The sequence below is a fragment of the Lytechinus pictus genome, chromosome 19 (assembly GCF_037042905.1).
Source record: "Lytechinus pictus isolate F3 Inbred chromosome 19, Lp3.0, whole genome shotgun sequence".
NCBI lineage: Eukaryota > Metazoa > Echinodermata > Echinoidea > Temnopleuroida > Toxopneustidae > Lytechinus > Lytechinus pictus.
In genome coordinates this window covers 4,106,289-4,250,467 of record NC_087263.1, presented here as the reverse complement: position 1 = coordinate 4,250,467, position 144,179 = coordinate 4,106,289, and the positions used below count along the sequence as shown (strand labels likewise).

General features: G+C 36.4%; 5 protein-coding genes across 7 annotated transcripts in view; 3 read left to right on the top strand and 2 right to left on the bottom strand.

Moving 5' to 3' along the window:
* Window positions 1–1,294, top strand: part of LOC135157648 (uncharacterized) — a 5,063-nt gene extending 3,769 nt beyond the window's left edge. The window contains exon 1 of the mRNA XM_064114019.1: window positions 1–1,294. This exon is cut by the window's left edge and continues 3,769 nt beyond it. The gene's annotated coding sequence lies outside the window, so the exon portion shown is untranslated.
* Window positions 1,295–28,998: 27,704 nt separating this feature from the next.
* On the bottom strand, window positions 28,999–71,395 carry LOC129282400 (bcl-2-like protein 1). 3 transcript variants are annotated; one of them, XM_064113633.1, is made up of 5 exons: window positions 71,089–71,395; window positions 45,285–45,423; window positions 44,041–44,178; window positions 42,676–42,839; window positions 28,999–35,660 (listed from the first exon to the last, which is right to left on the bottom strand). In XM_064113633.1, exons 2-5 carry the CDS (start codon window positions 45,421–45,423, stop codon window positions 35,520–35,522), a joined length of 582 nt encoding a protein of 193 aa, XP_063969703.1. In that variant the 5' UTR covers window positions 71,089–71,395; the 3' UTR covers window positions 28,999–35,519. The 3 variants fall into 3 exon arrangements, with proteins under 3 accessions (XP_063969703.1, XP_063969704.1, XP_054774262.1); XM_064113634.1 differs by lacking the exon at window positions 71,089–71,395 and adding an exon at window positions 52,637–52,743; XM_054918287.2 differs by lacking the exon at window positions 71,089–71,395 and adding an exon at window positions 39,899–40,032 and having other exon boundaries at window positions 34,222–35,670.
* A 9,520-nt stretch (window positions 71,396–80,915) lies between these two features.
* LOC129282602 (uncharacterized) lies at window positions 80,916–94,141 on the bottom strand. Its single transcript, XM_064113801.1, has 10 exons — window positions 93,934–94,141; window positions 93,285–93,418; window positions 90,779–92,938; window positions 89,949–90,113; window positions 89,121–89,315; window positions 87,929–88,112; window positions 87,253–87,368; window positions 86,602–86,733; window positions 83,317–83,419; window positions 80,916–82,984 (listed from the first exon to the last, which is right to left on the bottom strand). Exons 1-10 carry the CDS (start codon window positions 94,080–94,082, stop codon window positions 81,781–81,783), a joined length of 4,542 nt encoding a protein of 1,513 aa, XP_063969871.1. The 5' UTR covers window positions 94,083–94,141; the 3' UTR covers window positions 80,916–81,780.
* A 9,186-nt stretch (window positions 94,142–103,327) lies between these two features.
* Window positions 103,328–110,453, top strand: LOC129283367 (uncharacterized). Its single transcript, XM_054919203.2, has 4 exons — window positions 103,328–104,281; window positions 105,732–105,881; window positions 106,671–107,756; window positions 108,419–110,453. Exons 1-4 carry the CDS (start codon window positions 104,080–104,082, stop codon window positions 108,553–108,555), a joined length of 1,575 nt encoding a protein of 524 aa, XP_054775178.2. The 5' UTR covers window positions 103,328–104,079; the 3' UTR covers window positions 108,556–110,453.
* An 11,202-nt stretch (window positions 110,454–121,655) lies between these two features.
* Window positions 121,656–128,165, top strand: LOC129282364 (uncharacterized). The gene is made up of 4 exons (XM_064113932.1): window positions 121,656–122,183; window positions 122,312–122,411; window positions 124,363–124,460; window positions 127,503–128,165. The coding sequence occupies exons 1-4, from the start codon at window positions 122,092–122,094 to the stop codon at window positions 127,513–127,515; spliced, it is 303 nt and encodes a 100-aa protein (XP_063970002.1). The 5' UTR covers window positions 121,656–122,091; the 3' UTR covers window positions 127,516–128,165.
* The last annotated feature ends 16,014 nt before the right edge of the window (window positions 128,166–144,179 follow it).

Sequence of the window (144,179 nt, the reverse complement as noted above, 5' to 3'; positions counted from 1 at the left end):
GGAGCAAATGACCTCAATTTGGTAGTAAAGACCTTTTTTTAGGTTGTCAAAATTTTCCCGTACAAAATGCCCCCCCCCCCCCCACTATGGAAAATCCTGGATCCACCCCTACACTACCTTCAAGCTCCAATGAAGCAAAAAGTGCTTGGAAGCTTCAAAGGCTCCATTAAGCATTAATGACGTAACAGACCCCCGCACGGTTCGTGGACGAGCCATGGATACTAAAACCATTTGCACTCTAAGTGATACAGACACTCAACATAATGTTCCTTTGCAGAAATTAATTGCTAAGCATGTATTAGATTCTGTGAGTATAATAGTATTCATGATGGTATACATGTAGCTATTGTTGTAACCAGTGAACACATCTAGACTGTAGTGACTGCTGATATGGGACACACTGTTAAAATGCTTGGTTAATACATGTAAGCGTTTTTGTCACGAAAGTATAAAATGCACGTCGTCAAAATGTTTTATGTCTTTATTCTAAGAGTTATCCAGTTCGAGACAGATTAGCATATTTTAGCATCTACTTCGCAGACACTTTCTGCAACGTTCAGAATTCTATTGAAAATGCCTGTCAAATCACAACGGACAGATTAGAGGTCATTGTCGAAAGTTGGTGGACCGGGACAGCACATCATCTTAACATTCGGACCAGACGAAAAACTGCAAATACGTTGTTTGTCCAGAGTCCACGACAACATTGCTGTTTTTTTAATTGAATTGAAGGTTTTATTATCATTTCATCGCAGCCAGTGGCTGAATTGAGAAAGATTTACAAAGTAAAAACATAATATATAAACATAAACAGTGAAATATTTGAAGTAAATCATAACCGCAACAATATTGAAAGTAAACAGATATTTTTTAAAAGAAATGTCCAATAACCAATTAATATTCTAGTAAAATTTGGAGACATGATAAACCAATGCATATAATAGAAACTTATATATAGTTCTACTTGAAGTTGAAATTGTTAGTATAAAGAATAGTGTTTTAAGAAATAAATTGTAAAAATTTGAATATCGTGTAGAAAGTTATGGAAAAATTGCAAAAATAAAGGTTTCACGGAGTGCATAGTTGAGTAGCCTTGTATTCTCGAAAAATTCTAGTAATTTAACATAATTAGATGAATTCAAACAAATATGAAAATAATGCAGCAACAATTTAAAAACTTTAAAAACTGAAATATACATTCAAATTTATGAAAGAAGTTTATATTAAGAAAAAAATAGGCTTGATTGGGGTACATGGTGAAGATTCATTATAAACCCGAAATTACCTCAAAGTTAAAGTGGATTGATATTAATTTAGAAATCAGTTGAGTATTTACATGCAAATTGAAATGAGACTGGATACCAATTAGAATTGAAAGTTGGATTAAATCTGGATATATACAGAAAATTGATTTATTATTAAATTTATAATTATTTACAAAAATGATATCTACAAATTACTAAATGATCAAATTCATCGAAAATGTTACATTTCCATTTATATTGCACATACATTTTACACTTTACATTCAGTACCAGTCACACCTTCCCGACACCTGTCTACCTCCCCAACCAGAGAACAACAGCTAACACTATTGCTCTCCGGTTGAAACAGGCAAACAGGCCCCAGAGAAGTGCGACTGGTAGTGTAGTTTAAAAGAAAGAATGGAAAAATAAAAGACGGCAGTAAATTTAATTTCCAAGAGCATTTGAATGTAAATTGAATTGAGAAATGGTATTATCACCTAGAATAGGATAGTGGATTGGAAATGGGTATACAGAACAGTGATTTATAATATATAAATATAATTAAAAAATACAAACATAATTTCTACAACTTATTAAATTCAAATTCATTGAAAAATGTCTCATATCCATTTATATTGCACATTAATACGACTCATCCAGTGACTAATTACTATGAATTATTGTTCAATAGTCTTACTAGAAAGGGCAAGGCACTCTTTTTGTATCGTTCCGTTCTGCACTTGATTTCACGGAATCTATCGCTATGTCTCAAGTTTCTACGCGAGGACTGACTCTCCGGAAGCCAGTCACGATGGTCGCGAGATAGCAACTTGGCGAACTTGAAACAGAGCTCTCCTCTTCTGTCCTTTAGAGAGACCAAGTTACAAATGGTAAGGGCATGTTGATACGATTCGTATTCTGGTCCAAGAATTGATCGCAAGGCACGTTTTTGAATCTGTTCGATTTGCGATTCTTGACCGAGAGTTAACAAAGAATGCCACACCACACAACAATATTCCAGTATTGGCCTTATGTAGGAAATGAATACTGTGACAAGATCATGTTGAGGCATTGCGAATCGTTTCAGCATTCGTAGAAGGTACAGCTTTCTTGAAGCTTTCGACGTAATATACTTGACATGGTCAGTCCATTTCAGATCTTTACTGATGATTACACCAAGAAGTTTGACTTTATCATTTTCCGGGATCAGCTCATCGTTGATCGCAACTTCAGTGGGTGGGAGCTGACGGCGACTGAAAGAAACTCTCATGACCTGGCACTTGGCAGGGTTGAGGCGCATATTTGATTCGATGCACCAATCCACAAATCCTGACAACGTGGTTTCTAAAGTAGTCGGACCATTCAACTTGTGTGTTTCAGCAATAGTAAGGTCGTCAACATATTTCCACCTAGAACAGTGAGATGTTTGAAGAGCATCGTTGACGATTGCTAGAAATATCAAGGGCCCCAAACGTGTCCCCTGAGGAACCCCAGCTGAAGTCCTGAGTGAGGTAGAAAGTTGACCATTGTAACGTACTTGCTGTGTTCGCTCATTGAGAAAACTGCATATCCAGGGCAACAGAGATGGACGTGTGCCCAAGGAGTACAATTTTGTGATGGCAATGCTGTGGTCAACCAAATCAAAGGCTTTGGTGAAATCCGTTAGCACTACCGTCGTGACTGACCCAGGCTTGTCAGCGTTTGCTTGTAGAAAATCCAGTACTTGCAGAAGATAATGGCTTGTCGACAACCCAATGCGATTACCAAACTGCTGTGGGTCGATGTTTTTAGAGATATCAGCCATGATCATTTTCGATGCAAACAATTCCAGGAGCTTTGCGAAGAAGTCGGTCAAGGCAACAGGACGCAACTTCTGTAAGGTAGGTGGAGATTCCTTTGGAAGTGGAACAATTATCGACTTTTTCCAACAACTTGGAACGATTCCCTGTGCAAAAGACGCATTGAAAATATCACAAAGGGGAGAGCTGAGTTCCACTGCGAATTCTCTAATTAGCCTGGGAGAGATTCCATCAGGACCACCACTCTTGCCAACGGGTGTCTTGGACAATTCTCTATACACTGTCCATGGTTGTACAGTTGGTAATGTGGACTCTGGAATTGGTTTAAAAGCAGGGATCCCATTGATGTCAAGGGGTAGAGTGTCCTTGCCGATGCTTACAAAGTAATCATTTATGGCATTTGAGATTGCCAACATGTCCTCTGCATCGATTCCGGGCAACGAGATGACCATCTCCTGCTGTTTATTCGAGGTCATCAGTTTTATGTAGCGATACCAAGAACCGGGGTTTTCGCGTTTTAAAAGTTGGACGCGATCCTTGTAAAAAGCTCTCTGTTCACGTCTAATGGCTCGTTGTACTCTATTTCGGAGGCTGCGCCATGTCCTAGAGCCACTGTGGAAAGCACTTTGTCGTTGGCGTATGAGCTTTTTGATTCTTGGTGTCATCCATGGTTTATCAGTCATATGCATTTTAATTGTCTTTGTCGGGAAATGGAGGTCGATAGCAGCATGCAGCTCACTGTAGAAGGTTTCACATTTACGCTCTACGTCCATTTCCTCACGGACATTATTCCAATCATGATGCGTTATCCAACTGCCGAAGTCACGCAAATCGGATTGTCGCATCGGTCTTACAGTCTTCTGACGGCAGTCATTCTTTCGAGACTGACGTTGTATCGGCCTCCAGATAACTCGTTGTGGTCACTCTGTCCAACCGGTGCTACAATCTGTACGTCATCGTACAAATTCTTTACATTGGTGATGATCAAGTCTAACACAGATTGGTCGCGCGTTGGACGATTCACAACCTGCTTGAGGTTGTGTCCAGCGAGGAGTTGAGATACGTCTGCGCGGTTGAAGTCACCTGTGATCATGATGCCTGCCGACGGGTGTCTAGAGATGATTTCATCAGCAGCAACTGTCAGGTACTTTATCAAAGAATCAACATGCTCATTGCCCGGAGGTGAATACACTGATGCAACATATATAGAAGAGACACTTCTCGGGAGCCTATGTGGTCTGACATGTGTCCAAACAACTTCATGCTCTTCCGGCACATCAACCTCTGCACTAACCGGGTTCATCGAAGATCTGATGAAGATAGCAACTCCACCGCCTATCCTAGTTTTTCTATTCTTAGAGAACAAGCTGTAGTTTGGAATGTTAAATGCGGTCTGAGGAACATTTTCACCAAGCCAAGTCTCAGTCACACATACAATGTCAATGTTAAAATGTTGAACAAGCATGGTGAATTCATCAAATTTATTCTTCAATGATCTTGCGTTAACCATATACAATGAAGGCAGTGTTGATGAAGATTGATCAGAGTCAATGTTTTGATTCACCAAATTTCAACAAAGGATGCCCTGTTACGAACAGCTTTTGACAAAAGATAATCAGCATTAAAAAAAGGGTCTACAGATTGCTACAATGCCCTAATGGTGCACTGGTTCCACCTCCCTGCAAAAGTACCATCAAATAGTTGTTTCTGCACTGCAAGTCTGCAATAAATATTTTTGTATTAATAGAGCATTGTGCATGGCGTATTCACATTGTGAGCAAGTAAATATCGAACTTTGAAATTAAAACTTGCCATATGAACACAACCAACCACTCTATAGTTTTTTAACATTGTGAATCTTATTTAACAACGTGAGAAGGGGAATTCAACAAGTACTCTGTGAATACTCTAGTCTATAGGTGGTTCAGACCACCTTGAAGTTTGTCAGTTCCAGGTATTATTTGATCGAGAAATTTGATCTACCCCAATCAGAAAAATTTTGGCAGTGTGAAAGCAAATTATGAGCAATATCCCTGAAAGAAAATATGTGCTTAATAGCAGGTACTTGTCAAAATTACAAGAACTTTTGCTGGGATTTTTCTACCGTTGTAGGTAGTTTGGCAGTGTGAAAGTGAATTACAGGAACTTTCTTAGCCCAGCGTGTAGTTGGGCATGGGCGCCGTGGATGGCTGATGAGTTAGCGATTTTTAATCTCACGCCTTGCCTGCTTATCAGACTGTACTGCGCATACTCATAATTTTGAGAACTTTCCCTGAAGTGTATGTTTCGGGGCGGTGTGAATGCATGAATAATTATCGGGTATTTTTAGCCTGAAAAATTTCTCCTAATTTAACGGGATTCTTGTGATCAAGGGGGTTTGAAACCATGTGGAAACCTCACTGACAAAATCTTCAAAACTGTGAATCATATCAACTTTTTAAGTGATTATATGCAAACACTTTGGGACACTGAATTTTTTTTTTTTGGGGGGGGGGCACCCTCATCTATAGGCTTAGGCCATTCTCAACTCTGCCAGAATCGATTCTGGTTCTGACTCAAGGCTTCGACTCTGAAAGGATTTGAGTAAACTGCCCCTATCACACCAGTGAATTACCAATTAAACGCCAAGTTCTTTTCATGTCAATCTATTGACTGGAGCAAGTCTGTACAATAGCATAATGTACTCCAGGCGACAATAACTGTATCTATTGAAATTCACTGAGCAAATGCTGACTATTTCATTTAAATCTGATAACTATAACAAAGTTATTGAATTTTAAAGTTTAGCAATATTTTATGAGAGCAATTGCATGCCGTCATGATATGTAATGAGTGGGCTGACGATGTCATGCCCCCATTTTCATTTTTCTAATGTTATTAGCGCGATTCCATGCTGAGGACATTTTGACAACATTTTTTACATCTCTTTAAAATACAGGAATATTTTCTTGATTGAGGGGAACGAGAACAAAGATATTCATTGACTCAATTTTTTTATCCTTTACAATTGAAGTGAAAAATAGTACTGTGTCATATCCACAAAAATAACAGAAAAAACATAGAGAGAAAAAAACAAAGTATCATAATCATTCCACAGTCAAAGGACACAAAAGCCATGGTCTTTGCAAACAGGTGGTTGCTACATCTGGGGAGCATTTCATGAAACGACTTGTCGGACGTTTTATCTGACAAGTCTTGTTTCATCCGACAGTTACCATAGTAACACCGCTTCTTAGCCAATCAGAATCCGGGAAAGTTGTCAGATCTGACAACTTGTCAGACAAAAAGGTTGATGAAACGCTTCCCAGGTTTGAGTGCATAAATCTTAAAAATAAATAAATGGAGGAGCCGTGGTGTAGTGGTTCTGACTCTCGCCTTGTAAACAGAGGGTCGTGTGTTCGAATCCCACTGCGGTCTGGCGTCCTTTGGCAAGGCATTAATCCACACTTTGCCACTCTCGACCCAGGTGCTAAATGGGTACCCGGTAGGATGTGAAAGTCATTGTAGCTTGTCCAGTACTGTGTGCGCCTCACCGGCGACTGACTGGAATACTCCCCAGGGAGTGGAGGATGTGCACACATTGTGTGCGGGAATGACTGATTGAATCCGATGACCGGGGTAATAATATATCTGTAAAGCGCTTAGACACGTCGTTCCGATGTATTAAGCGCTATATAAAAAACGGATTATTATTATTATTATTATTATTAAATCAACACTCACCTACAATGACGTCTTTCCCGCTCACTTTCGTCTCGTACCTAAATAGAGTTAATGCGAACGTTGATAATTGCTGCGGTTGGCTGGGAGAAACAATGGTTAAGGAAGGAAGAACTTGAATCTTTTATGCTACTCAAAAAGAAATGTAAATGTCAAAGGATCTAATGCATGGTTTGTATCCAATCTCATCCAATCCAATTCAATAGTCATAAATTTGATAAAGGGACTTTCCCTTTTGATAGTGCACACATAATACTACTCCATGTGTGGGCCACTAAAAAAAATAATTCAACGCCTCAGAATGATCGGCTTTACGAAATTCATTGTCCTCATGGCATAATAGATGGGATGTATGTTTTATTGATTTAAATATGGGATTTTATAGAAAAAAACCTGCTTTCAGCCGTAAGGCTGACCATATCAGCAAGTCCATACATACAATTTCAAAACACAAGCAATGAATTACATATCAAGAGTAAAATGATAACTACAAAATTATTATTATTCCAGAAATTACACTGTACATGAGAAAAAAAGATAAGAAATAATTTTAAACAACAAAAAATAAAAAATTCGATACAAAACTTTAAACTTTAAATTTCAATAAAATAAGTAATTTGGTTGCAAAATGGTAATTGTTTATAAATTGCAAAAAAAGTAAAAGTTTGCAGCTTTACCATACATCCATCAAGTAGGGGAAACAAAATTACATGGGGGCTCGGGGCAGTTCCACCCTCGAAATGCTAAAAAAGAGCCCTGGGAGCTCAAAAGGGGCTCTGAAAAATCCCCATTTGTTGCAATGTTGAGGCATGTTCAATGATGCAGAGTCAGGTATAAAAAGGTTGCAAAAAGCAGCCTCCGAAAATTAGAAATAAATTTTCTGCCTGCCATCAAGAAGTTTTATTGCAAAAGGATACTATCCATCCATTAGAAATCTCTCCACCAATCTGTGAAAAAAAATATGAAAAAGAATAGAAATTTATTAAAAACATTAGGAATTAGATTAGATTTATGGGGGGGGGGGTGTGAATTGACCAATACTGTTTGTGGCCTGTGTATGTGTTATAACCTGGTTATAACATCAGCACTAGCATCATTTGGCAAGGCGTTTATCTACATTTGCCACTCTCCACCCAGGTGTAGTAAATGGATACGCGGTAGGAAGGAATTCCTTGAATGCTCAAGCGTCCGATCAGGATAGCCATGCTAAATTGCACAAACTATTTTAATCCTTACATATCATATAAAAAGGACATTATGATGGTAATTACCCTTTTTATCGCAAAAATTGGCCTATAGCAATTGCGGTGGTCAAGATTGACCACCACTTCTGACCGCGATAGCATTCTTCTGTGTGCGGCCACCCTGTCTCCGGTGCGCGGTACAATGTTCAATTCCTATGGCGCTCCCGCAAGCTCCGTGAGGCAGCTGCAATTCACCTCTAAACGGCACGCGAACAATGCAAAGTGCGCAGTTCCATTGCAAACGCATGTGAAAGTAGCAAGCATACACGCAACGGCCGCACTTAGGGTGCTATATTTTGAGGTGTTGTTTTCGTATTTTTCATGTTTTTTTATATTCTTTTTTCGTGCATTGACTTCCTGAAAAAAATAGCGGCCGACATCCACTCGCAAAGGTGCCAGTTTTTGGTGAGGACATGTTTTCAAAATCCACAAACATTGGGAAAACCGTGGAAAATCCACTTTTTTAGACCCCTTGTTTCTTAACTATGATGTTAAGAAGTACCGATGGTGATATTTTAACGCGAGATATAGTGATTTAGGTATTGAAAATTTCACTTTTTATTCGAGATTTTGCCCATGTCGCCAGATGATTTTGTAGTGTGGGAGTGAGTTAGTGAATGTGTAGTGTGCATGTCTAGAGTGTGTTGGTGATTTCAGTGGAATATTGCCGAGTCTGCTGAACGGCCGCACACCAACCCCTGCCGCGCACAGACAGTTACTCTAAATGTTGCATAAATATTATTATTAATATTACATTAGTCTTGAAATATACCTTTTCAGATAACTATTAGCAATTACAGAGTATAAATCAGCCTCAAGATAATGTCATTTGTGTACAGAGCTAAAACGTTTTTGACAGGATAAGTGTCTGTATTACTGCATGTAAACATTATTGCAATATTGATTAGTGAATTAGAAGGAAGGGCAATGTTTTCATAAAATTTTCAGCAATAAGGTTGTAATACCAGACAAATGCTTCTCAGCCAAAAAAAAAATAATTTAAAGCTAGAAATGTAACGTGATGAGAATTTCATAGTGCTGATGACATTAACTGTGCCCTGAAATAAACACTACTACTGTGTAGAGCTTCGCATTGTATGAATGTAACTTTTGTAAGGTCTCTCCTGACATCTCAAATTATTACTTTGAGTTTCATTTAATACACAGGTGTGTGTTTTCAGTAGCGTACGCAGGATTTTTGAAAGGGGGGAGGGGTTTTTTATTTGAGTTGAATGAAAATTTGACAAGCCCCCCCCCCAAAAAAAAAAAATTAAATAAATAAAAGGGCTTCACCAAAAAAATTGAAAAATTAGATCTTTTTGTAAGATATAAATTTTCAACAAAATCTGACGGGGGAGGGTTGAACCCCTGAAACACCCCCCCCCCCCCCCCTTCCTGCACGCCTGTGTGTCTTTTGCAAATGAAGAAATCTCTTACATATACAGCTCATTACTGATACAAAATCAATAGAAGCTTGAGATGGGACACACATAATCACAAACACTGTAACAGTATGTACCTACACAGTATGCATATGACAGATATCAAACATCTTTTAATATCTACCCTCAGACCAGAATTTCCACTACATTAAACTGATAGGGCACATTCCGTTGGAAATGTTTTCATAACCATCAGAAAGGGCCATGGATGACATTTCTACCTCCGATGAAAATTAGATTTCAAATGGCATTTCTTTTAATCGGGTCATGCTTATAAAAAATCAGGGCTCATGACATGAGCTGGAAAGGCTATTTAATACATGTACAAGTATACAGTGTGTCCAATAAAAAAATCAATATCATATCTATCAGACTAAAATACTGGTTATAGAAAGAACATATTTGTTGAGCTTAGACTCTCCCCTTTAATTTTTTTGTAAATCATACGACATGACACGAACACTTCATTTATGACACATGATTTCAATTTCAAATTATTTTTCATCACCCATATTGAGTGATTAAAAACAATTTGAAGAAACGATACCAAACTAACCAGAATTTTGTTGGCAGACACTATTTCAATCTTAATACTTCAAGCAGAAAATCATGACTTCAGGCATTCAACTGTCTGCCTTTTCATACATGTATGACACATTTACATGTAAGCAAAATTAGGCAAGGCACCCAAGAAATTCTTGAAATGCTTGCAATTCATGACTACAAATATTCGCCAAGTTCCTGTATCAACAAAACAGAGAATTTAAAAGAAGTGTGCGTAAAACAAAAGACAGCAATGGTAAACACCTTGTTCAAATTCTGAAATTATGGAAAATGGGCAAATTTAAACAGAACTTTATCATTCCTGCTGAATTTCTCCTGATTGAGGTTATCAGAGAGGATGAATTATGAACTTTTTGAGAAAAATTGTAATTTCTCTCAAGATTCAGATAGTGCAAATGACATTTTGCTACCCTTTCTTCAAAATTCAAATTATTGTTAGACAAGCATGGCATGTACATGAAAGAATTACATTAAAATGAAAGAGGAGCTTAAATCCACCTGGGTCAGATTACAAAGAGTTCTGATTGATCCGATTAAACCACAACTATGGAAAGCCAGCAATCCAACATTTAAAATGCATGTCAATGTTTTCTAAAAGTGTACACATACATGTATAACAAAACTTATTTTTAAAATGTTGTACAGTAAACAAGTTTATATAAGAATCAGATAAATCTGTTCTTTGTCTATTTTTTTTCTGAGAAAAACACCTTTCAGAGATGTGATGAAAAATTAATTATACTCATGACTGTATGATTGCTCCAATCTTAGGGATAGTGCAGGGGCCGCGGAACAGTTTTCAAAGTGGGGGGCTGACCATGCAAAAAATCACAATCCTAAGGTAATTTTTACGTTTTTGTACACGGTTTTGGAAAAAAAGCCCCCCCCCCCCCCGGCTTCCGCGGCCCCTGTAGTGAGGGTGTTAACGTGTTAGGTGTTTGTATGGGCTGGGTTTTAGCAATTTAATGGCGGCCTGCAAAAATACAATGTACAGCTGACTGCAATTACCCCCTGGCCCCCTTGCATTCAAGTGAATATTTCTCTCAATGTTTTTTTTTCATAATACAGTGTAGTAATAACCCACAAGTGTAAGGGAAAACTAAAAAATAGGTCATTATCTCCATTACCTCTATTGAACATAATAATCTATTGATCGAGGACAGCTGTATTTCGGCTTCAATCTCACCGTCATCGTTCAAATTCTCAGTCACACATCGCTTCGCTTGGATTCGCTGTATTTTTGATATGGACTGAAGTTAGCAACCAAAATCATGTGAACATGCTGCGAAATAATGGGTGAGCTGCTGCAGGCAGATATTTTTGGTCACTAACTGCTTATCAGTCAATATCAAAACTACATGTATGGCGAAGCCGAGCGATATTTCATTAGCATTGGCATTGCCAAGCGAAGCGATGTCTGGACAATTCAACAATGACCTCAAGATCCACCCAAAATACAGCAGTCCCCGATATTCGGAAAAGCAGTGGACATATCAACCTTGAATATGATTGAGTTGAGAGACTTGTCTATAATATTTGCAAACAATTTATTAGGACCTACAGTATGATGGTGGTCCCCAGGTCTGCACACCTAACAATTTAAGTTAAGATATAACAAATTCCTTTTTATTTCACAAAAATCTTTCAGTTAATAATGTTCTTTTATAGATTATGAGTAAGACAAATATCTCATTAAAATTGGAAAGAAATATAGGATTTTCTTAAAGAAACCTCGGGCAGTCATTTTCAGATTGAAAAAAAAAATTGCTACTCCATGTCTGCGCATCCATTCACTTTGCACATGATTCGGGGATTTTGAGGACGTCACATGAAATGCCCAAAATTCATTATTTTTCAATCATTTTGAGTCAGATTTTTTAATATGTCTATGCATTGCACACGTGTGTAAAGTCTGTGTTTGTTGCGTATCTTCTTTTACTAGAATCCCGCACATACGCGTGTGCGCAGACAAGGGGGACTGCGCAGACTTGGCCTAGGGGAACTTGCCATACTGCCCGGGGGGGGGGGGGGGGGCACTTCTATAAAGTGACGAGTGGATACCACGCGTAACCAAAAAATACGTAAAAAGGATCCTTTTTTCAAGATAGGGCATGTTACGTACGTAATAAGGGTGTCAAAAACACTAAAATAATGAAGGGTATATATTTCGTATGGAAAAACTATGTGATAGCGGTCCACTTTGCGAGGGTATAAAAAGACTACAATACTTCATGAAAAAGGATGTACTTTTATGCCCCAACTCTACGTGTTTAGGGTCCGATTTGAGCGAGGTGTGTGGGGTGGTACAAGACCCAATGAAAGTAAAGGTAAAGCCGACCTCCGTGATCACGTCTGTGATATAACAATTAAGATATCGTTGTACTTGTTAAGGGTTCAATTCAGGGAATATACTGTCAAGGGTACCGCTTTGTTTCCAATACTTCTTAAGGGGTGCATTTTCAGAACATGGAAAATACTTGTTTAGGGTGCTTTTCGAAACCCCATGGTTACGCATGGTATCCTTTTGTCAATGGAAGTGCCCCCCCCCCCCCCCCCCCCCGGGGCCATACTGGCATGACTGGTGAGGAAAGTCGGCCGGTGCAAAATTGCATTGGCGCCCAGGGCAAGTAAAAGTTAGAGTCGGGCAAGTGTTTTGAAGTAAAGACCAAAACTACTTGCCTGAATTGGGTAAGCAAAATTCACATAGTAGAAAGCAAATTTCTTCCAGTAGAATGACCAAAATTAGGGTTGGTATATATGATATTGACCCTAATTTTGGTCATGGCAGGCAAGATAAAATCACTTTGGACAAAAATGCAATAACAAGGTAGATCAGTTCATGTCAAAAATGAGAAAAAGGTCAATGGTTTATAAAACCGCAAAACTTTCTTTTGAAGAGGTAAAACTTTTTTTTTCAAGGATTTTTTCGGGCAAGTGAAATAGATTTTTGGGCAAGTATATTCCAACTATTTAAAAACTTACTTGCCCTACCAGGCAAGCGCTTCTAAAAAGTTATGTAGCACCCTGAATATGATGTAATATAGACTGATAAATCCGCTGTTTCAGAGGAGTTTTTCAACATTTTCTGAATTACACGATAGCTAACCCAGGGAGCTCCGGCCTCGATTATATGGATGAAGGTCTATCGTGACACGCTATCCAGACATCGAGGCACAAACTGGACCCTCCAAAAAAAGGAAAAGTTCTGTCTCATTCGTTTTCCTTCTGTCAAAATTAAAAACAAAATGGTTTATCGATACCAAAACGAACGCGACATAGACGTCTAACTTTTCCTTTTTTAGAGGGTCCAGTTTGTGCCTCGATGTCCAGATAGCTGTGTCACGATTACCTCGGGCGACGTTTGTGCAGGCTCCACTCCACCTCACTACCGCTACACTATATTTTATTTCTAAAATTTTTACAATAAACCACTTTTTGATCCCACCTTTGTCACTCGGAATATCCGATCGAGTTCACGGTCCCGAAGTTCGGGTAGGTGGAGCGTAGTGTAGCGGTAGTGAAGTGGAGCATGCACGAACTTCGCCCGAGGTACATGTATGTCACGATAGATCTTCATCCATATACGGTACCGGTAATCGAGGTAAGTCATTAAGTGCATAATTTATTTTTTTCCCTTTTATTTGAAGTGCTATTCCGACCCCATTCTACCCCATTTAGGAGAGTATCATCACATCACATCACATCAGGTACGGAAATGAAGGACTTCTCCTGTAGGTTTTCCGATCTTAACTTCCGGTAATTGACGATTATCTAGACAGTTTAAACTTGTGAGACTTTACGTGCGTTGAGAAATGGAGGTTTTAAATCTTTCCCCCCACCAAAATTTATCCAAACGATGTTTAAACATTTCCACTGATTTTGCTTCCACTACTTCTGTAGGCAGTTTGTTCCAGTCAGAAATTACTCTTTGACTAAAAAATTTGCTCCTAAAAAGGACCTAAGTTCCAACCGGGATCGTCCTGTGAAGAGCTTGAACTTGTGACCTCTAGTTGCTGAATGGATTGCTAGTTGCTGGTGTGAAAAATGTGTCACTCGAGATCCCAAACTTTCCATTTAACAGTTTGTACACAGTAATCATATCTCCTCTTCGTCTTCTGTAAAACAGTGAGTGAAGGTTTAGTCTCTGTAGACGTTGCTCATACGGTAAGCTCTGGAGACCAGGGGCCTGTTGCATGACGAGATGAGCGATACGTAGGAACGTCCTAGGACCATTCTTCCGAGATAGGAAGATTGGCGACAAATCAGCGCTTTCCGTTTCACGAAGGCAATTTTGTCTTCCAAGTCCGCGACATCGTTTGATATCGATAGTATCGGAAAAATATTTAGTCTTCATCATCACCTGAACCTTTTATTTCTGAATGACGACTTTACATAAAATCCGATATTTCAATAAAAAGAGATAAAATAATGTTTTATTTATTACTGATAGCAGGGTTGGCGCGTTTTAAACGGTGTGTTTTAAAACATGTTTTAAAACGCGTTTTAAAACACCCGTTTTTTTTACAAAAAAAACGCGTTTTAAAACACCTCATAGACTTGTGTGTTATAAATATGCATGGATGTGATTTTACATGAATTTATTTTTTTTACTTTTATTTCTTAATTGGTTTATTATTTTCTTCTAACTAAATATCTTTCTCAACACTACTCTTTTTCTCCTCTCTCTTTCCCCCCTTATTCTCCCTTTCTCCATTGCTTTGTCATGTTCCTTTCCTCCTGTTCAATTGTGCACATCAATCTATATTTAAGAATATTCTCATTTTAACAAACATCTGAGTGTTGTGCTCACTTTTAGACAGGGAAAGAAACACTATTTAAAATGAGCTCAAATATGTAATAGTAGTACTTGAATGAAATGGAAGTGTTGCACAAACATAATAATATTTTGCAAATAGACTGTATATCTGACATTGTAACCTTGAGGTACACACAAAATTAGGTGAAACTTTGCGCTTCGTAAAGATGAAGAAAAGTAATTTAATTCAGTATAAGATAATCAGCTAGCAAACCTTTTTTTCCTCCCTGAACATGTGTGGAACTACCATTGTTTTAACATTTTTTGGTTCAGTCAAGTTGGTCATTATTATCAAATCTGTACAAATTGAAATATTGTATTGTTCAAACAATTTTTAAAAAAATAGTGAGGGGCATTATCAACTCTCTCATTTGCACATCACTGAGTTGTAATAAATGTTTTTGTGAAAAATAAGCGAAATTTTAAAATGTTATAACTTTCTTATTTTACATCCGATTTTGATGAAATTTTCAGCATTATGCTTGTTTGAATTTTTTCTACTGATTCAAATCAAACATTTTTCTGGGGTGGACTTGACCTTTAACCCTAACACTCCCAGGGGACCGTAATGGCCCCCTTAAAAATTTCTATGATAAATCCATAAGCACAACAGGGCCACGCCATATGACTATTTTTTTGGATACATGCATGGATATGTGGTTATGATATTACCATGGAGCTATCAACACATTAATAGCTCAATGATATTACAAGTGCATGACAGACCAGAATTGCTCAATTTCGTGATTTCATGTATAAAGCCAATGCAAATTTTTCGCCAACATTTTTATCTGTATCAATATTTGTACTTTTTGTTAATGATTGGAAAATTATTGCCAATAATTTCCATTAAAAAACCGATTAAAAAAACACAAAAGTAACCACAAAACTGTAGATAAGAAATATGTAAAAAAAACAGTTAAAACAAACATTAAAAAAACAATTTGATCAGAATTCCTCAAATAAAGAATTTAAAAGAAATAAGCAGTTCAAGGGCCTAATATTTATTATCTACAAAACTGTAGATAAGAAATATGTAAAAAAATACAGTTAAAACAAACATTAAAAAAACAATTTGATCAGAATTCCTCAATCAAAGAAATAAGCAGTTCAAGGGCCTAATATTTATAGATTTAAACCCAATTTTGTATTTCATGCACTTATGGGTACCCGGTAGAATGTAAAAGTCATTGTAGCTTGTCCAGTACTGTGTGCGCCTCACTGGCGACTGACTTGAATACTACCCAGGGAGTGGAGGATGTGCATACATTGTGTGCGGGAATTACTGATTGAATCCGATGATTGTGGTAATAATAAATCTTTAAAGCGCTTAGACATGTCGTTCCAATGTATTAAGCGCGATATAAAAGCGGACTTTTATCATTATTATTACTTAAAATTTGTATAATTGATTCAAATGAAATAAAGCATATTGAGTAAATGAAATTAAGCATTGAAAGCCTATAGTCTATAGATTATGTCATTTTCTTACATTGTGCAAATTCTTCTCACCCCCTAGATTGACAAGACTAAAAAAAACCTGAGACTACATCATATGTATGAGGAATAAACTTATGAAATGTCAACTTACTTTTTCGGCATTCAATTTCCTTGATTTTGTTATTTGGGGGAAAATATGAACTTATCTGTTGGAAATTCAGTAAAAAAAATGGTAGTCATCTCTTACTAATACTCCAAAAATGTATTTAAAACATCAAGAGCTTAAATCATACTGTATTAAATGTACAATTTAATTGATTTACAGAAAATTACATCGTTCGTTGTGAAAAAAACGTTTTAAAACGATTTAAAACGTTTTAAAACAATAAAAAGCGTTTTATTTGTTTTTTTTAATAAAAAACGTTTTTTATTACAACCCTGACTGATAGTAGAATTGATGTATGGAGCTTACTTTATGAGGTTAAAAGAGAAAAAACTTTGAAGATTCACAAACATAACTAAATAAAATCGAAGTTTTCATTATTTCCCTCATTTAGAACACGGTGTCTTTTTAGAGACACCTTTTATTGATATTTCAACGAAAGAGACCCTTGTCCGACATAAAAATTGATTTAACTAAGTAATTTTGACATTTATTAGTTCAATGTTCTGTATTTTTATAGAATACTTGTATATAATGATAATTTTGCAAATTATGCGTTAATGTGTTATTTGTTGAGGTAAATATAGGGTTTGAATGGAGAAAACAAAATCAACAGTGTCTGATTGTATGAGACTAAAAAGGAAAATATGAGAGGCTGCATGTGAAAAATCTAATTTATTTATTTTATTTGTCAGATATAACGCAAGAAATACAAATGTGAGTGTTTAGAGTATAAACATTCCTCAGTTGCATGATGAGTAACAGAAGAAAATGAGAATATGAAAATTGCTGCAAACATGTCCAAGTGGATGAAGTAGTACTTTGCAATATTAATTAAAACATAGAAAAAGGTGTGAATCAATCCTCAATGGAAAAAATACTTTTACAGAAATAATGCTAAATATGACAACGATCATAAACGCTGGTCATATTTAAAGATGATCACTTAATTTATGGAAGTTTATATAAGAATATAAGGTTTAAGAAATAACATAAAAAATATATATGTTCAACATTTCAAAGTTAAGGAGTATAGAGATTAGAGATTATATGCTATGACATAAGGGCCGAAAGGGGCCTACCCTATAAGATTCAAAATGCGCCTCTTCGTATGGACTTTCCATAATCTTTTCTTTAATGAACTTATCTTCATTTGTAATGATTGTGATGGATTCGTAAGCTATAGGCTTAAGCTGTATCTTAAATTCAATATTAGCTGCAGGTTTTTTGTTTTGTTTCACTGTTTCAAATCCAACAATTAATTTTCATTGATTAAAATAAATCTCAGCAAAAAAAATAATTATAATGAAAATAAAATAAAAATAAATAAATGATTTAGCATGTTTAACATCTTAGTTTTGTTTGTCTTGTTTTTTTTTTTTTTGCTGAATGTTATTGAACACGTTTTTTACCTTACATAATTTCTTTTGAAGAAATTTGTTGTTTATCTATATAATGAGAAAGCATGAGGGGTCGGCTAAAGAGATATAGTGCCGCCCATTTCAAGTATTTCAAGTTTATTTTTTTAATAGAAAAGGGGTGGGGATAAGACGGAGGGAGAATAGAAGAAAATATTTAAAAATATAATTTTTTGGCCCTATATATACATTACTCCCGGGAATAATACATGTACCCCGGAGAAGTTAAAATGACATCCGTTTGTGGTCGTCCTGCCGTGCAAAAAGACCTGAAATTGATGATAACTAGCCCCCATATAAAAAATAACTTGGCGCCATCCCAGATAAAATGCATCAGAGTGCAACCAAAAAAATGTTTAGAGGTGATATGTCAGTGTGGCTTGCCGTAAATGCATTTTCTCTCAATGCCGACGGTGGCGGGCGGTGTGCAAAGAAGATCATGCCTACGTAGGACATGTCTGGAGGTGTCTTTCCAAGGACCATTCTTCGTATCGCCCAAATCGGCTTCGTGAAACAGTTGAGCGATATCTCGTTCTTACGTAGAATGGTTCTACGAAAGACCCTTTCATGCAACAGGCCCCAGGAATCATGCGAGTAGCTCTCTTTTGCACCTTCTCTTCTTTGTCTGCATCCATTTTGAATCTCATATGTTTGACTACTAGTATTAAATGGACGACTCCTGGGCTCCGCGGGCCGGAGCTCCCTGGACCTGGGTTACACGATCGTCGATACTCAATACGATAGATAGATCTAACGTTAGTCGTTAGCGAGCCGTGTAAGAGGAGAAATTTAAAAAAAATTAAAATGTTAACTTAAATTTTAAAAACTCCTCGAAACCGACGCCGACAGCTGCCAGCTGTCTAAGCATATCCCCGACAGAAATGTACCTATTTATTAGTCTAACGTTAGACTTAACGTTAGAATGATTGTAGGAATGTTAGTCGTTGTTGTTGTTGTTGTTCGTTTTGGGCCTGTTTCACGCCCTAGTAGTCTCCTCGGTAGACACTTAGTGTTGAGAACTCAAAGGTAGAAAAACTGCTAGGTAATTGTTTTGTTGGCTAGTTTGGCTAGATGTTAGCGCTGGTGGATGAGACAAATGCTACCACCGATGCTCTAATAATAGACTGCATTTGCTTGGTCATTGCAGGGTTGAAGCCCAGGAGGGTGACCACCGAGATCTCTCTGAGATGGTATGGAGTGTTAGTTTTGCTGTATCCTATCTCTATGGTCTGTATCATCCTCAGTCTACTGGACTCATAGAGTGAACAGTGGAGAAGGACATGCTCTATAGTTTCCCTGTCTCTGTTGCAACTGCAGTTAGGTGAAGGGTGGTTGTGAGGGAAAATTCTGTGCATAGTGTCATTGAGTTTGGTATGTCCTGTGAGCATCCTATTCAGCTTCACTTCTGTGGATCTTGGAAGAGAGCTGTGTGCATTCTTCCTGGCAACTGTGGGCTGGAGTTGGTATGTCCATCTTCCTTTTGTAGATCTGTCCCATCGTCGTTGCCACAGCTTCTCAGTGTTCTTACGGATAATCTTGGCACTTTCCTTGTGCAGAGTAATTTCAGAAGCTAATGATGACGAGCTTGCAGCTTCCAAAGCAGCATCCTTGGCTAGTTGGTCAGCAAGTTCATTTCCCATGATATTTGCATGCCCAGCGATCCATGTGATGGTGACAGTAGTGCCTCTACTTCTTAGAAGAGTGATGTTTTTATTAGTGTGAGACACAACCTCTGGGAACGATGAAGAGTGGAGAGAACTGGTCATGGCCATGACAGCACTTTGACAGTCAGTGAGAATGTGCACTACCTGATCGACTAGGGCTGGTTTCTTCAGGGTGACATGTTCCACAGCTGTTTCTATGGCGACCATTTCAGCATGAAAGCTACTCGAATTTCTAGCAACAGGCTTGCCGATGCAGGTTGGTATGCAGTTCAGTCCTGTCCAGTAGATGACAATGCCTGCTCCGCAAGGACCTGGGTTCGACAATGCAGACCCATCTGTGAAGATGATAGTATCGGTATTGAGACTTAGAATGAAATCAGTCGCCAACTTCAGAGCCTGGTCCTTCTGCTCACTACTTCTGTCTCTACTATTTCCAAGGTTTCTCCACTCAATGCGAACCTCTTCCATTCTGCACGAGAGGATGTCAGACATATCTTCGATAGGTTGGGAGCCAGGATCGTTTACCTGTAGGCTGACATTCAGATCTTTAAGGGCCCTGGTCATCAAGCAGAGAGGGGTGCTTCTGGGTCCACGTGAGAATGCTGGATCACCCAAGAGACTTTGGACTAATACCCTGAAGTTATCTGTTTCTTCCTTACTAAGAATGTACTGGCACAAGGTTCTCGCAAGTATTTCACGTAGTCTTATGTCAAGAGGAAGAGTGTGAGACATTACTTCCACAGCATCAGAAGAGCAGTGAACAAAGGTCCCTGTGGCCATTCGAAGCGCAAGATTTTGAACTCTTTCCAGCGCCGAGATGGACCTGACTGTACACCATACAGGGTAGGCAAATTCCAGGTGCGGTCGAATACATGCCGAGTACAATAGAAGCATGAGTTCCATGCTGGCACCAGCAGTGTGTGATGTTAAGGCAGAGATCTTGCAAAGTGCTCTCATGGCTTTTGAAGCAGCTGTTTCAACCTGACTACTGAAACGCAGATTCTCGTCCAAGATGACACCCAGACATCTGCACTCATTTACTTGGGTGAGGCGATTGCTGCCCATGTGTACTGCAATGTCCTTGTGACCTCTTTTACTGAAGCACATGACATTAGTCTTTGAGGTGTTGACCGAGAAACGCCAGGTATTGCACCACTTTTCTAGCTGTTGCAACTTGACTTCCAGATTCGCAACCGCAGTATGCAGGCAGTTGCTTGTCTCCCATAGGGTGATATCATCAGCATACTTGATGTGATTGCCTAGATGTGGAGAAACATCATTGATTGCAATGATGAAAAGGATCGGAGCAATGACCGAACCCTGAGGAACGCCTACACTTGTCTCTTGCCAATCTGTTCTGACAGTGTTAACAAGGCATCTGCAGTATCTGTCTCTGAAAAAACTGGAGATAGACAACAACAGTCTCCCAGAGATACCGGCTTTGGCCAGTTTATAGAGGACTGCTTCTCTCCATACGTTGTCGAAGGCACCTTCAAGGTCGATCAGAACAGCAGCAGTGTCGTGGTTGTGTTTGAAACCACTCAGTATAGGGAGAGTCATACTGAGCAAAGCTTGAGTGATGTCACGTCCCTGTAGGTATGCAAACTGTTCAGGTTCAAAGAAGGCCTGTTCATGTAGGGCTGCCAACAGTCTTCTGGTAATGACCCTTTCATATAGTTTGCCAACAACAGAGGTAAGTCCTAGTGGGCGATAGGATTTCTCAGTATGGTACGACTCTTTGCCTGGTTTTGGTATGAATATTTTGTTTTCTCTTTTCCAGATCTTGGGTATCTTCCCCGTCTTCCAGCAAAGCTGAAACAGTTGAAGGAGATAGCGTTTCATTGACAATCCGGCAAACTTGATTAACTTAGGATGAATTTCGTCAGGTCCTGGGCTACTGTTTGACTTCATTAGTGACAGAGCGACAGCAATCTCAGCAGATGTCAGGTCTGAGTTGTAATTCTTCGCTGAGGCACTTGCGTCAGTAACCAAGGCAGTGGATTCATGTTCTATTGTATTCTGAACAGAATTATTAATCTCATTGAACCATATATCATCAAATCTGCCTGGGGTGATGGTTTTCATGATATGAACTTTCTTCAGTCGCTCAGCTATATCTACATCATTGAAATCGTAGTCGTCATCGTCTCTTTCAAGGGGCTGGACAGGAGCAGAGGTACCTCCATTCAGTAATTTGTTGATAGTTCTCCATGGGTCCTCACAATTCTCTTTTAGTTGCTCGCATTTCTCAAGCTGCCACTCTTGAAAGGCCTTCTTGTACTCCACCATGAACTTTGATACATTTCCTTGATGGATAGTAAAGTTGTTAGGTGTTCTCCTCCTCTTGTACGTCTTCTTGGAGAGCTTGCAAAGCTTAAGGAGCTCAGACATTTTAGAATTCCAGAAAGGCTTGCTATGTCTACATATCCTTTTTCGAGGAATCTTCTCAGCTGCCAGGGTTTGTATTGTATCTGTGAAATCTTTGCAAGCTTGGTCAGGATCTGTCATCTCTGTCAGTGATCTTCCCAGATCCACAAGTTTATTTGACACTGCATCTTCCCATGCGGTCCAGTCAACATCAGCCAGGGATAGATGACTTCTGACTTGAAGGGAATCTCCCATGGTCTTCAAGGTAATCAAAATGGGATAGTGGTCAGACCAAATAGCATTTTTCTTATCGACTTGCCAAGTTATGAGATTTGGGTTGCATCTGGCTGAGAGGGCGAGGTCTATAGCACTCAGATTGCCACTGAAGTCCCGAGTTGGAGTCCCGTCGTTGTGCAGATGAAGACCATATTTCAGCATGATGTCTTCCATTTTTGAGCTAACTCGACAGGGCCGACTGCACATCATTCAAGAATTGCCTCATTCATTCGACGCGATAGCCATAGCTGCATAGGGATGCCACAGCGTGACTAGCAACGTAAATTCTCACGAAAATGACGAACTTGAAAGCCGGCATTTTCATATTTCTCACACCCAAAAAACTTTCACAACAAATCAGATACACGAGAGATACAACATCCATACTTACTTTGATTTACCGACGGCGGAATCTCCTAAACAAATTATTTTAACACCATTTTCTGCAATTTTCCCGTCCCCTTCCGGGATACTCGATGAATTCGTGTGATTCGCCATGTTTAGTGACAGAAATATGTTGAAAATTTTGCATAATTTGTTTACGTTATGACGATAGAGGGCGTCCATTCTAATTTTCTTCATAATGAAATTGGTTGCTTGCATTATATCAGCATGCCTTTATGTTATCACAATATCTATAGGCCTAAACGTTAGAGCCCCACGACGGATTTCAGAAAAGGGAGAACTGGGGATAAAAATGGAAAAGGGGGATAAAAGGGTCAGTTTGTATATAGAGCTTTATAACCTTTGAAAGAGAGCTTTAAAAGAAACAACATAATTGCCCTAGGCCCTATTCTCAGAAATATTCATTAATTTTATTGTGCGGTTGAAATAAAAAAGGAAAAAAAAACGAGAATTAAAGCTAATGGAAATCCTAATGAGATTTGATTCATCTAAAAATCTAACGCTAAATGATAAAGATTATGCTTAAGCCTTAACCGTTTTATGATCTTTGGGTGGATGAATAATGAAAAAAATAACAATAAAGGCGAAGTCCATTCCTTCTCAAAAAGTCCTCTCTATTAAAGCTCCAATTCTCTCTCCATTTAAATTATATAATCATTTCTCTTCTTACATGCTTTCATTTTCCATTTCCTCTTTTTGCCCCCTTGTCACACAACTTTGGATCTTTCTCTATCCATACTCTTCTTAATCACTGACCCTTTCCTTTTTAATAGTTATCTTTCTCTCTATATTTTTTAATACCCCCGTCACACTTACTCGGAATCAGCAGGAATCGAGCAGAAGCTGGAAAGAAAAAATATTCAAAAAATCTAGAAATTTTTGGGAGGAACTTATGAATTCATCAAACTGGAGTTGAAATTCAGTAAATTGACCAGGTGTATCATCATACACTAGTCAAAATGAACCGCAATGGAGTCAGATTGATAATTCGTGCTACGTTCTTGGACATTCTAGGGGCATTCTAAATATTCTGACTGCATTCTGAGTGCATTCGAGATATTTTTGTCATTTCTTTTGGCCGTCCCGAAGGTTTTGGTCATGTTCAAAACATTCGAGGGGTATTCTCGAACGATGTTGGAAGTAGATTTAAATGACCAATTGGTGGTCAAACAATAGTCCTTTCATTCAGGCCAATTCTGCTTGATTCGGAATAAGTGTGATGGGGGCTTTAATGAGCATCTCTATTTCTGATTCGATGATCTACTTCTTTACCTATACAGAGGAAAACTCTCTTCACTGTAAAAATGCTGTTTAGAATTTTAAGCCCCTCACTCTAACGATTCTTGTTAAAAAGGTTTAAACGATATTGTTTAAACTATTTTAAACAGCTTGTTGAAGAACACCCAAATTCTGACTAGATGAATCTATTTCTTTTGATTTATCTCGCTTCATTGCGTTAGGAGTTTTTAATCCTTCATTATTTTCTTCTGGGAACCTATGTCTACAAGCTATGCTTTTTAATAGGTTCCTCATATTTCACGATATTGTATTTCTTTGTAAAACACTAAAATTATTTATTTTTTGTCATCATCTTCTCATATGTTCAAGATGTATGTTTTTTTTTAATGTGAAACAATAAATGAAAAATCAAATCAAATACTATCACTCACACTAAAAACGCTGCTTGAAATTCTTAGCACATTGTTCAAGTCCATCACTCTTACAGCTGTTGGTAAAGTTTCAAACAAGTTGTTTAAAAAATGTTAAACAAATTCAATAAGGATTTAACAACTTGTTAGAGTAACAGGCTTAAACTATGTGCTATGTGTTTTGACAATGGTCTTACAAACACACTACATCAGGACAAAAAAAAAGGTAGACATTTCATTTTTCAGCGGGCGATATTATTTCATCATCATATTTTTTTCATATATATAGTACATTTACAAACACAAAAAATAGCAGGGCAGTATAATTTTGGTTTGGAAAGACCAACAACATGTTAAGACAAAACAAAGATGAACAATAACAAAACTAATATGAAAGCATAGCTATCCATACATTGCTAAATATGGTATGATATTACCATTTTGTTTGTATGTAAAGAATTTGATTGGTCTTACTCTTATTATTAATTCCTTTTGCAGTTTTTTAATGTTTCAACTTTATACAGTTAATGTATAGCGAATGCTGCTGTAGCAGGTCACTATTTACACTAAAACAGCCTTTTAAGCGAATGAATAATGCTGCAGTCACATTTCCCCTACAGCAATTCTAAAATAGTCTTATTCAATTTTATTCAAACCACCTATATGTAGCTGGTGCAAAAAATGTTAAATAACTGATATTAGAATGACACAACAAAGTGATATAATGTAGCCAAGTTTGCAAAACAGAATTCACTGAGAGCTGTGAAATAAAGTTTGGACAAAGGTATCAGCGAACTTACATTTTAAATAAACAATAATAAATGCAGGAAGCATCTTTTCATCAAATTTTTATTGACAAATTATCTCTTAGTAAGTTAGCTTATATCCCTTTTACTTTATATATTCAGTGAACTGATATACTGTACTATACTGTATGGTCCATTATGGCTTCAATAAACTGTCTCTAAAATAATTAACCAAAGCTTGAAAATATATCAATGCTAGCATCTTTTTTTTAATCTCATGAAAAACAAAAAGTTCTTGTTTTGGGGTATTTATTTTTGTCACTCTGCACCATGAGGCAAATCTTCAAGTTCAACCTACAAGGGGAAGGGGTAACATGACCCCCCCCCCCCGAAAAAAGAGGGAAGAAAAAAAAGGGTTTGCCACCTCTCCCCCCCCCCCCATAGCCATGCATGCCATGGTGCTTTTTTGCAGGTAAACTATTATTCTTTTTTTTTTCATTATGACCCCCCCCCATCTTCAATATCACATGTAGTACTGACATGAATACCATTCTTAATGTTTAAAACCAACCCTGACACTGATCTTTACCCCCCATAAATATTCAAAATATGAATGAAGTTTCATTACAGTAAAAAGAACTACATGAATGCATTATATTAGCCAAAATTGACAAATGATATACCGTCACAACAATCCAGACAAGATAAATTATACCATTCCTCTGTGGGGATTCTTAAATATTTCTGGAAAAAATGAAAATCAAGGAAACTCATATAGTGCCTCTCCGCCAAAAGACGCATATGATGTAAGGAAAGAGTTTATCAACAAGCCAATTTCATCGTTTGGAAATTACTCTAGAACCAAACATTTCATAAATCAAATGAAATAACTGCCCTTCAATATTAAACATATCTGATATCATCATAAAAATTCAATCATAATAAATATAACATATTCCACTAACAATCATGTGGCATAACCCAGAATTCTATTGTAAGCACTAAATCACCATGGAAACATACAAATAACACCTAAACTGATTTTGTATAAGTTTCGTTCTTATTCAGAGTTTGAATAAGAGTTTATCTGTCTCTTCATATTTGAAGATTATAGCAGGTATCACAGATTTTAATCAGCAAAATAACATAACACTACTTTAAGAAAATATTGTCTTAAATAGTATAAACAATAATTACAACATAGTAAAATCAATTAATTGATTTTTTTTTATTCATTCTGATATATACAGATTAATATTTGATTTCATCTTCGAGATAGGCTGCATAGCCCTTTGAAGATTATAGCAGATGATGTGTATTAAAGGATAGGTGTATTTGAGAGACCCCCTTAATTTGAGCTGTGAGGTGGAAATACAGTCACAATATAGGAAATGAAGCAAAATGAAGCAAATTAACGTCGGGGGGGGGGAGCTCTTAATGTTACGGGGTCTTGTCTTACCTTCAACTGGAAAACTTTCTTTGATGTATATTTTTTATACAACAAATGCGTAATGTATAGCAATGTAAAGTCAATCCAGCTTTGGCAACCACCAATCTACTATTTACTCTCTTATGACTTTTAACCAACAAAAAAGTTGGTTAAAATTTGTAATGAACCAATCAACCGTTTGTTAAAAATCCGTATTCGTTTTGCATTCCATTTTGCTTTAACCAATAGTTGGTCATATTTTAACCAACTTGTAGGCTGGTTAAATAAATGGCTGAAAGTGTATGTGTACTAAGATCACTGGTGGGTTAAGAGCAACTTTAAGGGCGAATGACAGGTGAAATGAACATACCATTTACTACAAGAAAGGTTCACCAGTCTTTCTTAAAGTCACTCTTAACTTACAAGCGGCTTTATGAAACAGCCCCCAGGTTAGGTTTCCAAGGAATGGCATTCCTCATTGAAACATTACAGGAACCTGACTCTAAAGACAATTTGCCTATAAGAACCACCTGCTTGTATATCACTTCAATGGATACACCTGCCCAGAAAAACCACCTGCTAATAAAAACAACAATTTCTTTTCTCCCTTGTGCAATCTTTCTACCCATGTTCCACTTTTCTTTATTAAAATGTAATGTATGTGTTACCTTCACAGCGATAATTTTAAAGTCATTGATCAATTACAGATTGGGCCAATTCCGTACAATCAAACCAATTTGCACTGCATAATAACACAAGACTCTTGCAACTACAATGTAAACATACTTCCTTTTCATGAGATAACAAAAAATAAATAAAATGCAACAAAGTGATATCTAAATGTGCCATTAAGTGAACTGCAATACTAATTCAAAACAGAGAACATATAGACAATATCATTGAATAAATAAACCAGGGGTAGACAGGAATAACTGTCGTTTCTGGGGATTTATCTAACAATTTCCGACATTTTACTAGTGGAGCCAACGTAGTTCAGCGGAACAACCAATATACACAGACTGAAGCTTTTGGTCTAAACCAGGGGGATGCTTCACAAAGATTTAAGAATGCCTTAGAGTCGCACTTAAATACCTAATCGCGTGCGTCATAAAAGGCATGACCACATTGGTCAGATCATGCCAAGAGGATGCGCACTGCTACGTATTGATCAATAAGATTGCGCGTTTCATATGGTGTACATGTTGGCAATTAAGTGCGACTCTAAGTCATACTTAAATCTTTGTAAAATACCTAACTAATCACACTTGAATGTTGTAACCAAAGGTTGTTATTCTATTAAATGATTTATAAGCCAAAGAATAACTCAGTTGTACACAATTGTGATGGTGTTTTTCTGGGAAAGTAGCATGAAGAAATTTCTTTCATTTCAGTTTCCAGAAAACACAAGTCAGAAATGATTGGGATATTTTCAAAACTTGCTGGATTCCTGTAATAATAACTTTGAGCCAATTTGTAAACAATCAAAGGATCTTTGAAAATTTTAAATGAAGGGTGATCTTGTTTCGCAGTATCACCTGTAAGTCCTATTCAAGTGAGTTTGCATTTATTAATTAAATTTTCCAGAATCACTTTTAATTTTCTTTGAAGGTTTACTCAGAAATCAATGGCAAAAACACATCCCAGACCTGGGGCCCGTAACACAAAGCTTGGCCATCATCGTAGATGAACATCTTTACGACTGATTGCATTGACTACATATACAATCAATCGTGAAAATCAAGCATATGATCGATTGATAACCTTTGTTACGCGACCCAGAAACAAAGAGTGTCCTGATCCACGTTTCACAAACAACACCATCATCTCTTTTATGGCCAAACCATAAAACAGAATCAGGCAAGAAATATAAACAAAGCCAATGGTTCAGCATAAGCTGATGCAAACTACACAGGTTTCTTACGAATTAGATATTGTTTTCAGAGTCTGGTGTCATCAAATTGTCATCTACATTTATTTCCCATTAAGTCTCAGGATGACCAGGGGGTGTTTCACACAGATTTAAGTATGACTTAGAGTCGCACTTAAATGCCAACGCGCATATGATATGCAACACGCAATCTTATTCATAAATACGCAGTAGAGCGCGCCCTCTTGGCATGATCTGTCCAATGTGGTCTTGCCTTTCATAACACATTTATGTGTGACTTTAAGTCATACTTAAATCTTTGTGAAACACCCCCTGGGCCTTAAAAGTTGTCAGCAGTGAAAAGCTGCCATCTTCTGACAGATACCATGGTAACAGTTGCAGGCTGAATAGCCGATCAAAACCAAGTAAATCACTGAAATTATCAGAGTTGACAATCTACTAAGTGCAGACCTGCTATTTGACTTTACATTATGGTATAAATTTTGGTTCAATTATGGAAAGCCAAATGCGACACAAATCTTGAATAGTCCTGGCTCATTTTGACAATCTGGGATGTCAAGTACCTGTCACGGTAGGATCATTCAAATGCCATGCATCGCCACCAATAAAAAAGCATTGAAAAAGAACGCAGTAAACATAAGGAAAATATAGTTTAGACAGAGTTGTGAATTATGTGTTATATGCACAGATGGACAACAGAAGAAACTTAAACATACAAGAGTTATAACTGGGATCTCTGTAATGTGCTGATAATTTATTTTAAGATATTTCTATATCGGATTGGCACACAGCATAGTACTTGCTACATTATGCCAGCTAATAAATGCTCACTGTTTATGAGTAACATATATACTCCTTCACCCTTTAACTTGGTGTACTATAACTGATTTGTACCTGTTTTTCTCTTTTTTAAAAGCAGTTTTCTGGCCCTTTTAGAAAAAGGCAGTTTTCTAGCCTTTTTGGAAAGGGGCTAGAAAACTGTGAATTCGTCCATTTAGCTTTTTCCATAGAGATTAGTAAATGAAACGGGTATAAAACAGCTACAAAACAGAAACTTATACATCGTCTGACGTTTGATCATTTCTGAGTCATACTCCGACAAACATATGTCATATCAAAGTCTGTCTTTTGTTTATAATGCAGTATATATATACATGCCACCAAACCACTCCAAATCTCCACCTAAATAAAACATGACAAGATAAAACTAGTTCTCTTCTCAAATAAAGTACATACACGTATACACAGAGCAAGGAATATTTCACAGACACAGTTTCATCATATAAAAATAAATAGCAAACTTTCCATCAAGTTTTTTAACAACTACACAAAAAACCTCACAAGAACATTAGAATATGCATCAAAATCTATTCATTGTCCCTAACAACACATAATTAGTTGCCGTGGGTACATAGCTTATATAGTACATGTAATATACAAAATGGTATTTCTTCCATGAATGAACTAATGCGTTTTTGTTGCTTACACAAGTGCATGCATGTATAACTAATTGCAAATGAAGGATATTGGGTATAATGAGAGGAGGGATACAGGAAGATATTTGGAAGAATACCAAATGCCTAAATTTTCAGCGAATCGTAATGCAAGTCACAATTTATTATTCTGCATGAATCTAGACTTTTAGAGATATTTGACTGTAGGAAAATAAAATAGGATTTATATTCTATAAATAAATTTTAAAAAATCTCGATTTGGAAAAAAATGGATGGTGATCAGGTTGATGGTGATGATCAGATTTCTATAAAGATGGGGAGCATTTTACAAAACACAAGGCCCAATTCACAAAGGTGGTTTTGAAAACCCACGGTTGAATCCATGGTTTATGCAGATTTCCTGTATAAATTGAGCGCGTGTATAAAAAATTGCAATGCTGATGCACGCTTTTGTCACTATGCGCCAAATTGATGCCTGTTACCATGGTTATTCATGAGTCCACTGTTTGAAGAATGGACTCATGAATAAAATAGCATGGATAACCACGGCAACAGGTGTCAATTTGGCGCACTGGGCCAAAAGCGTGCATCAGCATGGGACATTTTTTTAATATACGCGGTAAAATAAGCGTAATTTATACAAGAAATCTGCATAAACCATGGATTCAACAGTGGGTTTTCAAAACCACCTTTGTGAATTCGGGCCACAGTGATTTTCACTGACAACTGTTACAAGCTACCAAAATCCTTGCATCTGATTGGCTAAGAGCAAATAAGTTGGTGGAAATCAATGAAAAAAACAGTTTGTGAAATGTTTCCAAGATAGTGGCGATTGGCAAGTGCAAAGAGACATTATAAAAGAGAAAAGGATTTGAAGAAGAAAGGAATGAAATAACAGAGAGAAGACAAATGGAGAAACTTGTGTATGAGAAAGAGAGGAGAAACGAACAGAACAGGATAGAATTGCCTACAAATTCATTATCAGGGATATAATCAAGGCCGGTACTTCTAAGTCACGAGGCCGCTGGAGAAAACCTTGTGCATGTGACTCCGGCTGAGGCCGAGGCTGGCAAATTGCGGCCTTGACTACATTCCTGTTCATTATAGTAGTAAAGAAAAGCATTGTACATGTGACTCGGGACGAGGCTCGCAAAATGTGGCCTGGACTACATTCCTGTTCATTATAGTAGTAAAAAAAAAATTTGGTAACTTAAATGAACATGGTATAATAACTTTCCGCAAATGAAAATGTGTTTTAGTTAAGATAAGAGCAAAAAACATCTTTAATTACAAACATCGAGCTAACACCACATCAAGTTAAAATATCTGAATAAATCTCTATTTCTTAATTACATCATTCTTAATAACAGCCTGCTGTTTTCTTAGATTTACTTTTTACTGACATGAAACCTTATAGGTGGGATAAGGATACAATCTAGGCATTTATGTTTTCTTTGAAAATGATGACTTGCAGAGCATGTTAGATTAGTGCAAACAATGATAAAGTCCACTGAATTATCTGTTTTATGAGAAAATGTGATTGAAAATCAGAGGTTTTAGCCTCATATGGGAATCTTGTTCACACATGTATATAATTGATGATAATGACAGTGATGACAAACCTGGTAATATTTAGAAAGTGATTATCATCATCATCGTCATTGTCGTCATTAAAAACAGTAACTTAAGAAATAGTACTATCACCATCAGATGATGAAAATGATAATACTGTTCTTAATGACGATAATGTTGTTATAATAATCAACATCGTCATCATCATCATAATGTAAATTGATTCGAATGGAGAAAATCTGAAAAGAATAGAGGAGAGATTGTGTGCTTTCCTACCAGTACTTCTGTTACTTGAATGTTACTTGGATGACATATTTTTTAATAAAACATTTTAAATGTAAAGAATATCCATTGACAAAAACTGAATAAATTCAAATCTACAGTACACAGATCCTTCCGATGGCTGAAAATAATGAGCAACTTAAAAAAAATATATAAATAAACACATCATACATTTTTACAATTAACATTCACATTAAACACACTCACAACTCATACAAGCTGAAAATTAAAGTGGTTTATATCAGTTGCTGATTTGGATTAAGTTTAAGGAGCCCCCCCCCCCCCCATCCCACCCTTTTTCCTTGATACAGCATGAGCTAACCGCGAGTGAGTTGCAGGTATATTAAACAAAATCTAAGTGATGAAACAATCCAATTACCATAACTCTCAATAAACAGCATTCATTCAAAATTTTGCAGCAAAATACCCAAACTCTAAAAATACATGTACCTTTTGATAACATCTTGTCCGATATACACAAAAACTGCACTTTAATTTTTAATCCTGCAATTTCTTTATCACTTAAAACCTCAGGCAGTGGATATTTTTAGTAGCCTCTCTGTATCATTAATACTTGCTGAAGTAACCAACATAAATGGTACCTTTGGATGGTATAACCAAGTGGTCAAATTGAAAAAGAAAATCTTTGCAAACAAAATCTTTGCCATTATTCCCTCAATTAGCTCTGTGCGCAAAGTGAGCTTTCAATCAAACGCCATATACATGTATAGAGCTCCCATAGCTTACAAGGACTGACGAAACAGCAATAAATAATCTTGAATAGCAATTCAAATTGTATGATTTTTCATGAGACAACACACCTCGGTACGAGCAATACAGGTATATTCTGAAAAAGGAATACTGAAGAATGTATGTAGCTAAATTCCACTGTTACCAATGTAAACATATTATGTGATAATGTAATTGTGATGAAGAAAAAAATTAATTCACACGCATAGATCCCTAATGATACAGATACATGTATACATGTTTAGTTGAATCTACGTAAGTCAAACCTTTTTGACTCGGGCGAAATTTGACTCTGAAGATTTAAAAACATGTTTTGCATATTAGGGACCAGTTGCAAAAAGAGTTACAATCAAACACAACTCTAAAATTCCATCACAACTTGTTTTCCAACCAGTCAGAATCGCACATTTTGGAGTTGCGTTTGTTTTTTTGTATTGATATGGATGGCGACTATTTTTGCGATAGGCCCCCTGGTGTGGTAAAATGCTTTGATACAATGCGACACTAACTTCACTCTTAGCACATACAGCAAGATGAAAAAAACTTTGATCCAATGATGTTTAAAGTTTCTTTGACAACACAAGAAATGATGTCAAACCAACACGAGTGTTTATAGAGAAATGCAATAGCTATTTTACACCAGTGTTAATTCATTGTGTTAGTTTAAAATCCACTGGCGTTATCATACACATCTGGTTAGTTATCTAACACTATTTGGTAATAAGTGGCATTAAACCAACACCATCAGTGTTTACAGAGAAACACATCAGTGTCAATTCATGGTTTTATTTCAATATGGTGTTATCATAAAACATTCTGCTTGTTACATTATTTCAAGGCTACTTGGTGTTATGTTAAAAACCCATGGTGTATTTAACACCTGAGATTGTCAAACACACTCAACTACCATCTTAAGCATGTTAGAATGGTTCCAATAGGTACCTTATGTGGGTTATTCTTTTTATAACCCAGATGTTTATTATTTGAATACGAAAAGGTAACATACCTTAATTTTCAATCAGGAATGGCATGGAAATTTCTACATGTATATTTTTCATCTGCTTCAAGGCACAACACTAAATAATGAAAGATTATATTCCTAACAGATTATTGAATTATGGATATAATGCAATCATTTTGGAAAATTTAGAAAAGTATGTATAATTTTGTTCTCCTTTTAGTAGCCATATATGTATTACAAATACATAATACAAGCACATCTGCTGAAGTAAAAAAAAAAAGCATTGTGGTCTAGTGGTTATGACTCTCGTCTTAAAATCAGAGGGACAAGGGTTCAAATCCCAGACATTGCGTGTTTTCCTTCAGCAAGAAATTTACCCACATTGTGCTGCACTCAACCCAGGTTAGGTGAATGGGTACCCGGCAGGATTAATTCCTTGAATGCACCCAAGCGCCTTTAGCAGCTGGAGCTGAAGCTGTGGTAATATATATTGTGCAGCATAGAATAGGCAACTAGATAATCGGCGCCTCATAAATGCTACATATTATTATAATCAATTATGTTTATTATTACCAAGTAATTTCTATTTGAACTTGTTGTCTTATGATACTTTATTAGGTTGACTACTGAAATATAAATACCAAAAATATTCTCGTTGACAACAGAATTTCACAAGATATTCTAAGGGTAACATTTTGAAGGAAATGACCCAAGGAAAAATTATGATTTTGTTGTTCTATACGAACTTTTCATGGCCCTACTTACAATATAAAGTTTGATAGTTTCATTGAGATTAGCACCTTGCTATGCAACATGTCAATATAAAATGTTAACTGTCCCAGCTAACCAATAAGGGCAGAAATTATAAACCCTTTATAATAGCTTAACATTTTTTTTTTACTTATCTTTTTTTTACTTATTTTTTCCCTCTCTTTAATGATTAACCTACGTTACATTGCACTTGAAAAGAGGTATTTGCTTTCTTCCATTACAGAAATCAACATACCTACAGGTAAATACATTTTATGTACAGGAAAGATTTCGTTTTCTTTCTTTTATTCCTCATGGACATATGAAAAAAAGGGTCATATATTTCTATTTTGTCAATCATTTCTCACATGGGTAAAACAATGAAATATTTTCTATTATCTGGCATATTTCTATCTACTGTACACACTACTTGCTCTAACTAAACACATGTAGTCCAAACACAAATTGCCACTACAAAAGACTTTAAGGTTGATTTTGGGGGCCAAGCTCATGTTTCGTGAAGACCAACGTTTATAGCCACCTTGTCGAAAGTCAGAGCCCCAGTTTTCCTGCAGGAATCCTGCGAGCAGGTTTTCATTACTAATCCTCACAGAACATCCTTGACAAGAAAATGGAGACACACAGGAAAGCTGCAATGAAAAGATGCAAAGCACCTCATTGCGGGATTCCGGACAAAACACATGGCACAGACTTTGGACAAGTTGACTTACAAGGACCATCATTTGTTAGGACTGCTTTTCATAAGGTCCAATATATAATTGAATTTGGCATTTGGGGTACAAGCTTACACTCTCAATGTCTCAGAGCATGAATGGATGAAGACATATTGGAATAGGAAATAATTGGGAGCAGAAAATGATGAACAGTTGCACTCTCTGTAGAGGGGACAGGAACTTGGGATTTTACAGCGGACATTTCCTATTTGACAAAAGCACCATAATAATGCTCCTATTAATACATATATTTATATGATGGAATGGCAATGGAGATAGCATTACAATCACATATTGTGAATCAGTGTTTACACGCGCAAGTCATGCTGTACTGGTTTCAACCGATGAAGTGATGCAGATGCAGCCAGAAGTGCTTGAAGACTCAGCTTCACTTTAAATAGAACTTGAAGCGGTGACTGACGCAGAGACAACGGTGCAGAGTTTGCAGAAATCACAAATCCTTTCGCTTTCTTGTTTAATAGCATAGCAAGGCATGCAAGTGATTTCTTCACACTTGAAGATGGCGGTGGATTTCTCCGCTCGGCTATCTGGATCAGACGTCGTCGGCGCTCAGGGTCGGACCTCGACTAACGGGACACCAGCAGACACTGCGATCAATAGCACAAACCACAGACTGGAAATCATAGAGAGGCATTCCGCAGCACGGGGATATTCACGAGTCACGCTTTAGACGCCGTTGCACCACAAATGCTTACAAGCGACCTTCGGTGTCCTTTTTTCACCTGCGCAGGAACATCCCAAGTGCTGCGATCCCGGCCCCGACGACAGCGTATCCACATGCAGTCCTCACAAATTTTGACAGGGATTCTTGAGCTCGTTCAGCTGCTTGGTTCCGATCAAAGAAATCCATGAAGCCATCCTTTTGGATCGTAAAGAGAGGAAAAGAAAATGAAACCTAACATTAAAATCTGATCATGTGATTTTTGAAGGGGAACTGAAATGGGTTGTCCCGCAGATACATTGACATTCAAAATATCCTTTTGGATCGTAAAGAGAGGAAAAGAAAATGAAACCTAACATTAAAATCTGATCATGTGATTTTTGAAGGGAACTGAAATGGGTTGTCCCGCAGATACATTGACATTCAAAATATAATTTAAAACCAAAATCTGTGTTGGCAGAACAAAAGGTCATACATGTAACAATTCCACGTTAAAAAAAATGATTTTGATATATCAAAAAGATCAATTTTATGATCTTGATGTCTATTACACCTATTACTGATACAGCTAGTTATTCAGATCTGTGGGTAAATGCATTTTCAAATGATTTTATTTCCACATTTTAATAATTTCAACAAAGCTATTATTGATTGTATCCATAAATTAGCGATTTTTTTTGTAAAACATATAAATTAAACCTCCTACATAGTTTGTTTTCAGGAAATGTTATTATAGAGGCATGCAGATACAAATCTAAGACATTGACTAAAACACAAAGATATACAAGACATTTCATGCATAGCTACATACTAGACATTCATATTTGCCTGTGTCATGCAAAAGAGTGCGCAATGTTTTCAAACTTCACTTTCATGCATTTATCATTTATAACCAGTTTCCTTTACACGTTATTACCATAGCCTTGGCGTTTCAAACTTGTAGTTTTAGCCCACGAGTAGAGAAAAACGTCCAAGAAACTAATTGTTTCCAAATTTAAATGCCAACTACATCCTCACCAAGTTGGGAGTAAATGAGAGCTTTCTTTTAATTACAAAAGAAAGGAGAAAGAAAGATAGCTTGGTTGAGCAGTATCTAAGGAAAGTGATTTCCTGTTTAAAAAGAAATGCCAGTTGTGGTAATGATCTTAAAATGAGTTCCAACAGAATCCAACAAAATGACCACCCAAGTGTCTGTATGTATACAGGGTGCCACACTAGCCCCGGTCCGACGGTCCCCGACAGGAAAAAATTGCTGTCAGGACAGTAGATTTTCAGAAATAGCAAGATTTACTGGTCCGACATGACCAGTAAAAAATATCATTGTCGGGCCAGTAATTTTTCAAGAAATAGCAAGACTTACGGGTCAGACATGACCAGTAATAAAAACCATTGTTGGGCCAGTAACTTTTCCAGAAATGGTCAAATTCACTGGTCCAACATAAACATAAAAAATGTTCCATGACTCAAATTGCAAACCATTTTCCTCCCATAATTTTCTGTCATTCACACACAGAATGAATCGCATGCAAATTTTACTAGGGTAACATACAGTGTACATGTAGCCAGCCAGCCACACAGCCCACATGGTAAATTTTCTACTGGCTGCACGAACGAAGCTTGGCTAACCTCTGGCAGAAATCTGTCGCAGAACTGTAAAAATTCACATTTCACTCATGAAAAGCTCATATAATGTCCATATTTCTTAAAAATTGGGGTAACTGTCATTTGTAAGCAGTAAAAGGAGAAATTTTCACTTCTGTTTTAGTTCAAACAGATCGGGTTTCGAGTGATACCGTCTGAATACATGATAGCCCCACATATGCATTTGTGTGTGTGTAGCTACATTTTAATTGAGCAAAAAAGAAACTGTTAATTTTCAGCTTTCTGCCTCTGTTCTCTTTCTTTCTTTCCTTCCTTCTTTTCAATCTTTCTTTGTTTCTTCCCCCTCTTCTTTCATTTTTTGTTACTGTCTTTCTTTTTTAAATTTCCTTTTTTTCTTTGTCTTTCGTTCTTTCTATCCTTTAAAAAATATGTTTTTCTCATGCTTTCTTTCTTTAATTCTTGAGTCCATCCATCCTATATTTATCTCTTCCTTCTTTTTACTCTTTCTTTCTTTCTTTCCTTCCTTCTTTTTACTCTTTCTTTCTTTCCTTCATTCTTTCTTACTTTCTTTGCTTCTTTCTTCCTTCCTTCCATCCATCCATCCTTTCTTTACCCTTTCTTGTTTTATATTTCTTCCTTCTTTCAGCCCTTTCTCTCTTTCTTTCATTCATTCCCTCTTTCTGTGTTTTGTTTTTTCTTTCTTTTTTCCCTTCGTTCCATCTATCCTTTTCTTTCTTTCTTTGATTCTTTCTTTTTTCTTTTTTTTACTGCTTGCTTCCTTTCTTTCCTTCATTCCTACTTTTCTTTGTCTTTCTTTTTTTCTTCCTTTCATCTATTCTTTTACCTTTTCTTTCTTTCTTATATTGCTTGCTTGCTTCCTTCGATCCTTCTTTATTTCTTTCCTTCATTTTTTCCTTCTTTCTATCATTTAACCTTTTCTTTATTTCTTCCTTAATTCCTTTTTTCCTTCTTTCAATCCTTCCTACCTTTCTTTCTTTCTTTTTTCCTACTTTCCATCTCACCTTTTACCCTTTCTTTCTTTTTTTTTGCTTCTTTCCTTCTTTCTTTCCTTCATTACTTCTGTCTTTTGTTCTTTGTTTCTTTATTGCTTGCTTCATTTCTTTCCTTCTTTCTTTCTTTCCTTCCTTCCTTTCCTTTCCTTCTTTCTTTTATTCCTTCCTTCAGATCTAGCCTTTCTTTACCTTTTCTATTTCCTTCCTTTCTTTCTTTATTTCTTTTGCCTTTCATTCATTCATTCCTTCATTTTTTTTTTTGGGGGGGGGGGTAACAAGAAAGGACGGCAAAAATCAACTCGCGCCTTTTTTTTATGTTTCTTTATTTTTTGTGACCAGTAGATCTTAGGTTCGGACCGGTATAAAATGGAAAAAATGGGTATCTACTGGTCCGACATGAATAGGTTGGACCAGTAGAAAAAAAGGGTTAGTGTGGAGCCCTGATGTATAAATGAAAAATATGTGCCAATGGGAAAATGTGTAATTGCTGAGAAAAAAAACATGGAATTCCATCAAATGTCGGGTATATTTTTCCGAGCAACATTAATACACTGTCCCACATATGCTTTTCTGTGTTAGTGATCATAAGTGTTGTCAGTTTCCAACTATAAAGATTTCATGATTTCACAAAGATAAGTTGATGTTAATGTACTAGATCTAAATCTATGAAATAGGGTGACAATTAACCTTGATTTTAAAGACTTTCTCATGAAATAATTGTTTGCTGCGACTTCATTCTTTTGCCTTTAAACCAAAACAGTAAATACATTGTGGTTCTTTACTTTTTCGTGATTTGACACTTTAACAAATAATAACATGTCTAGTGTGAAGACTGGACACCACATCCCATGTTTGTCATGCAGCCATATATAGTCTCCTATTCCAGACTCTGCATGCACTATGTGACAACCAAAGGTCTGTACATGCAGACTAATCTTCAATTGCTCTGCCTTTAAAATCAAAAGTTGATTTCCCCCATCTAACATAAAGTGCAGCGTTCCACCGCAACCACAAACACCAAACATGCAAGACGATACTAAAAACAAAAGAATTACATAATTAAAATACACTTTTGCTGGCTATTTGAACATGCAAGCATGCTTCTGGGTGACTATAAGGGGAACTATTTGCACAGGCTAGAGAGGACAAATTGAAAAAGTAAATTAAGGAAACTTAAGCTGAAATCAAATGAACCAATAGTATTCCATTTCTTTATTCCGATTCAAGAGGTATTCCTATTCCAGTCTTTTCGGGTCCACCAGAGAAAATATGGATAAATATTGTGCTTCGTGTCACACAGGAAATCTTCACAACTCTTTATAAAGCCAAATAAGTTAATAAATTAGCAAGCCCTCTCACCAACAACAACCCCCCAAATTTCTACAATATCAATTCATCCAATGGAAAAAGCAAGGAGATTCCAAGAAATAGATCAAAAGTTCCTTCTGACTTCTCAGAAATAGATATAATTTTAGAGCAGGACATCTTGCCTTTTACTTTCTATCTTAAAACTTGCTATTCATACTTCCTCTTCTTTAGAAAGCATTAGTAAGATAAATGATGAAATTATATTTTAATATATCAGCAGAGTGGCAAAGAAAAGAAAGATCTTGGGTATTCAATTAAAAAAAAAGGCAGAACGCAAATTGAAGAGAAGAGAAGTGCGTACAAAACATCACACAAAAACAAGAAACACACGTGGGCAAAAACGATGCCGTTCCATGTGACTTTTCAAACAAATTTGTCCTCACTTTTTTTTTCTCTCAATAACAAAGCAATAAAACTAGCGGACAAAGAAGACTATGAAGGAATGTTGCCTATCTTCTGAGGAGGCACGCCAGGGCTGCGAGTCCCGCGCCGAAAACTGCGAAGCGGCACGCCGACGACATGATGGACGAGACGGTTTCCCTCGCCAGGACCTTGCCGTTCTCCTCAAAAAATTCCATGAACCCATCCTAAAGTCGGGAAATATTTTCCAGAGGAGAGGTAAAAGAGGTAGGGGTTGGTAGATTTAAAAGGACAGTAGAGATATCCGTTGATCAGAATGCATAAAGAGAGAAGAAAATGGGAGAATAAATGGCATGAGCGGATGAGCATATCATGTCTTTGAATTGTACCCAAAGGTGATAATTGGATACCCGAAATATATTAAATATAGCCATATGCAATAGAATTATGTAACAATTAGCATAATAATGATAGTTAGTTTTCATTAGTGATGTCTATCATATGACTTCCATATTACCATCCCAACAATAAGTATGGCTAGTAGAGTGATTTTGTATTTGAAAAAAAAATTTGAAGAAAAAGAAATTGTTTTGAATTTGGAATCACACAGCGTTTAAATTTGATACATTTATTTTTCAAAACTTATTTGTAATTCTCTTTACTTCTGTATTAAAAGAGTTTTTTAAGAAAGGATTATCTATTTCATGGTTTTCAAATTATTACAAAAGTCTGTCTGCTCTTGGAATATTCTATTCTAAAAATGGAAATACAAAATCAATTCAGGATAAAATAACACAACAGAAATTTGGAACCAACAAACATGTAAATGAGGTATAGAAAATGTTATAAATAAATAATCTAATACATAATACATTTATAAAGGATTATTAATTGCATTCACATAGCCACACCACGAACTAAAACTAGAAAAGGAAACTTATTAATGAACTATTAAAATAAAATATTTTACAATGGGAAACATACATGTAAGGGTGTAATGTAATAATATACAGGTATTACTTGCAATGTGAATGTCTTTCAGGCAATTAAATGAAGTAAGCATGAATTTTCTTTTTCATTCTTTAAAAATGATACATTTTTAATCAAATAATTTTTATAGAGCAATCACGTTTTCTATAGCAAACTTAATTGGAAGTATGAGAATACTACCCCAAGGTCTTTGATGCAACTATATTATTTCAGCATTCAATCCTACAAACTTTGAATTGATACGGCATTTTCGGATTATACGAATCTCATGAAATATACAAAGAATAGCTTTCAAGATAAATACCAGTTGTAGTAACGATCTCAAAATGAGTTTGAACAGAATCCAATAAAACTACCACCCAAGTGTTTGTATATGTATAAATAAAAAAGTTGTGCCAAGTGGCTCTGGAAGAAAATGCGTAATTGCTGAGAAATTAGCAAAATAAGCACGGAATTCCATAAAATTTGTATTTTTCCGACCAATATTAATACACTGCCCCACATATGCTTTTCTGTGTTAGTGATCATCAGAATTATTAGTATTGAGCTACAATTCATGCTAAGATTTCATGATTTCACAAAGATAAATTTACATTTATGTACAAGATCTAGATATATGATAATATGTTGACAATTAACCTTGATTTTATAGGCTTTCTCATGAAATAATTGTTTGCTGCAACTACTATCTTTTAACTTAAAGATACAAAAGACAATCATGATTGTTAAATGCATATTGTATTAAACTCATGTCACAGTGTACTAATACATCTCAAATGACAATCCTATTTTTGTTTAAGAAAAGCAGATTTTGATATTTACACAAAAGAGAAAAGCCTCCCTAAGTCTCTTGAAATCTGTAAAGCCGGTTGTCATGTATGGGATGTGGCTGTTTCCCAAAAAGCTTTAAGTCATATAGTCACTAACATGCACGATAGTGACTTTACAGTTAAACTATGTGCATTTGCGTATATTTTATCCACACAATATGACCTCTTCCCGGAAAATGTAAAATTCAAAGCATTTTTAGTTCATTCATTATTAACCATTTAATGTAATACCCAGGTGGGTGTTTCATGATCCTTTGCTGTGATCCTTTCTTGTAGTAAATGGTATACACCAATGGCGTAATTTCCTTCAGCAAGGAATTCATCCACAGTGTGCTGCACTCGACCCAGGTGAGGTAAATGGGTACCGGCAGGAAGTAATTCCTCAAAAAGCTGTGTGCACCAAATAGGTAGCCTAGCTTAGCCGGGTAATAATATTAGCAGGGCCCGCTGGGAGAACAGTTTTCGGAACTGAAGTGGCTAACCTGGGTAAATATACCGTTAGTATTATTATTATTACCAAAATGTTCATTGGTGATGGTTTAGCGTGCAAGAAAGGATCACCAGTCATTCTTAAAGTCAGTCTTGACTTACAAACAGCTTTATGAAACACCCACCTAGACTTAAATGAATCCAAAGTACATGGTCTTACTGTCCCTGCATTTGTGATTACTTCATCATGACAATCTGAACCATTCCCCTACATTATACTCACCTAGTTGTGACGACCTTACCACCCCCACCCCCCCCCCCAAAAAAAAAAAATTATACACATGACTTAGTAGGTCTTTCTGAAGACTGCAATTGCCCCCCCCCCCCCCACCAAAAAAGGGTGTTTTTTCAGGAGGGGGTCTTTATTGCAATGACAGAACCCCTACAACAGGACCAAAAAAAAAAGGTAGCTCAGGGAGATTTCACCCTGAAAACCCCCACTCACTGTCATGTTAAAACTTTTACAATGTTGCAGATTTAGGCAGCAAGTTGTGAAAATAGCCCCAGAGTATTAAAAAAATACATAATATACATAATTTTCATGCCCGAAAATATACTCACCCAGTTCTGATGGTCTTGCATCCAGGGTAATAATTTAGTGTCCACATATCTGGACGTCCAGCCTATAATACTAGGGACTAAGTCTTCTAAGTTATTACTAGCACAATGTACAGAGAGCCGACCACTGAATGCTATTAAAGCTGCTATCCTCCCCCACGTTACACCTGGTTTGGAAGACAAAGGGTTAAAAAAAAAGATACGTTATTAAAAATTGACAGAAAGTGACATATTTCAGTTGTGTCCACATATCTCGACCTCCAGCCTTTGATATTTTGAGTTATATTATGTTACATTTTGATCTATGTCATTGTTATAATTGGTGGATAATTTTTTACTTACTATACGAGTTATTATGCTCGTAAGAAAATACCCTATATTATTATTATTACTTTAAATATTCCAGAAACTTCCTAAAATTCTTTGACGTGCATAACTGCATAACCCATTCCTCGATACTAGTTAATTGCACATCATTTTGGAATGATCACATGCTGTCACAATACATGTCAGTAAAAAATATTGGCTTAATCTATTAATTCTTTACTTTTATAAAAGTTTCAATTTCAATCAATAATGAGTGGAATACTACTCGGGTGCTTCGGGTTAAGAAATAGGTAGGGCAATGGGTTTGAAATCCCCATTAGCGTATATCCCTGCTGGTATCTCATGCAACAGTTAAAGGGATACTCCGGGCTGAAGATATTCATATCTGAATAAGTAGAGTAAAATTCAAGGAGCATAATGCTGAAAATTTCATCAAAATCGCATAACAAATAGCGAAGTTATTGAATTTCAAAGTTTAACAATGTTTTGTGAAAACAGTTATATGTATATATACATCGTAATGAATATTCATTAGGAGGGCTGATGATGTCACATCCCCGCTTTCCTTTTTCTTATGTTATTACATGAAATCATAAATCTTTCATTTTTTCATACATGTATAAGTGGTGTGTCTCCATTTTGATGAAATAAGTTGCAGCAATAAATAACTAATGCATTTAATCAGTTGTCAATCCAATTGTTTTAGTTCTTGGTAGAAAATTTTTCCTAATTTCATATAATAAAATACAAAAGAACAAGTGGGGATATGACATCATCAGTCCACCTAATGAATATTCATAAAGACATGCCTAGATCTGTTTCCCCAGAATAATGCAAATCTTTAAAATTCAATAACTCTGTTATTTGTTATCCGCTTTTGATCAAATTTTTAGCATTTTGCTTTGTGAATTTCACTCTATTTGAGATATAAATATCTCCAGACTGGACCATCCCTTTAACTTTACTGATCCAGTCACTTCACTTCCTATGAAATGAAACTACCAGTAAATTTCAAACTTTTTTTACAAGTCTGTACTGCACCTCTTGATCCGTTTTCTTGATCCTTGAAAAGCTCATCGGCCAGGTCCTTGAATTTGGCGTAGGCGGTAGTCGCACTGATGTTCAGTTCCTCACAACAACCCGAAAAAAACTCTGGATTTGTTCTCTCGATTTCTTCACCTGAACATAGAAACAAAGAGAGAGGGGGAGTATAAGATACAGAAAGACAGAAAGTGATAGAGGGAAAGTGTGTGTGTATGAGAAAAGGAGAGAGACAAAGAGATAGGGAGAGAATATTCTTTAGGAAATTCATGTACTCACACCAAATGAAGTCTCCTAACGTAACATTAAAACAGTTGGTCAGAAAGAGATTTTATTGTTTTGGTAGTTTATACTTAATTCCAAGGCATCTGCCTTATCACTTTCAAGAATTCTTTTTTTTTTTAGGTGAAAATGATGATGGCAGGTGAGAGATCATCTGCTTTTTTTGATTTGCATTAAAATGTTTTGTTTAAATCGAGAAAAACTTTTCAAAATGTCTCAAAGTTTCTTATTTGCCATCTGATTTGATATTCACAATACACAAAATAAAGCACTGCATTAATATGTGCGTTCTTAGCTCTGCCCACTTGTAACTACGTTAATATTAAAGTAAAATCATTCTGATGTTATTGTGGCTTGCAATCCATAGCATACACATGGTTTCGAGTGGCAATAGATCGTGAGTGCACCACTTGAGATAAAGAAAAAATTCAGATACATGATCAATCCCCTATTGCAATTGCCAAGGGATAGGGGCATGTACATGTATCTAATGCTAATGAGGTGACACGATATTTGCTCCTTCGACAATTGCTCTGAGCTTTCTTTTGTCTCAGATAAGATTGAGGGTTAGGGTTGCAGTAGGGCTTTACGTCAGGGTAAGGTATAGTGTTAAATCCAGAGCTAAAGTTTACACTCACTGTGTGGAATTTACACAGCAATTGTCGGCAGAATGTCATGGAAATGGAGCTAAAGCCTGGGTAATGTTTCAGTGCGCCATTGACTTGGTAAGGACTAGTCTGCTATGCAGTCTCTGAACGGCTCGTGAGGTGGGATCTCAGAGTGCGAAGCACGTACCTGCTGGTTTGTAAAAGCAAACCAGCCTGAAAGGGCAAGCGAAGCAAGCCATTTCAGAGTCTGCTATGCAGACTCCTTGAATCAGCTGTGATACACACACTGCAAATGTGGGTCTACATTTGTAGACTAGGTAAGGACATTGGCACATCGTGCTGTTGAGGACTTACCTATTTCTCTCATTCTTGCTGCGACAGGAGCATAAGGCTCTCTGTTTACATGTTGGTAAGATGGAAGTTCGATGCTCTCCCTTCGTATCCTGTGTATGCAGTAATCCTCAATCAGTCTAGTGGTTTCACTATCATTCATCTGGGAGCAGCGAAAGAAAGGGAAAGAAAGGAAACAATGATCAATCAATGGGTGATAGAAGATGATTTACAGGTGAATCTGACTGGGAGTGGAATCTCTTCAGACCACAGAAAACAGTTGACTTCAAGAAATTTGACTAACATAATAATAATAATAATAATAATAATAATAGCTGGATTTATAGCGCTTTTTGCCTGAGGATACAAAGCGCTGCTATTATTACCCCGGCTTTAGCTGTGCTGCCATTATAGGCGCTGAAGCATTAAAGGATTTCCTTCCTACTGGGTACCCATTCACCTCACCTGGGTTGAGCGCAGCACAATTTGGGTAAATTTCTTGCTGAAGGCAAACACGCCAAGGCTGGGAATCGAACCTGCATCTCTCAGATTGAAAGACAAGGGTCATAACCACTAGACCATGACGCCCCAAGGATCATAAACATGAACAAGAAGTAAAATAACACGTTTTGCATAATCTTGGGGTGTTTTACAAAGAATTGTATGAAGGCGAGACTTTCATGCTTAATGCTTAAACACCAACATGCACATGTTATTTTACGCTTAATCTGATTGATGGTACATGGATATATAATACTCAAATCTCTGTGGAACAACCCCTTTAGTCTGGATAATTGCTCTGACTCAGGAGGTCGTCTTCAGCCGATCTTGGGGTGTTTCACAAAAAGTTAAGTGTGCCTTAATCAAGTCACACTTAAATTTACAGTTGCGTGTGGGATAAAACGTGCCATCGCATCTTGGTCAAATCATGCAAAGAGGATGCACATTACTTTGGCATCATCCATGAGGTAATGCATTATCGTTTGCACATTTTCATATATGCATGACTTTCACACTTAAAACTCTGTGAAACACCCCCTAGGATTAGTAGGGAAAGTGATTTTCTGTTCTACTGGTAAATAAAATGGAAAAATTCATGGAATTCACCTTTGCAAAACAGAATTCAGGTTTTTGCTGTGTACATTTTCAGTGACAAAATGGAATTTCCATCTTTAGAACAAGTTGAAACGGAATTACAGATTTTCGGAAATGGAAAAGACCATTTCTTGAAACGGAAAATCACTGTCTCTACATAATCAACAATTAGTCTGTGCCAGGGCACAGATCCAGGTTTAATTTCATATAGAGTGGCTAGAAAGGAAGTTAAAACAAAAAATCTGGCTAAATTGTATTTTGGCACCCTGTGGAGGGGGCATTCTGCCAGCCAGAGTGATATGACAACTTCAGCCTCCAAGTGGGTACACTCTGAATTTTAAGAATTTAGTTAAATCCATATCAGCTATGAAGTGGCCAGTCTAATATTGGACTTCGATTTAAATCTTGTGGATTTGAATTAAAAGCTAATAGAATTGAATTCAAATCTTTTTAGACTTAGAAGTTAATCCTAAGGATTAAAGATAAATCAAATTTTCAGTTGGTCACTTATTCACAGCCATTTTGGATTTATTTTAAATGCCTGTAATTTAGAGTGTAGCCAACCCTAAACCAAATAAGCCAACTTTACAGAAGACATAAAACTCGGCCTTATATGTTTGTATGCCTATACATGTACCTCATTCATTCTTTGTTGTTGTTGTTTTTTTTTTGGCAAACAAGTTTTTAACACACTGGCATACACATAGATTTAAAAAATAATAATTCACCCTTAAAATTTTGTGAAAAAGAAGCACAAATATCAAAATTAAAGATTACTGAAGAGTGAAGACAAGGGAGCATTTCTGTCATGAAAGGTCTTGTCAAATATTTCATCCAACAGTTGCCATGGTAACAATCAGGCACCAGTGCTTCTAAGCCAATAAAAATCAAGGAAAGTTGTCAGATTTGATAACTTGTCAGATAAAATTGTTGATGAAATACTCTCCAGAACTCATTCTGCTTTCAAATATTAAAGTTTGGTAGTTTCTTCTTTGTAATCAATCATAAATTAAAATTGGCATCTCTGCTCCACATCATGTGAGCTTCTCTTTTAATACTTTCTCTTCATAAAGTCACCGATGCGATTATATTCCACCAGTATATCTGCTATCTATTCCACATGACATGTGTGTACATGTATAAATGAACATAAAACAGGGTTAAAATATGCAGAGGTATGTCAATTAAAATTATATTGAACTTATCAAATTTCACATCCTGTATTAGAATTAATAAAAAAAAGTACCCTTAATTCTGTAGGGTGCAGAGTTCTATTTCTAAAGTGGCATTTTTATGACTTTGGATCTACTTCTGAGTTTCAGTCATTAAATTTTACAGAATAACTGCACATACACTTTTTTTTTATTCAAAGCATTCTTAAGATGCAAATTTATCAAAATTGGAAAAAAAAAAAGGTGGTTTATTTGTTTCAAATATGTCCAGATGAAATTATTTTAATATTTTTATTTCTGGTTCAATAGCATTTTTAAACAGCTGACCAAAGAATATGCCTGAGGAAACTAATGATTTTATATTTTCATATAATTTTTTGGGTTCAGGGTAATCAGTTGATCCTAATTTTTTGTACACGGTCCTGCTTCATTAAAAGGGTAAGATTAGGTGGTTTCAAACCGCCTCGATCACAAGAATCCCCGTTAAATTACGAGAACATTTTTAGGCTAAAAAATACCCATTATTTATTCCTGCATTCAGACCGCCCCGAAACATACACTTCGGGATAAATTCCTGAAGTTAGGAGAATGCGCAGTATGGTCTAATAAGCAGGCAAGGTGCGAGATTCAAAACTACTAGCCCAGCAGCCACCCACGGCGCCGCACCCAACGACACGCTGGGCTAAAAGTTCCCGTAATTTGCTTTCACATCGCCAAAATACCTGCGACCTTGGAAAAATCCCCGCGAAAGTTCTCGTAAATTCGCCAAGTACCTACTATTTAGCAGGTATTTTCTTTCGGGGAAATTACGCGTAGTTTGCTTTCACATTACCAAAATACCTGGTATTTTCTGATCGGGGTAAATTTCCCGATCAGAGAATACCTGGAACTGACGAACTTCGAGGCGGTCTGAAACCACCTAATGTTACTGTTATAAGCGACTAAAATCAAACCATCTGAATGGTTGAGACGAAGTTTGCCATAGAGATGAATGTTCAAAGTTGCTCTGGAAGCAAAACTTTGTTTTACTACATGTATGTACAATGAAAAGTAAAAGTTCCATCCATCCTTTTCTTGTCACATGACAAAGCCTCTGTAATTACTCCGCTTCTTGATAACTCCAATTCAATCATTTTTATTCAATAGACTACATTAAATATACATGTACTGTGCACGAATTCTCAATATCATTGATCATTTCATAAAGCTTTTCAAGAACTGCAGATAACTGTGAATATTATCATCTTCATATTATTATCATTATCATTAGTAATATTATTATTATCATTATTATTATTTATCTTCATTACCATAATTTTATCTGAGCAAAGGGACACAGTGTCCTATGCACATAACTCAAAGTATTATTCTTTCCTCAATATCATAATAATGCTGACAGCAAATCACCATTAAAATGCATTGCACCTCTTCTTTGACTCTGTTTGTTCATTTTTCATCTTCATTTATTTGTCAATGTGTACACACATTGGCTCGTATTCTGAACTGAGGTTTATTAGTTTCTATACCCTGGTTGAAAGTTGTGGTTTAACCATGAAGCTATTGGTTTAACTATGGAGAGCCAATTGGGGCATAAATCCCTAACAGTACACATTCAATTTATTAACTCAATTGACACTCAAATTGTTCATAAATGTCTGGGAATGATAACTGAAGTATTCTGAAGTATTTTTCTTAATTATGAAAGAAACAGGAAACAAAGTAGTAAACATATCAAAGAGATATACAATATAAACAGAATATTTGGCTCCCCAAAATTTTAGGACAAGTTAAACCTCATTTCAGAATACGGGCCATTCAGTTGAGACTGTTTTATCTCAAAGTATCATCATATCACAAGAAAACAATCAGGCAAATTTATTGCACAACCTGTGTGCGACTGACACAATACCCATACAAACTGTATCGCAATCCCATAGCGACTTGTTCAAATGTGGATACCAGATGATAGAGTGCCATTTCCAATTAAAATGCTTTGGTCTGGAAACAAGCTCTTGTTAACGCGATGATATACGTGTATTTGTCTCCGACCGGACCAGCGGATTACCGGTATGGGGTATTGCGGAATGCATCCCAGATTGTAGCAAATTGGCAATAGGTAGCAACCGCAGAAAATGCTTGTGGCATTTAAACTGGGCAAATGACTCTTGTAAAAATAATGAATTGGACTTTCATTGTCATGCCGGGGGACGAGCTGAAAGAGATGAGATGTAAATGAAGGCCAAAGATGGACATATTTGTCAATTTTACTGTAAATCATCAACATTGAACCTCTTGAAATACAGCATCACGGGCTCAAATTAGGGTGCATGTACTGAAGACTTTGAAATTAAGTTCTACTGTAGATTCTTAATTACAAATTTACAGGTTGAACCGAAAACAAACCTGTCATTATAGTGTTAGGATTAGTGCACTGATGTGAATATATCAACATAGCCATAGGCTTGGTCATTATGGTATACTAGTCAGTAATGTTGAACTACATTGTACATATATCTAGGTACATGTAGTAGAAGTGAATCCAAAATAAAGGCCTGTGTCAGGACTGGCAGCATACAATACACACATGTGATAGTTTCTCAGAATGTAACAAAAATAATACAAAAAAAAACTTGCCCTCTACTTTTAAAATCAACCCATCAGTCAGAGTATCAGACTCCAGTATATCCCAAACGCACCAAGCTGGTGATGATAAAATATTTTTCATATTCTATCTTTTTTTATAAAAGGGATGGTCCAGGCTGGAAATATTTATATCTCAATAAATAGAGTAAAATTCACAGAGCGAAATGCTGAAAATTTGATCAAAATTGGATAACAAATAACAAAGTTATTAAATTCTAAAGATTGCATTATTCCGGTAAAACAGTTCTAGGCATGTCTTTATGAATATTCATTAGGTGGGTTGATGATGTCATATCCCCACTTGTTCTTTTGTATTTTGTTAAATGAAATTGGGTTTATACAAAAATTTTCTACTAGGAACTAAAACAATTGGATTGACAACTGATTAAAGTGCATTAGTTATTTATTGCCACAACTTATTTCATCATAATGGAGACACATCATTTACAATGTATGAAAAAATGAAAGATTTATGATTTCATGTAATAACATGAGAAAAAGGAAAGTGAGGATGTGACATCATCAGCCCAACTAATGAATATTCATGACGATGTGCACATAACTGTTTAAAAAAAATATTGATAAACTTTAAAATTCAATAACTTTGTTATTTGTTATCCGATTTTGATGAAATTTTCAGCATTTTGCTCTGTGAATTTTACTCTATTTATTTAGATATAATACTTTCAGCCCGGGCCATCCCTTTAAGAATGTAATAGAATACATACACACATGCATATGAAAACCTACAGTAATAATGTACAAGATTCAACTAGAATTTTCAATGTAGAACTACACGTAGCATTGGCTTTTTGGCCTCATGAAAATGGAATGATTGGCATTCAACGTTTGATAGAGATGAGATAGGTACATCAGTGATCAAGCTTTTGATATTAATTCATCGCGAGGTGAATATCAACAAAAGGCATCCATGGGCCCTCTTTCATAGAACTCATGAATAAGCATTTGACAATCAAATTGTTATAGGGTACTGAAATGATATATGATCAGGCTGAAAGGAAATTGTAATATCGTTTTCTATGGAGTTTGTTTATCAATAAGAAGTTTTGTGAAAGAGGGTTTTGCTGGTGATGATAATGACAGTGTGACCTAATTCAAAAGCTGCCATTGATAAAGTAGGGATTAGAAAAATGCCACCCCAAAGGGAGAGGTCACTGTACTATCAAAACCTCAAAATTTGCAACTCACTATGGAGAATCATCATCGTTATTTTGATTGTCATGACATCATCATCATTACCATCATCATCATCATCACCATCATTATCATCACCATCATCATCATCATCACCATCATCATCATCATCATCCCCATCATCATCATCACCATCATCATCATCATCACCATCATCGTCATCCCCATCATCATCATCTCCATCATCATCATCACCATCATCATCATCATCACCATCATCGTCATCCCCATCATCATCATACCCATCAACATCATCACTGGTCATTGTTATTACCATCATCATCCCCATCATCATCATCTCCATCATCATCATCATCACCATCATCATCATCATCCCCATCCTCATCATCACCATCATCATCATACCCATCAACATCATCACTGGTCATTGTTATTACCATCATCACCATCATCATCCCCATCATCATCATCATCTCCATCATCATCATCATCACCATCATCATCATCATCCCCATCATCACCATCATCATCACCATCATCATCACTGGTCATTGTTATAACCATCATCACCATTATCACCACCACCACCCCCAATTGATGTCATTGTCATCATCAATGTCATCACTGTTCAAATCATCTTTGATCACCATTGTCGTCATTATTATAATAATCATCATTAATCACCATTGTCGTAATAGTTGTTCTAGTTGTCGTCATCATCAGCATCATCATCACCTTGTCGTTATCATCATCACTATCATCATAACACCATCATGAAGCCCCCTTTAATACCGTCGTACACAAAATTACATGGTAGTGATGTGGACATGTTGGAACTGAAATCTACATGTAGGAATACATGTAGAAACAAATAATCATTGAATCGATTCCATGAAATAATAATTGTTAGTGCTGTAAAATTTGAAACAAAATAAAGTGCAAATGTAACATCTTACCTTTCCAAGATGGTCAAACTTATTATGCAGAAAGAAACAACTATAAAATTGCTATATTTTGAGTACGATAATACACTCTTAAATCATAAAGAGTGTAGATACATGTAGAGGAGAAAACATTGATAGAACTCCAAGGAATGAAATGTTTTAAATTGTTGAAAAGGACAGTGTCTCAAATAGTATCATGATCAAGGATCTCAGCAGAAATGGAAAGGAAAGGAACAAGGATCTGGTATATCTATAATAACAATCTTGAAATAGATTGGATTAATTACCAGCCATCTTTGATTGGGATTTGGGAATCTTTTCCAAATTGAAACTGAGAACTACCCACCTGCCCACAGCTATTGCGCAATTGTGTCTCAAGATAGCTTTCGGTTTAAATTCTTGTTCCGAAACACTCCAGTATGTTCATCACATGAGAAATATACAACGTGGGTCAATGTCTACTTGAGGCGCATGACTCATAAACATAGAGGGACTTCCCCCTTTGCTTCCAGTAAACATACACTGGGAGCATTCACACTAAATGCAAGTTTCAAAACTCTGCTTTGAATAGAAACTAGGATCTTCCTTGCAAACTAAAACATGTCAATTATAATTTTGAGATGCAAATTGAACTTTGTTGAGGGAAACACAAAGGTCTGTATTCTAAAAAGAGGTTTCAATTGTACCATGGTACATTATATAACCATGGCTTATGCAGATTTCTCATATTTACAATGAATCACCCTCCCACATGCACCAATAACAGTAGGTGGTTTCAGACCGCCTCGAAGTTCGCCAGTTCCAGGTATTCTCTGATCGGGAAATTTACCCCGATCAGAAAATACCAGGTATTTTGGCGGTGTGAAAGCAAACTACGCGTAATATCCCCGAAAGAAAATACCCGATAAATAGTAGGTACTTGGCGAAATTACGAGAACTTTCGCGGGGATTTTTCCAAGGTCGTGGGTATTTTGGCGGTCTGAAAGCAAATTACGGGAACTTTTAGCCCAGCGTGTCGTTGGGTGTGGCGCCGTGCATGGGTTGCTGCTGGGCTAGTGATTTTGAATTTCGCGCCTTGCTGATTATCAGACCATACTGCGCATGCTCGTAACTTCAGGAACTTATCCCGAAGGGTATGTTTCAGGGCGGTGTGAATGCAGGAATAATTAATGGGTATTTTTCAGCCTAAAAAAGTTCTCGTAATTTAACGGGGATTCTTGTGATCGAGGCGGTTTGAAACCACCTGTTGTGTAGATACATGTACAGTATGTTGTATGAATGATCTTATTGTTGACATTACAGTATAACATGATCACGAGTTCTTGGACTGATTGAAATCAGAAATCTGCTAACTGAATAGATCGAAACCGAAAATGTAAACTTGCATCACTTCTGATCCAAAAGCTGATTCTTTTAAATGCAAATATATTCTAAAAATAGCAAGATTCTTGTCACATGAAAATTTTAGGGGATATATCATAATTGAATAGAAGATCATTATGAATTAAATTGATTCCAACAAAAGTTACAGAACTGAAAGCTGGTCAGAAGATTTGGTATAATGTGACTCAGACCACACTGGAGTATCAACATTGGGCTAAAAACAAAAGAAATGAAAGTAGTATCCGGGGGTCGATTGCACGAAGGGGTCTTTGCAAGAACAGTCTTTCGTGTCGCCCATTTATATCTTATTCATTCGTTTAAAGTAAACAAAATCTTTGTTTATAAAATGATGTGATAGATCATGAAATCGTATACAAATTGATATTTTTTGCTAGCTAACGAATTTTATTTGTTTATCATAAAAATCCCACGTACAGCTTATCATAAAAAGATGGGCGACACGAAAGACGGTCCTTGGAAAGACCCTTTTGTGCAATCGGCCCCAGGACCCTGGAAGTGCATAGGACATTATATCATAATGTGCTCTATACAAGCACTGCATTTATTATTTCTATTAAATATTGTAAAAACCCTCTAAACCTTTTTGAGAAAACATGACAGAGAATACACCTTTTTAAAAAAATCCCAAAAATATTCATCAAATGAAGAAGTTATAGTATTGGAATGAAAAAGGCTCTCCAGAGAAACATCATTTGGTAATATGCTTGAATATTGAAACTGAAAATGTAGAAAAAGAGGTCCCTTTTAGGGACACTGATTTTCCGTTTACCGGTAAATAAAACGGAAATTCTGTTTGGTTCTTATGCTTTTCATGAAAAAATTCATGGAATTCACCTTTGCAAATATGGAATTCAGGTTTTTGCTGTGTACGTTTTCAGTGACAAAATGGAATTTCCATTTTTAGATCAAGTTGAAACGGAATTACAGATTTTCAGAAATGGAAAAGACCATTTTTTGAAACGGAAAATCAATGTCTCTACCCTTTCAATTGCTAGTATTCTAATGTATAAAACCTCAATAAAGCATAGAACAGCAGCGGGGAAGTCCCTGCATACATGTAAAGATAACCTTTTTCATGAGAGTAATATTTAAATATCATGGCCATGCAACTGCTTCAATAGAAATTTCAAATTCAGTATAGCCCCCACCCCCACTCCCACCCACAAACAGAAAACATTTATATTCAGATTCAGATTCATTAATTTATTGTCCTCAATGGAAATTCACTCTGTTGGCATTACAAAATATACATACATTATTTACATAGATTATACTGCACTTACATTATTTACATCGATTATAACTGCACATTAATATACATAATGCACACCATTTATGTCATTATTTCAGTCATTATATTGTTACATTATTATATTATATTACCTCATTAGAGTGAGAGTGATATGCTTTTCACACTGCACATATTTTCCTTAACCCTGGGAAATTGGTGCGGCTAAGGGGGGTCTTAGCCCCACCAATATCCCGGGGTTAAGCTTAGCCCACTTCGGTTTCACACTACGTTTTAGCAGTGGGCTAGCACGGTAAATAGTACGGTACTATCTGGCCCTTCAAAAAGGCAGGGTTAGCCGGCTTATTGTGGTGCTAGCACCACAATTGCGGTGCTAAGAGATGCAGAGTGAAAAGAAACCAGGCCAAGGAAAAGTGGGGCTAAGCATTAGCCAATCACAGAAGTCGAAATTGCATGTTAATCACGCTATGTGTGGCAAAATCATCAATATTCATGAGCTGTGCGATAGTCCGGGGGTTAAGGCGTTAACCCAAGCTAGGCAAATAGCATGGGGTTAAGAAATACAGTGTGAAACCAAAAAAAGATAGTATGGAGTTAAGGATAGTCCGGGTTAAGGATAGTATGGGGTTAAAGGAGAACGAAACTCTTGGAGCAAGTTAGCTTTTGTGAAAGCAGAAAAATCAAAGAATAAGATCAACAAAAGTTTGAGTAAAATAGGACTAGCAATAGAAGAGTTATGAGCATTTGAATGTCGAGATCACTAATGCTATGGAGATCCTCCTATTGGCAATGCGACCAAGATCTATGATGTCACAGATGAACAACTCTCCCCTTTTGGACACTGAAAATATACCCCAAAACATCTCTTTTTGCTCATTCTAATCATATGACAAACAATATATCAATGATATAATGTTGTGAAACCTCTGTACTTGTCCTCTCATAAAGAGAACACCTCACCTTGTGATAGACTCTATAAAAGTGAGAATATAAGTGAAATAAGTACTAAGGTAATGAGGGAGTTGTACGTGTGTGACATCACAGATCTTGGTCGCATTGCCAATGGGAGGATCTACATAGCATTAGTGATCTCAATATTCAAATGCTCATAACTTTCTTATTATTCATTCAATCTTCCTCAAACTTTCAACAATATGTTTCTTTGATTTTTCTCTTTGATATGGATTCAGCTGGTTTCAAGGGTTTCATTCTCTTTTAAGGAAATGCAGTGTGAAAAGCATATGTGAGACTGAGAGTAAAATTATATGCAACAGTCTGAATAGATCCTGTCTGATGAACCTAATGATCTATACACATCCTCATCAACGGACTTACATCCGGTAGAAGCAAACTGAGACGAGGAAAAAGGGAAAGGGAAAGATCGAGCCGTCGCAAAGCATGAATGGAGTGGGCGGGCTGGCTTGGCGGATAAAAATAATCAAGAGATCCTCGCAAATTGAATTGCCTTCTATTTCGGGGGCCATTAATTGGCTGGTAAACATATGGCAACGATGCAAAAAGGAGTGTTATAACAGGATGATGTACTGGGTAAGCTCAGAGAAGGAGTCTGAATAACATCCAAAGATAATGATTTATGGATGAATGTACATGTACTTGCTACTCAGTACTGTGCAGTAATCTATCTATTTTGGGATATTTCTATGTTTATCTCACGGGGAATAGATACATTCACAGGTAATACATGTATCATTAAACAAAATGATTTGTGAGAGTCTTTTTATAGTCAGTAGCAAGGTAAATGAAAAACAAATGTGCATGTACAATGCAAAAACTAAGGGTTTATATCCAATTCGTCCACTGACCAACTCATCTACTATCATTTGGTCTACCATTAGTTCGTCCACTATCCACATGGTCTAATTGCCATTTCGTCCACTCACCATTTCAACTAATAACCAGTTGGTCCAATAGCCGTTTAGTCCATATGTACCATTTGGTCTTATTGAACTAAATATTAATTGGGCAAAATGAATGAAAATAAATTGATATTTCGACCAATTGATTATGAGACGAAATGGTCATAGACAAACTGATGCTTAGACAAAGTGATGTTTGGACCTACTGTTTATTGGACCAAATGGTTGTTAGATGAAATGTTGATGGACAGAATGGCAATAGACTAAATGAAGGTAGACCAAGTTATGAGTGAACAAGTTGGCAATAGACAAATTGGCCATTTACCAAACTAAGGTGTTAAAATTGGTGTTGAGGAAGGACAGTGCCAAGTAGATGTTAAAAATACACCAAGGAGTTTGAATATACTGTAATTCCAAATAGTGTTATCATATTAACAAACAGAATATATTAAACACCAATACATTTTAATGCTGAACTTACGCCATGAATTCAACAATGATGTTACTTATAAATATTAGTATTAGAGACTAGTGTATTATTAAACACCAATGTTTCGCAGTGTACTTTCAATCCCAATGGCACACGACAGGAATACCATAATCTAGAAAAGCCAAACAATGGCCTTGACAACAAGGCTTCAAATAAAAATAAAATCAATATTTTTCAGATTTGAACATAGATAAACAAAAGATGGAATAATAATAAAGCCTATCTTCCTGAGTATTAATGATCATGGGAGAAAATAATAACTTCAAAGCAAGGGTTATGGTACAGTTGCTGTTGTCAAATAAAACCTACGTGGTAGGCTGTAATTCTCAGAGAAAGGGGCCAAAATAAAAGGGAAATTTTCGGGGGGAAATTCTGTCTAATTGCCCTTCTGTGATTTTGGGTCCATTATATTGAATCATCAATCCTTTTAATAAATATAACTGTACATGCATTTATAGAGCTTAACAGTCAAATGTTGAAGACCATTTTTAAGTGAAAAAGGGTAATAAAATAAGGAAATTAATATCAATTAGCAGGCAAAAAAAAACATTTTTTTATTTTCAGGGGCTACTTTTCACAACTTACTGCCTATATCTACAACATTGGATAAGCTTTAACATTGTAATGAATGGGATTGCCAGGGCTCCTTTTTTGTTTCTAGGGCTCTTTTGAGCATCTTGGGGGCAAAACTGCCCCCACCCCCATGTATTTTTCCCCTGTGAATTAACATATATATAGGCCTACATGGGTAACATTTTACAATACGGACATTACATGTACATCATTAGACATCTTCAACGAACATTTGAACATTCGTGATACACTTGGACAATGTAATTCACATCGAAAAGAATCGTAACAAGGTCGAGACTGACCACACAATATACAGGCTAGTCTACACGCACAGACCCTTGGCTACTGTATCACAATCCGCATAGTGCATAATGCAGAGTCTGAAGTAGTGAGACTACATGTAGATTCACTATGTACTGAGGCTGGCTGTACCAAGGGAAAGACAGAGCCTTTGGCGTCTAGTCTTCACTCTAGACATGATATAATTGGTTAAGATGTCAAATAGGAGTCTGTACTCGAAGACTATACACAAGCAGAGATCTGTGGGAAACTATGGGCAGGTAACAATAGAGGAGTACAATGGTGAGCCATCGCTGAAAAATGCCAAGAATTCTTTGCCCAATGGGTGCATTTTGGATACTGACAGGGTCAGAGAGGACTAGTCTTGCTTGAAGACCCCTTTTTTCCAATGTTTGTGGGCAGTATCAGAAACACATGAGGAAAAAGGCTAAAAATGCCGGACGTGACAGCAAAGTCAGTGAGGTAAAAAATGTCAACTTTCGTACGAACCTCTTGGTTTAAAAGTGGTTTCTTCATCAGCCCTTCTCAAGATTGTTCCCATATTTTCATTTCTTTCGAGGGGGGGGGGGGGTCTCACAAGAAAATGGAAGAGGAACTCTTCATAAGCTTAAGTTATATTTTGCTAAATCTCATTAATCCCCTTGATCATCTTTGAAAATGCAGGATTAAACTACGGTAAACCACCATTACCACGACCATGCAGAGATCAACACCCCCAAGTGTCTGGATTTTCAAGACTAACCACCAAAATACAGAAGGTCGCTGAACTATGGACCAGAGCAAATACTTCAGCGCACTGCAATGGCTAATATACTGTACACCGTCAAATGGAAAACGAAAGTGTGCCGCTCTTGCACAAAAATGTCAAATTGCTCAATGTTTACATTTTACAATAGCAGATTGGCAAGAGGTTCACAGAGGTGTAAGAAGGCATTTTAATGATTCTCTTGTGGTCTGGGAGCTAGATTTACAGCCATTTTTGTGGTATACAGGTACATGTATTTCCACCCTCCACAAGCAGCTAGCAGCGACATGTTGAGCATGTTGAGAATAGTTAAAAATAGGTCAGACCACAGATGGAGAAACTTAAAGGACAAGTCCACCCCAACAAAGAGTTGATTTGAATAAAAAGAGAAAAATCCAACAAGTAAAACACTGAAAACTTCATCAAAATCGGATGTAAAATAAGAAAGTTATGACATTTTAAAGTTTTGCTTCATTTCACAAAACAGTTATACGCACATCCTGGTCGGTATGCAAATGAGGAGACTGATGACGTCATCCACTCACTATTTCTTTTGTATTCTATTACATGAAATATGAAATATTGTAATTTTCTCCTCATTGTCAAGTGAAACAACGCGTGATTCCTCCATGAACATGTGGAACTAGCATTGCTTAAAACTATATGATTCAGTCAAGTTGGTCCCTATTGTCAAATCTGTAAAAAATAAAATATTGTATAATTCAAACAACAAGTGGAACGCCTCTGGCAGTCTCGCCTGCATTACGCGATTTAATATAGCAGCAGTGCTAACTTTGAAAACTACTATAAAATAATAATTCACAAAAACACCATTCATATAATGACATAATACCACATTCATTGACCATAGATGACATTTGAACTGTGACTTAAGACTTGTCAACTACACCCATGTCCACATTTCATTCACTCTATCCATAAACTTTCAAAGTTATGATGGCAATTCAACATTTACCCCAACACGGCCAAAGTTCATTGACCTTAAATGACCTTTGACCATGGTCATGTGACCTGAAACTCGTACAGGATGTTCAGTGATACTCGATTACTCTTATGTCCAAGTTTTATGAACTAGATCCATAAACCTTCAGAGTTAGGATGGTAATTTAACAAAGACCCCCAACACGGCCAAAGTTCATTGACCTTAAATGACCATTGACCATGGTCATGTGACCTGAAACTCGCACAGGATATTCAGTGGTACTTGATTAATCTAATGTCCAAGTTTCATGAACTAGATCCATAAATTTTCAAAGTTATGAAGGTAATTCAACAAATACCCCCAACTTGGCCAAAGTTCATTGACCCTAAATGACCTTTGACCTTGGTCATGTGACCTGAAACTCAGGAAGGATGTTTACTAATACTTGATTAAGTTTATGTCCAAGTTTCATGAACTAGATCCATAAATTTTCAAAGTTATGATAGTAATTCAACAAATACCCCCAACTTGACCAAAGTTCATTGACCCTAAATGACCTTTGACCTTGGTCATGTGACCCGAAACTCGAGCAGGATGTTCACTAATACTTGATTAACCTTATGCCCAAGTTTAATGAACTAGGTCCATATACTTTCTAAGTTATGATGTCATTTAAAAAACTTAACCTTTGGTTAAGATTTTGAAAATAATTCTCCCAACATGGTCTAAGTTCATTGACCCTAAATGACCTTTGACCTTAGTCATGTGACCTGAAACTCAGGCAGGATGTTCAGTAATACTTGATTAACCTTATGTCCAAGTTTCATGAACTAGGTCCATATACTTTCTAAGTTATGATGTCATTTCAAAAACTTAACCTTAGGTTAAGATTTGATGTTGACGCCGCCGCCGCCTTCGGAAAAGCGGCGCCTATAGTCTCGCTCTGCTATGCAGGCGAGACAATAAAAAACAAAAGAAATGGTGAGTGACGGACATCATTGACCGTCTCATTTGCATGTCAATGAGTTGTGCATATCACTGTTTTGTGAAAAATAAGTGAAACTTTAAAATGTCATAACTTTCTTATTTTACATCCGATTTAGATGAAATTTTCAGCGTTATGCTAGTTTGATTTTTCTCTATTCATTCAAATCAAAATTTTTCTGGGGTGGACTTGACCTTTAAAAACAGATATTTCCCAAAGAATAATTATATGTCAATATTGTAAAGCATAAAATCTGATATAACAATGTATGTACATGTCAGGTAAACCTACCAATAGGCCTATGGTATATCAACTTTACAACTTCCCAACAAATGATAAAGACTTTTATCATAACTATTTGGTAAAATTATTTGCACTGTATATTTTTCATTATTTTTACAAATCAAAATATTGGGATGATAAGCACTTCCAGCAAGCTGTACATAAATGTGTTGTCTTATCAAAGCGCAGTATCCTGATGCGGGTATCAGTGATAGCAGATTTCTTCGTTCAATTTTTTTTGGCCACTGACAGGAATTTGTAACTATCCATTCTTAAAGGAATTTGCAAAGTCAACGGCTATACAGTGCGTCCCAGAAAAAACGAAACCGAGATTTAGCGATGATTTATCATAACTTAATCATAAATAAAATAGACAAATGACCTACCAATGTAAAGCTTAGAATCTCCTCTTTCATCTGGTATTACTTAGATTATTCCTCATTCACGCATGATTGAGCAAAAACAATTCGAAGAAAGGATGCCAAAAACTCATTTGGCGGGGGGTATCTGAATTTCAAAAAGAAAATCACATGACTAAAAAGTTCAATATCTTCTCTTTTCTTTGATACCTAAATCACAGAAAATGGTCAAGTAGTAAAAAAGTTATGATCCCTCGAAACAATGCTTGTATTTCCATAATTTCATGAAATAAACGTGTTTTCACCGGTTTCCCGCTGAAGCTATCGCACGGTAACAAAAGACTTAATGCATGGCTGATCGTCAACAAAACAGAGTGTCGAGTGAGTTTGAACGCTAGCCTGTAAAACCTCTTCATTTTATGAAATTATTGAAATTCAAGCCTTCTTTCAAATAACCAGAACTTTTTTATTTCTAGACCATTTTCTATAATTGAGGTATCAAATTAAAGAGCAGATATTGAACTTTTTAAAAATGTGGTTTTCTTTTTAAAACCCAGATACGGCCTGCCAAGTGACTTTTTGGTATCCCCTTTTCAAATTGTTTTTGCTCACTCATGCGAGAATGAGAAATAATCTAAGTAATTTCAGATGAAAGAAGAGATTCTAAGCTTTAAAATGGTAGGTCATTTGTCTATTGTATTTGCGATTAAGTTATGATAAATCATCGATAAATCTCGGTTTCGTTTTTTTGTGGGACGCACTGTATTTGGTCAGAAGGTCTACTGGCTGCAAACATCAAGTATGTTTCCAAATGGTTGCAAAATTGCAATAGACTTTTACCTTGAAGTCCTATGTCATATTTCCTGTATTGGAAGCATTTTAAATGGAATTGATCTGAAACCGACTCGTGTTCCTGTTCACTGTTGGATTGTCCATCTTGAATATATATGTACCAGGAATCGAGTGCAAGATCACCTGGGCCACGTAACACAAAGGTTGCCGATTAATTGTATGCTTGATTTCTACGATTGATTGTACATTGTAGTCAATGGAATCAATCGTAGAAAAATGTTCTACAATCACTGCCAAGCTTTGTGTTATTCCAGTCATGGCTCCAGTCAAATTAGAACTACAATTCTGTTTACCGTCAATGACCTGGGCCCGTCTTACAAAGAGTTAGGATTGATCCAATCAATCGTAACTCTATGGACATCCATCAGTGTCATAATTTATTCTATAGGAAATTTGTAAAATGTCCTTTGTAAACAAAGGAGAACACACCACATTGTCAAGAAATCAATGAATTTATGGATATACATTCATATCAAGAAAAACATTTTAACAAACAAGCATTTTATATGTTGACGTTGCTGGCCGTCCATAGTTGCTATTGATCGGATCAATCGTAGCTCTTTGTAAGACGGGGCCCAGAAGTGTTGACCTCCATCCATGTGCATGCTTTAGAATAACTGACGAGGTTCTACATGTCTCTTGCAAAGCCAATCTATTAAACTGCAATACAAATTGACAATTCTTAGATATAGGCCTATTTCATAACTATTTTAGTTGTAACAGCCGCTTTTAATTGCACAATTTCCTTTACTGCAAATTTCATTGTATTTCAAAATACCTTTTTTCTAGACTCTAATCTTTATTGTGCTTTAGGGGGTCTATACTATATGGACATGATGAATACGAAAGTGCTGCCAACTACAAATAAAATGAAATGGTTTCAAACTGTGCTGTGAATCTGAAGGGGGGACATGTAGGCAGCTCTTAAATTCAGCTACCGGTACTGAACAACTATTAAAACATGATTGGCAAATATCCAATCAAGTCATTATTAACATGACCTTCCATATGATGTACATGTAAAACGTGTACAGTATTCACTTGCAGGTGCTAATGAGTTTCAACCTCTCAAGAAAAATTAATGGTAGTTATTACTGGAATGTGGAGGAAATGGAACAGCCACTAGAGATTAAGAGATGCACATGAAGGCCTACATCGAGTTGTAAAACACTACTGGTATTCATTAATAAAAGATGTAGGCCCTACAGATTTTGCACTATGTCACGTCAAAGAGACATACATGTACACGTATGCATTGGCCTACTGAAATTCTAACCCATGAAATGCATACATGTACTTCGCTTCATTTTCTTCTTTTTTTGGCATTTAAACAAAATTATCTTGCTAACAGCTTTCAGCTTACCATGCCTAACATGAACCAATTGCTACAATAAAAACATGTTTGACTAATAAGGTCTACCATAAAATGTTTTAATTTTCCATAATCTGACTTGAAAAAAAAATGATTCGACTTGGGCTATTAATACATGTACATGTATACTTACAGAAGTTCGCCTGTACATGCACAGAACAAGTACATGTAGGCCGACAGTGTACATGTAATGAACTGTATACAGGAAAATTAATTCCCTAGTGTTTATATGCAGGTCTACATGATGAAGTTGCATACTGTAATCAACTATTCAAGAATATATGTCTTTCCTAGAATTTCTGGAAACACAATGACTAATGAATGAACTACAATAAAGTAGTTATGACACCTGAGTGCGGTGTTACAAAAAGATGATTTAAAGTCATACTTAAGGGCAAACATGCATAAAATAAGCATCAGTGGCACTTATGGCATGATCAAGAAATATTATGAGTGTAAGGACAGTGATTTTCCGTTTTACCAGAAAATAAAATGGAAATTCCGTTTGGTTCCTATACTTTTTATGTAAAAATTCATGGAATTCACCTTTGCAAAACAGAATTCAGGTTTTTGCTGTGTACATTTCCAGTGACAAAACGGAATTTCCATTTTTAGATCATGTCGAAACAGAATTACGGATTTTCAGAAACGGAAAAGACAATTTTTTAAAAGAGAAAATCAGTCTCTATAAGTGGCATATGATATTGTTTACTACTTGAAACTGAAAAACTATATGAATTACATTTACATTTTTTCTGCATGAAATTACATTTAAATTTGTGAGATTTCTACTGTTTGTACATGCAGTTATTATTTCTTGCAGTGTTTCTTTTTTTTTGCTCGCTTTGCTCCCTTAAAATTTTTAAAAACCTCCCTCCCCTCACATTTTTTAATTCACTATCCCACTGCTTGCAAAAATCAGATGGTTTCTTTCATAGCAATAATCACTAATAATGAAATAAGGCAGAATATAGGCCTACAGTTGTATTCAAAATAGTGAACCCCACCACAATGTTGCACTCCTTCATGCTGAGAGTTGATTGTCGACAACACTCAATGTTTGGCAAGCCCAGAGAAACAAACTTTGTTGAATGTAGAACTTTTAATCAAGTGACTTCATAATTAATTATCTGCAGAACTTGAACACTTTATAAATATGTTCATTTTCTGGTGGGTTCACTATTAAAACTTTGAGTGCACCTCTATATATCTACATTAACACTGTAGCATCAAACTTTTGTGCGATACAAAACATGCATAATAATTTTCATAGGTTCGCAATCAATATCACATAATGAATTTTGATACCAAGTAGAACCACACACATTAAACAAATGTACAGTACACCTTGCTGACAACAATCACTGACGTTTTTGCTTCTTTTGAAAACTTAAGCGTTTCAACAATGCACTAAATATTTCACTGTAAATTTGCAACCTCAAAATGCACTTGAATTAACAATGCAGAAGCAATCATGCGCTGAAAGACAAATGAGTTCCCACATCTATATACCCAACACAGGTTGCCCAACAATAACTGTAAAAATTTTAGCGCAGAAGGAAAAATACTTGATTCTTCTCAACAGGTTTTCACATCCATGGATGCAAACTGAGGAGGAAAAGCGACACTTCTCTCATGGATTTTCGGAGCATTATTCTACAGTGGCGAGCCTTATGCACAGCACGTACAGTTATCGCACAAACTAGTAATGATAACAGTACGCCTACACGAACATCATTACAGTGGGAGTCAACCCACCTCAATATGCTAAAATGTTTATCTTATCCACTGGGGCTTTCAGCAACATAATAATATCGTTATTAAAGGGATGATAAAACTTAAAATCTCAATATGATCACAAAGAAAGAGGAATGAAATTCTGATCAAATGACACTCAGGGCTGTTAACATGGTTCCATCACATTTGCTCCGGCGACGATTGCTCCGCTGTGAATTCCACACACTCATAGAATTGCCAACCTCAACCCTGGATTTAATTAATACTATACCCTTACCTAAAGCTAACCCTAAAATGATAAAACCCTGTTGCAACCCTAACCCTATAACTTAGAAGAAATAAAACCCAAAGCAATTGTTGTAGGAGCAAGTGTCATGCCATTGTTTTCATAACTCCACATGGACATAGGATCTGCACTTTGTGTCTCAGAATAGAGAAGGAACTCTCTCGTTAACAGCCAGAGGCTTCTCCATTCTCACATTGAATCTGTCACATGCTATGGATGGACCAATAGGGACAGTGATTTTCCGCGATCACGGAAAACAGAATCGGCCTTTTGAAATGGAAAGTGGCTTTTCAAACGGAAAATCACAGAAAACACATTTTTTCTCAAAATGCACAGAATAGCAACAGAAATTACTCCTAAATCCTACACAAATATCAACCAGAAAAAACACGATCTCACTTTGCTTCAACAATCATGACAATCCACACATCGTGACTGCATTTGAGCCCCTCCATCACTCGATCGTATCAAAATTAATTTACACTCACGTCCGCATAAAGTCAGAAACACGGCCGTGTGTTGCTGCCTTCTGCGTTCGGTCATCATATCATGATCGCGGTATTCAACAAATCCAAAATGGCGGATAGGTGAAAGTCGTCGACTGCTCAAAACGATGTCCATAAAATCCCCAAATCAGCAATATGTACTATTAAGATATGAAGATGCAGGTCTATTCCATGGAAGAAACAACTGATCAGAACAGAACAAGCCTGCACGATGTCATTCAGTCGCATTAAAGTTGCAAGAACAGTCTGTAAACAAGAGTTGATAAAGCATCCCAGACTCTGCTATCTATGGTATCATCTCTGCCTGTAGCTGAACGCTCAATTAATAAGCCGCAGAGCAAAAATATGCTAATAATTTTTTTCATGCAACAGAGCATGCAAACTATTAAATTTGTATCAATTGGCAAACATTTATTCAATCTAAACTCCTTGATAAAATCTTAACTTCCACAGAAGGTAAAGAATAATTATACACTGTTCTATGAATATTAATTTTATCATTATTTATTTGGCCATAAAAATACATACAAAATTGTACAATGTAAATACAAAATTAAAATTTGAAATTGAATAATTAAATGTAGTTCAGTAGAAATAAAAGAAAAGAAGAAAAGAGTAAGAAAATGGTTTTTCCATGGGCCAGGGCTCGCAAAAGTGAAATTCAGTACTATTGCCCAGAGGTGTGTGAGCCCTCATAGTAAAACCATTGAGAGAATTTTTACATTCCGGTATATACAATTACATGTTATTATCAATGAAAACATTCATTTTTCTTTTCCTTACCTGCTGTGCAGAACAAACCATCACCCCTTTAATTTGTATGATTTTTGTCCAAGCAACACAGCCCCTTTAATATGCACAGATAGCAGACACGAACAATATCTTTAGAGGCGACAAGTGTAGATGGAGATGAAATGGTTTTTATCAAGAAAACCTTCGCCACCCACATGTGACAGGAGAATGATCCCGCGATTGCGCAACACCCCCTCCTTCCATGTTTTTAAATGTCAAAGTTCCAGACTGCTCTCCAGTTTCATGCATATGATTTGGAGAGAGAGAGGGGGGAGGGCTGATAGTAAACAGAGAACGAAAGAAATAAAGAGCTGATCAGAAATATGAGATTGAGAAAGAGTTATAAAGAGATAAACAAAGAAAGAGAGTGAGGTAAGGGGAGGGCTGATGGTAAACAGGGATTGAAAGAAGAGCTGAGACAAACATATGAGATTAAGAAAGTGTTCTAAGAGATAAACAGAGAGAGAGAGAGAGAGAAAAACCAAGAGAAAGAAAGAGAGAAAGAGAAACAAAAAGGGAAAGAAAGATAGAAATGTAGAAAGATACAATGTATAAAGATAAAGAGATGGGGTAAAAGAGAGATGGAGAAGAGAGGCTTTCATGTGGGGAGTCAGAAGAAAGATAAAAATGAGAAGAAAAAAAAAGTTAAAAAGAATGAGATATTAGAAAAGGTCAATAGAAAGAAATAAAAATAAGTACATCTACATGAACAAAACGGACCTCATAGTGGGAGAAAATCAATCATCATTACTTTGAAAAAGACAGGATGAAATACAATGGAGCACAAAGAGATTCATCAGAAAAAGAGGAGAGGGGTCGGAAAACTTTCAAAGAAAGGGTTGCCTCATTTTCACATCTTGCAAAATTAGAAGCTGACTCACTCAGGGTATTCCCTCACAAAACATGCATCATCCTTCAAACTCCTTGAAGACAAACACACATTTATTATCTATAATGACTGTACAGGAATATATTGCATAATAGGATATTATGTCAACACTATTACTCATGATCCGTTCAGCCGTTATTTCTCTGAAGGATGAAATCATAAGATAGTAGACAAAGACAAGTCCGAGATATTAAATCATAGATAAACAAAGTTGACAAAACACATGCAGTCTGCATTTAAGAATAAGTGGCTTTTGTGCATTCAGATAAAAAAAAAATTATCAATTTTTCATTTTATAAATGGAGAAAGAAAATATTATTACCAGAGGCCAATACACCAAGCTTAATATTTGATTTGTAGTCAGATGTAAAAATCGACCCTACAATCTAGCATTAAGCTTTGTGTTCCTGGTGTTACAGAGACCCCAATGTTTCCCTTTAAAGCAGATACAAACCAAAAGCGCCATCTCGAGTCCTCAACTACTCATATCTGGCCAGTTTCCTTACCCATAATGCTAGTGTAGTCTAGTAATATAGACCCACTTGAATGATAACATGCTAATTAACTACTCAATACATTTATACCGCTATATTTATGTTACCAAGTAGCAAAACAATTACTATTTTCCTCATAAAACATTTTAGTTTCTCTTTACAAATACAATTACAGGTCAATTTATTCTGTTATCTGAAAACATATATTTGAAGACGACATGTATGTTTATAACACACAGTCAATGAGAGACCACACACAGTTCACTCGCCCTTTAAAGAGCAATAATACTCAGGCTCTTTGCTGAAAATGAGAATATTCAAAGGAGCTGTTCTCAACTGAAAGTTGTTGTAGTATGATCCATGGTGTTTGTCAAGGCCAGGTACTGGGTCCAGTTGTGTTTGAAAAAATACTGTAAACCTTTACAGTTTTAAAGAGAAATTCCAGTATTTGCAGTAAACACTGATTTCATGAGAAAGTCTGTAAAACAAGGCTTAATTGTCAGTATATCATCGAGGATCTAGATCTGGTGCAGTTACATAAACTGAACTTTGTGAAATCTTGAAATCTACGCTGAAAAATGTTCACACTGAAGATCACCAACACAGATAGGCACACGTGGGACAGTGTATTATTATTGCTAAAATAAAGACCCGACGGAAGTGACCGAATCCGCGCTTATTTTGCTTATTTCTCAGCAATTACACAATTTCTTCCAGAATCCTTCGGCACATATTTTTTATTCATACAAACAGACACTTAGGTGGTCATTATATTAGATTCTGTAAAAAGTCATTTTTAGATCGTTACCAAAACTGGAATTTATCTTTAATATGCATGATTTATAGTACAAATTTGAATGCAAGCTGAAAGTAAATTCTAAAGCATGAGGTAATACAATGTAGAATCACAGCTGAATGTGCCATAATACATGTACATAATACACGTACACATAGTCCTACAGTTACAGCGACTGATGTGGCCATGCAATGGTACATTTTTGGATGGTACTGTACTGCACTTTTCAGATAGGATAGGCTGCGAGCGTACAAAAATTAGCTTTGGGTTGTACAATAACGAATGCCCTTCTTACACCTCACACATGAAGTTTACATGAAATTTCAGTCCGGAGGGTGTTTGATAATTTTCCTTAGAACTCACAATGTCAGTGAATGTCATCTCAAAAAACAAATATCATGTACATGTACAAACAAACACTATTTTCAACAACTTGGACATGGCACTAGACATACATCAAACACAGCTAAAGATAAAAATGTACTTCATAAGCAATTCTAAATCATGTATGGCAATTCTGTGTCTGTGGCAATAATGGGTTGAACATGCATTGCATTATAAACATCTGTTGTCTCTGATGCACCAAATTATAATGCTATACATATACATTGTAGGTGTAGATTAGCATGCAAGCAAACATTCAAGCCTCACCCCCTCGAGTTTCATCTGCATTTAAAATCAATCTATAAACATGTGTAGGCCTATTTGTATATATGAAGATCAGGGAAGATTGAAGAAAAATCTGATATTTTTTCTACACTTATTTTGAGAAAGGACACTAAAGAAATGCTTCGAATGTAAAGTCATTCTGCAAAGACTGTGGCAGACACAATGTTCATTGTACACTGTCGTAATGAAGCAAAACTGTCTGAACATATTTATATGAACAACTATCCATATATACACGTACAGTTTGTGTACTGTGTAGAGGTTGATGCACCGAGCATTGAGGACATTGACTCTGTGTGCAATGCTACATGTATAGTATTTTCTACTCCTTTACCTGATGCATGAACTAGAAAGAGTATCAAACAGATTCAAGACACTTTTATGTAAATTCAAGTTCAAGTCACAGTCCTGACAATTGTTTCTTATTTCTATCTTCTATTACTGAACAAATCAATCCAGTGCAATATGTGTCTTTGATCTCTAATAGAAGTTAAAACACATACCGTACTTTGTCGTTTGTAATTTATCTCAGATTTATCTCCTCAAAATGCCATGGTCATTAGCGTAAATGAAACCACTAATGACTAATTTCGCACCAGGGAACTGCAAGAAGATGATTATATAATCAGATGTTTCCATCAGGAAGCAGGCATCTGCTTCTACATACACAAGCTAATGGCTTTGAACTCAATTAATTCTGAATGGTCTTCTGCAATTCTCTGTAGTTAATTCATTCCATAGTCTCTTCTTTAAAGAAGATCCATAATGTCAGCTCTTAAATGGGAAGTAGTTGTATCTATCGATGGGGGTGGGGGATGAGGGGGGCTATAAAAGACGATGATTATGATGATAATGATATTATGAAAATATTAATAACAACAGTGGCATAATGAGACAAAAATGAAAGGAGCACAACAATAAGGCATATTGGGCAAGAGCTATAAAATGTTATAAGCGAGTGAACATGGGCCCTCTTAAAAGGGAAAATATACATAGTTTGGGGAAAGATTTTGACAAACAGTACAGGTACTATCTAAAAAAAAAAAATTTTCATCCTTTCCCCTTCTTTTTCATTTTTCTTTGTTGTGGAACTTTTGGGGGTCCAGTTCCCCCCAAGCCCCCCCCCCCCTCTATACAACAAGGAAAAACAACAACAACAGTAATAATTCTATTAAAGAATAATACCATTCTAACTTACATTCGATATTGGATTCAAAGAATTGAGCTCTCAATAGAATAGTCGATGAAGTCCATGACCAAGTTTTTCGAAGTCATCATCTCAAAATAAAGCTCGTTGAAATTTGATGAGATTTGGTATCTACAACAGCTTGCCAATTTAACACGCAGTAATAAACAAAGCTTGAGATATTGCAAATGGAATTCTTTTGGCAGAAGAACAAGAGAGATCTACATCCCTGTCAAATTGATTACAAGGTCATAAATAACGAAGGATGACGGCCGATCTTGAAATGGCACACTGGTAATCAAAAGACATTTACAGGTATGAAATGGTTTCTATGCAAGCAACACAACACTGTACTGTAAAATGACACATCGTAAAATTGAATTTCTTGTGAGAGTTACAGGTATTCTCAATTACTTTAAAAGAATTCACTATCTTATAGAGGTACACAGCATTCATCAGGTCAAGATTAATATCTTTTGTTCCCCAAAGTAGAAACAAATTCATAAAATTTCCATTTCATTTTCATACTTTTGAAGAAAAAAATATGGAACATATAATAGTAACCACCGTTTTTGTAACAAAAAATTGCCCAAAAGTTAAGTCTCAAAAAGTAAAGTACATGTAGATAAAAATAAATTCTGTTGAGTCATAGGAAGGAAAACTGGCATTGTATTTGAGTTTTTTTCATAGTATTTCTTACCAATATCAGGCCTGTAATTGTGTTATAAACTGCATACAGTAAAATCGCATTCAGTGAACACAACCTGCAAATTCCACACTAGTATTTGCTTAATTTCAATATTGTTCAGAATGGTTTGGTATAGACTAATTGTCTACAACTACCGACACTTTTTTAAAGTCTGTGTGAATGGCCCTAACATCCATTTCAACAAACACAACATGTTCATTATGCTCAGAATGTATCGTATCAGCTGAATATTTGTAAAAAAAAAATTACCCAATAAACCTGATAAAGACATAGAAATTGTACATTGCAATTTTTAGAGGGGGGCTGTCTTACTTTCACTTGCCTACAATATCTCTTTCAATGTCAACAAATTTATGATTTCTCCCCCCCCCCAAAAAAAAAAAAAAAAAAAAAAAAAAAAACACCAGCAATTTAAAGCCTAAGTGTCCAAAAATAACTAACCCCTTTAAGTTGCAAACTACACCGGGCAATTGAAGCAGAAGGAAAAAATAGCCCAACAGGCAAACAAAACAATATTAATCCCCTCTAAAATAGTGGATTCTGCCTTAAAGTTATGATCATTAATCACAGTGCATGATAAATGTACACCTGTATATTTCAAATTTTCAATTATGTACCATCCATAATAATTGAAAGTACACAGTAGGATTATTCACCACAGTAAAAGTACAGGCAAACTTGAGAGGAAAGTAATGGAAAGCTACAGGTACTGGTACATGTAGATGGGCGATTACATTTTCATTGCATATTTCATTATTGTTCACCGCAAGAGATTGCTTGTTCCCACTTTCCATATAAACTAGGCCTGGGAGAAAAGTTTGAACCATCGATGCATTTAATACGTATGTTTGCCAGATGTTGATTACTGATTTGAGATATTTGATTATCAAAACAATGTGGCTATAATCTTTGATATTTGACAACAAATTGCAAGGTAACAAATGAAATTTATGCTAAACTTTAATGAATTCCAAACATTTGTAACTTTTTCAAGACACAACAATGACAGCCACGCCAGCAAACCTTGCGCCATTCAGCAGTGTTGATGAGCATGTCATAGGCCGATGCTCTGCTTGGACATTCGCCTGTGTGAGCTCGCCCATTACATATGGCTGACCAGTGACCACTGGTAGGTAAAATAGGTCAACTTTTGTGATTTTCTGATAATTAATCCAGAAATCTTAAATATTCAAATTTCAAACTATTCAATTGTTTAAATAAGCAAATAGCAAGAAAGGTATTCATCCTATCCTAATATTAAATCATTGTCTACTGGAACTGAGTAGTTCCTGTTCAAAGCCAAGAGATTAGGTAGGATTCAGTAGTCAATGGGTTAACAAGGAAAATAATATTATTATTCTTGCGGTTGTGACAGATTGCATCATATCAATAATCCGGATTGCAATAGATTAAAAGTATACACAAGCCACAATCTTATGAACTACATGTGCAGTTTATTGTATAGAAATCTGGGGAGGGGGAGGAGGCATTTTAGAAAGTTCTTCTCGATGAATTTCTCCTACAAGTTATAAGCTACTAAAATGAAGCTACAGAAACCCTTGCAGCTGATTTGCTCAGAGCAATGTCAGTAAAAATCACTGACCAGATGCTCCAGGATGTATATCCTACTCCTCAAGTCAAGGTATAATTTCTTCAAGGTAGTCACTGACAAATTCTCATCAGCTATTAAAATGACTGGCCGGAAGTAAACGTGTTTGAGAAAATCGGTGACAAGATTTTGTGTTTTTAGATATTTCAAATGAGGGAAAAAAGAAAAAAGATATAGAAGAAAAGGGGAAAATGCCCGATAAGGCTGAACTTTAGATGATCATAAATATCAATTTGTTAGATATATTGGAACATTTTAGTTTGTTTGTAGAGTATATCTTAGAAAAATTGGAAACTAACATTATTTTGTTTAAGTGCACACAGGTACAATCTCATGGCTAATTTGGACTGGCTATGAAAATACTAAGCCCAAGAAATGACATTTTTCAATCAGTTTTTAATAATTGTTGCTAAATTGTGGTTTCAGGAACCACTCCTCTTATACGTGTGCACTTGTGTACAAAGTGAATGGAAGTAGAAATAGGGAACCGTGCGTGTGACTGAATAAAGCGCTGCTGTACCAAGTGGACAGTATTTATAGTGGTTCCCATTTTCATGATAATGTAGGGACACTGATTTTCCGTTTCAAAAAATTGCCTTTTCCGTTTCAGAAAATCTTAAATTCCATTTCAGCATGTCTAAAAACAGAAATTCCATTTCCCCATAGACTTTGTGAAAAAGTGATATTTCAGTTTTTTTTAAATGAATACGCATTGAGTAGCGATGTCAGTGGTCAAAATTTGTATCTGCCACTGTACTATCAACGCATTAGAATCCATTCTAATCGGATCTATACGGGCACACAAAATATTTTGACACACACATTTAACATTCATACATCCTCACCTTTCACGCTATTAGCATTATTTTGCGGTTGAATGAAATTTTATTGAAGATTTGGGGATTTTTGGACATCGTTTTGAGCAGTCAACGATTTTCGCCTATCCGCCATTTTGGATTTCAAGAGTACCGCGATTGTGCTGTTACATCTCCAAACGTAGAGGGCAGCAACACATGGCCATCTTCTACTGAACTGGGGAGAATTGAGGTCACTGAATCTTTTTTTAGCACTCTCAATTCCCGTAATTAATGTCTTTGTCCCCTACGGGAGTGAGAAAAAAACATCCCCATAAACAAGGACAGCCACAATTTATCAAGACATGATTTGTCTTGGTTTATGAGGATATCCTTGTTTTCTCGGACAATCCCAATTTTTGGACCAGCGCCTCTACTGCTGATGGAGTCGAGTGCAGTCAAGATGTGTGGATTGTCATGATTGTAATTTGTAGCGAAGTGAAATCATGTTTTGTGGCCAGTTAATATTCATATTTTGTTGAGATTTCGGAGTAATTTCTGTTGCTGTTCTGTGCACTTTGAGGAAAATGTGTTTTTCGTGATTTTCTGTTTGAAAATTACGGTAAGCCACTTTCCATTTCAAAGCCAAAGGCAAAGCAAAGGCCAAAGGGCCATTTCTATTGATTAGATTCGTCCATTTTCCGCAATCGCGGAAAATCACTGTCCCTAATTTTGCCATAAGGCATAATTTTTAGATGTCTATCAGCTACTGTACCACTATTCTTTACAACATTTCATGTTACAAATTGCCTACACTACACAACATGCAACACAGCAACAGCCATCATCTCACAACTACACAGCCAGACATGCACACCGCTCGTGTCCACTGCATAGGCATAGCCATGATACTGGCTGCCTATGGACTATGCTATGGAATCGAATCATGCCGCTGCCAATCAATGGCAGTGCAGCAAGCCAGTCCCGATTCTGTTCATCATTTACCCTTAATCATCACAAAAATACATTGAACACTGATATACCTACCTTATTCATTTCATCCCTTGTCATGTAAAACGTCCTTTCTTCATTTTCTCGTCATGGTCTTCTCTAAAATAGCCCTAGAATTCCCTCTGATTTGTCACTTCTCGGTTTTTTCTAATCATCCCCGCCTATGCACGTCCATGTCCGCTAAATCGTAGACAGGTACCGTATCTTCGAAAACACACGTAACTATTCCCGTGAAAGCTAAATAGGAAAGAATATGGAAAATTCTCCCAATGTAAGAATTCTGTATTAGTATTTTATTGACGCCCACATCAAAAATCTGAATTTCTTAGAATGTTGTTTCTCTTCCCTTACTGTGTATTTGGGTATTTATTTAGATACGACCACTCGACTAGTGATTATTTTCATTATTGATTATTTTCATTCATAGACCATCCTTACAATACAGGAAATAGAGAAAGGCAAAATGTGAAACTTCATTTGACAAAATGAGCACCAATTTGGGAAAGGGGGAAACCATCAATTTAATTTTATGGCCCTAGTTTATGGAATCATCTGCCAAGTAATATTAGAAACACCCCCAGTCGCAAGATATTTAGTAAATCGTTAAAACTGATGCTGCTGGAAGAATATAATTAATTATGCATTGTATATACGGCCCAAGAAATAATTTCTTTAAAATCTAAATAATTACACTATAAAAACACTCTTTAAAATTTTAAGAACGTTGTTTGAGCCCGTCACTCTAACAACTACTGTTTAAACTTTAAAAAAACTGTTTAAACTTTTTAAACAACTGTTAAAACTTTTTAAACAAGATGTTAAACAAATATAAACAATTGCAAAAAAAGTTTAAACAACTTGTTGTTAAAGTGACAGGCTTAAACAACGTGCTAGTGGTTTTTTACTGATATATGGTACTGATTTTTTACCCGATTGGTAATAAGAAATCATGAATGCTTGTAAGCAAGCAACCAGACGACTGACGGCTTAAGAGAGCCTTACCAAAGGGCACTAGCGCACCAATTGGGAATCGAACCCAGGTCACTGGAATATACGAAACCCCCGCTCTACCGACTGAGCCATTCACACTCTTTCTGTAAATAGTGAAATAATCATGTTCACTAAAAATGACAGCAGTTGTCGGTATCAGTAATAAGTATAATCAATATTGGATTTGATGCACAAAGTTGTGATTTCGTTAAAATTATTGTTTAAACTACAGTGACATTATCTGGGGCTAACCTCGATTAGCTTATAATTAGCTCCAATTTTTGTTCATACGTGATGTACTATCTCATGTATCTGACAGTGAGATTTGGTAATAAAAAAAAATCAATTCAACTCTTGAGATGTTATTCCTAGAAGTCATCATATATAAATGGGACTAATAAATCAAATTGTTTATTTTTGAATGCGCATATTTATATTTGCGGAAATAATCATAAAGCTACATTGACCCAAAAGCAATCAAAAACACATTTAATTGTAATGAATATATGATTTAAAAAAAAATCTTGAGATTTGCTGTTAAATTAAAAATAGAATAAAAACAAAACTAGAATAATTGTTTAAAAGGCATTGTTGATAACTGTGTGAGCTGGGAAATTCAGTACAAGTCCAATAATACATCCTAGTCGTCACAATTTTTTTTTACTTTTTAAATTTCTTCCACTCATTTAGTGCTAGATGGTGGTTTTCTTAGGGTTGACTTGTAACCCTACAAACACACTTTGCTTGTTAAACATTTTTTTTTTGAAAAATTAGAGTTATAGGAGTGGTTCATCAGGCACCCGATCAGACATTTTTATTCTTCTCAATTGGGGTATTATAACGTTACACGATACAGATCTCTTCCTCTTCCGTCTCCCCCCCCCCCCCACCCCCCGATTAAAAAAAATCACAGGGAGTCATAAATGTCCTCGTACACCCCATCCCCCTTCCACTTGACACTGCCCCCGTCCGCTGTGTTTAGAGTGTTGGTTGAAAATGACAAACAAATGATAACTGAGGGTCCTCTCAGACTCCACCCTGTAAGTTTTTTAACCATCCCCCCTTTGATAATGCACCCCCTCCTCTCCTAGCTTTCGCTCATGTCCGATTTCAAACACTCCCTTTACACACCCATGGCACACCCTCAGTTCGCTTTGTGGTTATACGCCCTCTATCGAATAAAACAGGAGACGGAACCACCGGAACGTGAGATTCGCAGAGTCCAATCGGTCTAATATGCCAATTCGTCCATTTACCAACTCGTCTACTATCATTTGGTCTACCATCAGTTCATCCACTATCCACATGGTCTAACTGCCATTTTGTCAACTTACCATTTCGTCTAATAAGCAGTTGGTCCAATAGTCATTTAGTCCATATACAATTTGGTGTAATTGAACTAAGTGTTAATTGGGCAAAACGAATGAAAGTAAAATGGATATTAGACCAATATTGGTTATGAGACGAAATGGTGATTAGACGAATTGATGACCGGACCAAATGGTTATTGGACAAAATGGTTATTAGACGAAATGTTGATGGACGGAAGTGGCATTAGGCTAAATGAAATTAGATCATGTGGTGAGTGGACGAGTTGGCAGTGGACGAATTGGCAATTTACCGAGTTGGCAATAGACGAATTGGAAAATTACTAGATTCGAGTAGGGCCCAATCTTACAAAGAGTTAAGATTGATCCAATCAATCAAAACTGTATGGAAATCAATCCATACCATGATTTTTTATACAAGAAATTTGCACAATCTCCTTAGTAAACTAAAAAAATCACACTGAATCTTTAAAGAGAATGATGCATGTATGAATACTATTATCATAGATCTAGAAAATATTTTGAACAAATTTGCATAATTACTGTTGATGTTGCAATGCTGGCCGTCCATAGTTGTGGTTGATCTGATCAATCGCAATTCTTTGTAAGACGGGGCCAGATTTCGGTGGAATACATTGGCTCGAAAGTCATGTTTAAAGGAAAAGTCCACCCCAACAAAAAGTTGATTTGAATAAAAAGAGCAAAATCCAACAAGCTTAACACTGAAAATTTCATCAAAATCGGATGTAAAATAAGAAAGTCATGACATTTTAAAGTTTCGCTTAATTTCACAAAACAGTTATTATGCACATCCTTGCCTGTATGCAAATGAGGAGACTGATGACAACTCACTATCATCATCAACTCACTATTTATTTTGTATTTTATTATATGAAATATTCCATTCTTTCCTCTTTGTCAAGTGACACAACAATTAATTTCTCCATGAACATGTCGAATTATATTGTTTAATACTACATGGTTCAGTCAAGTTGGTCCTTATTGTCAATTCTGTAAAAATGAAATATTGTATATTTCAAACAATAGAAAACAAAAGAAATAGTGAGTGAGGGACATCATCGACCGTCTCATTTGCATGTCACTGAGATTGTGCATATCACTGTTTTGTGAAAAAAGCGAAACTTTACAATGTCATAACTTTCTTATTTTACATCCGATTTTGATGGAATTTTCAGCGTTATGCTAGTGTGATTTTTCTCTATTTATTCAAATCAACATTTTTCTGGGGTGGACTTGACTTGACTAGACCATGGTCTAACCCGGTGCTAAAATTATGGGAAGCCAAACATGTCAACATTTTGTTTACACTGTACATTAATTATGTTTACTGTGCTGTTTCCATTGAAACGTTGAAACTCTACTTTTGGAGATTTATATCAAATTGGCTATCCATATTTAAACCACAGAGTTTGAATTAAACCTGACTTCAGAATACGGGCCAATGTAGTTCGGTGGACACTCGCAGGCAATATTATTGTCAACTATAATCAAACTTCATATTTGATGCCCGGATTTCATAGGTATTCTCATTGGCTTGATGAGGTCTATTAAAGTTTGATAAAGAAAGAAAAATATGAAGGGTAGAGAAATATAAATCATCCAAGATCGATATACCAGGGGACCATTATTTTGTTTAGGGGGCCGGGTCTCCTTAGGAAAGGGGGCAGGGTTATATAAGAGGATGAGAGAGAATGATTGGAAAATAGAACCATTTTTTACTCCCCCTCTCCCCTCTTATACTCCCCCTCTATCTATCTATCTATCTATCTGTCTGTCTGTCTGCTCGTCTGTCTGTATCTATCTATCTATCTATCTATCTATCTGGTTTCATGCCATTTGCTCCGACGACAATTAATCCGATGGAAAATCTGCACATTAAGCCAAACCTAAACTCTAACCTAAAAAAATGAATAAACCCTAATCCAGCCATTCTCAATTACTTTTTTTGAAGCGCCACATTTCTTGTTGAGAATCTGTAATGCTCCACTATCCCCCGCACTATACATTATGCAAACCAGCAATGTATCAGCGGAGGGGGTCCAGAGGCCCCTGGTGGGGGTCGAGGGGGCAGAGCCCCCAGAAGTTTTTGAATATGAGGCCTTTTAAATTGCCCAGAGGGGCTCTAATTAATATCAACAGAAGAAATACAAATGCCAACAAACTACACAATATGAATATTAAAAGAAAAATTACCAGTGACTTTTTCACAACATACCAATGATACCACTAGTTCAAACTGTTTTGCACCAGACCTATTGGCTGAAGAAAGTGGCGTAATGATTAAAAAAAATAAGGGGGCAAGATATGGCAGCTGAAGCAAAAATATTGAATTTTTCAATACAAAAATCTATATTTTGACATAATATTAAGAAAATAATACAATGTTCCACTCATTCTCTTTCCTTTTCTCCTTTTTTTTTTCTTGGCCGTGAAACACTTGGGGGGCCCCCAATCCCCACCCCCATCTGTACGCCAGTGGCTGAAGTTACGTTCCCCGATTTTGCAAGGGCTGAAAATTAGGCGTTGCACTGCACTAACGCCCCAAACTGCCCCTCTCGATAGATCTCTCTCTCTACAACTCGTGTTAAGCAAGAGTGCATGCAGGCAATCACAGCAGGCAATACATCTGACCATACATGTATTTCACTTTTACAACTTCGGATTTTAATCGGCTCCGGAAACAAAGTTTCTGCTTGTTATGTCCCAAACTCATAATCTTTTATGATCAGGATGTACTTTGAATATCATATTATTTGATGTTTAACGCTTAACCAAAACGTATACTCTGGAAATGGAAAATTTCTCGCCGTTGAAAGAGAAATCCTACAAACGGGGTTTTTAAATCAATTGTGTGGAACATTAACTTTGTACAGCATAGAATAAATAAAAAGGAGAACACCATCGACCCTCCATAATAGGGGTTATCGAGTGCTAAATTGGACAAAATTTGAGGAAATCAATTAGCAATTAAGTGTCAAGTAAAGAGTTTTTGTTTTCTATTTGTATTAAAATGATCACCAAATCCTTATTTCCAGGTTACTGGTAGATACATTTTTTCTCACCAATTTTTTCCTTATTTTTACGTTCTTTTTTTTTATACCTGCTCCCAAGCGCCACTCCGCAAGGCTCGGTGCGCCACAAGTGGCGCGCGCGCCACTATTTGAGAATCCCTGCCCTAATCTTTACCTTTACATTATTGGGGCAGGAGCAGAATATGTCGTGCCACCGTAAAAGTTGTGACTGGGTAGCGCTTTTTATAACAAAATATGATAAATGATTGCAAAAACACCAGACAGTTTCTCACGACTTCATATTTAATAAAATAATAATAACTTTTTATTTAAAAAAATGAATTATTTTACTATAATTTATTTTTTAATACATAAATCTAAAATATATATAATAGCATAGGCCTATATAACTTAAGTTCCTGGCATCATTGTGCTTTATTAAATATTTATTCTCCATTTATTTCCAAAAGAAATGAAATACATAATTCTCTCAATTTTATTTAAGAACGAACAAAAATGCGAAGGAGAAGAAGAAGAAGGAGGAGGAGGATGAGGAAGAGGAGGGAAGAGGAAGAAGAAGTAGAAGAAAAAGAAGAAGAAGGAGAAGAAGGAGGAGGAGAGGAAGAATAAAGAGGAGGAGGAGAAGAAGGATAGAAGGTGAGAAGGATCGAAAATAAAAATAATAAATCATATCGAGAGGGGCAAAATGAAGAAGAAAGACACATTAGGGCCTGCATATGAGCTTGAGTGAAATTATTTCAAATTTCTAAATGCTTCATACATGAAACATCAAAGTGTTCTATTGGATACAAAATGCAGGAAAAAAAAACACCAGCAGGACACGAATAAACATTGTGTAACATGAATCACAAATAATCCCGACCCAACCAATCTAACATGCTGAACACTGATTGGTCAACTGTCAGTGTAATCCGATGACGTCTGTCAACTTTCGTCCAATGGAAACCGTCGTCGGGAAATCATTTGGATCGCGGATTTGCTACCGAATCGTTGACCATCGTGTTTCAAGACTAGCATTGCCATTCGTTGCAGTGGCAACCATCTGTCTGCCGGAATTCTCGTCTATTACAGAGTAATAACAGATAATAATAATTACGAGTAGCAGTAGTCTCTTGCTCGCTCTCTCATCTGAGAGCTTGAACTCGTACAATCTCTGTCCGTTGCTTCAGGAGAAGAAGAACTTGAGGATTCCATGTAGGAAACAAGACTATCAGGCAGTTCCTAACTCAGAATGGGATTTGACATGTTTTGGGTATGTCTTCCTGCGTCTGTGATACCGTTCAAGGATAGCATGCTCCTTGGTTGGCCCAAACATACTAGATGTTCTCTGCACCGCCGGAGGTAATTGCAGTCTGGATGGGTTTACAAGAAGCGGCGGCGACGGCGGAAGTCGTACACGAATCCCTAAGGGTAAGGGAGTCTTCGGCGACCAGGGTGGTCTGCGCCGCAGTGAGCTCGTATCTGGAACGGAACGGTTTAGGACGTCGCCATTGTTAAGTCGCTCAGGACTGCAACTCGCAGATGGGCTAGAAAAATCAGGTTCAAAGTGGAACATGGGGTGTTTTTCAGAGGCGCGTGGTAGTTCATCCGACAACGATCTTGAACACAAAAGGGTCGAGTTCGAATTTCCATAGACCAACGATGGGTCGATCATCGCCTGCTTTTCCCGTGCCGATGGCGACCCTTTGAACACCGAAAAGGAATTTGCGATTTCGAAATCACGGACATCATCGGTCGAGATCTCCAGGAGGGAGTCGTCGTCGTTACCGACGATGGATGACGAATTTAGGTCACACGGAGCGCATGATGAAACGTTGCTGTAGTCCCATGAACAGTTATTCATGTTATGATTTACCAATGGCTTACATGCTTTGCTTTCATCATGTCCTTGAAGACTTTCAAAAGAACTGTTAATGTGGTTCACGTTGCAGTTCACCTGCAACCGACTGCTTCCTCCCGCATCCTGATCAGAAAGGCTTTCACAAGAAGTGCTAACGTCAGTGTAGGAGTCAGAATTATCTGACTCCACATTGTTCCAAGCTAGAGTATTTGAGTTGTTCTGATTCCTCTGCTCTTTCATTTCTTTCGTCAACGTCTCCATCTGCTTCGGTGTCGGGAAACCCATCCTCTCAACATTCGATTTCGTCATCTTCTTGACAAAAGATTTAAACCTGCCTTTTCCAGAAAGTTCTAGCTTCTCTTTTGACTCTGTTTTCCCGATCTTCTTCTCAGGTTGCTTCTTGCCGATTTGGAGAGGTCGGAAGCTCAAGAGTGGCTTTGTGTCTTCCTCTTCTTCCTCGGCCTCGCTATCAGGATAGGACGTGATTTCGGATTGGGGCAAAATCTTTGCTAGTAGTTTTTCGGCCGGGGCATCGTCGAGTTCCAACTTCTGTTTCATTTTCCTCTTCTTCATCCTGAGGCAAAATGGAAGAAATATATTATTTAAAAATGAAAGAAAAGACAGGAAATCTAATGCGCCATCGGACAAATTATCAACGGAATTTTTGGGGTTTTTATTTGAATACACCGATGGAGCGGGACTGTGTTAGTTCAGGGTACGAAAGCAAATACCGGTATACCGGGTGAGAGTTAAAAATAGATAATTGGAGACGATGTGCATTCGGTCTCAAGGTAAGACATGTCGTAAGAGGCTTACTGGCGAAGTGGCGGGATCTCCCATCTACAAATTAAACATTTTATCAGTAGTTTGTTTAGGTGGTTAATTTCCAAGGATCTGACAACTTACTTTTTATTGAAGAACAGGTACATGATGAGTAACAACACGGCAGATGATAAGACGAACCACCCCAGTAGAGAAAAGACGACGGCGTCACCCTTCAAATAGGGAGCTGTATAAAAAGAAAGGGTTTGAAACTTCGGATGTTACAGTAACTTTAAAAGACAAACAGAAAAGATGACATCAACGGAGGTAAATGGTAATGAACTTTGAGGCCCGTATTCTAAAGTCAGGTTTAACTTAGACCACGGTCTAACTCTGTGCTAAAATTTTGGGAAGCCAGCAATTCAAAAATTATGTTTATATTGTATATTTCTTATGTTCACTATTTTGTTTCCTTTTGCTTTCATAATGAATAAAAATACTTCAGTTATCATTCCCAGACAGTTATGAACAATTTGGGTGTCATATGAGTTAGTAAATTGAATGTGTACTGTAAGGGATTTGTACTCCAATTGGCTTTCCATGGTTAAACCAAAATTTTAAACCAGGGTTTTTTTTTTTATTTATTTATTTATTTCTGATATTTTGACAGGGTAGCCCATTCACCAATAAGTAGTGGTCTTCCATGAGGCCCTGAATAACAATAAACATATTTACAAAATGCATAACGTATGTACAGAATGTTACATCATTAAGATTCACATTAGGATTTGAATGTAAAACGAAACATTAACAAACTTAGCAAGCAAACAAAACGCAGACGGGCACTCGTTTGACGTATAATAAAATATCAATAAATCAAATTAATTAAGAAGGACATCTTGAAAATACTGATAATATACACCAAATCATCAAGGTCATGCTAACACAAAATAAGCACAACAGTGGATGTTCCGCAAGTTATTTATAAATTACAAGTTCTTTTAAACATTCTCTTAAATGAAATGACAGAAGGAGCTGTTCTAATTGAATTATCAAGCTTATTCCATTTAAATATTGAAGATACGATTGGACTACACTTATAACAATCAGTGCGAAACTTGGGCACGCGTAAATATCCACTGTCTCTCTGTCTGGTATGATGTTCATGTACATCATTTGGATTGGTTAAGTTTACCTGAAGGTAAGAAGGTGCTAAATTATGGACACATTTAAATATCATCAAAACGCGACTGAGCTCAAATCGTTTGTCTAGTGTCATCCATTTAAGACTTGTGAACAAATCAGCCGACGGTGTGTCGTATGTCTTGTTCAATATAATTCTTGCAGCCCTCTTCTGAATTTTTTGCAGCTTAATTGTATGGGATTGAAATCTATTCGACCATACAGCAGAACAGTAATCAAATCTTGGCAACACTAAACTGTTATAAAGCAACTTTAAGGACTGCACAGGCAAAGAACTTTTCGCTCTCTTTATTATGCCAATGCTTTTCTGAGTAAGTTTACATACATTTTCTATTTGTTTTGACCATTTCAGTTCTTCATCTATCAATACTCCTAAGCATTTGGTGAATTGAACTCTATTTATCAAATCACCGTTTAACAAAATCGTGAAAGAATCTATATTCCTGAGATTAGCACGAGAACCTATTATCATGACACAAGTTTTTTCAGTGTTGAGGACGAGCTCATTATCTTTAATCCATGCCATGACCTTGTTTAATGCAACAGTTAATTTTTCTTCCAAAACTGTCGCATCATTCGCACTGACGGTAAGTGTCGTGTCGTCAGCGTACATATCTATAATACCTTCATGAATACATTCAGGTAAACTATTAACATATATTGAAAATAAAAGGGGACCTAGAATTGACCCTTGTGGCACGCCTAATTTGACGATTGAAGGGTGCGATTTGGCTCCTTTAAATTGTGTCACTTGTTGTCGATCAAATAAATATGATTTGAACCAAGTGATAGTCCTCTTACTACAACCAATGCAAGTTAATTTCTTTAAAAGCAGCTCATGGTCCACGGTATCAAAGGCCTTCCGAAGATCTATGAACGCAACTCCAGAAATTAAATTGTTATCAATGTTTAACGACCACTGATTTACAAGTTTTGCAAGGGCAGTAGTTGTTGAATGCATAGGCCGAAAACCAGATTGATTTGGGTGTAATAAATCATTCACGTCCAAGAATTCACTTAGCTGTTGGTGAACAGCCCTTTCTAAAATTTTACTCACGATTGGTAATATAGAAATTGGGCGGTAATTATTCAACGAAGACATATCACCAGATTTAAATATTGGTACTACCCGAGCCTTTTTCCATTCACGAGGAACAACTCCAGTAGTAAGGGATTTGTTAATAATATCACAAAGGGACTCTGCGATAACATTTTTTGTCATCTTTAAAAGTTTGCAGCTGACATGATCTTCCCCAGTTGATTTATCTATACTCAGATTATCAATCTGTTTCAAAACAAAATCTCTAGTAATCAACTCTAGCTCAAATTGAGAGTGAATTGAACCAACATTTGTATCATCTTCTACTTGAACTCTCTGTTGAGTCGCATCCCTTTGCAGGTCCTTAGTAATATTAGTAGCATTTGAAATGAAAAATTCATTAAATGCTTCAGCAATATTTGCATTGCCCGACACATCTGTTCCATCTACGTTTATGGTGTTGGGAGAAATAGGTAATGACTTGGGCACAAGTTAAACCCGAGTTCAGAATACGGGCCTCAAGGTTTAAAGGGGTACTCCGGGCTGGAAAATGTTATATCTAAATAAAGAGAGTAAAGTTCACAAAGCAAAAGGCTGAAAATTTCATCAAAATCTGATAACAAATAAACTTCTTGAATTTGTAAAGTTAGCTATATTTTGTGAAAACAGTGATATGCACATCGTAATGAATATTCATTATGTTGGCTGATGATGTCACATCCCCACTTTCCTTTTTCTTATGCTATTACATGAAATCATAATTGTTTCATTATTCGATACATGTGTGAATGATATGTCTCCGTATAATAAAATAAGTTGCAGCGATGAATATCTATTGCACTCCACCAGTCAATCCAATTTTTTTAGTTCTTGGAGGAAAAAAAATGAATAAACCTAATTTCATATAATAAAATACAAAAGAACAAGTGGGTATATTACATCATCAGTTTGTTCAACGAATATTCATGAAGACATGCCTGGAACTGTTTCACCAGAATAATGCAAAACTTTAAAAATGTCATAACTTTGTTATTCCTTATCCGATTTTGATGAAATGTCAGGGTTTTTGTTTGTCTGATTTTTCTTTATCTCTTCAAATTATATTATTTTCAGCCTGGAGCACCCTCTAATAATCACTTAAAAATAATATAAAATAAATTTGTTATCATCATTTCTGATCAACATACCTAAATGACATGTAACGCCCTCGGTACCAGCAGGGCACATACATCGGAACGAGACGTTATAGTGTCCATCCGGCTGGTCCAGGCATATACCCTTATGATGACATGGGTTCGAGATGCAGGCTCCCGTAGGGACTTCAAATATAAACCGAATATCAAGTGATATGAAGTATCTATTAATCATCTATTCAGGTATATACAATTGCTATATTGTACAATATCTATGTATAAGGCAGTGAGATTTTGAACTTCATTCAGTTAAATTCAATAAAAAATAATTTTCCCGATTTTATTATTGCGATGTGTATGTATTTGACAGGAATGTGAGAATCTAAATTATATTGGTCCTATAACTTTTATACATATTTGAATTGGAATTGTGCATGTACCACTTTATATTAAACAAAATCGTTATTATACAGCTGGGTAAGTATTTAGAAGAAAAAAAAGTATTTAGAACAAAGGGCCATAAAGCCCTTCAATCGATCCCTTGAACGAATTACTAAATAAATGAAAGATATGAATTCATAGAAAAAACAAGAAATTAATACAAGAAATATAGATAAGAAAAATAGAATATGTAAAGGAATTTATTAAGGAGCAATTACATTTTTTGGGGGGTTGTTCATCTTATCACAAGTTATAACATCTTACCTGTTTTCCCTTTATTGTTTGCCCCACTGCTTCCACCATAAATGACAATACAATGGTAACTACCTTCAGTTGGTTCATCTTCAGTAACCACAAGAGTAGTCCCCTCAATACGATATCTTTGAAACAACAATTTGTGAAAAGTTTTGAGCTAAATGTGACGTGACTTGACGTGATATGTTCACATAATGAAGTTCTTATATAAAGCTAGCAAACAAATTTATAACATACCGGTATAAAACTAATATAGAAAATCATATTAATACATTTTTAAGGATAAGTCCCGAAGTATTCACATAAACTAGAATTTCCACACCAACACCCCTCCCAGATATCAAAAGTGTTTTAACATGTTAAGTTGATTGGTTGGTTTGTTGGTTAGTTGATTGATTGATTGGTTGGTTGGTCGGTTGGTTGATTGGTTATTGATTGATTGATGGATTGATTGATTTTATTTGCAAGTCACCACAACATATATACAGTAGCAATTAATACAACAGGCTTGTACAGGCTTGTACCCACGAAAGCTCGAAAGTGTATTTCCAGTGGGATCCAGTTAGAAATTCATCTGGAATCCTGAAAGAAGAGAGGTGTCTTCAAATCCCCCTCCCTCCCTCGTCTGAGAAGGGACAATTTTTTGTGTTTAATTATATTTAAACAAATAAACTTATCAACCTACTTGGAGTCTCTTTCATGCGTCATAGCATGGGTGATTTTCTGACCAGACGGACTCGTCCAGTATAACTCCATGGGTAGATGGGAACGACTTCCATCGAGGTGGCATTTGATCCGTTTGGTATGGTGATGATGATGATGGTCGTGATCAGATCGTCTCGTGGTTCCGCCCGAATCGAAGCCTTTCTCTGCGTGAGAAGAGAGGCAAGGAATAAAAACCTTACGATTGTAGTTTCGTAAAATATCATGGAACGAATTACATTTCTCTGAGTACAGTCCGTAAATATTAACGAGGGGTACATAAGCACATTGCTTTGCGTCTCAACATCCAAGTAAATCTAAGTAAGTAGAATAAACGTTGAGGAATAACGTTGCCTGATATAGTGGATAATTAGTGATATGTCATGACAGACAATCCACTGGTACAATATTGACCTCGCACTTCATAAATGCCCCCAACCTAAGAACCTATATATTGAATTGGATTTATTACCAAATATCACTGTCAGGTAAAATTACATGTAATAGTACATCGCATATAAACAAAACATTTAGTAATTGGAGCTAACATAATAGCAAGATGCTAATCGAGGTAAGCCCCAAATAATGTCATTATCATAGTTTAAACAATAATTTCAACTAAATCTCAATATTGTACATCAAATTCAGTACTAATTATACTTATTACTGTTGCAGAAAATTGCGATCATTTTTAGTGAACATATTTACACTATTTACAAGAAAAAACATCTTAATTATTCACAAAATCTTTGTACAGAATTATTTGTTTTCAGGCAGTATTAACCATACCAAATTAATATATAGGCCTATACAGAATTATTTGTTTTCAGGCAATATTTACCATACCAAATTAATATATAGGCCTATAGCCCCTATAGCAAATTTCAAAATATATATATATTTTTTTTGTTCATTGAATACACAAATGAGTAATAAATTTTTACAATCGTCTATCACAATACGGTGAACATTGCAGAAAAGGAGTTAAATAATTTAATGGGTCTTTTAGATAAGAATGTAGCCCACTAATAATCCCCCCCCCCCGATTATTTAAATCCTAAAATAATACATTCAATTCATTTTGAGATTCGTATTTAATTCTTTCCTCATAAAGTTAGCAAAACATACCTCTATTAATATTTTCTTTTTGAGCTTGATTTAAAATTTAGCATTACCATTGTCATAATTGTCGCATGCATCGAGCCTGCAGTCCCGTGTCTCCTCCCTCTCCCCAATGCAACCGGGTTCCTGGTCCGGATCGTGGAGGCAGGAACGCTCCCGGTGACTGAGACCGCTCCCGCAAGAGGCTGAACACACGCTCCATCCCGACCAGTCACTCCATGCCGACAAGGAGACCTCCACTTCTACTGCTGTATGGCGTAAATTATACCGGTAAATACACACTGTTAGGACTGTATGTTGGACCTGGATGTTGGATAGCTAGTGTCTACAGCCAGGGTAATAATATCCGAATATACCAGACTTTGATAAAGTATTGGTATAATTGTTTTACATCCTACTTTTAATAAGCAAATTAAATCTCGAAAACGCCTAGTGCTCGACGTTGGTTCATCCAAAATCCGAAGCAAGATCTACCCGCTGTGATGCAGATACCTGTTGCAGTACTGGTACAGACTGCAAAGACTGTCTCGTTCGTATACCCATGCATGTCTATATATATATAGACCTACATGTAGGGACGACGCCGAGATATTTTGATGGGCACGGTTTAATACGACGTCATATTTCGTTTTATCAGTTGAATTATTGGGGGTAATACGTTTCATGACTCGGACCTTTCCTTTTTGATATTCTTTTTTCTTCCTCTCTTTCTTCCATTTTAGCCAATGCCCCCACTACTTGAAAAATCGTAGGGGTGGTTTCTCCCTGCCTTATGTAGCACCCGTATAGACCCCTTTGCAGATATATATAAGACTAAGTAGATTCTTTCACTTGTCCCTCTGGAAAGGTCTTTATACAAAGGTGTAACACTTTATACTTACACGAGCACTTCTGCAGCGCACACTGAACCATGTCGATCTCGACACCGGAAGAACAGGTGTCAGTGTTAGGTCCGGTGCATGCTCGGCGTCTAGTCTTTGTGCCATGCCCACACGAGTGAGAGCACTGTGACCATCTGCTCCATTCTTCCGACTGAGACTGTGGTGCTACAAGAAAAAGATCCTAACGATACTGAAAGATCTAAATATTGCTGATATCCAATTATCTGAAAAAATGATAAAGTCAGCCAGGACAAATTGACCCAATTTTGTTGTTTAGCCCAATAAGTTTTGATGCAGAACGCTCATCTAAAAATAGAGCCAGTAACTGTAAACTCACTCCGTGTCAATGTATATTTGTCGAATATCTTTCGTTCAATGTTTAAAGAATGAGTACATGTATTCATGGAATCTAGTGAAAATGATCCCTAAAAACTCCAAACTTGCAAAGGCATGAAAACTTTAAAGATTGGTGTTTTCCATGCAAATTGGCAAATGTCTAACTTCTCAAGACATTTTTTATCAATCTCCATTCAGTTTTGATACATCCCATGGCACAACAAATACTTATGTTAATTTTGTCAATTTGGAAAATATAAGATGATCGTGATCATTCATATAATAAGGCTTGAAGCAATTAATTGTTCTGAATGAATTGAAATAATGATTTTGGTGAGATATCTTTCAAATAATGATCCATGTCGCAATCTTCTTCAGCAGACACTGATTCAATAAAGGGATGTCAATGCAGTTAATAGTAATATAGCATTCACGGGATTGCTGTTAAAAAGTTCAATGAATCCCCATGATATATTATGGTACTCTGAACTTACCACTATCCTCTCCTGATTCTTGGTCATAGATTTCTCCCATCCTCCCTTCTTCATGATCATAGCTAGAACTGTCCAGTTTTGGCAGCACTTCAGGTGGTATATCTTCAGCTGATGCAGCTTGGTTGTCTTCTCTTCTAACGTCTTCTAGAGCAGACTCTTCGAGGGTCACATCGTCATTCTGAGGCCGTGGTTCCTGCTCTTGGTCATCATCCAAAAGGCTGCCATATCGACGGGTTTCTGTGATACTTCCGATACGTTCCACGTTCCGTATAGGGGCATTGGTGGTTTCTTTGTTGATGCCGATTCGGTGATTCCCTCCTACTCGCTCTTCCTCAAGGATGTTCTCCTTCATCTTTTCAAATGTTTCCTCGTTCAAAGATCTGCCGTCGCTGTCTTCCGTGGCTTCATTGGGAGACTGGTTGATATCGTGTTGACTGCTTGATGATTCGTAGCTATACTCCATTGGTTCAGAAGCCGATGTCTCGAGGGCACTTTCTTCTCTCAACCCTCTAGACCTTCTTACACGCGCACCACGGTGGCTTATAGCACTTTTTAACCGATCCAACCGTCCGTTATCAACAGCTTGGAAGCCCTGGGATTCCTGTGGAAAATCTGGATACTCTGTAGAAAATAAGGGAGAGGTGTCTCTAAGGTCCTCTGGTTCTTTTCGCTCTTCGGCAATGATATCCTGCTGCAAGGCTTTAAACACCTGCTCCGTTTGGGGCAAACCAAATTCAGGCATCAGCCTATCATCAGTGACTCGTGCCGACATCAAGTCGCCCTCTTTCACAAGACGACGATCGCTTGCGTCAAGAACCTCTTGATCTGGTTTACTCCTGCTTGATTTTGGTTCTCCCCATGTGTCCTTAGGAACACCAGATTCCTGGCCTACATTACCCCCGTCACTGACGGTATAATCCACATTCTCATCTTCGATTTCTCCATAGTCTGTCGACACTACTTGGCTGTATTCCGCCTCAGAATCCCAAGAGTCAGACCTAGTATTGACATTGGCTGGAGTCTTCGTACTTGGTATTATCCTGGATGGATGATGTGTGAACTCGTTTCCCATTGGAGTGTTGCTCGTTAGTTCTTCTTGCGATAGATGATACTGAGATTCTTCATCTCGGAATACTTCCGGCTTGTTCTCTTTGGTATCCATTTCGGCATCATCGTCCCACTCGGTGGTTCCTACCGAAGTGTACTCAGATAGATCCTCTTCGCTCTCATATGCAGTCACTTCAGGATACTCTGATCGCCTTGGTGTCTGAAATCCGTTTCCCCTGTAAGTTGAAGATACCCTGTTATAAGTTCCACCCTCACTTGCACCATAATCCCCGGCTTTCCTGGGTTTCTTCGAAGCATGTCCTTGGGCTTTCGACTGGAGACGCTGATATACCATCCGGTCATTCTTCATTTTTTCACGGTTACTTATTGGTCTAACATAAATTGGAGATTTCATAGTAGTCTTCGTAGGTGGCCTTGTTGTTGCTTCCGTAGTTAGAGCAGCCGTTGTTTCGTGCGTGGTTGCCAAAGAGGTCTTTTCAGTTGGAGGCACTTCTGTGGTTACATAAGGTGCAATCGTTGTTTGGTCAGTCCGACTATGTGGGACAAACGGGTAGTAGTTGGGTATAACCTTTGACAGTTTCCTGTTTTGAAAGGAGGGCGATTTATGCCGCTGACCTTTTCCAGGAGTGAGGCGATTCAACGTCTTGATGTGACCATGACGGAGGTCCTGAAATTTCTTCAAGATTCTTTCTAAGTGAAGTCTGTTTTGTTGTTGGATTGCTGACTGCCCCTGCCTCTTGTGATCTTGCTCCTCTTGGTGGTACCAACTCTTCTGCAACTTTTGTAGCTCGATAAACTCCGATCGGATCCGTTGTCGGTAGTCCACTGACTGGTCATTTGCTAATGGATCTCCACTGGGGTTGTTAAAATGCCCACGCGAAGGGTAGGTACTACCCTTTTGTTTGTGTGAATGTTGGGGGTGATTTTTCCAAGAAGATATTGGTTGCTTGTGTCCCGAAGGTGTCCCTGAGTCCCTGCGTGGTCTTTCAGGTCTGCGGCTCAGCTGGCGAGGAGATTTATGGGTTGTTTGGTGCTCTAAATACTTTTTCTGCCAAGTTTGGCGCGGAACAATTTGCAGGACTTCTTCTCCATCTGTAATGATAATAAAACGAAGTTTTAATGAAGTTAAAATGGGGTTTTAATACTTTTATCGTGAATTATTTAGACGTGCAGCTATTTCAATTACTGTTGTAAAAAAAAAGATCGTCTTATCTATGTGAGTCCCAGAAGTGATCATGGAATTCGTTGTCATCTTTATCATTAAAGATTATCAATCAATTGTCAGGAATTACTTCTTCTTATTTCTGAATAAATGTTATTGACATAATTCTGAAAAAACACGATTACCTTGTCTCATAAATGCTAATATATTGCCTTTACATACTTTGCCAAAAAACAAGTATTAATAAGGAATAAATTTCCATCGCTAAATAATAACCTTGTTCTGGAATTGACACACGAAGAACTGTTTTCATCCAAGGAGTCTTTTCGTACGATGCAATAACCATGACAACTGGGTTTCCATGGAGATAGGAACTTGTAGTCACGTGGACATCACAACTGATCTTGTTCCTAAAGTTTGACAAATCACACATTAATAATACTCATGATCTTATGATCATCATGATGATACACATTAAAATGATTGATGATGAAAAATGATTGATGATGATAGTGGTTATGATGATACGATGATGATAATACAATAACAAGAAAATGATTAATAATTAAGAATTAGCTTCATAATAACAATAATAATTTTTATATACTAGTAGTAATGATAATTTTTTTATAGCAATAGTAATTCATCGAATCTAAATTATGCATTTTACTGTATGATGAAATTGAATAACATTCAAAATCATTTATTAATAGTAAGTATAATTGGTTAATCTCTATGGCTATTGATTTACTTTCTTCAAGAATGTTAAAATTTTAAATTCCTACCGAATTAAGTTCATTCCTATCATTAATAAAGAATCCATTCACTTTTCGAAAACATAAAAGGAACGGGAACAAGAAATTGAATTGAAAAACGTATGAATCTAAATGAATTGATCAAATGAAATTATATTTTCATCATCCACCTGCATTTTTGGAGAAATAAACGTTCATCCTGCCCCCCTCGTTTGGATGCTGCAACAACCATCGCCCATTTGAGCTGGATGTTTGTTGGGGATACTGTCCCAGAATAGGCTTGTATCGTTATGGGGTGGATCACGGCTTCACCCGACATAGCACCAGCTCCCGATGAGAGGGAGACGAGCCGAAGACATGGAGCCTGCTGTGAGTGGTTAGCTGCTGCTTTGGATAATAGAAAAAATATAAGATCTAATTCAGCTAAAGGATTTAATATCATCATCATCATCATCATCACCACTGTCATTAGTATTCATCATTATCATTGCAACTATAATCATCATCATCAGCAGCATCATCGCCACTACCAACATCATTACCATCATCATCATCGTCATCATCATCATCATCTTTACCACCATCATTACCATCAGTATCACTATCATTACTGTCGCTATCATCAGCTGTCACCATTCATCATCACTCATCATCATCATCATCTTCATCATCATCATCTTCATCATCATCATCACCATCATCTTCATCATCATCATCATCATCACCAACACCATTTATTAGCACTCATATTCATTATAATCATCGTCATTGTAATCTTCGTCATCATGCATCGTCATCATGGTCACCCCCATTAACTTATCATCATTACCACCATCATCTTCTTCTTCATCATCATCATCAGCAGCAGCATCATCATCACCAACACCATCATCATCACCTTCATCATCACCATCATCGTCATCATCATCATCATCATCATCATCATCACCATCATCATCATCATCACCATCATCTTCATCATCATCATCATCACCATCATCTTCATAATCATCACCATCATCTTCATAATCATCACCATCATCATCACCATCATCACCATCATCATCACCATCATCACCATCATCTTCATAATCATCTTCATCATCTTCATCATCACTATCATCTTCATCATCATCATCATCACCTTCATCATCACCATCATCATCATCATCATCATCATCATCTTCATCATCACCAACATCATCACCATCATCTTCATCATCATCATCATCACCATCATCTTCATCATCATCATCATCATCACCATCATCACCATCATCTTCATCATCATCATCATCACCATCATCTTCATAATCATCACCATCATCTTCATAATCATCACCATCATCATCACCATCATCACCATCATCATCACCATCATCACCATCATCATCACCATCATCACCATCATCACCATCATCTTCATAATCATCACCATCATCTTCATAATCATCACCATCATCATCATCATCATCACCATCATCACCATCATCATCACCATCATCTTCATCATCTTCATCATCACTATCATCTTCATCATCATCATCATCACCATCATCTTCATCATCATCATCACCATCATCATCATTATCACCATCATCTTCATCATCATCATCATCACCATCATCTTCATCATCATCACCATCATCTTCATCATCATCATCATCATCACCATCATCTTCATCATCATCACCATCATCTTCATCTTCATCATCATCATCATCATCATCATCATCATCATCATCACCATCATCATCATCATCATCAATTATCATCATCACCACCACCACCACCATCATCATCATCATCGTCATAATCGTCGTCACCATTTTCACGACTTTCATCATCCTCATCATTACCACTACCATCACCTTCTTCTTCTTCTTCTGTATCCTTCCTCCGCTGTATCGGAGATCCGCAGTTTAATACTGCATTAACATTAGCGTTACATATTTTGACGTGAGAGTAAGGTAGATCGAGAGAGGTGAATCTTATGCAAGAAATTTAAGACAAGTACCGTATGGGTACTAGTATTCAACCCGGCATAATTAAAAGATTTTGACATATTCCCCAAAATATTTAGAAATAGGGAATTTATCTTAATTTCATACCTTTGTTATTTCCAGGGTAATCTGTTGTCGATATTTTCTTTGTCAATCTGTCGACTGTATGCGCGGAGGATCGAATTATGCGGCGATGGCCTTTTGCACTGAATGGTACTAGTATTCAACCTAGTGAGGATTGATAGCAAATCTCAAAAGGGTTTAGATTGCTAAATTATATCTAGATCTATGTAAGTCTCTGGCTTTGATTAATTCCCTGTTTGGTCTCATCTCAAATGGTCTAGTCCATAGTCGGATGGGACAAGGGCAGATTGAGAGACAGGGCCATCTTTCATCGCTAGGTTGAATACTAGTGCCGACGGGTTGAATACTAGTATACCCAGTTGTTGTGTTACCGGACAGGTTGTGTGTCCGGACGACCAATTTTAGAAAGTCATTTGGAAAAATTACAAGCGAAGTTTCATCAATTTTTAGTACAAAATGTTAGGAAATATTATAACGAACAAAATAGAAGATGATTACAAGTATTGAATTCATATTTATAGTGTAATCCAAAGACAAAAAAGAAGGCTTCAAAAAGATAAACTGTCCGGACACCCGACCCCCCATCCTACCAAAATCCGTCGCCGTATAATTCGATCGCCCGCGCACACAGTCAACTGGTTGAAGAAAAAAATAACGGAAAAAGAATAACCAGCATTTGCTCTTGGAAATAAGACGGGTCTAAAATGCAGGTAAAGTCTATATTTCTATATATTTGAGGAAACTCTCCAAACGGGTTGAATACTAGTGCCCTTACGGTAGGTTGAGGTCGTTTCTGGAGGAATCTGCTAATTCGACGTCAGGAAGAAACAGGACTGAAGCGGTAAACTGTTGAGGTTCTTGATCATTGAAATGCACAGAAAAATACTGCAGTTCCTCGTCTTCTTTTATTAAGTTTAGAAGGGTTTTCCTGTGTGTGCTAAACGCTGAGCATTCTCCAACAAAATGTAGGATGGGGGATCGGGTGTCCGGACACTTTATATTTTTGAAGCCTTCTTTTTTGTCTTAAGATTACACAAAAAAATATGTATTCAATAGTTGTAATCATCTTCTATTTTGTTCTCTATAATATTTTCTAACATTTTGTACTAAAATTTGATGAAACTTCGCTTGTAATTTTTTCCAAATGACTTTCTAAAATTGATCGTCCGGACACACAACCTGTCCGGACACACAACAACTGGGTATCCTGCAGGATAATTGAGCTCTGATGGACATAGCTTCCCCCAGGAGAGGGCTGGGGACTTGCTTTGGGTGATAATTCTTTTTATCACGTTGGGTCATGCCCGACCATAGACTTAGAGAAGATTTTTTAGCAATTGCAATTTCAAGGGCAGCATAGTGTTGTTTATAAATTTTTCCCAGTGCTAGCTTCTTCCATACTTTATATGGAATGCGATCTCTAAGGATGTTAGTGAGACTTGGAAGCTCATAACTATTGAGGATTTTTATCCAGCGTCTTATACCAAAGGTGTATTGTATGCTATACCATTCACCACTCGACAACCACCAACACCACCACCATGCATCACTATTTTACCACTAGACCCTCCTGCCATAATCCAATTCAACATTCATGATCACCATCTTCATCTACAACCAACACGCAACTTACCGTTAGCAAGCTGGACATTGAAGCACTTCCACCCGCTATCCTTGATCCCATTTTCGTGCGTAGTCTGCCCTCCATTTACCCCTCCTGCGCAGCCAGATAAAGGCGCCGCTAGAATAAAAGCAACAATGTATAAATTTGACAAAAAATGAACAAAATACTGCATCTCGCGGACCTAACAAAACATGAATTCAGCGATAGAAGGGGAGTAATCCCATATTTCGTTTCCATGATTTCCAACAAGATTTTGAGAAAAGATCACTTGTGCGCCTTTTACATTGCAAGGGCGCGCATTGGTCTTGCGCGTTACTAGTTAGTAGGGCGCTTGGCGGCGCTTGGTCATTTTTTAGAAGGGGCGGCCTGGATATCGGAGCAGTGGCGTATCGGTGGGAATGGGTAAGGGAGCAAGGCAACCCCGGTCGCCAAATTTAGGGGGCGCAAAAAGAAAAGAAAATAAAAGTGGTAGAAAAAAATAAACACCTTGAAAATTAAAAAGTAGAAAGTTCTGTGTAGACCTAGTCTGCTATGCAGACTCGTTGAATCAGCTGTGGTAGTAGGTCCATGGGTACACACACTGCAGACATGGCAGATGTGGGTCTACATTTGTAGACTAAAGAACAGCTGGGATGTCTTTGTCGAAAATTGGTGTACCGGTTTCGTTGTAGGTTTCAGAGATAACGAAAAATTTGAAAATACGTCGTTTGTCCAGAGTCAAGTTAGATTCACCAATTTCGTTAAAGACATGATGGGCATTCGACAATTCATTGACTCTCATCTCTGTTCTTCAATCCTCTGGACGTCGTGAACGAAAACACTCTACAGTGCGTCCCAGAAAAAACGAAACCGAGATTTAGCGATGATTTATCATAACTTAATCACAAATATAATAGACAAATGACCTACCAATGTAAAGCTTAGAATCTCCTCTTTCATCTGATATTACTTAGATTATTTCTCCTTCACGCATGAGTGAGCAAAAACAATTTGAAGAGGGGATACCAAAAAGTCATTTGGCGGGTTGTATCTGGCTTTCTGAAGGAAAACCACATTTTTAAAAAGTTCAATATCTGCTCTTTAATTTGATACCTCAATTACAGAAAATGGTCAAGATCAGTGGCGTACCGTGGGTCATGGCATTGGGGGGGCACCAGCAAAAATGTTGAGTCACTTATACCGTGTTTACACTTAATCGGCATTTGAATCGGCTCGCGGTTCTGAACCGCGAGCCGATGCAGCATCGGCTTTTTCATAGCGTGTAAACGCGAGTAACTTGAATCGGCTCGCGGTTCAGAACCGGCAATTTGCACCACCAAAGTAGTAGGTTCTGAACCGCGAGCCGATGCAGAATCGGCTTTTTTACTACGTGTAAACAGAAAGCCGATTCTGCACCGGCAATTTGTGCGCATTTCAATTACTTTACCATTGTGACGTAATTGTTAGCGCACTGATCCAGCGTTGTCTTTATTATGACGTATATTGTAGGTATGCGTATCATTTCAAGTTTTTGCATCGGCTCGCGGTTCTGAACCGTGAGCTGTAACAACGTGTAAACGCAATCCAAATGCCGATTCTGCATCGGCAATTGGTTCAGAACCAATTGCCGATTAAGTGTAAACACAGTATTAGTGAGCGCGCAAAGCGCGCTCATTTGCCAGGTATACTGACCTAATAGAGACATTTTAAGGACGGTGCCATTAAACGGATATGTATCTCACTTATCAAATAATGCGAGCGCGAAGCGCGAGCTGAAAATTTTTGATATTCAGACCTAAGAAAGGATATAAGCAAAGTTTTGTAATCATGATACGTCCCTCTCTCACAAAACAAACAATGCGAGCGCGAAGCGCGAGCTGATTTTTTTTGTATATATTAACCCGAAAAAGGGAAATTTTAAGGACTGTTTTAGGGAATTCATAAAGAGCATACATATCTAACCATAGTCATCTAATGCGAGCGCCATGCAAGTGCTTGCTGATTTTGTTAGATTTACACATAACCCATGAAACACCTTTTGTAGTCATTGTAATCATGAACATGATACACATCTGACTAATCAAATATTGCGAGCGCGAAGCGCGAGCTGAAAATTTTTGAAATTCAGACCTGAAGAGGGGCATTCTAAGGCTTGTTTGTAGGAATTCACGAAGACCATACATATTTCACTAACCAAATTATGCGAGCGTGAAGCGCGAGCTGAAATTTTTTTTAATATGAAGAGCAGACATCTCGCCAGTCCACTAATGCGAACGCAAACACGGACAGGAAATTTTTTATATTCAGACTTTAAAAGGGGGCAATCATGAAATAATCATTAAAAAAAGCATATGTTACTACATAAAACAATAAATACTCGAAGTGCGAGAAATTATATTTGGTGTATATTGACTTGAAAACGGGATGTTTTAGTACAACAGGATTATGTATATAAATTCATATATCTCATTACTAAGACAATGCAAGCACCAGAAATTATGAACACATTAGCCTTCCGTACGCCCTAAGCCAATTATGTTTAATAAATTTATGAAAAAAATATTTATGTAATATGATGTGATATAATATAATATAATGTAATATAACATAACATAATATAATATAATATAATATAATATAATATAATATAATATAATATAATATAATATAATATAATATAATATAATATAATATAATATAACATAATATAATATAATATAATATAATATAATATAATGTAATATAATATAATATAATATAATATAATATAATATAATATAATATAATATAATATAATATATAAAATACAATAATTTCTTCTACCCCACTACGTTTCTCTTTCTTTCTCCTTCCTTTTCTCCTTTCCCCCCCTTTTTTTTTTTTTTTTTTTTGGCCAGCCGATTGGGGGGGGGGGGGGCACGTGCCCCCCCATGCCCCCCCGTAGTTACGCCACTGGTCAAGATATAACAAAGTTCTGGTTATTTGAAATAAGGCTTGAATTTCAATAATTTCATAAAATGAAGAGGTTTTACAGGCTAGCGTTCAAACTCACTCGACACTCCGTTTTGTTTACGATCAGCCATGCATTAAGTCTTTTGTTAACCATGCGATAGCTTCTGTGGGAAACTGGTGAAAACAGTTTATTTAATGAAATTATGGAAATTCAAGCCTTATTTCAAATAACCAGAACTTTGTTATTTCTTGACCATTTTCTTTAATTGAGGTATCAAATTAAAGAGCAGATATTGAACTTTTAAGACATGTGATTTTCTTTTTGAAATTCAGATACCCCCCGCCAAATGAGTTTTTGGTATCCTTTCTTCAAATTGTTTTTGCTCGCTCATGCGTGAATGAGGAATGATTTAAGTAATATCAGATGAAAGAAGAGATTCTAAGCTTTACATTGGTAGGTCATTTGTCTATTGTATTTGTGATTAAGTTATGATAAATCATCGCTAAATCTCGGTTTCGTTTTTTCTGGGACGCACTGTATAATCATGATGGGGCGCAATTTAAGCAAATATGTCTTTGACGTTAAACTTTATCAAAAGGGGTGCAAGTTTCGCGTTTGCCCCCCCCCCCCCACCCTTGAGCCATTTTCCACAGATACAACACTTTAGGGGTAGGTCTATTGGGATTCGACAGGGAGGGGGTATATAGGGCCCCTATGGAATCTTGGAAAAAAATCCTCTATTTTAATATATTTCAAAATCAATACAGATAGCACATCCTCCAATTACACCAGTAACTTCGAATCTATCCTTTAAATAATAAAACAAAAAACACGTTGTTAAGCGCCCCTTTTCAGCTCAAACATATACAGTATATAGAAGTGGTGTTAAGTTTCCATATCCATACCAATATATTAGGATGGGGGGTTGGGTGTCCGGACACGTAACAGAAATGAAGCCTTGTTTTTATCTCAGGAATAAACCAAAATAGTTTTTTTTCACCATCAATATTTGTTCTTTATAATATTTTCTTATATTCTGTGCTAAAAAGAATTAAAGACATTGCTTGTAAACTTTTCAAAATTGAGAGTAAAAGTCATGTGTCCGGACACCCAATCCGTCCGGACACACAACCACTGGGTATACTAACTTCATAGTCTACCATGACTGTATACATGCACTGGATACAACCTTTTGTATACCAAAACTATGTAGGAATTTATAGGGACCAAACTTATAATCACACTGTCAGGGGCGGATCCAGCTTTTTATAAAGGGGGGGGGTTGGGGTGGTATGCGAGGGAGCGTAGCGACCGAGTCCAAGCGAGCGGAGCGAGCGAGGGGGAGGGTGTGGGAGGGGGTGTCCCCCCTCCCACAGTAGGGAAAATTTTTGAAAAATAAATACATAGAAATAGAATAAAATAAAATTACAAGTTTAAAAAAAAAGATAAGATTTAAAAAAATGGTCCCCGGATTTTTTTTTTTGGGGGGGGGGGTTGCAACCCCCCCCCAACCCCCCTCTAGATCCGCTTCTGACTGTTTAGGAACAACATTTTAAGGCTATTAGACTGTGGGATGGCCGCCAACATTGTGAATTTTCGTAGAGCGGCAAATGCAAGCACGGTTCTTGGACATGATAATATGTAATTACGTATTATGCATGCAACATGTTGCCATCGCTGAATTTTGCTCCTAAACTCAAAATATATAGAGAGAGCGAAGTTGACGAACCATAGCTTTGCGTTTTTAGGGAATGCAAAATCGATGTAATTTTAAGGGGGAATTACAAATACAGTAAGACAATATTTTTGATATTATTTATGAAATCAAAATTACAATTTCATTCTTCTACTCGCATGTCACCAACTATTTTGATCTCCGATGAATTTCAGTTTCCTGGTAAATTATGATTAGTCATGTGAAGGGCTCTCGACCAATCAAACAGCAACAAAATTTCAGTAAGGGATAATGTGTCTATATTTCGTCGAATCTATAAACAGGCAAATTTCTGGATCAATTTGGCTCTGAGTTCAATTAAATTTAGAATGACTATCAGTTTTATTCTAATTTAAAGTGTACTATAGGCCCTATTTTTTTCTTCAAATTATTGTCTGCTTCTAAGGGTTTGGGCAAAAAGTTTTTCACACTATACACTGCAAAAACTCCGGTGTTGATTTAACACCAGCCCGGAATCTATATATGTCCACACCAGAGAAGTACTGAAACAACACAAGTTTGGAATCAAACCGATGCTGTTTTAATACTAATTGGTGTTGTACAAACACCTATCAGGTGTTAGTCCAAAACGAAACTGGTGTTGTTTAACACTTCTCTGATTCCGGGCTGGTGTTAAATCAACACCAGAGTTTTTGCAGTGTAGGCCCAATCATTAATCGTGGAGAATACAGTCGTCGTATAATTTTCTAATACAAAATAGAAATGATAGAAAATGATTGGAAATTGATACAATGTATATCATGCAGTAGCGTAGTGAAAGCAAAACATTTTGTTATGACGTTTAATTTTCTATTCCTAAAAATCATTTTATCGAATTGAAATGAAATGAATTGGATGGAATTTATTACAAAATATCACAGTCATATAATAGTACATCACATATTATCATAATCATATCATTTATATGACAGTGTCGTTGCATTGTTACTGCAATTCTTTGTTAATAATTTATTCCAATAACAATTTAAAAATACAATGTAATCATTGCAATAAGCATTGAATGAATATCATATCAAATATATGGCACTAATGTAACTAATCATAACACATACATATTTATTGTGGATGGAACAGCTATAGAATAGATAAAGGAAAATCAAAATGGGGGCCTTTAATTCGGTTTTCCAACTTCAGCAAATCTTTCCTTTTTCACTTATTGTCTATCAGTCTATTGTAGATTAAAAACAGGGTACGTTGCGTGGCTGAAAGTGGATAAAAGAAGCAAATATATCCTTCTCTATCGCCTATTCAAATGTTTCTTTCGGGGCATGCATGCGTGATTCTCTTTTATACTTAATCATTGAATAACTGCAGGTCGCCGGCGAGGCACGAACTTTGTTGATTTAATACTGCAACAGAAATATGTATATAATGTTGAAATGGATATGTAATCTTGTCTGCAAAAACATGCAATGCAACCATTTACATGATTTATGAGTGCACTGATATCACGGAGGCGTTCGTGCAAACGGCTGATAGCAGAAAACAACGCAATGTTGGGTCTGACAAATTTTCGTCTCGTCTCCGACGTACGTGATATAGCCTGCAATCTCGTCGATCTGTTTGGATGCCTGCTTTATCAGTGCTGAGCTGCAATTGAATTTTTAATTCTTACCAGTACAGATCAAAAGAATCTTTTCATGCCGTGATCATGGCGTCCTCGGTGTTGTGAAAAAAATGGCTGCTTCCACTGTATGTTTATGAGCTGAAGAGGATTATGTGAAGTACCATCGGAAAACATGCAGACAGTTCAAACGAAGACCTTTTATACTTGACGAATATGGAATCTTGAATGGTTTTGACATTCTCGTCATATGTGTCTAAATGTTTTTGGTGTCTACCAGCAAAAGGTCTGTGACATAATTATTTCCTGCAGACATTGTAAATGATTGGCGAACAGCCTTCTTCTAAATTCAGTTTGTTCTATCTGCAAAAATCATGAAAATGGCAGGTTGTGACTGCCGTTTTAACGTGCCTGCCATCAAAACATCTATAGCCCTGTTCCTACAAACATTGTATGCATTAGGAACACTCAAGTCCATTGGTGTATACGTGCCTAAATTGATGGTTGGTCTTGGTCTAACTCCGACCCATATTGGACTTAGTCTTGGATTATTTGGTGCCTTTGCGTTCATCCCAGGTAAGCTAGTATTTGGTTTGGTGTTATATATATATATATATATATAGCATACATACTTTTTAATATTTCGTCTACAAGCGGTAGAAAATACATTGGCGCATCAAGGGGGTATGGGCGCTTTCGCCGGGAGTCACTTTTGGCACAAAAACGCACAAGGCTTGAAAGAAAAGGGAGCAAAATAAAAGAAAATAATTAAAAGACTTTGCAAAAGCACATTTTATTTTATAGCTCGGTCGCTTTGCTTCTATGCATGAATCATCTCCTCTGTGTTTGTTTTGTTTAGATACGCCAATGAAAATATGGGAGCAATAATGTTAATTTGGTGTATGGGATGGATAGGAGTGTGTGATGGCGGCTTTTACAGAGTAGGCCACTACCTGAGTACCCTGGGTATATATATATATATATATCACAAAGATCATCCAAATGTCTGGACCATGATGTCGAATGGATTTCGAGATAATTAACAATCTGGGGGTGATATGAAATGAAATTTTCAGATTTATATAGAGAAGGATGGGTTTATTTTCAATTGGTCTAATGCCAATTCGTCCAATTACCAACCCGTCTACTGTCAATTTTTATACCATTAGTTCGTCCACTATCCACATCATATGGTCTAATTGCTATTTCGTCCACTCACCATTTCGTCTAAGAAGCAGTTGGTCAAATCGCCATTTAGTCCTTATATATTTGGTCTAATTGAACTAAGTGTTTATTGGGGAAGTGAATGAAAAAAATTGGCATTAGACCAATTGGTTATGAGACGAAATGGTCATAGACGAACTGGTGATTAGACCAAATGGTTATTTGGATCAAATGGTTGTGAGACAAAATATTAATGGACAGAATGGCATTAGACTAAATGAAGGTAGACCATGTGATGAGTGGACGAGTTGGCAATATACGAATTGGGAATTTACCGTAAGGGTATTAGCAAGAAATTAGATTTTAAAAAGGCTGGCCATGGCGTTGACTAAAAAATCAGATGTGAAAGCCCCCTGAATTAAAGTCCAACCAATTCAATTTGTGAAAGTGATAAAACATTTAAAGCGGCAACGAATCAGCAGCCCGTAATAGCGTCACCTCAAATCCTAAACTACCCACATCTGGCCAGCATAATACAACATTCCGAGCAGGGCAATCTTGGCATATAGGCCCACTTGAAAGATAACACCCTAATTCACGACTCAATACATTCATATCGCAATAATTATGTTACCTCGTATTGAAAAAAAAGTACCTTCCTCTCAAAAACATTTTGGTTTCTCGGTATGAACGAAACCATAGGCTAATTCTTTCTCTGATGATTATCTCAAAATGCATGGTTTTAAAGACTAGTTATTTATATGAGAGACCATTCAAAGTGTTTGCCAGTTCGCTCCCCCTTTAAATGTTTGTTTTTCCCCCGATTCCTTGACGTTGTTAATAATTTGTTTCCTGTCTACAGGTCCATTCATAACCTATGTCTACCTGCGTCTAAGCGGTGGATCCCGATGGTTTCTTGTCATGACAGGGGCGGTTCTATGTCCACTGGCCCTTATTGCAGGCGGCTTTGTGACCAATGCCCCTCAGCTAGCCTTCTGCCTCTCAGCTGCAGGTGAGATTTTTTTTCGGGGGAGGGGTCTTTGTTTTGTCAGATTTTATCTTTTTTACCGCGATATACGCCCAAACGATATTGCAATACTAGTTGTTCCTGTCCTTTGCCTTTTTTTTTCCTTCTCTCTCTCCGTTATGTGTATGGTGTTTTTTTTTCTGTCTATTTCTCCCGTTTGTTGTTGTTGGTGTGTTAGTTTGTTCAGCTTTGGGGTCTGATAGGGGGGGGGGGCTCATGGGACGGGAGAATGCTCATATACATTCATTCTTTAAATTTGCGTAGTTGTTACGTCTTTGTTTTATTATTTGCTTTACAGCTGCATACATAGGTTGTTGAAATGTTATTTTTGCATGAGTTCGGATTTTGTCTCTTTTCTGATACAATTTGCCTGCTATGTTTATTACACTGTTATTTAATTTGTGTATTGCACTGCTGCAATTATCATTTTGTTCTATATTTTCTTGATTATGTATGTATGAAATTTATTTGAATGAATAATAAAGATCACTACAAAACAAAAACTAGTAATATATATGTGGTAGCACGAAAACATACTACACAAAGAGATTTTAAAAGAGAAAATAAATCTTTCAGTTTGAAATTATTCCTACACCTTTAGACGCAGAAGTTATTTCACGGCGTATATTGTCATTCCAAGTAAAATTTTAAACAATGTTTGCTCTAAGAAACTTTCATTTTTGTCTCTGTTCAACACGACATCTTTATGCACTAAAAAAGGGGAATTGTTCCAGCACTTAGTATCTTTTATTTGTTTTCCTTTCTGAATTGTAGGGTTTGGATCCAACATCCTTTCCATCGCAATCGTCATCACGCTCCGGAAACAATGCAACGAGAACTTCGGGATCTACTACGGCATCGGCAAGGCCGGGTACGCCTTCGGTATGGCCCTTGTGCCTCTGGTTGCAGATTACCTGATGGAGCTGTACGGCTGGAGAGGTTCCATCATGATGATCGGTGCCCTCATGGCCAACGTAATCCCTTTTACCATGCTGGTGGATATCAACGTAGAGGGCGCCGTAAACGAACCTCAGGTGGATGCTTCTGAAGATCAACGTGTGCAGATGGAGAGTGAAGACACAGAAGACGTTGACAGTGGCAGTTCAGGATTGATGAGTGAGGCGTCGAATCGAGGTTCTGAGGTCGGGGCGTCTGGGAGCGTCCACAGCCCTGGCCATCATGGCAGTACTGAAGCTGACAATATCAATGAGCATGATGACGAACCCGTTGATGGAGTCGACAATGAAGAAGCAATTAGCGACGAAACAAGATTGCTGGGGGAGTCGCCTATTCGGCGAAGGCATACTCCGGTATCAGATAATCATCGCAGGACTAGTAGGGCCACAACGCGGACGAAAAGTACGGAAATTTACGAAACCGCTTGTACGACTCTTAAGAATTCTGTGTTTAACCGTGATCGCTGGCTGATTCATTTAATGTTCGTCACCTTCGTCTATTCCATGGTGAATGGAACTTGGAACGGCTTCTTGATTCCTCGAGCGGTCGAACGAGGCTTCCTTACAACAGTAGCCGTGTCATTTGCCTATTCCGCAGCGGTAGGGGCATTCATTGGCCGCTTCTTCGGGGGCTTCATCTTGCGACTGAACCGCTTCTCGTCACAAGAATGGTTCCTCTTCTTGACCCTCGTCAACATCTCGTCGCTCGCGGCAGATATCATGGTGGATAGGTACGGTTTGATGATTGTGACATCGTTTGTAAGTTGCCTGACCCTCGCCGAAAGAAGTACTCTGGTCTTGGTGATTTGTACGGAGAGGGTGACCCAATCGGAGTTTCCGGTAATCCTCGCGACGTCGGAGATTGTCTTCGGGGTCGGGACATTTCTTGGAGCTTCTCTGGGAGGTTTGTGATTTTTTTTTTCACGAAGACAGAGGACATTTCGGATGTTTTATCCGACAAAGTCTAATTAATCTCAGTCAAACAAAATCAGGGATATTGGCAGATCTTCTAAGAAATTGTGAGTGTGAGTGGATGCATGAATTGTGATTTTGTGCGTATGTGTGCATGTTCTTATGTAATTCAATCTTCATTATAAATACACCCTGTATATGTATTTAATGCCATAGCCAACAAGCACTTAGATTTTCTTTTGTTCCTTGTAATATTTAATATTGATTTCTGATTACCTCATGATAGTACATTTATGTATGTTTTTTTTACTCTGTATATAATATGATTATGGCAAAATAAAACGAACCCTTAATGTTTGATTTTGAAACGCTTTCCAGGTTTTATATTAACTAGGATTTTTACTTATTATCTTTGGGTTGAAAATGTTTCATTTCATTGCAGTATAGTTTTCTTGTGTAGGATTTAGATGTATGTTCGCTTTTGCTACCCTCTATTTGTTAAACCAAATCACGAGATAAAGTTGATTAATGAAATTGTGATTTTTTTTTAACATGGTTCCCCTTCCCCATGTTCCCCTTCACAACCTATTTGCGGCGCCCGTTACATTTGTTCATGTGTTTATTTATTTTCTTTCTTTTTTGTTTTCTTTTCAGGTTACTGCGCCTATATTTTTCACAACTTCAACGCGTCTTATGTTTTCGTCGCAGCTACAGATGCCTTTGTATTTTGCCTAATGATTCCACCAGTAGTTGCCAAAAGGATAAACAATACAAGAACAGGAGATCGATGACGACGTCGATGGTGACGAAGATGGTGACGATGTTTGTACTAGGGCGTTACTCACTTGAAAGTCCTCCATGCCAAATGAAATGGATGAAAATAAAAATGGTGGAGGTGTTATTGATAAAGAAGACACCGATGAAGATTATTTTAGATATTATTATTATGTTGAAGACGATTATGATGATGATGGTGATGATGATGATTCTGATGTGATGACGGTGATGAGGATGATGACGCTGATGACGCTGATGGTGAACGCGATGCTGATGATCATTGATGCTCAGATCTGACTTCTGCTGAAATTGCTCCTAGTATCATGAGTAAAGTTTTAATCGCACCACAATCCATTAAAGGTCAAGTCCACCCTAGAAAAATGTTGATTTGAATAAATAGAGAAAAATCAAATGAGCATAATGCTGACAATTTTATTAAAATCGGATGTAAAATAAGAAAGTTATGAAATTTTGAAGTTTTGCTTATTTTTCACAAAACGGTAATGTGCACAACTCAGTGACATGCAAATGAAACAGTCGATGACGTCCCTTACTATTTCTTGTTTTTTAATTGTTTGAGTTATACAATATTTCATTTTTTACAAATTCGAAAATAAGGACCAACTTGACTGTACCATATAGTATTAAACAATGCTAATTCCACGTGATCAGGGATGAATTAATCGTTTCACTTGACAATGAGGAGAAAATTAGAATATCAAATACAAAAGAAATAGAGAGTGGATGAAGTCATCTGTCTGCTCATTTGCATATCGACCAGTATGTGCATGTAACTGTTTTGCGAAATTAAGCGAAAATTTAAAATGACATAACTTTCTGATTTTACATCTGATTTTGATGAAATTATCAGTGTTATGCTTGTTGATTTTTCCCTTTTTATTCAAATCAACTTTTTGTTGGGGTAGACTTGTCCTTTAAAGGGGAATCCAGCCTTGGCCATAAAATGTTGTGTTGGGAAGGAAAAAATAAATTAAACAGAATGGTGAAAGTTTGAAAGAAATCGGACAAGCAGTTAGAAAGTTATAGCTGCTTTAAAATTGAGATCACTAATAGTATGTACATTTCAAATTGGCAACTGTGTAAGTAAATTATGACAAGGGGCAAGGACAACTTTCCCATAGGCCATGTACTTTATTATCAGGGATTTGTGGTTTTCTCCTAAGTATCCATTCCCCTGGGGCAGTAATCTAAATATAACCCAGGTAGTATATTGTTTAATGTCCTCATGAAAGAAACATATAATTTGAAGTAAAACTTTTGGGAAAAATGACATCTTAGCCATAATATGTATTGGAGTACATGGAAGAGTGCCTTACATCACTATGACGTCCCATATGCGGCCAATTTGAAGTGTCCATGAGTATAGTGATTACGAATATTTACAACTTAAAAAAAATCATAATTTTCTTGTTGTTTGTCCAATATTGTACAAACTTTCACCAATCAACTTGTCTGATTTTACTTTTTCTTATAAAAACAGGTTTTAATTTGGGTTGGATTCCCCTTTAACAATGCAATACCATTATGCATTTATGTAAAGGCCGACTTTATTTAATTAGATTTCAAACTGCATTGAATATAATTTCAATAACAAAGGGTAAATGTGTTGATTAATATCAGTGTTTTGTTAATAATTACAATGCAGAATACATTAAACTGACCGGCAATTTTAATTTCTAACCGAAATATTATAGTGAAACAATATGGACTGACTTGCCGAATGTAGGGTCCCGTTTCATAATGAACAAATAATAATAATATACTAGTAATATAGGGTATTTATATTGCGCACATATCCACCTTGTTAGGTGCTCAAGGCGCTCCTATATTACCATAGCGCATACAGCTTTTTAAGGAATTCCTACCGGTACCAATTTACCTCACCTGAGTTGAGTGCAGCACATTGTCACATAAATTCAAATTTATGTGACAAAATTTGCTACTATAGCCAATCAGATGTCACAATTTCGGTAGCTTTTAACGTCTTTCGTGTTTTATGAAATGGAACCTGAATAGATGCACCATCTTCTTAAATGCAGAATGCTGCATGAACTGTGTTATTGTGCTACAATTTTGTATGTGATTTACATTTCTGTGATTTTAAGTACATTTTTTTTACTGAAATTAAACGTTAATATGAAATAATAATTTTCTCCTAAATCATTATAATTTTATAACAAATTGTACTGCACTTTATTTGTAATCACAAACTATTCTATTGAAAATGGATGTTTATTAAAAAGATTAACCTATACAAATTTAAGAAGATGTTTTGTTTAGTTTTTCATGATTTTATATCGGGAATCAGGTTCATACTCCCTTCTCTATTTCACCCAGTTTTTCTTAATATTTTCTTTCTTTGTACCTATATTTCTCTCTTTACTTTCACATTAAATTCATATTCCCTTCCTTCTTGTTTGCTCTCCTTTTCTTTTTCCTTTCTTCGTATTCATATTCCATTTCTTTGTATTCTTTGTATTGTGGAGGAGCCGTGGTATAGTGGTTCTAACTCTCGCCTTGTAAACAGAGGGTCGTGTGTTCGAATCCCACCGCGGTCTGGCGTCCTTTGGCAAGGCGTTAATCCACACTTTGCCACTCTCGACCCAGGATATAGGATGTGAAAGTCATTGCACCTTGTCCGGTACTGTGTGCGCCTCACCGGCGACTGACTGGAATACTCTCCAGGGAGTGGAGGATGTGCATACATTGTGTGCGGGAATGACTGATTGAATCCGATGACCGGGGTAATAATATATTTGTAAAGCGCTTTGACATGTCGTTCCGATGATGTATTAAGCGCTATGTAAAAGCGGATTATTATATATATATATTACTATTATAAATTTTTCATTTCTCTTCTTTTTAATTAATCGCACAGAATTTACTGATTTGTAATATTCATAGGGCTCAAAGGAGGCCCTGTGTATTTTTTTCCATTCACAAACTAAATTATTTTCAAATCATTGAGGGAAGATCCTAGACGCTCTTTATAACCTACTTTGGTTGTGTCTTAATAAAAGGGCATGCACACAAGACAGAAAATTGAATAATCTTAGTCTAACTATCAGTAAAAGCAAGAATACTGAAAATTTCATCAAATCGGATGGAAAAATGAACCTACATTTTTATAGTACATCCGTTCAATGTTTTGTCTCATTTTAGTAACACATGAAGAAACAAAGATGGAGCTGATGATGCCACCCCCTTCTTTTCCTTCTACAATTTATTATCTAAAAATATAAAGTAGGCCTACTCCGATGTTCTACTCCCAGAATGTATATGATTTATTATTGACTTTATTTGCAAGGTTATCAATGCTGTAGGCTTTATTCATTTATTTTGTTACAGGTGGGATATTTCCAAAACTAAATAAAATACATTTTACAAAATCATATCATATATGGAGAAAAATAAGGGGCATGGCTAATTTACTAAAATATTGCATATTTATGACCAAATAAGAGACATGCATACAACTCGTTAACGATAGTAATGCAAAAATTTCATATTCATTAACTTCATATTATCTTTCCAGATTTTACAGAAATTTTCATCGTTTTGCTTGTTTAATTCGACCCATTTTCCTTTACTCAAGTGGTATTATTTTCAGACTCAGTAACCCCTTTAATTCGTAATGAAAAGGTTTGAATCTGAATATGCTCACAAATACCATTGCGTAGCCTCTTGTCGAGGCCCTGGCACTGAACTAGAAATACGTATCTCTAGTTCAGTGGGCCCTGGCGGCTGCTTCCCGAGCGAAGCGAGGGATTTCCTAAGAAGCGAATTAGGCCTGGCGCGAGCGGCGCTCTGCTTCGCTATATCCCTTTCTTAGCCATGTTCGCTCGGAAAGCAGCCGACAGGGCCTCGACAAGAGGCTAACCATTGCCGTCACAGTCGCACCAACACACACACACACACACACACACACAGTCGCACAAACGAAACCGATGGTGACCGACCGAAGCTATTACGTCACTACCAATGACATACGTATACCATCGATCGGTTTGGAGTCGGTTTCGTTGGTGTAACTGCAGGCTCAAGACCTCTTTTCTAATAATTTAACCAGACTTTATCATGGTTTAGCTTACCCTAAGAGGCCTCTCCATTGTATACAATACAATGCCGATATGGGCCGTGATTTTAAAGCTCTATAGGTTACGACTTAAAAACTGATTTTGAAAAGGTCACTCACTGTCTGTTAAAACGCATTGAGAGATCCATGGGATTTGGAACGGGGGGTAGGGGGGATGGGTGACTTCTGGAGTGCATGAATTCAGATAGATGCTGCACGGTGCCCGCATTATGAATATAGGAGGTCCTTAGACCCCCATTTCAGGGTTTCGTGAGGCACACCCCCAACAAAATATAATTTGAGTGCCCCCCCCCCCGGGGGGGGGGGGGGTCCTGGGTGGGACCTTCTGCCCTCTAACCAAACGCTCGGAATGGGGAAGGTGATAAAGGCAGGGTGCACTCGGAGAACAGTTCATAAGAGTTGAGTTGCTAACCTGGGTAAATAAGAACTAAAAAATGACAATCATCGCAATGACAAAAAAAAAATCATCAAATTTGGATGAAATATATGAACATTCATGCAAAGTGGGCCATAGTAGCCATAGTTTTCTATACTTTCACAAAATAGAATGATGATGCTGAATTTTTTTTTTTTATCCGATTTTCCACATTTCATAAAAAGAACATTACAAACTGCATAAATGGCATTACCGAATATAGTGCAATATATACATACAAATATTAAAATGCAAAAAAAATGCATTACATGAAACAATTAACTGAAATCTAAACAATACTTATTTACAAACAGACATGAAGAGATGTGAGGGATCATTTCAAAAGTTTAGAAATTTATGTAAATGATGGAGACGATGATGTCACAAATCCACTATTTCCTTTGTATTTTGTTATATGATATATCACAAATTAATAGATTTCATGGTAAAGAGGATCTTCGTAAATGTAATGGTAATGATTTGTTATTGCCCATGAGCCTCATGAGTTCTGCATTACTGGATGGGGAAATGAAATATTATATATTTCTTAGAAACGTAGGCCTATATGTCTCCACTGATTTACATAGATTTTGAAGAGGTTTAACCATGGTAATGGTATAGACATATTTAATATATATATTTAAGAAATATATGTTAATGACGTATGTTCCAGCAGAAGAAATCCAAATGAATATGGTCAACGATTGGCAGTTTATAAAGCCAGCCTGATGGTTAAAACTTATGGTAAACTTTGAAACATTCTTGATTTTTTAAAATGCTTTTTAGCCTTTATCCAGATAATAGCATTACATTTTTCTCATAAAGTACTTACAAAAGCTGAAGTATACTTAAGAATAACGAAAGGAAAATTATGTACATTTAGATAATATTTTTCGTACAGTTATGAATAAATATTATCACAACACATAAATGCAAACAGAAACCGATTTATTTTACTTGTGTCTTTAGTATGATGTCAAATATGTACGTATACACGTGTATACCAAAACATAAAAAAAAAAGCTAATGAAATTTATAAATGAAATGATTAATTTGATAGGAAGAAATGAAGAGAGATTGTACCAGTGATTGAAATGTCTATGTGTCAAAAGGTGTGAATTACAGGAAATTAAATCTCTACGTTTTACTCTCCACACGAGTGACCAACTAACAATGCAAGAGCGCCACCTGGTGATTGCTACGTTATATTTTTTTTCAATCCTTGTTCAACTGAGTTAAACTGTTGGGTGTTTTTTTCCTTGCTAAAATCTGAATTCATTGGCTAGCTTTCCAAAATTGGAATTCAGACGTTTAATGAAATTGCCCCTTTTCTGCTAAAACATATAATAAATTATTGTGAAGTATGTATGATAATCCATGCTGAAAAGATATGATTTTAATTCACAGATTAAACAATAATTATATGTTTAAATTTCGTTAAATCACAACACCCCGCAGGCGGTTGTCATTAATCTTACTTTAAAAAAATATAATTATTCCAAAATATCTATCGACCATATAAAACATTACATGACACAATTTACTATGATTTTATACGTAACATAAATAATAATACAACAGATTCATGACTTAAATCATGGACCTACTTTTGCTTAAATGCACCATTAAATAATAATAAAATTAAGCCTAAAACAACATGTACCATTTTGAAACCTCCTTCCACATAATCTCCGATTACCGGTAATGTTTTTCGATGTGGTTTTTTTTTGTGCGACGTGATAATAATATTATATGATCGTATATTTCCTCAAACATATAGTTTGGATGGTAAAAAGAGTAAACGTTTGCAATTGATATATCTTAAAGATTTTACATGAATATTCTTTGGCCAAGTTATCATCATCATAAAATCTGTCATAGCATATTCAAGCCTATATGAAGAACATATAATTAACCCCACCTCCGACATAAGCACAAACTCACACGTACACAATACCCCCCTTGCTAAATTGATTTATAAAGCGATTATACTTGAAGCCGAGAAAATAAAATGTATGCAGTCGATTCAAATTAAGAGATGCATGTAGATTTTCCAGGCAGATCTCTGCGGTTGGAAAATAAGAATTATCCATCTTTAATCTCTCGCTTCTGAAGTGTAATAAAATCCTGCAGCCTAACCTAAATCACAACGAATCAAAATGAAACTGAAAGTATAACATCTGAGTTGCAAATATTATTAGCTACCCATGATTTTACAAGTAACTAAAGGATGAGGAGACATATGTTGAACTTATCCCCCCCCCCCCCGAGGAACTGTCTTCAAACTGCTGTATTTGTGATATTCTGACCGAACCTAAAAAAAAAAAATGTGCCAAATAACATTTCCTATTTCACTGAAAATGTGTGTTTGATATTTATATAAGTGTAAAAACAACAGTAGGCCTATCATTTCACATATTGCTAATTGCAATAGAAAACTCATTTAGAGTGTCAAAATTCAGTTCTTTAAAATAATCACACATAACTCAAAGATAAATCTTATGAAACGTCCTGAACTAACTATGGTCTGCATAATAATGTATCAAGCTAAAAAATTACGCATCTCATCTCGGTCTCTAGAAAAGTTCATTGAACCATAATATTATGGCCACGTGATCAGGGAAATTCCCGTCGTCAGACCAAAATGCGCGCACAGGAAATGAATCGACCAATCAGATACATTCAATCAATGTGAGCGTCGTGTCAATGTTACGCCCATTTGTGTATGAAGAGTAGAAATACCATAGAGATATATACTAATTAGTATACATCTCTATGAGAAATACACACTTTTTTTCTTTTCACTACGTATACATGTCGGACGGAGCGCCTGGCCCCACATACCTTAATTACCACTTGTGATTATTTCCTCCTCTGATTAAAATTGTATTATTTGCGATTAAAAGTTTTTATTTAATAAAAATATAGCAATTTAAAAATGTTTGTAAATATTGGTCCATCTCGACATTTTCATCACACTAAATACATGAGATTTCAAAGATAAAAAAAAAAAAAATTGAAACTTGTCCAAACTTCAAAACCTTTGGGGTCCTTGTACTCAATATAGTGACACCAAATTAAAATGACCATCATATTTCCAGTCTGATCCTCATTCAGTTAACTAAAATTTTGCAGATATGATATCTGACCACATTATTGAATGTAAAACATCATATCAAGGGGGCGGAGCCAGGGTGTGGGGCAATGCGAGTAATGATGATGTCATTTCCCCCTAAATATAAAGGCATATTAGAGTTACGCAATTTAGATCTAGACCTCTTTTTTTTCTACTCGTCTTTCTTCGATCTTCCTCTCTCCACCGATTATCGTTTGTTGTTTATTTACAATTTAATCAATTTTCTATGGATAGTATGTATCAATTTACAGTCATTCCCGGCAATTCATTTGTCATTCAGCCTTTGGCAGCAAGGAATTTTAAAAAAGTATCAATAAAGACCATATTTTATTTAAAACAAAAAAATCATAGGAGCGTCCGCCCCCGCGTCCGCCCATGCCCGCACCCATCCCGTGGTGCCGCCCCATATATTGCTTAAATTTTACTTCATCGAACTGTTTGTATTTCAAACTTACCTTTTTCCGATTTGATGCAGGGATGCAGGCCTACTGAATTCTTGAAGAATAATAATCCAAGTATCTTGTGAAATCTTTAATTCAACGAAACGTGCAATTACATGTAAGTGGAATACTCCGGAGCAACGCGCGAAATCATCCGCCGCAGACTTTTTTGTGTGAATTGATGAAGATATACGTGTACACCGAATATGTACGGAGTGAGAGCAGTTCTTTCTGATCAATGCCGCGAAGATTCTTTTTATAGTAATCAAAGTTCGATGAACTTCAATGAGCAGCACCAAAACAAACACATTCTCACATCCTACAATGGGGGAACCCCCCTTTAGCAGCCGATGCTGATGACCACACCACACAACATCCCGCGAACAACACAACGTGTGTGGGAGAAATTTCTCGACAAAGCGTTGACCAATCAGAATCGCGCATCAAGTTTGCTTGTTCATTCAAGCGCGCTGGTTGGCTGATGCTTCGCTGAGTAATGCAAGGCTCGACCTAATCTACATAAGATGCTCGTAGATATCATTACCATGATCAGCAGATAATGTTCTGAATCCAATTGCATTACGTTGTGTAGTATGCGCTCTTCAATTTCATTTTATACTTTGTTCCGACTTTGTTTCACAACATTACATCGCATGCTGAATTACTCCCCAGATAAGATGGCTTGTGTGAGTACTGGATGCCATTTTATCGTACATGAAAATGGAGGAGAATAGTTTTGATTCTTCGATATGAATTTCGGAAAATAAAACATACGAACCAATAATTACATTGACTGGAAAACTGATAAAAGTTTGAAGAGGTTACCCTGTTGTTATGAAACTGGAAGTGAATTAATGAATAAACAAAGCGTGGTTACTTTATAGCTGTGGTTGGTTTAGACATGTTTACATCAAAGTAATGGTAGGCCCTATTATTGGACATTGCTATCTAATTTGCAAATATCTTTCAGTTAGTATACTCCCATTTTGACAAAGACTGATAATGATCGAAGAGTTGATGACAGCTTTACTAGAATAAGCCCCCACCCCACCGCCATAAGTCGGCCGTGAAAATAATGCCAACCAATAGATGTCACATCCAAATGGCGTAATGACCCCCCCCCCCCCAAATTGAAGGGCATAACATGGCTCCTTATGTAAGACATTTCCAAAACAAATTGGGAAGGAAAATGTTGGGCTTTTTAAAACGAAAATCTAGTATTTTCTTCCTTCTTTTTTTGTTGTTGTTGGTAATGGGACTTTTTGGGGAGGGGCGAATTCCCCAAGCCCTCATCTATACGCCAGTGAACAATGTCTTTGTTATTTTATTTCAATTTTATTGAGAATTTTAGTGATTTGTTGAAATTTGCCCTATTTAGTCAATAACTCAAAAAGTGAATTCTCAGCGAATCAAAATGGTTTAACTTTTAAACTGTTTGTTTAACCAAAGTTTGATCTCTGACTGTAGATTTATCCGTAATATTATGCCAGAAAATAGTACATAATATTAAAGGGAAAGCTCGCCCTGACGATAATTTGGTTTAAATAAATGCAGAAAAATAGAGAAAACATTTGTGAAGTTTTGATGAAAGTCCATCAAAGAATAAGAGGGTTAAGGATCAAGTTTATTTTTTTATTTGTAACGTCATATTTGAGCAGCTCCCCCACATATCACGTGTTAAATATTCCATAAATTCCATTTTTCACGAAAAAATGATGAACTTCCATGATGAATACACATATTTTTTCGTATAGAGAGAGTATGAGATGATTCTGATAGTATATCCACCGCACAAAGAAACATCCTTTTAATTTGGAGAAAATGGCATTAATTTGTGCATGGAATTTATCACACGATTATGGAGAAGCTGCTCGTCTGTGACGTCACAAGGTTGAAATATTAAAAATTCATAACTCCTTTATTCTTGACCGATTTCATCATTTTTTTTCTTAAATTTTAGTTGCTTTTATCTAAAACAACTTATTTTCCGGGTGAACTTCCCCTTTAAGGGCGACCGCACACCTTACGATTGGTCTGCGACCCGATTTCAGAATAAAATGTAGTAGAATTTGATGCTAACATTGAGACTTGGAATATCTTACTATGTAATGTTCTAAATCATCGTACGAATACCTATGTTCAAATCTGTGACTATGCTATCATCCTTCTTAGAATAAAAGCGAATTTAATATCTAGTCGCAATGACGTCATAGCAGTCGTACGATTGGTTACGATTTGAAACTAATTTGGCTTTTACTCCAAAATAAAAGCTTGCAATCTTTCAAAATGGTTATATTAGTATTCTTTCAATTAATTTTAAACTCAAATAAAATGATATGTTCCATTCACATTTTCAGAAAATGAGTAGAATGCGATTTGTTCCAAAATCGGATCGCGAACAGTCGTAAGGTGTGCGGTGGCCTTAAGTCATTTAAAGAGGAATCATGCGAGGAGGCAATCGAGCTTTTACATTTTTTTGTGGGGGGGGGGGGGGCTGAACAAAATCTTATAAATACATAATTTTTCTACAGTTTCCTCCCTTTTTCCTCTAACATGTCCTCGGGGGCACTGCTTCCTGCCCCCTATGCTGAAAAATTGTTTGCCCCTCAATCAATTTATATTTCGGTAAGTTATGATCACTGGAGAACAGATGTGGAGCTGGGGGGGGGGCATAGGGCTATGGGCCCCCACAACCCCCCCAAAAAAAGAGAAAATGAAAGAAAAAGAAAGGATAAGGGATCAATGTAATATATTTGTTAAAATATTATTTCAAAACTTATCACAAAATTTGATTTTTATATCCAAAAGGTAAATTGCTCGTTCGCTTCCCTCTCTCGCAGCTTATTAGAAATTTTGCCCCACACTGCATGTCTGGCTCATTACGTCACTGGTTATGATTACATTACAATCCTCCTATCAGCCTGGATATAGTTGGTGCATTGCTATATACCAAAATAGATTAAAATCCTAAAAATACATGAAAAAACACCGTACGATATATTTGTTTTGATGTATAGTCATAATCGACAATTTTGAATTGACGTCATTTTGTATATGGGCTCGTGAATGTAAAATAAAATAAGAGCAGCAGAGAATCCGATTTCTTTTTAAATGGTAAGATTTATTTCATCGATTATTAAAATATAATAAACTTATCTTTTTAAGTTACATTACATGAAGAATATTATATATATATATATATCATAGTCCTTAGAATATGAACCAGTTACATATTTACAGGAATATTATTTTTGTTATGAGAGATCATAAAGAGACAGGCTTAAAGAGACTCCAGTGAGATAATCTCATTGTAATCTCATGATAATGTCAAAGTGGAGAAGGGGGGGGGGGGGGGGGCGACTTGGACCCTTTCATTTTTTGGGGGGGTCAGATTTTTAGTTGTTGAGTTTTTGCCATTTGCCCCGCATTTGCCCAAGGTCAGTGACTCAATTCACCATTTTGTAATGGATTTATGTTAAGAGACCATCATTATTTTTAGATACTGATTTACCATGGAATTATTATTCTGAATAATAACTTCATCATCCATGGATGTGCAGTATGGAAATCTGTGTCGGTCCATTACATGTATGTATGTATTCTTATAATCGCGTGTTATGCAATAATTGCAAAGTACATTGTGTTGCTGTCTATCATTTTATAAGCTGAGCGCCCCTGGGAGCTTAGATAGCAAATGGGAAAAAACGACTTTTCTAATGTTACAAATTACATAGCGAGCCACGATATGCCTTCATCCCATGTTGCGTTGTGTCTACTGTTCTATGTAGGCTAAGCATTGCTCTTTCTCTCTCTCTTCTGTTGTGCACTACTCCGCGGTTATATTCTTGTTGGGGGAAACTCCGTCCAGTGTGCGAAGATTTTCAAACGTTGTTGTGATGTCATCGCGTTGGAAGAAGGGTTTTGGGGAAAGCCCCTACCACACACACACTCTAATGCTTCGATTACCCTCACACACAATGTGGAACAATCTCGTGTGGGATCGGAGTGAGTGTTTCGCACATGTGGTGTTGTTGTTTTCTTCGTAGTATTTGGCGGGGCCTTCTCATCAAGTTGAACTCGCCACAACATCTCGGCGGCTAGCCCATCTTGATCGCTGCCAATAAATGTGATAGTCATGTCACTTCACATGTTTATGATGGCCCCCGGTGTAGAATCTAGGCCCTTTATAATCACATTTACTTCAATGTTAAGTTTCAATGGTAACGATAGAGGCCTATCTGATAGAATCTCTGACTTTGAAATATATTTGAATTTGAGAAATGTGCACAAAGTAAAAGAATCCCTCTTACATTTATTTTAGACTTATGTTAAGTGCCAAATCTTATATAAGTATTGATCAATAAGTTTTCTGAAAAATAGCCCATTGCAGAACCTATACTCCCAAATAAATTGATCATATGATTTGTATTAGTTTAATTATTATTATTATTGTTTACGAAGATTCGGCGAAGATTGCACCATAGTGGGAGAAATAGAAAGCAAAAAGGGTAAAAGTGGATGAGGTCAAACAAATATTTGACAATTTTCTCTCTTTTGACAGAGATCGAGGGTGATGAGAGACAATCCTATACTGCCAAAAAGTTTACAATCTTTGTCGGCAAAAATATCGGCAAACTGGTCTTTTATCACTCAGCAGGAGATTAATCAACGATAAATGCCACTTGCATGCGGTGAAATGTTTCAGGCATGGCCTATAAAATTACTGTCACCTTGGAATAAGTTGATTTATCGAAAATAAAATAGAGAAATACGCTCTCCTTTTATGGAAGATGCAAATTCAATCTTTTACGTGTCAAAATTTGCATGAGCGATTTGGCCTCGTGATAGATTGTAACCACTACAAGACAATTACGCTGTGCGGCGGTCTAACCAGCGCATTGCAAAAAAACTGATACCAGTCTTTAGGCTTATGGAAGACGCCATTTTGGATAGGGGGAAGGACAATTGTTCAATAGACGTCACCCCTATAGGGCGAATTGAGCGTCACTGCAGAATTGTACATTCATCGAGATCGCTGTATTTTTCGGACCTTTTTGTTAGCGTTCGAGATTTCGTGGACGACTCTATCGACGGTGTTGAACTTTGAGTAGATTCGTTTCATCGAAATCCTTCGTTCGATTTTGGAAGTCGGCGTATTATTAATCAGCGCGTTTATCAGTCCGCCTTTCAAGCACTAATAATCAGACATTTTCGGCACATGAATGTGCAAAACTGAGTTGATTTCAAGCTGTGTAAACTCCATTGGAATCGCATGAGAACAAACGAGTGCTCAACAAAATCGGCAGTCTTGTATTTTTTTGCGGAGCTCTCTGTTGAAATTTAAATTGATGCGCCACTTGGAGCTTGAGGAAATTCATTAACAGATGACCTAACACTAGAAAAAACTCGCTTAAGGTGCACGGGAAGAGCTGGAGGATAATCATGGCCAAGTTTTTGGACAAAGATCCTTTCAGTTACGAACGGGAGAAAAGGGAATTTCTCCATGCACTTCGACAGTATCATGCTACAAAAGGGTGAGTTGCGTGTGTTTCATGTTCGTTCACTCGCTCACATACTTTCATTCATTCTGGCCGAATTTCGGGTCGCGGGTATTGTTTTTTACTGATAATTCTCACGTGTGTTTCTTTCCTTTTGTTCGCAGGGTACAGCCGGCTATGTTCCGGATGCCCAAAGTGTCTGGCAGAGACTTGGATTTGTACCTGCTCTATTGCAAAGTTGTTTCGCTCGGAGGAGTTGTGAAGGTGAGGATAAAGAATGACCACTGAGTGACAATGCGCTCTCGTATGGGAAATATGCGTTGTCTGGCCTGGGACAGTGCATCACTCACTGGATTGAGCATGCAACTTGTGAATGTTGGTGATGGAAATAAATGTAATACTAATAATAATGAAGAGATGAGTAAGAAAATGAAAATTCTAAGCGAGAATGGCTCATTCAGAAGTGAAATTATAAAGAATGTTTGGCTAATTAACAGAGGTTACTGACCAAGAAAGCATCAAAAAAAAAAAAAAAAAAAAGATAAAATACAACACTACAGTCAACATTAATAAGTTACATTAGCCTAGGTCACCACAGACAAAGTCAAATTTTCTGATCGAATATGTGATCTTATTCACTTGATAGAAAAAAATTGTATTCTCCCTACATGTACAAGGTCAAGTCCATTTTTGTATTTTTGTATATGTGGGCATCAAACAAGAGAAAGGCAAAACAAGATTGGCACTTTTTTTGGCAGTGATAATCATTACACTGTAAGAGATTAAAAACTTGAAATTGGTAGTTACATAATATAAGGGGGTACTCCGCGCTGAAAATAAATAGAGTAAAATTCACAAAGCAAAATGCTGAAGATTCAATTAAAATCTTAACAAAGATGTTATTAAATTATCAAGTTTCATATATTTTGTGGAAACAGTTATATGGACATCGTCATGAATATTCATTAGGTGGGCTGATGATGTCATGTCCCCACTTTCCTTTATCTTATGTGATTTGATGAAATAATTATTTCATATAAGCTGCAAACGTGGACATGTATGATATGTCTCCCAAATTATAGTATTACATTGTAAAGTAAGTGGCAGTGCTCCTTAATGAATATATCTAAATCTAATGAATAAAATCAGTTGTCAATCAAATTTGTTTCATTCTTAAAGAACAAAATTTGAATAAACATAACTTGACATAAAATAAAAAACAATGAGTGGGGATATGACATAAGTTTGCTCATTGAATATTCATGTACTATTATAGGGTGAAATTCACCTTTGTCAACTCTTGTTTAAAAGAGACTGAGATTTCAAGATTTCCTCTTATTCCTGTTTATTTTCTGTCTGTTCCCTTGGCCTTAGTTTAAAAATCAATAGAACACAGAAAAATTTGGTCTACTGGTATCCCAATCTTTCGTATATGGTACCCACAATCATTACATTGACATTATTTTTTATTAGCTTTGGTCACCTCCAATTTACAGAAAGATTTGGATTTAAAATCTACATGTAAAAGGAATAGATATCTGTTCAATCATTATTCTTTCAATTTGTTTTACTCTTATGTCATTAAATTATTTTGGGGGAATTTGACATTATAGTTATTCAAATTTAAACCAATTTCACTTTCTTTTCATGCATAGTATAGGTAGATTTATCTACATGTACTTGTAGATTGAACCTGGATACAAGTTAAAAAATCTGAGAGGGACATATACATGTACATGTACATGTATTGTTGCAGTTTAAGCAAATTAAGATTTTAGCAAACTGCTCTTACTTCATCTTCGAGATAGGCTGCAAAGCCCTTTGAAGATTACAGCAGATGATGTCATTTTTTTGTTTTGTTTCAAATTATTTTTGTGCCCAAAATGGACAGTTGCACACTAATATCCACAAACATCAAAACTTCTGCATAAGTTGTTATCTCACAATCTTTCGTCAAAATGAAACATATTCATATTGGGTCAGAATCAGAATTTCACACGGTCCCTATTTTCATATTTTGAACTATTGCTTTTGTGTTGAAACTTGACACTTTTTTCTGCTGATTTTCTCTCCAGAAGGTATAGATGTCAGTGGACATGTAATGTGTGTGATTAATTGAACTTTGACCATGTTTAGTTTTGTTATTGTATCTTTTGTGTGAACTTTTATGTATGATGTTACTATAACTTTTTATGTGTTGTCTTGTTTGTAACAGGTAACCAATGAACATAAATGGGATATCGTTAGCGAGGTATTAGGGTTTCCTCCTGGTTGCAGTCAGATTGGCTATGTCATTAGACAACACTATCTCAGGTAAGATACTACATGTAGTCTTCTTCTTCTTCTCGGGTCACTACACAAGACTTGTCCAGTGGAGGGTACAAGATCTGGCTTTGGGGTTAAAGGACTCCAGGGCCCCGTTGTACAAAGAGTTATGATTGATCCGATCAATCGTAACTCTATGGAAATCCATCAGTGTCATAATTTTCTCTACAGGAAATTTGCAAAATGTCCTTTGTAAACAAAGGAGATCACACCAAATTGTCAAGAAATCAATGAATTTATGGATTTGCATTCATATCTAGAATTTTTTTTGAACAAACATGCATTTCATATGTTGACTTTGCTGGCTTTCCATAGTTGCGATTGATCGGATCAATCGTAACTCTTTGTACAACGGGGGCCAGATCTTCGGCAGTGCATGGCTCTGGTACAGACCAGAAGGTGTTGCATCACTACATGTAGTGAGTGATTGTATTACCGAACGCGCGCATCATGCACGTCACAAAATAATTTCATACACTCAAAACTTTACAACATCCTTCCATATGAAACTTGGATGAAATTAGAAAGATGACAAGAAATGGTCAAAAACACATTTTCAAAGTCGTTATATTCTGAAAATAATAAAACATTGTAATAATAACTCATCATCCCATAATACGATAGCAGTTGGAAGTGACCAAAATATTTCACATGCAAGAGGGGTACGATTGGAAAAAAAAGAAAAGATTTCGGCAAAATTATTACACATTTATATTTTGTAGGTATTTCTGTATTTATGGTGAAAGTTTGGTGAATTTTATGAGAATATTGTGTTTGATATAATTGAATTCATGTAAAGTGTTTGGTAATACGATCCACTACCATACATCTAAGGTAGATATAGACATTGTGTGTTTGTGTGTACTGAACTGAATGTATGCTCTATTGATGCATCTTCACTTGGTCATCTTGTGTGTGAATGTTTATTTCTTTATCACACTAAGGAGGAAATGAGAATGATACCCAATTCATTAATTGGATAATAGAGAATGAACACCTCCATAATCACATTATTAATACTCTTGTAATAGGCCTCCAGTATTACTGAAAAATACTAATAAGTTTGGCTTTAAAGCAGTAATATGGACTTACAGTAATATTTTTTTATAATGAGCTGAGTGTCAGAGTGTGTGCTTCATGTTTTCTTGAAAAAAAATATATAAGGCTAGAATGTAAAGAACCATTCTTTTTTTTCTTTTATACTTATTTCTGCATGTTTAATGACAATGACAAACATGATGGATTTCCTCTTTTAGTTTGGTTATTTCTGTATTTTGGCTTGTGTATCAATGGTCCATGCTGTCATTTCAATTATTGAATGTAGTCACATCATTGTACTGTAGCTCTCACTTGTGACTTGTCACCTGGTAACAGATGCAGAAAGGGATCTTTGCTAAAAGTTGGCTGCCTGAGGTTTGCCTGATGGTTACCAGTGTATCCATGCAGTGACACCACACCCACACTCAAGCAAAAATTAATTCCTGGGGCACAATGTGTTGATTAATAAATTCATTTAAAAGTTATCTTATTTGTAGTGTTTAGAAAATATAATGTTAAAAAAAAACTTCAAATGTTACCTTTATTTGGCTTTTTGTTCATATGATATCATCAAGTTTCCTGTGCTTAATGCTGTGGTACATGTATTTCCAAAGCTTTTATATTCTGTTGATGAAGGCTGTATGAATGAATGAAATGAAGGTTGAACTAAACTAGGAACTTGTAAAATTGAAGCTGATGCTCAAACAAACCCAAAATCATTGTAGGTTTTTTTTCAACCTGCTATTGCTAAACTGCTTTTTGTAAATTTCTGGGGGGGGGGGGGGCAAACCCAAACTTTGCTGAAAATGTGAAATTTCACAGATGAATTGCCCTTCTATTATCCTGATATTTCTTGAAATATTCTGATTTCATTGTCAACTACCAGTAAACTGATAGATATTCTTTAATTTCTTTGCTGCTATAGATCACCTTCTGAAAACTTCACACTCTTTGTAAAGACAACAATTTTTGTTATGAGTCTAAAAATCTCTTTCTTGCCAATATCCAAGGTGAACTCTCAGGCCCATATTCTGAAGTCAGGTTTAACTTTACTTAAGGCCATGGTCTAACTCTGTGCTAAAATATGGGAAGCAAAAAGTGTTAAAATTTTGATTACATTGTATGTTTCTTATGTTTACTGCACTTTTTCCAGATTCTTCAATGGTGAAGACAATGTACTTATTCATAAAAGTTTCCTAGACGATTGAGACTGATTTAAGAGTCAAATGAGCTGAAATATTTTTCTGTTAGTGATCACAATTGGCTATCCATACTTAAACTACAACTTTAATCCAAACTTCAGAATATTAGCCACAGACTCACTGACCTTTTTTTTTGCTTTTATGTTCATTTTGTTGACTAAAATTTTAAAAGAAAGAAAATTTTCAAACAAAGTCATGTCATTCTGGGTAATGGTTTTGAGCATAAACTGTAGCTGTGTTCTGTGATTTACAATGTACAGTATATTAATCTGTTGATGGGGATTTTGGAAGATGCATTCATGCATTTAACATAATTTCCAATGTGTCTTTTACTTCTTACATGTATCTACATGTAAGCTTTGTATTTCAAATTGAAATTTACACATTTGTTACCTTGTTTCTTCTTGAATTGCTTCATTTAAACCAACAAAGTTCTCACTTTGGTTGGACTTCCAGGGAATAATTTTCCTGGTATTGCATCGCAATTTGCTCCACATAATTTTATGACTGCTTCACAAAATTTCACTTGTTTAGCAATTTTTTTTACATAGAACTGTACAGAACATAGTTGAAAGCTTTTCTCTTGCAACCACAAATGCTATAAATAAATCAAATTTGAGAAGTAAAATCATTCCCTGACTTCTCAAGTTCTCATTGATTATTGTTGTCAATTAATTAAATTTATACACATTTATTGTTTTTATTTCTCTGGATATTGCCATTCATGCATGTTAATGTGTCAGCAGCAATGCACATTACACTCCTGCCTTTCTAAAACCATTTGTTTTAGGTCTATGCCTTAACTGAAGGAGAATCTTCGCTACTTTCATACTGACTGAGAGAATAATAGGCCCTGCTGATAACAAAAGAACCCCTGACCCATTTCACAGCACAGTGAAGGCCGCCTTGCTGGGCCCTATAGGGGGCTCCTAGACAAAGAATGAGGAAAAGATAACAAAAGGATGATGAGTAACAAAGCAAATGGAAGATCTTATAGGCCTCACTCCTTTAAACTGGTCTTTTGTTGTATCATTCGAAAACACATGCACATACGTACAGTAGTTGTCCTTCATAGTACATGATGAATTATGGTCAACCAATTGTAATATTTTCTCCTCAAATCGAATGATCTTTTGAACTTGAAAGACAAAATGCTTGGTGAATGCTACATGCACGTGTTGTTTTTTTATTGGATTTTAATGGTGCTCTCATTAATAAAAGAAAATACATGAATGTGGTTATGCGCCAATCAGAATTACATGTACCATTTTTATTATTTTCAGTATTAAAGTTTAGCCTTATGTATTTTATTTTTAAGAGATGTTTTTGCCTGCCTTGACTGCCTTCATTGATGATCTTTGAAGGGTTTGAATTTGGTTCTGATATAAAAAAAATGGATTACTGTGTGGTTACTACATTTGACAGGCATGGTTGGGTTGCAAATAAATATCTGAAAAAAAAATGATAAAGGAAAAGGAGAAATGGAACTGTACAGGTCTTTAAAAAAAAACCTGTATGATATCTAAAAACTAGCTTCCATGACCTTTGCTTCTGCAACAAATGCTCCACTGTAAATTCCACTCACTAATGGAATTACTAACTTCAACCCTGGATGTATACGTAACACTATACCCTACCCTAAACCGGGGGGGGGGGGGGGGGTACTTACAATTTAATATAAATGTATGATATGTATGTGCCGTGGTTGAGACCCCCATTTTCAGCCTAAATTTCCGTTCTAGAGCATCACTAATTCAGAAAACCATAGAAATTCCAATTTTTTTCTCATTCTGAAAACCCTCAAATTTGTGATTCTCGTCCAGTGCATGCCCATCGTGAACTACCGGTACTCAGCCCGTGGAAGAGGCGAGCTCAATTGGCGCAGAGCCTAGCCGGGCCACCGAAGCTCCCCGCGCCCGCAGCTAGTGTGCACTAGCCCAATATGAATCTAGCAAGACGCTTGCGCGTTTTTTTTGCATAGTCGTTACCATATATGCCTACAATGCATTCCGGAGACCCCCTTCTTTATGAAGTCAGTTCCAGAGCATTACATTTTTAGCAATCGTTGATTCAAGAGCCGTTCCTGAGACCCCCATTTTAACACCAAGATTTAGTTCCAGAGCCCCCGACCCGGACTTTGGCGTGGCACATATAGGTACATGTAAAATGTTATAATTCGAGTACCCCCCCTCCCCCCTCCCCCCGGGCCCTAAACCTGTATTACATAAAACCTTATTTCAACCCTTGTGCTATTTACATGTACCCTACATCTTGGACAAAAAAGGAACGGAGCAATCGTCAAAGGAGCAAATGTCATGTCACTTAAAAATACACAGTGTTCATGTACAACTGTTTAAAAATAAAAGTGAATTCTGTGAATTTGGTAATTTGGAATTGAAAAAGAATGCTACATGTAGGAAAGGCAAAATGTTTTTCATCCTCTAATTTTACATCCCATACTTTTTATTACTATTCAAGTGTAGCACCTATATAATGAAGGAAATGAAGGCAATTTTATTAATTTATGTTACCTGGATTGAACAGCCCATTCTTATCTATGACATGCCTTAAAATTTCATTATTTTTACATTGTAAAGGCAAGGACACTTTTCATAAGGGTACATTTTTTCATATTACAGCACTAATTGGAATAATTCAAAAGCACAAACAAATATCCAAGGCTAGGGACACTGAGAGCAATGAAAAATTGAATCTTAGGCTCTGACCTTGGATGACCTTGGAGTAATTTTCATCTGTGATTAATTATAATTTTTAGACAATAACGATGCATGTTTTTTCATTCAATGATTATTACAATCCCGGTACACAAAGTCCATGTGCATGTACAGTATTTATGTTCTCTTATATTCTGTACGGTACACATGAATCCACAAAAATTCATTACAGTTCTACTGTCTACAGTATAATACATTGACTGTACTGCACTTTGTATCTCATTGGCCTCAAGGAAAATATTTCTACCAAATACTTTCATTGTGTCGAGATTCTAAATTGCTTGTTTAAAATACCCATTTCTGGGTCTATACCATTACTACCCAAAAGGTCAAGTTGTTTACAATTACAGGTGAACTTAACAGACATCTCGAAAAATAGAATAATTCAGCATCAGGGTTGGAAAATGTATGTTATTAATCACTTTCTGACATCGTAATCCTGTTTTTACAGTTATATTAAAAAGGCCATCCAATGAACTTGCAATGATTTGATTATTTTTGAGGAGGTTGAAGGAGAAAAACTATAGTCCTACATGTACTACCAAGACTGAAAGAGAGAAAACATTCAAAGAGTCAGTTATTTTTTTTTTACAACATGTTTTTAGATTCAGTTTGTAAATTGATAACATGTTTTCAATTTAAACATCTTTTATGAACATATGTTGGTCATTTTCACCATGATGGATCGGACATAAAGCCAAGAGATTTGCCAATTTCATATTGCCCTTCTGACCAGGCCTCGTGTTTGAAATATTGGCTAAAAATAGCGAAACTGCTAAGGCCACAAATACAGTACTGTGCAACATTCCAAGTTTATGTACATTGACAGATTTGTGCCGACAATTTCTGCAGCACATGGACGTTTGCTTTATGAGAGTTGTGCTATTAATGTCCCTCTCTTTTTGAAAGCATTTGTCTATTTGTAGTTAATGTAGTTTCACTGTTCCAAGATTTATTTTAGACATTACAAAAAAAATTCTGCTTACTTCTGTTATTCTGTGCCTTCAGTAAGATTTGAAACAAATAAGAAGGTAACATCATTCATTGGTGTAGTGTATAATACATGTACGTGTAGTTGTCTCATCTGTTTTCTGGGGTGGTTTCAAAACATGTTACTGTTTTTTTGAGGAATTGCATTTTTCACAGCCACAATAGCCCCAAAACATTATAGCCAGTGGCTGTATACTTGGTGTGGTGCATAAATTTTCTCTGAACCCCCTCCCCCAATTGGAAGTGATTGAAGTAAAAATGAGTTTCCAAACGTCTTTTGTTTATCTCATGCATGGCCTTTTTTAGTACTCATTTTTTGGTGTGTGTTTCAAAAGGGCTTTTCTAACCCCATAGATAAAAATCTGCACAAACTCCAATTCTATTCCAGAAAAGAGAATGATAACTGCAGGCTTTGTACTGTACATCTAAGACTGACTAGCCTTAATCTTGTGAACAAAATTACATCGTAGGTGCAGATCCAATGTCGCAAGGTCAAGTTTAAGATAAATATTTTGGACTTGTGACCTCCTTAAAATATATAGTGCATACATGTACAATGTAGTACATGTATGTTAATAAGTATGTCAATGTCTACACTGCATGCCTACATGTACATGTATGTATATCCTTTTCCCCTTATACAATTTTTTTTTCTTCAGAATTATTTTTCTGTGAAATATGATTGATGCTTTGAGGCCCTGACTGCACTCACAATGTTCCTGATTCTGCAAGTTTGTCAAGTGGTTTATGCTCTGTTCTGTTGCCATGGTTACTACTAACAGGATCAGATGACTGGCACTGTAGCAGTCAGGAATCAAAACAATGTAACCACATGTGTGTCTTGTTCACATGTATTTCTGTGTTGATTTTGTGATCATGGACTACATGTACATGTACATTGTAGGCACTAGGCAGCAAACCTCACTCGCATAAATAATTTATGATTTTGAAGTCCCTGTATTGTGAACTTAAAGGGATGGTCCGGGCTGAAAGTCTGTATAGCTTAATAAATAGAGTAGAATTCACTGAGCAAAATGCCTAAAATTTCATCAAAATCGGATAACAAATAACAAAGTTATTGAATTTTAAAGTTTAGCAATATTTTGTGAAAACAGTCATCATGAATATTCATTAGATGGGCTGATGATGTCATATCTCCACTTGTTCTTTTGTATTTTATTATATGAAAATAGGTTTATTCAATTTTTTTCCTCCAAGAACTAGAAAAATTGGATTGTCAACTGATTCAGTGCATTAGATATTTATTGCCGCAACTTATTTCATTATAAGGGAGACATATTATTCACACAAGTATGAAATAATGAAAAAAATATGATTTTATGTAATAACATAAGAAAACGGAAAGTGGAGATGTGACATCATCAGCCCACCTAATGAATATTCATGACTGTTTTCACAAAATATTGCTAAACTTTAAACTCCAATAACTTTATTTTTTGTTATCCCATTTTGATGAAATTTTCTGCATTTTGCTCAATGAATTCTACTCTATGTATTAAGATATAAATATTTTCAGCCCGGACCATCCCTTTAATGGGCAGAGGCCTACATGTTTACATGTAGTATCTCACTACTTTAAAACTAACTTTGTGACTACTCATTAATAGTTTGCAATTCCAGATGTTGTTGCAGAGACCTCTCTTGAAATGTAGACTACTGGTATCTACTGTATGTAGTTGGAAGATTTTTTTTTTTTTAGACTGTTTGAAGACTATGAGATTCTCTGAGACATCTACACAAGTTCTTTGTCAGTTGCAGAGATTAGTTACTTTTGGTGACATCACAGATACATTGTTGCACATTGTTGCAAGTTGCAACTTAAACGAGACTGAGGATATATACATGTACATGTATGTCTCCTAACTTCCAAGCAAATTTATTGACAGCTAGCTTGAATTAGAAATATTTTTGGATTTTTTGTCTCCTGCAAGTTTCTTGGTCACAGTGCAAACCATTTTTTTATCACCTAGATGGAGACCTACAAAGTACTTTCTAATGTCTGATATTTCTGTTGGTGAGATATGGCATTTTTCCACTGATGGCTAGCTTTGCATTGCAGGGCAACATGAGGAAGGGGGGGGGGGGTCGAGGTGGGTGATGATATTCCCTGCCACATGCCCACACCTTAATATCCCCTTGCTTGTCATGAACAAGGTATTTTGTTCCCTATGGGAATTAAAGAATTCCATATTCTACACTAAGCAAGTTAGTTTTCATGTTTCCCTTTTTTCAACATCTCAAGAATGGACCATAGCTGTGTAGAATATGCTATTGAACTATGCATTATCTACAAATTTTTTTTTTTTTTTCTGGTTGTGCATCACAATTCATGATTTGCATTTCATTTCAATTCAAATGTTTTAATACTGGGTAAGCAAACTTTGAAATACATGTATGTTACTTATTAAGTTACCAGTATTTTAATCAAAATTGATTTAATGAAATTTTAGACTTTTAGTATTATTGAATTTTTGTGTATCCACATGAACTTGTTTGGATGTATTTTCTCTAAGTTATCAACTTGAATAACACCATTGAGCAATAATTATTGTTGATTGCTAGTAAATAGACCCGACATGAAAAAGAATCTTATAAATTTGAAATTGTTTAGGCCTACATGTATGCTAGGCCTTCATAGTGAATTTGTGCAATGTGACTAACGGAAACGTGCACATGCGGACTACTGATGTGACAGACGACCCGATAGAATGCTAAGTTTGTTCTTACTCAGCAAAATGTAGTTGTAGACAAGTACAATTATTGGAACAAGAAAATAAAAATGGAAAACATTCTGAAGACGGCAAAATCCACTTTAAATGAATAGGCCTACAAGTTAAGCAGACTTAACATGTAGCAGAGTACAATAATCATGATAATACAAGTATTTAAAACAAAATGTGATATTGAATCAGTTACATGATTGTACCGGGCCCCGTTGCAGAAAGAGTTGCATTTAAACACAAGCCAAAAAATCAATCGCAAGTCCCAAATGTGCGTTGTTGATTGGTTGAAAATCATGTTGTGCATGATTTTTAGAGCCGCGATTGATTGCAACTCTTTCTGCAACGGACCCCTGTACTTATTAAACCTTATAGCTATACACTGTACCAGGAAAAATCTAAGAAATATGAATTGAAAAATTATAAGTTGATCAATGAGGCAGAAAGTTCAAACATATATAAGTTAGTGTTATAATTTGAATAGGCCTATGCCTTGTTCTCTCAGAATTTATTTCATACACAAATGATTACAGAAAATTTGGTGGTCATTTTGTTGCATCCATTTTGTACTAATTTCATGATTGCTGGAACACCACATGAAGAGTGAAGGAAAAAAAATTACATCAAATCCAATTCCAACAACCACAATGCCTTGTAAGGACATGTAAGCCTCCAGTGTAAAGATCAATAGACAATATGGTAAAAATAACTTCTGTTTGAAACATAATCTGCTGTAATATATTTCTTTCATGCTGTACACTGTATTTGCCAAAATATTTTAAACATAGTAATAATTTCTAATGCAAGTACTGTACCATTTCCTTTCAATAATTAATTTGTTGTTGGATAAATTCTACCTTTTTCATGCTTCATGGGCTGGGGCGATGAGAAAGGGAGTGGAACAGTTATGTAGATTTTGTTGAAACAGAGAGAGAGAAAGATAAATATAGAAAGAGACAAGTTATTTCAGATCAAAGCGAGTTACAATCCACAGGTCGGAAAAGCATAAAGGGCAAAAGAGAGAGATGATTGAGCTAAATGTATTGGGCATAGAGCAGTTATGTTCACAATATAAACAATCTTGTTTGAAGCATTATATGTGTATAGTATGGGGCACTGAAGAGAATTATGTTTCTGTGCGCTTTGTACATGTAATAGGCTAGGCTTGCTGTGCTGACTGAGGCAGACAAAGGTTTGTGTGTGTGTACAAGTATAGCACTCTACATACAGTACATGCTCCAGTTGAAAAGTGTGTGTGATAAACTATCATGGTATTTCTTTGTGCACAACACTCATAAACACACACTGGCATGCGAGCTGTATGGCATAGCCATGCCCAGGACAAATCACACACAGCTTGTACATTGCATTTGTACAAGGTTTCTTTCAGTGTAGATTCCATGTAAACTTGCCCCTTAGATGTGTGCTGAATGTATGGAGTGTTTTGCACAGTAACATCAGGTGCTGTATCCTATTTTAGAGTCACAATGGATCACTAAAAACCCTGTTTAGAAAGCTTGCCCTACATATTTCACGAACTTGTCTGACTTTCAAAGGTGGTTCCAATGAAATGCTTCCACTTTCAATCAAGGTGCATTCAATTATTGCACAGACAATGTGCCGAAAAGGACTCATTACAAATTTTAACCTGAAATGAGGCTTAGTGAATATTGTACAGTCAGAAATGCATTTGTTATGAAATGGTTGTAATTTTTTGTAATCTTTATTCAGTCATTTTTTTTCTCAGTGTGTGTTATTCCATTGTTAATAGAATCTTAGGATAATGGTATTGAAAGCCTGTCTACATGTAAATCTTTGGTAAAGGTCAAATAATGTGACTTTTATTGGAGTGTCACCTAAATAATCTAACAAACGTATAGACTATTGGCACTATCTTAGGGAAAATATGAAGTTTATAATGAATGATAAAGGCCTACTTCTTATTTACCGGTAGTGCCCACTCTAGTTTATAATGATCTAATTTTCTTTTGAAAAATACTCTTAGATTTTTTTTACAAACTAAGTGATTGCATTTTAGGTCACATCCCATTCCATACTTGAGAAAAATGGCTTTAGAGCTTGAAAAAAAAGTTTTCTGTTTTTTATGAGGATGCCAAGTTCTCAACTAAAATAAGTTTTAGTTATTTATACTATGAAAAATCAGTGTACATCCACAAAAACAATTCAAAAAATTTCATATCAATTTCTACACAGCAACTGTTTTAGGTTAGGCTCCATGCTTGTAGTAGAAATAAATGGAAATAGTGATAACTTTGGGGAATTTGTGATCACTTACCCAAAACAAACATTTTTTTTTCTATTTTCGGGAGCTACTTTTCTTAACTTACTGCCTAAATCTTCAACATCGGATAAGCTTTAACATTATGATGAATGGGGATTTCCAGGTCTCATTTTTTAGTTTCCATGGCTTTTTTTTACATATCAGGGGTGAAATCCTCCCAAGGCCCCATGTAACTCCTCCCCCCCCCCCCCCACTCAAAGTATTTCCATTTACTTTTACTGCAGGCATGGAGCCTAACCTAAAACAATTGCTGTGTAGAAATTGTCCCTTAAATTGTTGGTGAACGAAGCAGCAAGCAAGAGGCCAGCCACCAGGCCTCATCTGGCGCAGTTGAGAACACCAATAGTTGATGCAATTTAATGTATACAATTCTATACTTTTTTGTTACTTAAGATTTATATTTTACTTCTGACAATTGTAAGCGCTGTGATACTTTTTGTGTATAGCCCATATAAATAACCGTTATTATTATTATTTATAATAATGACCTTTTTTCATCTATTGATTTTTTTTGTATAGATCTATAAAATGCCCACTTGTAATGTTTTTACTTTTCCTTCCTTATTAAAAAAAGGGGTCCATTGAGCAATTATCTTTTATGGATGTAGTGATTGGATATCAGAAAGTTACAGGCAATGATTAAGCCCTAATTTGCTGAAATTTGTTTAGCCCATTTCATGCTTTACATGTAGATGTCTTTTTATATTAAAACGCAAAAAATATGCACACAGGGAATAATTTTCCTGGTATTGCATCGCAATTTTCTCCATATTTTTGGAAGACTGCTGCATGTATGCATTAAGTCTTTTGTATAGAATATTTTTACATAGGACTCACATTACTTAGTTGAGAGCTTTTCTCTTATGACCAAAAATGCTATTCAAATTTGTAAAGCAAAATTATTCCCTGGCAGATATCTTATTTTGATTTGGCAACTGATCAAAGTGAATGTAGTGTAAAATCGCATAAATCTTTTACATCTTCCACATAAAATGCTGTTTTACCAGGTCTTCCCACTCCCCCTGACATGAATCAGAATCTAAAGGCGGTCAAATTCTATTGTAAATTTGCTAATTTTCTTTAGGCCAGGCACAGTTTTTTTTAATGACCATCCCCTTTTGGGAGAATTCATGGACCCTTCCTTTTCTTCAGGTCAGTTTGAGGTCAAATTAATATCCATCTAGACAAAACATTGAGGCAAATTTATTGGTATTTCACCTTCAAACAAGAAGCTTCACAAAAGACTAACAAACAGTAGGCCTACTGTAGGCCTATAGTAAACACTGATTAGAATGGGAATCGGTGCAAAGAGATATACTTGATCAAATTAGAATAAGGACACTTTTCTTTTCTTCATGTTTTTAAGAGGCGTATGCAAATTTCTTTTTTTTTTCCAAACTTCCATGAATGCCAAAGGTTCTTCCAAACAAATTGCATGAAACGTTGTATAACTTGGAATAACATTTTGCATTAATGACCCCCCCCCCCAGAATGCACTCATACCAGTGTCTCAATGTCATCCTTTGTAAGGGTGTATGTTACACGATAGCGAGCTTTTGTGCAGTCGTGCCATTTCACCATTTCACAACACAGAGGTTACTTCTAAGGTTATTTTCAAAGCTATTCTTGTCTCGTTCGCTCACCGCATTGATCCTGTATTGTGCATGATTACAATGATAGAGAACACCTCATCACAAAGAGACTACAAGTACCATCAATGATGAAATAGATCATACTTTCAAGGACAAGTGGCAGTGGATGAGAGAAAGACAACCTTTGTATATGGGCTTGTATCTTGCATTTTGCAAGTGGTGTGAAGGAAACTATTCATAATATCCCCAACGAATATTATAGAGCCTACCTATAAGCACTTTTAAAGAGATGGTCCAGGCTGGAAATATTTATATCTCAATAAAAAGAGTAAAATTCACAGTGCAAAATGCTGAAAATTTGATTAAAATCGGATAACAAATAACATAGTTATTGGATTGTAAAGATTTGCATTATTCCGGTGAAACAGTTCACAAAATATTGATAAACTCAAAATTAAATAACTTTGTTAATTGTTATCCGATTTTGATGAAATTTTCAGCATTTTGCTCTGTGAATTTTACTCTAATTATTCAGATAGAAATATTTTCAGCCTGGACCATCCCTTTAAACATTACCAGAAGTTTCAGGCAAGTGTAAATCTGAATGCACTAAATATAAGTTATCAACTTATCAGGTACACGAATCTACTGTGATATAATCTGGAAATGGAATGGCTCTTCTACAGAAGCTGCAAACATGATTTCAAGGATAAAGACATTTGCAGTTGGTATTTGCAAGGATCTCCTTGGTATTTGACCCAGTTGTAACACTACTGTACATGTATCAAAACACCTTATCAAACTTTGCTGATTATCATTATACCAGGGAATAATTTTCCTGGTATCCATCGCAATTTGCACCACATTTTTGAAAGACTGCTAAACATAAAGCCTTTTGTATAGGCATATTTTTACATAGGACTGTACATTACTTAGTTGAGAGCTTTTCTCTTATGACCAAAAATGCTATTCAAATTTGTAAAGCAAAATTATTCCCTGCATACTGAATACCCTACCACAGAGCATGTTTCTTTTAATGACCCCCGTCTGTGACCCCAATGTCCAGACATACATTTCCATGAGGATTGTAAACAAATCTGCATTGCTCTATCTAAAGCAGGACACATGTAAACAAACTACCATGCTGCTCCAATGAATACAGAGATAAAACTCTGTAGCTGAAGCTTCATGTATGCCTACATGTACATGCCTATACTATCATATCATTGTTATAGTTTAGTACCAAAACAATTAGACACTAATAACCATCTTTTCTAGGGATTTGTTTATTAAATTTCTGCTCTTTGCCTGCCATCCTCATCCCAGAAAGTACAATAGTACATGTACATGTAGCTAGTGCGGGCAGTTGATGGAGAATTCTGGATGGATATGGGGGATATTGGGTGCCCGTGCCCAACTGCACACTGGGTTATAAAAAGTTCCAGTAATTTCCTTTTACATTGCCAAAATACCTGGGACCTTGGAAAAATCCCCAAGTACCTACTATTTAGTGGGTATTTTCTTTCGGGGATATTATGCGTAATTTGCTTTCACACTGCCAAATTTACCAGGTAATATCTGATCGGGGTACACGTAGATCACTGCAAATTTCCTGATTAGAATACACCCTGAACTGACAAACTTTGGGGGGGGGGGGTCTGAATACACCTCATGTTGGCTTATTTGGCTAGAATCTTGAGATTGTGCTACACCTTAAAAGTTTCCCATAATTGAATACTGCATGTGGGCGGTGGGCCCCAGTTAAGAAAAAATGAATAAAAAACATGTATTTATTAGTGATATATTTTCCACAGAAAACTATCTTGACGTGTCTCAACTGACTAGACTCCCAAAGTCTATCACGCATTGATATCAAGAACCTTTTACGCCTACTTGTACATGTAAATCCAGTACTGTATTGCATCTAATTTTATTACAAATATTTGTTATCCTGATATATATTTTTCGTTCATGTAAAAATTGATTCAATAAAGGATTGTAATAAAGTTAGCACAAGAGTTTGATTGTGCTTAAAATCCTGGCCAAACTGCTCTTCTGCACTCAGCAGTCATTGGTACCAATACATGGTGGCCGCTGTATGTTTGTAGATTGTATGTATGGGTGGTTGGCTTTCCTTTGAGTCAACACCTTTATGGCCTTTTGTGTGGAATTGACCTTCCTCAGTCTCAAATAGCATTTTATTGATTGATTGTGAATTTACTCAATTTAGCATGCATTGAGCGTGTAGAGTGACAGTATTAGACTCGTTCATCAAACTGATTTTCATTTCTTACATGTAGTTACTGCTTTCTCATCTCCCAGTATTTTTGTGTGTACTAGAACTAGATGTTCGGCAATCCACATGTTTCTTTTTCAATATTAAACCTTCATTTTTAGCCTCGTGATTTAAAGTAGACCTACATGACAAGTTTATGATTAATAAAAATTTAAACTACTTGCAAGTGAAGATACTTTGCATAGTTTGCAACGTGAACTTTGCATGCAATAAGAGGAGGCAAGGTATGCGTGACCCCACCCCCCCCCCCCTCCTTCCCCTACAGTACATAACACGTTCTGCAGAATCTGGGCTAAAAATTGCTTCAGCTATAAATAAGTGAATAATCAACTTGTGGAAGGCCAACTGAAACAAGTTTACCTGTCGTATCATTTTAATATTATCTAAATTTGGATAACACTTAATTTCTGTTCTTGTTTTTCTTTCTCAGATACCTCGAGGCTTATGAGAAAGTCCATTTCAAAGGAGAAGATGATGACGAAAGGAGAGGGATAGTAATCAGGCCGCATACCCCTATCAGCTTTGCTTACAGGAGAGAAATATCAGGTCAGTATACATATTCTATTCTTCATTCCCATGGCTTTATCTGGGGAGAATCTCATGAAACAAACAGTGATTTTTCAGTGTTATAAGCTACTGAAATCCTGGTTTCTGATTGGTTTCGGACAAAACAAGTCAGAGAAATCATTTTGTTTCATGAATAGTTTCTATTTTCAGGATATGTGTGAATTCATGTGTTTTTTGTAAATGTGGACAGTTAACAGAAACTGCTTTCTGCATTCCGTTCTATCAAGATACTATTTGTTATACCTGCCTAGTATGATGTAAAATGTAGAGTGAAGTCTTGGAAAATGCAAGTTAAAAAATACATGTATGGACATGTTAGGGGCCAAAAATTTGAACTTTTTCTTTTCTTTTATTAAAATAAAGACTGCAGTTCATCAGTTGTACATCCATGTGTATAGAGTGGATTTTATATTATCAAATAGCTTGATTAATTGCATGAACATTCAAGTCAATTCAAATAAACATTGAATTTCTTCTATTTCACAAATTTCTACATTTTTGTAAACATACATGTAAATTCATACAAAAATCACTTTGTCATGAAGAATATTCATTGTATTAATATGTACATTAATATAATGCAATACAATTTACTGATATTCAACGTTTTAAGACCTTTTTCTTGAAGTACTGTATGCCTGTAATATCTTGTCGAAGGTTTTAATGATGACTGTCAACCTCTTTATTTGAAATGATGGTGTACCACTAGCTAATGGGGTCTTACGGCAAGTAAAGCCAATTTAATTCATTTTAAGATATATTCCAGGGACCATTTCTTAAGAATTACGAGGGTAAGAGCATGGATTATCAATTTATCACGAAGCAGCTTTATCGACAGCATCATAAACGGCTGCATTTAATAATAATTATGGCACTGTGGTCATTGCAGTTCTTGTTTATTTAATGAAAGATGAAAAGCATTTGTAAAGGGCACCAGCCAATGCAGTATCATTACATGATATTTATGCGATAGATTGATATGGTGAGATAAGAGGAAACATTACCTTAAAGGACAAGTCCACCCCACCAAAAAGTTAATTTGAATAAAAGGAGAAAAATCCAACAAGCAAAACACTGAAAATTTCATCAAAATCGGATGTAAAATAATAAAGTTATGACATTTTAAACTTTTGTTTAATTTCACAAAAACAGTTATATACACACCCTGGACGGTATGCAAATTGGCAGACTGATGACGTCACCCACTCACTATTTCTTTTGTATTTTATAATATGAAATATTACGACTCTCTCGTTTGCATATCGCTGAGTTGTGCGTTTAACTGTTTTGTGAAAAATAAGCGAAACTTAAAAACGTCATAACTTTCTTATTTTACATCCGATTTTGATGAAATTTGCAGCGTTATGTTTGTTTTATTTTTCTCTATCGATTCAAATCAACAATTTTCTGGGGTGGACTTGGCCTTTAAAAAGAAGAAGAATTAAGTTCTAGAGAAGGTTGGAATTGTGGAGAGGATTTCTTCAAAAAGATAGGAAAATGCATATGATAATGCATAAGAGAATTAGTGTACATGTACAGTATTGCTCGGAATAAAGTTGACACCCTTCCGAAGGGTCACGCATCTACCGCGAGACAGGCGTGACCCAAAAAATTACCACCAGCCGATTTCGCGCGTGAAATTCACGCGTCAATTTCACGCATGCAGCTGGCAGAAGAGAGGCCCAATGCTCACGTAAAACACGAGATTTTTTCAGATTTGATCTCTATTTGTCCATGTAATTTGCGCCTCAACTCTAGGCACTTTTTGGTCAAAACACGACGCAATCCCGATGCAATCCGTCGGTTTACTGACGGATGGTCTATTATCACTTGGTCTAATCATCAGATGGGCTAACAACATTCGGGCTAAACCCACTTAGTCCAATTCTCTTTTAATTCACCATCCCGTCATTTGCACTTCAAGATATTCAACCCGATAGACAGCGGGTTGAAAATCCTAAATTCCCAATAGCTAGACAGCGGGTTGAAAAACTGCCTCAAGCGCGCGCATCAGACGAGTCCCCGCTAGAAATCCATGTGCCCAGCTCCTGACCGAGTGACCCAGTTATAGTTACATATTTGGCTTAAAGGACGAGTAGATTATCTTTCCACTGTTTATTTGTGGAGCTAGCTCCATGGTTTATTTTTCAGTGTTTATGTTATCAAAGACGTCTTCCGTTTAAAGGACAAGTCTTGCTTTTTATGCAGGTTCCCTCATATTTCACTCTTTTAAATTGTCTTTAATTCCAAATCGCTATTTTCTTTAATTTGAATTAATTGTTATGCCTTGTCTGATTTGTATTCTCATAAGTTTTCTGATATTGTTTTATAATTTTGTTTGTACTTGTGAAATATGTAAAATAAAGTCAAATCAAATCAAGTAGATAATCTTTTTCTATCTTTTATTTTATATCTTTTGTTCTTCAATTCTGTAATTTTAATCAGGTACGTATTTCATTCAAAAGAACAAGTATTTTCATCATTTTTCTATTCATCATTCAAAGAAGAAGATTCGCTTTCCATCATTTTCTGTTCATTGTTTTTTTGTTTTTTTTAATCAGTAATACATCGTTCATTTAAAGGACGAGTTGATTTGCTAACCATCATTTTCTGTTTATCAATTCTGTTTTTTTTTCAATTTCCTCACTTACGTCTTTTAATCAAAGATTCGCTTTCCACCATTTTTCTGTTCATAAATTCTGCATTTTTATTTTATCAGTTACGTCGTTCATTCAAAGGACGAGTAGATTTGCTTACCATCATTTTTCTGTTCATTGATTGACCCTTTTTTCATTTAATCAGTTACGACGTTAATTCAAAGGACGAGTATAATTCAGATTTGAGTTTTATTATGAAGTTATGAAACAGAGATTTAGAATCAAGTTAGAATTAATCATAGTTATAGAACATTTAAATTTATAAAAAAAACACAACCAATGAGATGTGAAATCCATTAAGAATGGAACAGATATTACTAGATTTGCTAACCATCATTTTCTGTTCATCAATATTCTGTTTTTTTTTTTTTCATCACTGACGACTTTTATTCAAAGATTCGCTTTCCATCATTTTCTGTTCATTAATTCTGTATTTTTATTTTATCAGTTACGTCGTTCATTCAAAGGAAAGTAGATTCGTTTTTCCTAATTTTTGTTCATCATTATTCAGTTTTTTTTTTTATAATTTCATCATTTACGTCTTTTATTCAAAGAAGATTCGCTTTCAATCATTTTTCTGTTCAATTCTGTATATTTTATCAGTTACATCGTTCATGGCAAGAACGAGTTGATTCCCTTTCCATCATTTTTTGAGTTCCATCAATTCTGTGTTTTGTTTTCATTGTTCATCAGTTACGTCTTTTATCTAAAGAAGAAACGCTGTCCATCATTTTTCTGTTCAACAATTCTGTATTTTTATTTTATCAGTTACATCGTTCATTCCAAGAACGAGTAGATTCACTTTCCATCATTATGACGTTCAGAGCACGAGTAGATATGCTTTCCATTTTCCTGTTCATCAATTCTGTGTTTTAATTTAATCAGTTTCGTCTGTTTATTCAAAGAACGAGTAGATTTGCTTTCCATCATTTTGTGTTTATCAATTCTGTGTGTTTATTTTATCGGTTACGTCTTTTATTCAAAGATGATTCGCTTCCCATCAATTTTCATTTTTTCGCTATCAATAACAGTTGATTTTATACCCAAAGATATTAATTTACAATATCATCATCATCATTTGTATATTTATTCTCCTCATTCAATTCTTCTTATGTCTTTCACTTCTTTTTGTTCCTGTTCTTCTTTCTTTACCTTTATCTTTACCATGTTCATTCGTTCATCCACCATATCATCTGTTGTTTCTCTCTTATCCTTATCTTCTTTATCCTTTCTTCCTCCTACTTCGCCCACTTTTCTCTTCGATCGGCTATCTTGAACCCCCCCCCCCCTTCCCGGAAAAAGAATACCCGCAAGTGGCCCTGCTTTAAATGCCTAGCATCAGCACTTTCTGAAAAATCTTATTCAGTCCCCGCCCCCCCCCCCCCTTGTATCTTCCTTAAATATTTTTTTTTGCATGTTGTGTTACTCTGTTCCCTTTCTCTCCGTCCATCATTCCAGCAACAGCCCCCCCCCCCCTATAAGATATCGTCTTTTTACGCCCGCCCGTATAAGGCTGCGTTTATGCGACCTCAAGCCAGAATCATGATTTGAATCATGATTTGAATCATGATTCAAAACACAAACATG

Coding starts and splice junctions, on each gene's coding strand:
- LOC129282400 (XM_054918287.2), bottom strand. CDS start 45,423: ATGAATGATAGTGAAACCACTAGACTGATTGAGGATTACTGCATACAC. Junction 42,840..44,040: donor TCAAGAAAACGGATCAAGAG/GTGCAGTACAGA, acceptor CTTCCAAACCAG/GTGTAACGTGGGGGAGGATA. Junction 35,671..39,898: donor CTGGCGTGCCTCCTCAGAAG/ATAGGCAACATT, acceptor TCCTCTCTTTAC/GATCCAAAAGGATGGCTTCA.
- LOC129282602 (XM_064113801.1), bottom strand. CDS start 94,082: ATGTCGGGTGAAGCCGTGATCCACCCCATAACGATACAAGCCTATTCT. Junction 92,939..93,284: donor TGTGTCAATTCCAGAACAAG/GTTATTATTTAG, acceptor TTATCATTACAG/ATGGAGAAGAAGTCCTGCAA. Junction 87,369..87,928: donor ACGCATGAAAGAGACTCCAA/GTAGGTTGATAA, acceptor GTTGTTTCAAAG/ATATCGTATTGAGGGGACTA.
- LOC129283367 (XM_054919203.2), top strand. CDS start 104,080: ATGAAAATGGCAGGTTGTGACTGCCGTTTTAACGTGCCTGCCATCAAA. Junction 104,282..105,731: donor TGCCTTTGCGTTCATCCCAG/GTAAGCTAGTAT, acceptor TCCTGTCTACAG/GTCCATTCATAACCTATGTC. Junction 105,882..106,670: donor CTTCTGCCTCTCAGCTGCAG/GTGAGATTTTTT, acceptor TCTGAATTGTAG/GGTTTGGATCCAACATCCTT.
- LOC129282364 (XM_064113932.1), top strand. CDS start 122,092: ATGGCCAAGTTTTTGGACAAAGATCCTTTCAGTTACGAACGGGAGAAA. Junction 122,184..122,311: donor CAGTATCATGCTACAAAAGG/GTGAGTTGCGTG, acceptor TTTTGTTCGCAG/GGTACAGCCGGCTATGTTCC. Junction 122,412..124,362: donor CGCTCGGAGGAGTTGTGAAG/GTGAGGATAAAG, acceptor TGTTTGTAACAG/GTAACCAATGAACATAAATG.